At 42.2% G+C, this 119,492-nt stretch overlaps 3 protein-coding genes across 3 annotated transcripts; 2 read left to right on the top strand and 1 right to left on the bottom strand.

The window, feature by feature from the left end:
- Positions 1 to 14,443: 14,443 nt before the first annotated feature.
- Positions 14,444 to 65,596, bottom strand: LOC139422905 (AP2-associated protein kinase 1-like). Its single transcript, XM_071174368.1, has 21 exons — positions 64,794 to 65,596; positions 46,358 to 46,476; positions 46,000 to 46,108; positions 41,397 to 41,539; positions 40,747 to 40,868; positions 38,945 to 39,026; positions 38,426 to 38,558; positions 36,105 to 36,208; positions 35,249 to 35,343; positions 30,934 to 31,094; positions 29,947 to 30,101; positions 28,639 to 29,034; positions 28,022 to 28,158; positions 27,513 to 27,736; positions 27,215 to 27,313; positions 24,791 to 24,886; positions 21,051 to 21,155; positions 20,701 to 20,802; positions 19,080 to 19,235; positions 18,488 to 18,589; positions 14,444 to 18,078 (listed from the first exon to the last, which is right to left on the bottom strand). The coding sequence occupies exons 1-21, from the start codon at positions 64,951 to 64,953 to the stop codon at positions 17,978 to 17,980; spliced, it is 2,901 nt and encodes a 966-aa protein (XP_071030469.1). The 5' UTR covers positions 64,954 to 65,596; the 3' UTR covers positions 14,444 to 17,977.
- Positions 65,597 to 69,870: 4,274 nt separating this feature from the next.
- On the top strand, positions 69,871 to 88,267 carry LOC139422903 (annexin A4-like). The gene is made up of 13 exons (XM_071174366.1): positions 69,871 to 69,958; positions 70,964 to 71,008; positions 71,900 to 71,987; positions 78,126 to 78,220; positions 79,916 to 80,029; positions 81,802 to 81,892; positions 84,152 to 84,231; positions 84,477 to 84,533; positions 86,212 to 86,305; positions 86,599 to 86,694; positions 87,434 to 87,492; positions 87,605 to 87,727; positions 87,832 to 88,267. Exons 2-13 carry the CDS (start codon positions 71,000 to 71,002, stop codon positions 87,883 to 87,885), a joined length of 960 nt encoding a protein of 319 aa, XP_071030467.1. The 5' UTR covers positions 69,871 to 69,958; positions 70,964 to 70,999; the 3' UTR covers positions 87,886 to 88,267.
- A 2,568-nt stretch (positions 88,268 to 90,835) lies between these two features.
- On the top strand, positions 90,836 to 92,216 carry LOC139422902 (beta-3 adrenergic receptor-like). Its single transcript, XM_071174365.1, has one exon. It carries the CDS (start codon positions 90,843 to 90,845, stop codon positions 92,214 to 92,216), a length of 1,374 nt encoding a protein of 457 aa, XP_071030466.1. The 5' UTR covers positions 90,836 to 90,842.
- Positions 92,217 to 119,492: the final 27,276 nt, after the last annotated feature.

The following is a 119,492-nucleotide window of genomic DNA, read 5'->3' as shown; positions in this document are numbered from 1 at the left end:
ACTGTCATGAGGACAGGGCTTTAGGGGATGCAGTAGTCAGAAGTTCTGAGGAACATTAGCTTTGAATTTCACATGACAACTGACACCAATCACTGTATTCACACATGCTTAGATGCCTCAGTCCACCCACTTCCCATTATATACAGAATGCATGTACACGCGTCTTAATTGTTAGCAGCATCAGCATATGGATTCTGTAAGAGAGTACATATTGTCATGTCCCTGGACTTTAAGGTGCACTTGTACAGTTTCATTAGAGATTCATGTGGAGCAGCCTTGAACACAGCAGATGTAATGTTGAGCACTGGAGACTCAGCACTGTAGATGTTCTAACCCCTCGTCTCTGGTCCAGACAGATTTCCACTGACAAGCCAGATCAACATGGACACAGGTAATCACCATCAGTTGTCATGATAGGGTTTAGGGGCAGTCAAATTAGATGAACAGAGAAAAGTAACACAACTCATAGTAGCAAGTAAAGTAATAAGAAAACGCCAGTAGGTTCAACTGACAATGTCTGTGGGAAATTGGTCTGGGGGCGAGGCAAGTGCACTAGAAGACAAACAACATTAGTTTCTCCTCTCCAAACAAAGAAACTAAATGGTCACATTTGTGGACCTGCATGTCATGGTTCTAAGCATGTCATTTAGAAAGGGTGTTTGGTGCCATGTATCGTATGTGTATGAATTCAGTATATATTCTGTGTCATTTTCAATCTATTCTATTATTGGTCAAACAGTTCATACAAACAATGTGGAAATCTTTGTTTGAGGACTGAGGTTGTTGAAAATACACTCCCCTCCATATGTATTTGTTTTTTTGGTGGGTACCTTTGGTGGGTACCTTTTATTTGAGGGTATTTTCACACATCTGTTGCACCGTTTAGAAATTAAAGCACTAAGTATCTAGTCCACCATGTGAAGAAGTATTTGGACAAATTCACTTAGGGAATTAAAGTCGTCAGCCTATGGCTGTGCAATGGCATAGCTTTGTTTTGTTAATTTAGCAGACAAGACGCTTTTATTTCCTGAGCCCTTATCACAGTGAAGACACCTATTTTATAGTAAAAAAACATGATGTGTAATATAGCAGAAAATAGAACAATAGAACAAAATAGTCTGGAAACCATATTTTCAAAGAGTGATCATTTGAAACAAGGCTCAATTTGGAGAGTTGAAATAAAGAAAATGATGGGTTACAAACCCAAATCTGTTTATTTTCATTATACAGACGTTGGATTAACAATTCCATATTGAAGACTCCATGATGAGGAATTATAGTCCCGACATCCATTTGGGGAGTAGGCATATGCTTAATGATTCTGATAAAAAATATGCTCTGTCTTTATCAAACTAACGTTTCTGCATATTTTCAGTGAAACCTGTCTATGTTTAGGGGTGTTATAGTTTAGACGAACCAATTGTAAATGGCACTAGCAGTTTGTAATGGAGCCTAAGCGGAAAATAGACTGAACGCAATTATTCAAAAACTACAGCTCATTATTTGAACACATATTCCATAGTTTCTGCAACTACCTGCACCTAACAAACAATGTTTTAATTTTGTTCTACCCGCTGGTGGCTTTGAGTCTCTAGCGACACTTCTCAGGGAGTGACATTTTTAAATCGGAATGCAATTGAGTGAATGAGACACAGAGGGGAAAGGGAATTTAGAGAGAGGAATTGTGTAATGCTTGACTTGGTTTCTTTTTTGTTGTGCCTACAAATGCACATGCACAAATGAAACAATGGAGTCAAAGCAATTAATGTTGTCTTCAAAACAACATTTCACTTGCCCGTTTGGGCAGCCACAAAGCAAATTGCACCAAATAGTTTTACAGTATTTGAGTATATTTCTTTAATCTCTGGTTAAACCCCTAGAGTCAATGTCCACAATGCAACTGAAATCTAATTAGCATAATACAATTTTAAATCAGTCAGTTGAAGCTACAGATATCAGTATTTTTTTTCATTGGATGCGTCTCAATCCGCCACATCTGCGATGTCTAACTTCTGCATCTGTGGGGAAAGGTGTCAGAGCTAGAGCAGTATTTGTCAGACCAAGAGACAACCCGAAAACTGGTCTTCTCACAAAATCATAGTGTCCGAACGGTTTGGCCTACAAACTATGACCCCTCAGTGGAAAGGTGAGAACATGTACACTACCGTTCAAAAGTTTGGGGTCACTTAGAAATGTCCTTGTTATTGAAAGAAATGCACATTTTTGTCCATTAAAATAACATCAAATTCATCAGAAAAACAGGATGGAATATCTACATAGGCGTACAGAGGCCCATTATCAGCAACCATCACTCCTGTCTTCCAATGGCACGTTGTGTTAGCTAATCCAAGTTTATCATTTTAAAAGGCTAATTGATCATTAGAAAACCATTTTGCAATTATGTTAGCACAGCTGAAAACGGTTGTGCTTATAAGCAATAAAACTGGCCTTCTTTAGACTAGTTGAGTATCTGGAGCATCAGCATTAGTGGGTTCGATTACCGGCTCAAAATGGCCAGAAACAAAGCACTTTCTTCTGAAACTCGTCAGGCTATTCTTGTTCTGAGAAATGAAAGCTTTTCAATGCGAGAAATTTACAAGAAACCGAAGATCTCGTACAAGACTGTGTACTACTCCCATCACAGAACAGCACAAACTGGCTCTCACCAGAATAGAAAGAAGAGTGGGAGGCCCCGGTGCACAATGAGCAAGAGGACAAGTACATTCGAATGTCTAGTTTGAGAAACCGATGCCTCACAAGTCCTCAACTGGCAGCTTCATTAAATAGTACCCGCAAAACACCAGTCTCAACGTCAACAGTGAAGAGGCGACGCCGGGATGCTGGCCTTCTAGGCAGAGTTGCAAAGAACAAACCTTATCTCAGACTGGCCAATAAATATCCAGTCCACAAGAAGGTGAGTCCAGAAATGTCTTCTATGCTGCTGCATAAATAATGTAATATGCCAGGGAGATATGAATACTGTAGCCAAGAAAGTAATAATAAGTGTATGTTGTGTAGTAAGCCGTTTGTAGGCCCTGTGCCTCACCATAATAATTTGGTCCCTTTTTCCCTCATAACTTCGCCTACTGTTCTGACTTTATGGTACACTTGTAGCCTATAGACTGTTTTAGAGAAATGCAATCATTTAATGTTAAGAGCTTTCATTGTCTGCTTATATGCCCCTTTATTTATCCTACGGTATTGACTTGGTGTACAGGACGAATACTGTAATAACGGCCCATGTTCTGAATACTATTGCTGTACATTTCAAAAGTGCTGAACAAATAGTTACAGTGCTTTCGGAAAGTATTCAGACCCCTTGATTTTTCCACATTTTGTTATGTTACAGCCTTATTCTAAAATGTTTTCAATTGCTTGTTTTTTTTACTCATAAATCAACACACAATACCAAATAATGACTTGCACATTTATATAAAACATATTTTTTTAATATCACATTTATATAAGTATTCAGACCCTTTACTCACTACTTTTTTCCAAGCACTTCTGGCAGCGATTACAGCCTCAAGTCTTTTGGGGTATGGCTTGGCACACCTGTATTTGGGGAGTTTCTCCGATTCTTCTCTGTAGATCCTCTTCTGGAAGGTTCTCCCATCCCCGCAGAGAAACTCTGCAGCTCTGTCTGAGTGACGATGGGGTTCGTGGTCACATCCCGACCAAGTCCATTCTCCCCCGATTGCTCAGTTTGGCCAGGCGGCAGGCGGCAGGAAAGGTCTTGGTGGTTCCAAACTTCTTCCATTTAAGGATGGAGGCCACTGTGTACTTGGGAACCTTCCACGCTACAGAATTATTTTGGTACCATTCCCCAGATCTGTGCCTCGACACAATCCTGTCTCCGAGCTCTTACGGACAATTCCTTCAACGTCATGGCTTCTTTTTTGCTCTGAGATGCACTGTCAACTGTGGATCCTTATACAGAGAGGTGTGTGCCTTTCCAAATCATGTTCAATCAATTGAATTTACCACAGGTGGACTCCAATCAAGTTGTAGAAACATCTCAAGGATGATCAATAGAAACCGGATGCACCTGAGCTCAATTTTGCGTCTCATAACAAAGGGTCTGAATACTTACGTAAATAAGGTATCTGTTTTAATTTTTTTATTCGCCAGACATGGGTGACATGTCTGGTGAATATGCAGGCCAAGGAAGAACTGGGACATTTTCACCTTGCAGGACTTGTGTACAGATCCTTGTGACATGGAGCCATGCATTATCATGCTGAAACTTGAGGTGATGGATGAATGGCACGGCAATGGGCCTCAGGAACTCATCGCAGTATCTCTGTGCATTCAAATTGCAATCAATAAAATGCAATTGTGTTTGTTGTCTGTAGCTTATTCCTGCCCATACCATAACGCCACAGCCACCATGGGGCACTCTGTTCACAATGCTGACATCAGCAAACCACTCGCCCACCTAACCCGTTGTCTACGGTTGTGAGGCCAGTTGGACGTACTGCCAAATTCTCTAAAATGACATTGATGCCAGTTTATGGTAGAGAAATTAACATTACATTTTCTGGCAACAGCTCTGATGGACAATCCTGCAGTCAGCATGCCAATTACACACTCCCTCAAAACTTGAGACATCTGCGGCATTGTGTTGTGTGAGACATCTGCGGCATTGTGTTGTGTGACAAAACTGCAAAATGGCGCCGGAAGAAATGGCAGCAGTTTTACGGGGCGCCCAACCAATTGTGCTACTATATGGGGTTTTTTGCAACTTATTTTGTACATAATGTTTCTGCAACCATGTCTTACGGCAAAAAAAGAGCTTCTGGATATCAGGACAGCGATCACTCACCTCGGATTAGACTAAGATTTTTTCTTCAACAAACAAGATGCACAAGACATTCTCCAAACACCCGGCAGGGCCGACATCCCCGAAATTTGCAAGAAGAAGCGACATAGCTACAGAGGACCGGATGCCTGGTCAGGACCCGGAAAAGGCGAGTGGGAAAGCTGCTGTTACCGTCAATACTACTCACCAACGTGCAATCATTGGACAATAAACTAGACGAGGTACGATCACGAATATCCTACTAACGGGACATCAAAAACTATAATATTGTAACGATTCTCTTCCTCTTCTGAGGAGGAGTAGGAAATATCGGACCAATGCGCAGCGTGGTAAGTGTCCATGTTGTTTATTATAACCGGAACACTGAAAAAAAAAAAGTAAAACAAAACGGCAGCTCCTGACAGACGGGCGGCTCCGGCAGCTCCTGACAGACGGGCGGCTCCGGCAGCTCCTGACAGACGGGCGGCTCCGGCAGCTCCGGACAGACGGGCGGCTCCGGCAGCTCCGGACAGACGGGCGGCTCCGGCAGCTCCGGACAGACGGGCGGCTCCGGCAGCTCCGGACAGACGGGCGGCTCCGGCAGCTCCTGACAGACGGGCGGCTCCGGACAGACGGACGGCTCCGGACAGACGGGCGGCTCCGGCAGCTCCGGACAGACGGGCGGCTCCGGCAGCTCCTGACAGACGGGCAGCTCCTGACAGACGGGCGGCTCCGGCAGCTCCTGACAGACGGGCGGCTCCGGCAGCTCCGGACAGACGGGCGGCTCCGGCAGCTCCGGACAGACGGGCGGCTCCGGCAGCTCCGGACAGACGGGCGGCTCCGGCAGCTCCGGACAGACGGGCGGCTCCGGCAGCTCCGGACAGACGGGCGGCTCCGGCAGCTCCGGACAGACGGGCGGCTCCGGCAGCTCCTGACAGTCGGGCGGCTCTCGCAGCTCCTGACAGACGGGCGGCTCCCGCAGCTCCTGACAGACGGGCGGCTCCAGACAGGCGGGCGGCTCCGGCAGCTCCGGACAGACGGGCGGCTCTGGCAGCTCCGGACAGACGGGCGGCTCCGGCAGCTCCGGACAGGAGACGGAGAGACAGCCTGGTGCCAGACAGCCTGGTGCGTGGGCCTGCATGGGGAGACCTACAGGAGGCATGGTGCGTGGAGGAAGCACCAGATGGACCGGGCTGTGGGGGAGCACTGGGGCTCTGGTGCGCATCCTTGGCACCACTCCTCCAGGCTGGATGACCACTTTAGCCCGGACCCTCCAGAGTGCAGGCACAGGTTGAACCGGGCTGTGGGTGAGCACTGGAGCATGGTGCATAACACTCGCACCTCTCCCTTAGATTCAATACCCACATTCGCCCGGCACGGGTGGAGCGCAGGCATAGGACGCACTGCACCCTCCCAGCGCCCTGGAGACACAGCACACAGCGCCAGGGCACGATACCCTGGGCCGAAACGGCGTACCGGAGACCAAACACGCTGGGCCGGCACAATAGGCCCTGGCTGGATGCCCACTCTCGCAAGGCACTTGCGGAGTCTGGGATATAGCGCACCGGGCTAAGAACGCACACTGGAGACACCGTGCGCTTGACCGCATAACACGGTGCCTGACCAGTACGACGCCCGCCACGGTGAGCATGGGGAGTTGGCTCAGGTCTCCAACCAGATTCTGCCACACTCCCTCAAAAATGGGGGGGGGGCGGGCTGCCTCTCGTGCCTGTTGTGCTGCCTTAGCTCAAATCGCCGCCGCTCTGCTTTTGCTGTCTCCAACTCTTCCTTGGGGCGGCGATATTCCCCAGCCTGTGCCCAGGGTCCCTTGCCTTCCAGTATCTCCACCCAAGTCCAGGAGTCCAGAACCCTCTGCTCCAGGTTAGCACGCTGCTTGGTCTTTTTTTGGTGGGTGATTCTGTAACGATTTGCCTCCTCTTCTGAGGAGGAGTAGGAAATATCAGACCAATGCGCAACGTGGAAAGTGTCCATGTTGTTTATTATAACCGGAACACTGAAACAAAAACAAAAGTAGAATAAAACGCAACAGTTCTGTCAGGTACTCACACAAAACAGAAAACAATCGCCCACAACTCAAAATGGGAAAACAGGCTACCTAAGTATGGTTCTCAGAGACAACGATTGCCAGCTGCCTCTGATTGGGAACCATACCAGACCAAACACAGAGATAGAAAATATAGAACATAAAACAACTCACGCCCTGAACAAACTAAAATAGAGACATAAAAAAGGAACTAAGGTCAGGACGTGACAAATATCCTATGTTTCACAGAATCGTGGCTGAATGACGTCATGGATATTCAGCTAGCGGGATATACGCTGCACCGGCAAGATAGAACAGCACACTATGGTAAGATGAGGGGGGGCGGTCTGTGCATATTTGTAAACAACAGCTGGTGTACGAAATCTAAGGAAGTCTCTAGATTTTGCCTGCCTGAAGTAGAGTATATTGTGATAAATTGCAGGCCACACTACTTGCCTAGAGAGTTCTCAGCTTTACTTTTCGTAGCTGTTTATTTACCACCACAGACAGATGCTGGCACTAAGACCGCACTCAGTCAGCTGTGTAAGGAAATAAGCAAACAGGAAACTACTCACCCCTAGGCGACGCTCCTAGTAGCCGGAAACTTAAATGCAGGGAAACTTAAATTAGTTCTACCAAATTTCCATCAACATGTGAAATGTGCAACTAGAGAAAAACAAAATTTAGATCACCTGTACTCCAAACACAGAGATGCGTACAAAGCTCTCCCTCGCACTCCATTGGGTAAATCCGACCACAACTCTATCCTCCTGATTCCTGCTTACAAGCAAAAATTAAAGCAGGAATCACCAGTGACTCGGTCTATAAAAAAAGTGGTCAGATAAAGCAGATGCTAAACTACAGGACTGTTTTGCTATCACAGACTGGAACATGTTCTGGGATTCTTCCGATGGCATTGAGGAGTACAACACATCAGTCACTGGCTTTACCAATAAGTGCATCGAGGACATCGTCCCCACAGTGGCTGTACGTACATACCCCAACCAGAAGCCATGGATTACAGGCAACATTCGCACTGAGCTAAAGGGTAGAGCTGCTGCTTTCAAGGTGCGGGACTCTAACCCGGAAGCTTACAAGAAATCCTGCCCTGCGACGAACCATCAAACAGGCAAAGCGTCAATACAGGGCTAAGATTGAATCATACTAGAGTGTGATCACTGGGAAGCACAGCCGCGAGCTGCCCAGTGACACAAGCCTACCAAACGAGCTAAATCCCTTCTATGCTTGCGTTGAAGCAAGCAACACTGAGGCATGCATGAGAGCATCAGCTGTTCTGGACGACTGTATGATCACACTCTCCGTAGCCGATGTGAGTAAGACCTTTAAACAGGTCAACATACACAAGGCTGCGGGGCCAGACTGATTACCAGGACATGTGCTCCGGGCATGTGCTGACCAACTGGCAGGTGTCTTCACTGACATTTTCAACATGTCCCTGATTACGTCTGTAATATCAACATGTTTCAAGCAGACCACCATAGTCCCTGTGCCCAAGAACATAAAGGCAACCTGCCTAAATGACTACAGACCCGTAGCACTCAGGTCCGTAGCCATGAAGTATTTTGAAAGGTTGGTAATGGCTCACATCAACACCATTATCCCAAAAACCCTAGACCCACTCCAATTTGCATACCACCCAAACAGATCCACAGATGATGCAATCTGTATTGCACTCCACACTGCCCTTTCCCACCTGGACAAAAGGAACACTTATGTGAGAATGATGTTCATTGACTACAGCTCAGCATTCAACACCATAGTACCCTCAAAGCTCATCACTAAGCTAAGGATCCTGGGACTAAACACCTCCCTCTGCAACTGGATCCTGGACTTCCTGACGGACCGCCCCCAGGTGGTGAGGGTAGGTAGCAACACATCTGCCACTCTGATCCTCAACACCGGAGCTCCCCAGGGGTGCGTGCTCAGTCCCCTCCTATACTCCCTGTTCACCCACAACTGCATGGCCAGGCATGACTCCAACACCATCGTTAACCTGTTATGGCTGCAATCCCCCTATCGGGATAAACAACCGCTGAATAGCATAGCGCTACATACAATAAATATTACTATAAATATTTATATTAATGAAATAACAAATGCAATATAGGAAAACACAGCTTAGCCTTTTGTTAATCCACCTGTCGTGTCAGATTTTGAAATTATGCTTTGCAGCGAAAGCAATACAAGTGTTTGTGTAAGTTTATCGATCGCGCAATAAAACATTAAGTACACTTAGCATCAGGTAGCTCGGTCACGAAAATCAGAAAAGCAATCAAATTAATCGTTTACCTTTGATGATCTTCGGATGTTTTCACTCACGAGACTCCCAGTTACACAAAAAAAAATCAGTTTGTTTCATAAAGATGATTTTTATATCCAAAATAACTCAGTTTGTTTGTCACGTTATGTTCAGAAATCCACAGGAAAGAGTGGACACCACAAAGCAGATGAAAATTCCAAATAGTTTCCATTTAAACGTTTTTTATAATCAATCCTCAGGATGTTTTTAAAATATATAATCGATAATATATCAACCGCAAATGTCTTTCACAGTAGGAGAGGGAAAGGAAATGGCTGTCCGAATTCTGTTGTGCAAGCAAAACTCATGTGACCACTTGACGCGATGTTATCGTTCTGGCTCATTTTTCAAAATAAAAGCCTGAAACTATGTCTGAAAACTGTTGACACCTTGAGGAAGCGATAGGAAAAGGAATCTGGTTCATATCCCTTTAAATCCAGCAAAGGGAGGCTATGGAACATGGAGTTTTCAAAATAGAGGCCACTTCCTGTTTAGATTTTCCTCAGGGTTTCGCCTGCAATATCAGTTCTGTTATACTCACAGACAATATTTTGACAGTTTTGGAAACTTTAGAGTGTTTTCTATCCAATACTAATACTAATAATATGGATATATTAGCAACTGAGACTGAGGAGCTGCACGTTTACAATGGGCACCTTTTCATCCAAGCTACTCAATACTGCCCCTGCAGCCATATGAAGTTACAGTGCCTTGCGAAAGTATTCGGCCCCCTTGAACTTTGCGACCTTTTGCCACATTTCAGGCTTCAAACATAAAGATATAAAACTGTATTTTTTTGTGAAGAATCAACAACAAGTGGGACACAATCATATTTCAAACTTTTTAACAAATCAAAAACTGAAAAATTGGGCGTGCAAAATTATTCAGCCCCTTTACTTTCAGTGCAGCAAACTCTCTCCAGAAGTTCAGTGAGGATCTCTGAATGATCCAATGTTGACCTAAATGACTAATGATGATAAATACAATCCACCTGTGTGTAATCAAGTCTCCGTATAAATGCACCTGCACTGTGATAGTCTCAGAGGTCCGTTAAAAGCGCAGAGAGCATCATGAAGAACAAGGAACACACCAGGCAGGTCCGAGATACTGTTGTGAAGAAGTTTAAAGCCGGATTTGGATACAAAAAGATTTCCCAGGCTTTAAACATCCACTGGAGCACTGTGCAAGCGATAATATTGAAATGGAAGGAGTATCAGACCACTGCAAATCTACCAAGACCTGGCCGTCCCTCTAAACGTTCAGCTCATACAAGGAGAAGACTGATCAGAGATGCAGCCAAGAGGCCCATGATCACTCTGGATGAACTGCAGAGATCTACAGCTGAGGTGGGAGACTCTGTCCATAGGACAACAATCAGTCGTATATTGCACAAATCTGGCCTTTATGGAAGAGTGGCAAGAAGAAAGCCATTTCTTAAAGATATCCATAAAAGTGTTGTTTAAAGTTTGCCACAAGCCACCTGGGAGACACACCAAACATGTGGAAGAAGGTGCTCTGGTCAGATGAAACCAAAATTGAACTTTTTGGCAACAATGCAAAACGTTATGTTTGGCGTAAAAGCAACACAGCTCATCACACTGAACACACCATCCCCACTGTCAAACATGGTGGTGGCAGCATCATGGTTTGGGCCTGCTTTTCTTCAGCAGGGACAGGGAAGATGGTTAAAATTGATGGGAAGACGGATGGAGCCAAATACAGGACCATTCTGGAAGAAAACCTGATGGAGTCTGCAAAAGACCTGAGACTGGGATGGAGATTTGTCTTCCAACAAGACAATGATCCAAAACCGCCCCATACATGAAGTGCTTTCATTTCTAAATGGTAAAGCAGATACTGTTGGTATGAAAACACCCTCAAATAAAAGCTGGCATTCTGTACTGTCGCCTAATACGAAACATTCTATCTCAAATTGAAAATGCTGGAGTATAGAGCCAAAAGTATAACGCTGTCATATAATGACACTTTGAGAAGCAGACACAGCCACAATCCTGTGGAGAGAGAACTGAAGCATGCCATGTGGCCAAACACAGAGCCAACTGTAACTACTAGCTGAGCTTGGTGGCAGAGGGATTGGAGGCAGTAAAAGAAAAGGCCCAACCATGATGACATAGCCCTGGCAGAGGAGGTTAAGAACCAGGCACACATACTCAAGGGAGAGCTGAGGTTCTGTGAGCTGCCCCTCGATCAACTCCTTAAGTCTGATAGACAAGTAGATCACTCCACTACAGCTATTTCTGTTGCAATTTCAAAATGATGAGGGGGATGCTGAGGACACGCTTGCTCGCATTGGATAAATCACCCATATAAGACTCTTCAATTCCATTTTGTATTAAAGCTACATTTGTTAAAATACCCTTCTGACTGATTACTCTGGGATCCAAACAATAATCCAATCAACTGATTCATTAGAGGTAAGAAAGCCACTTGACAAATGATGTCTAAATAAGCATATTGTTAAAATGAATGTTCAAATCAGATTGGTAGACATGTCAAGTGACTGAATACATTATCAGTAATAGGCCTACTACAGCATTGCATGAAAAATCCTTTTAGTTTTCAGCAGTGTGGTACATCGAGACCCATGTCTTTTCCTATGGTCTGTAGGTTGAAAAGGTTTTAGAATCATTGCTGTAGGTAGGTTATTTTGCATTATAGGTAAATAGGCATACAATACAAAGCTGCAGTCTGTTGGGCTCAACATAATGTTCCTCCTATATGTTAGAGTGCATTTTTATACATAGTCACTAAGACATAAAATTCAATATAGAGGCTGCTGCTATGGTTATGGACCAAACTTAAGTATCCTTTAAGATAAGCCTTTCAAAGTCCTCATTCTTTTGACAACATATATTTTTATTAGGACTGTCAAAATATAAAAACAATTCATTGATTTAATCACAGGGTTTGCTGTGATTATTCGTGATTCATTGCACATTAGAAATCTGCTCAAATTATGATTTTTCATTAAAAAAAAAACATTTCACAAATATTGACATCTTGATTTTGTCTAAAGTAATGGTTTGCAAAATTTGGTGAATTGAGAAAGCACACTTTCTTTAATCAAAATGTCAACTTGTTTTTACATTGCATTGTTGTTTTTAGCTGTATAGATGTATTGGGATGTTTTTAAGTGTATTTTGAACGCTTTAAGACAATGCGATTAATCACGATTTTAAAAAATGTGAAGTCAAATTACAAAAAGTTAACTTGAGTAAACTGATTAACTCTGACAGCCCTACTTCTTATAAAACCGTTCCATGTTGACCTTTGAAGAAGGAAACTGCATAAAACAACGGTTACAATGTAAGGAATAGTAGATGTAGATTACATACGTTTCACACAGAGGTCAAATGTCACATGCTAATCAGGCAAATACTCAACTGATGTAATTTAGTACTTCAATAGTATATCAAGTCTAACCATATAAAAGCAGTGTAATTTACACAACATTAGTATATTATTAACATGGTGTTAAAAACAATGTGACAAAATTATATCAACATTTTAAATTAAAACCATTCAACAAAAAAACACATTTTCCTTGAGCTCTACTTTACATGGGAGACTTCTCTAATTCAGAAAATGTAGATTACTATCAGTACTTTTAGAGTAAAACAATCCTGGACAATCTTCGGTTTCAAAATAGTTTAAATCGGTTCGATGTGTCCTGAAAATCCTAATGTATTGCAAATAAAGTGCCGCAATGCTTCATCTGAAGGTGAATCAGAAAGCTGAGGCAGAACAAGGGTGTAGCAAAACAGGTAGAATATGGGCAAGATAGAGCAAGTCATTGTTAATACTGCAATTGTACAGAAATACAGTCAGTCTACCTATAGTATGACATCCTCAACAGAGGGAGACAGAGCAATCTAGATTGCACACTGGTACTGGGATATGACCTCTACAGGTCATAGGTCACAGATATAGAGCAGGGCTGGCCTGGGCCAGGCTTCAACAGATCACCTCCCTCCCTGGGAGGCCAGCTTTGGTTTTTGATAAGGGGTGGGGGTCCTTATATCAAGACTTTCCCTGTGGGCATCTGGGGTATAAGGGGGCCCTGAGGAATGGGTCCACTATAACTCTGCCTCCAATGGTCCAGGAGTGCAGGGGCCCCACAGTCACCGAGCCAACAGCAGCCTGCTGCCCCACACTGGAGACCACGCGGTGGGCTGCGACAGGCTGCTAGAACAGGGGGGCCTCCCGAGCACCAGGAGTACCTGGGCTGGGCCTGCCATAAGATGATGCAGCCACCACCATGCTTGAAAATATGAAGAGTGGTACTCAGTGATGTGTTGTGTTTACCCCAAACTTAACACTTTGTATTCAGGACATAAAATTACTTTCTTTGCCATATTTTTTTCAGTTGTACTTTAGTGCCTTATTGCAAACATGATGCATGCTTTGGAATATTGTTATTCTGTATGAGCTTCCTTATTTTCACTTTGCCATTTAAGTTAGTATTGTGGAGTAACTACAATGTTGAGCCATCTTCAGTTTTATTCCATGACAGCCATTAAACTCTAACTGTTTTAAAGTCACCATTGGCCTCATGGTGAGATCCCTGAGTGGTTTCCTTCCTCTCCAGCAACTGAGTTAGGAAGGATGCCTGTATTTTTGTAGTGACTGGGTGTATTGATACACCATCCAAAGTGTAATGAATAACTTCACCATGATCAAAGGGATATTCAAAGTCTGTTACCAATAGGTGCCCTTCTTTGCAAGGCATTGGAAAACCTCCCTGGTCTTTATGGTTGAATTGGTGTTTGAAATTCACTGCTCGACTGAGGGAACTTAAAGATAATTCTATGAGGTATTCAAAAATCATGTTAAACTCTATTATTAGACACTGAGTATATGGAACTTGTTAAAGCACATTTTTATTTTACTCCTGAACTTATTTAGGCTTGCCATAACAAAGGGGTTGAATACTTATTGACTCAAGACATTTCAGCTTTTCAATTTTATTAATTTGTAAAAATACATAATTCCACTTTGACATTATGGGGTATTGTGTGCAGGCCAATGACAAAAATAATCTGAAGTCAATCTTTTTTCTTTTTTTTGTGTGCAAAGCTATCATCAAGGCAAAGGGTGGCTACTTTGAAGAAACTCAAATATAAAATATATTTGGATTTGTTTAACACTTTTTTGGTTACTACATAAGTTTTGATGTCTTCAATATTATTCTACAATGTAGAAGATCGAAAAAAAAAGACAAAAAAAACTTGAATGAGTAGGTGTGCCCAAACTTTTGACTGGTACTGTAAGTGCATGTGACAGATGGGAGCAATAATAAATATGCTATGTTGCAGTTGGCTCACCTGTCCTATACTAAATGGACTTTAAAAAGTATGTGATAGATTGCTTACTTTATTGAGATGAAATTTGCAGCTGAAATCTGACCAAAAAATACATATTTTCACCCTCTGTAAATTACGTAATTTCATTTTTAATTCAGAACTTAAAATGAACCTAACTTCAACGTTTGGAAAATACTTTTTTTCAACATCATTTTGCATAATGAGTATGAAATCTACTCAATGTCATCCCCCAAATGTAATTAAACCTCTGCGCATATGTAAATAATATGATAATAAGTTGTGATTAATTCACAGTACATGATTTAATTGATTGTACTTGAGAATTTGTATTTATTTGTATTTATTAAGGATCCCCATTAGTAGAAGTGAGTGTCTAAAAGATAACAGCTAGCTAAATGTGTCGCCCCTCTCGATCTGAATCAATCTGTCTGCCAATAAATCACGTTAACCACATGACTACCATGACAGGGTCAAATTCTCAGCAATCAACTCCCTTCAGTCACTCAATCAATAGGCAAAACAAATGTACATTCACATGTATATGTTTATTCAACATCCCTTTCTTTGTAACTCTTTAGTTATCTCACAAAAATAGAAGGTGCACACAGAAATGACTGCGCTGACGCAGGATTAGGTGTCATATAGACGGACAGAGATCCAGAACATTCAGGAGAACAATGGTCATCAGAAATAGCTTTTTCCACTTTTGGCAAAAACAACTGGGCAACATGAAGGATCTCTTTTTCACAACAACACAAGTTGAACTACCTGGAGGGCAAGACCTTTACCAAGAACAACAGTACAGTGGTGTCTACAGGAAGAAGCAAAGATTGCATAGGTCAATAGCCTCATGAGTATCTGCAGATGACTAGACTGTACAGTAGTGGAGGGGATAAGATGTGAACTTCAGCTTGAGATAGATGTGACACAACATTGAATTTTAGAATACTGCCAATAAGTGCTGTTGCTTGGCATGCATTGTTTGGAAAACTGCAGTAGAGCAATTATCTGTAATTCCTTGAAATGTATAGTGAGCATTCCTATCTTCATAGGATCTGAATGTGGTCATAGTGTTGAGTCCTGTGTAGTGCTTGCCCCTCTCTGTCTGATAACCAATATATTCCTTTCCTCTAATTCAGTCAGATCACTGAGTCTAGTGGTCCACTCAGAGAGACACCGATGTGCTCTCAAAAACAGTGGCTTCCTCTATGGGCAACAGAGTGGACTCAGCGCTATTTAATTAAGAGGGCCTGTGCTTTTCAAATGTGACGAAGTCAACACAAACATCACTGTTGATGTCACTTATTGCAGCGAGGTTAGACAACAACACAACCGCATCACATCCAACGAGTCAGACTGGCTAGGAGTTCCATTACTGTATGTTCAAACATTCACACACCGATGATAACACTGTCTACCAACACAACAGAACAGAACATTCAACAACACGGTCATGCCTCGATATGCATCTTTTTGATAATATAAAATCTGCGTGGAGAAAGCACGGCTTTGTAGAGCACTATTTCAGCAACGGCTGTAGTTCTCTGCCTTTGTACAGCGTGATTAAGTATGGTACAGTATAAGACATGGTAAAGCTCCCTGGGTTGCGGTCCCAATGTACAACAAACTACTTTGTTTGCAATAAAACCCTCCTTAGGTCAAGGTAAGTTAATAGACACTACTTGAAGGAGAAATCCTACCCAACCCTCAACAACAGATCAAAGCTAAGATTGTCATAACTGTATGTTATGATAATGTCACAATAGGAATCTGGGGAGAAATATGGTGGACAAAACACAGCTGCACAGGAAAAACAAAGTATTCGTCTATAATAGTCATATTAAGAATTATATTGAAATATATGAATCTTTATTTATAATGATGTTAATTTCATACATTCATTCTCTAACAGTCTATTCATATTCACATGTATTATTAGCTATATATGAAATAAACTTTTCTATATATTTTTTTCACAATGTAAGCTATGATGACCGATGAGTAACAGGACATACATGTTTTGTAACGTTAACTTTATACACGAGAGGAACCACACGTATGATCACTGGATCAGAGTCTGTGGGTATTGCAGATATACATACATTTACACTATGTAGGGCTGATAAATTACTGTAATATAGGATCTATGTACAAGTAGGAATGGACTTTCTGTGGGAATGCATGTTTGAATAGAATGAAAGGATTGCGTGGGCACAAACAGGCTGAAATGAAAGGGATGATATTGACCGACGGTCTGTATAGTCAGGCTAAGGAGAGGTCAACGAGAGGAAAACAAGCAAATGCTTTAGAAAAGCATCAATGTTGTCAATGTGCAGCTGAGTCCCGAGCCAAGCTGGTGTTTTTAAATCTTAGCTTCTTCCTTTGGGAATGTTAGCTCCATATTTATGTTAAGGTAGGCTTTAAAAAGTCTTAAAATATGTTGGTGCTAACTTATAACTTTTTTGAATAACTTCCTAGCTCATTTTGACCAAAGACAGATAACATGCCTGGTGGCTCTTACAGTGCTCTGCTAATGGCAGCTGGGAGGATGCGTCCACAGGGAGGCTCAATCTCTGGACCAGCTGGTGGAGTAATCAGTCATTTTAGATATTGACATCTATCCCATCACGCCGGCTATGATACCTCACGCTAAGGGTTAAAACACAATCCCTTAAAAACTCAGCCACTGAAGTATGGGAAACTAAATTGGCAGACAGACAACCATTTTTTCAACGTTCTACAGTACAACTCAAGATGTTTAGAATAAATCAATGTTGTGATATTGTTGTTACCGAATGTGCGCAAATAATAATCCAAGTGAAATATAAATATAACCCTGGAGAAAGGCAGGGGACAAAACATCTACTTGTCCACCATAACTACATCTACTAACAAGAGTGGAATTATCTGGTTGCTTACAGGACAAGACTGACCAGAGAGATAGGAGTGAAACATGGTGAAACATTTGACCCTGGTCTACAGAAAGAAGAACTCTTGGATCAAGTTAGAGTGACAAACACAAACAAAAGCTAGAAAAAGTTAGTGTCGTGAAAGCAAAAGTTATATTGTTAGGGTGCCATGAACGCAAAAGCTAGAAGCAGTGTGCCATGAACTTGTTTGCCATGATGACCGCAGAAGGCAACAGAACATAGGCCTAAATGCTGTGAGAGCATGAAATGAGAGGGCAGAGGGGGGAAGGAGAAAAGTGGTGGACATGACGGGAATCAATATCAGAGGCATGATGGGACAAACACAGACAGGACAATGATTATGGTTCTAGAACTCTATCGCCCAGTGCGTTCGGAATGACAGCAGGAGTTCCCATGGAACAAGCATTGGTGATGAATGATGTAGGGGTGTAACGACTAATGGTGGGGTCTATTTTCCTCTCCAGCATCAATACTTCTACCTCGTCACTCCATCCCCCCACTCCCCCTCTCTTTAGTGTCCCGGCTCCCCATCGGCCTCTACAGGTCGATGAGCTGGTCCACCATGAGCAGGGAGCGGGCCAGGCTGGGAAGGCTGGACTCAGAGCTGCCACTGTTACTTCGAGAGTGGCCTCCTGAAACTGTTCGGACAGAGAGGAGGGCGGTAGGGAGGTGGGCCAAGGCGAAGCAGGGGGGACAGGGGGGAAAAGCAAGGGAGGTAAGTAAGAAAGAACAGATACCAGGGAAAAGAGGGAGAGAAGATAAGGTTACAGAAGACAGAGAAAGACAGGAAGAGGAATTTCTCTCCAGATACAATCTAAGAGTGTTAAGGAATAACTACACAAAGGATGCGAGGATGGCTACTCAGATAAATCTACAAGGGGAAGAGGGAACAGGGTTTAATACACTACTGAGGACATTGACCGGAATCAAATCCCAGAGTTCCTCTGACCCTGGTTGAGGTATGAATGGCAATCTTAGTGGGACAGGACAGAGACTCCCTGCCTGTTCCTGCCTCTGGTCTGAAGGCTGGAAGCCCACTGGGCTTACCTTGGGAGGAGGCCATGACAGGGATGGGGTCAAACTCATCCTCGTTGCCTGTCTCTGCACTGGGTGGAGGCTCAAAGCCTGGGATCAGGAGATCAGAAGAGTCTGCAGAAGATGGAGCCGAGAAAGGAGGAAGGGGAGGTTAAGGTGTTTAGGAGAAGCATTGAGTAAAGCAAGCAGCACAACCAAGAGTATAAAGGAAGAATAAGAAATGTCAGAAAGGGAGAGAGATAGAGGAGGAAGCAGATAAGGCGAGTTACAGAGCAGTGTGCCACACAACTACAGAGGGTTAGAGTTAGACTGCAAGTCAGTAGCCTGCTAGTGTAGTTGTCTCTCTTCACAGGGAGAAGAGCTAGCTTCCTAACAGGGAGAACAGCTAGCTTCCTAACAGGGAGAACAGCTAGCTTCCTAACAGGGAGAACAGCTAGCTTCCTAACAGGGAGAACAGCTAGCTTCCTAACAGGGAGAACCAAACCATTTGTTCCTACGGTACACATCAAGTATAAGTTGCAGCACTTCTGCCTCTCCAATTGTGGGACTAAGTGGTCCAGTTTGGGCTTGTTGTGGGCGTGTGATTTTGGAAACAGAGCCTTACCTGACAGAAACTGGGTGGAACCCCCAGATGCCAGGTCAAACTCTTCCAGAACAGACCTAAAGCCAGCAGAAGCGGGAGCAGAGGAGAGAGAGGAGGCTCTAGAAGGGGGAGAGATGAGAGAGCAACCCAGCAGAGAGTCCTCCCCAAACAGGGGATCTGTGGGAGGGAGGGCAGAGGAGTGGGAGGGGGGGCAAGGGTTAGACTGGAATGTTTAGTTCAGGATATCTCCAGGATATGGCCAAAATATATTACTGTATCATGTATAATATAATGGGGCGGCAGGGTAGCCTAGTGGTTAGAGCGTTGGACTAATAACCGAAAGGTTGCAAGTTCATATCCCCGAGCTGACAAGGTACAAATCGGTCGTTCTGCCCCTGAACAGGCACCCACTGTTCCTAGGCCGTCATTGAAAATAAGAATTTGTTCTTAACTGACTTTCCTAGTTAAATAAAGGTAAATAATAGCTAGATTGTAAGCGCCAAGGAAAAGGGATGAAAAAGAATGTGCGTTCCTAATAGCTCTCAATGTCATGCTATAGTATATAATGTATGGTCATAGAGGCACTAAACATCAAAGTATCCAACTGTAAGTCGGGGTATGGGGAGGTTTCCTTTGAAATCATAAAAAAATGAGGTAACTATCTGCATCAGCTTTTTCAGTACTTCCAACATGAGGTATTCTTTGGGGGTTTCACAAACACTAATATGAAGTCCAGCATAAAAAAATGACTTAGTTTCAACTTCCTTTTATCAATTCCAAAACTGTTATTATTCGGTAGATCTACTTGAACGTTTGATTAGTTACTTTCAGTGATCATGTCTTATTGTTTTACATTGCTTTGTGGTTTTGATTATTAGCCATTTTAAACCACTTTCGCAGGCATTGTTGAGCACAGTGCTCAACATACTAGCAGTAGCCTAAGTGGAGGTTGATCTGCACGCAATGGGCCTCAATGGGCTTGGCAACAGTAACAAGGCGTGATGTGTAACAAAAAAAAAATTGGGGGGGAGAATGTTTCTTTGGGACCATAAAGCAACGTCCTGACAACTGATACACAGAACATGAATATTGTATATTCTGAAGACATGGCAACCACGTTCTGTGTCTGTTTGATGTGATGTTGATGGAATATTCTCCTAACCCTGAGAAAACTGGACACAAATGTTCTTGCAACGTTCCATAAAAAGCATCTAGAACGTTGTAGAATATTCTGAGAACATTATAACCACATTCTAGACATTAAGGGAATGTTCTCCTAACTTTCACACCAAAATATGTTAAAAAGGTTGACAGAATGTTTTTGCTAACATAGATAGAATGTTCCCCTAACGGAAAACTCGACACACATTAGGGGAACATTACATTCAATCTCCCTAGAACTGTTAGCTGGGTAGACAGACACTCAAAATATCAATCAGACAGTCTCATTGTACTCCACTCCGTCCTCTGAAAACCTTATATAATGATCAAAGACCAGTGTCGAGGCAGGTGGTATTATCAGTAATAACAGAAACCAAAACATTTTGGTTTCGTCAGATCTAAATAACCTTCTTCCACTGTGGCATTCCATTTTGGAAGCATCTAGATTGTGTGTCGCATTGCCTGTGAGACAGAAACTAACCATGAAGCAGTGTAGAATCTGTCTCAGACTGGGACACAGGAGCCTCCAGACCAGGGATCAGAGAGTCCAGACTCAAAAGAGAGTTCTCTGCTGGACCCACTACTGTACATGTAGAGAGAGGGAGGAAGAGACAAAGACGAGGAGAGGGGGAAGCAGAGAGAGGGAAATGGGGAGGAAGAGAATGAGAAATGGAAGCAGAGAGAGGGAGAGAGGAAGAAAGGGTGCACTGAGGGTAGACAGAGGATATTGCGATGGAGCATTCCACGGTAAAACAATTACATTGGGAAAAACAAATGTAACAAAGTGTGTACAGCAATGAAATCTCCAGGAGTGAAAATATTTTACCATACCATTAACAGCCTCCACCACTGTTCTGCCAAAGGGATCAGCCATGGACAGGAGGTCAGGGAGCAGGTGGTGTGTATCTGGGGACTTCAGTCCCTCAATAAGCTTCTCTAAAGGCCCAGAGAGAAATGAAGAGTGAGGAAGAGTAAATGGAAAGGGAGAGAACAGTAAGAAAAAGTGAGTGGCAGCAACACTCTAGCTAGCAAATACTGCATTTGACATGGTCAAGCAATTAAGGAATTTGTGAGGGTGGAGAAAAGGGGTGAAGAAAGGAAGAGAGAGAAGAGGAGAAGGTGAAGGACAAATAATAAATAGGACTGAGGGCAAGGGAACTAGGCAATAGGGAATGTGAGAGGATGGGTGTTCAATGCGGGAAAATGATGGTATAGCTGAGCCTCCAGCACATAACGTGATGCAAGGACAGAGACCACAATATCGTATACATTTTCATAAATATAGGCCTATATAGATAAGCTAATGTACATTTTTTGGAACTAATATGCACTCCATGGATGGACTCAGCTGCACGTCCTCCAAGCCTGTGTCATCTATTACTTTCAGAGAACAGAACGTCCTTATGTATCGCTTACATATAGGCCTATACAGATAAGCTGTTGTACTACAACTATAACCACTCAACCCACTCATGTCGTTAAGGCCCGTTTCCTAGTTCATGGGGAGCAAACATTAAACATTGCTGATTAATTTATATTTACTGGCCAATAGTGTATCCTAGTTCCAAATAACCTGATATGGCTGAGACGTAATGTTTGCTTATCAAGTGCAGCTTTCCAGTCAGAAGTGATTGACAGCCCCCATGGAGATAACCTGCCATGGTATTTACATTATCATCATTGATATTATTTTCATCAATAGTAGCCTTAAGGAACTGGTACGGTATTCAATTGTTTAATGAAGCTATTGACCTTTACATTAGCTTTCAAGGGTTTTGTAATCAATGATATAAGAAATGCAACTAAAAACATAGATTTCTTTATTTACGTACCAGTAGCTTAAACAAAACAGAGATGGAGGGAATGAGAAAATTGGGAAATGAAAGAGGTTGGGGATAAATTCATGAATTACAGATGAATAAGACAAAGATAATAACAGAATGGCTGAAGAATGACATTAAGACAAAGATTCTGAGAGAGACACATTAGAATATAGCTAAATAAAGAAAAGAATAGCACCCTACAGATGAATGAAAGGTTCACCTCAAGCAGAGAAACTGTTTGCAGTGGAACCGTTCTCTTTGAAGAAAAGTTATAAAAAACCAACAAGGTCAACTTTCCATCACATTCCAACAAGCCAGTTAACAAGCGATTAGAATATCTTGCATACATCGAGACGTTTGTTCACACAGCCACCAAACCCTAAACGTTATTTTCACACCAGATGCATAACACAGTTACACAGAGAGAGCTGTCTAGTAGCTACATCCACTATCTGGGGTTCCCCCTAAAGACCACTCTACACACCAGGGACTACCGCCCCGTAGCACTCACATCCGTCATCATGAAGTGCTTTGAGAGACTAGTCAAGGACCATATCACCTCCACCATACCTGACACCCTAGACCCACTCCAATTTGCTTACCGCCCAAATAGGTCCACAGACGATGCAATCTCAACCACACTGCACACTGCCCTAACCCATCTGGACAAGAGGAATACCTATGTGAGAATTCTGTTCATCGACTACAGCTCGGCATTCAACACCATAGTACCCTCCAAGCTCGTCATCAAGCTCGAGACCCTGGGTCTCGACCCCGCCCTGTGCAACTGGGTACTGGACTTCCTGACGGGCCGCCCCCAGGTGGTGAGGGTAGGCAACAACATCTCCTCCCCGCTGATCCTCAACACTGGGGCCCCACAAGGGTGCGTTCTGAGCCCTTTCCTGTACTCCCTGTTCACCCACGACTGCGTGGCCACGCACGCCTCCAACTCAATCATCAAGTTTGCGGACGACACAACAGTGGTAGGCTTGATTACCAACAACGACGAGACGGCCTACAGGGAGGAGGTGAGGGCCCTCGGAGTGTGGTGTCAGGAAAATAACCTCACACTCAACGTCAACAAAACTAAGGAGATGATTGTGGACTTCAGGAAACAGCAGAGGGAACACCCCCCTATCCACATCGATGGAACAGTAGTGGAGAGGGTAGCAAGTTTTAAGTTCCTCGGCATACACATCACAGACAAACTGAATTGGTCCACTCACACAGACAGCATCGTGAAGAAGGCGCAGCAGCGCCTCTTCAACCTCAGGAGGCTGAAGAAATTCGGCTTGTCACCAAAAGCACTCACAAACTTCTACAGATGCACAATCGAGAGCATCCTGGCGGGCTGTATCACCGCCTGGTATGGCAACTGCACCGCCCTCAACCGTAAGGCTCTCCAGAGGGTAGTGAGGTCTGCACAACGCATCACCGGGGGCAAACTACCTGCCCTCCAGGACACCTACACCACCCGATGTCACAGGAAGGCCATAAAGATCATCAAGGACATCAACCACCCGAGCCACTGCCTGTTCACCCCGCTATCATCCAGAAGGCGAGGTCAGTACAGGTGCATCAAAGCTGGGACCGAGAGACTGAAAAACAGCTTCTATCTCAAGGCCATCAGACTGTTAAACAGCCACCACTAACACTGAGTGGCTGCTGCCAACACACTGACACTGACTCAACTCCAGCCACTTTAATAATGGGAATTGATGGGAAATTATGTAAATATATCACTAGCCACTTTAAACAATGCTACCTTATATAATGTTACTTACCCTACATTATTCATCTCATATGCATACGTATATACTGTACTCTATATCATCGACTGTATCCTTATGTAATACATGTATCACTAGCCACTTTAAACTATGCCACTTTGTTTACATACTCATCTCATTTGTACATACTGTACTCGATACCATCTACTGTATCTTGCCTATGCTGCTCTGTACCATCACTCATTCATATATCCTTATGTACATATTCTTTATCCCCTTACACTGTGTACAAGACAGTAGTTTTGGAATTGTTAGTTAGATTACTTGTTATTACTGCATTGTCGGAACTAGAAGCACAAGCATTTCGCTACACTCGCATTAACATCTGCTAACCATGTGTATGTGACAAATAAAATTTGATTTGATTTGATTTGATCTCCCAACACAACACATGCACACATCTGCTCTCTTCCTGCCTCTCCACTCTGTACTTACAGTTAAGTCATGGACCAAGGCACAGCACAAGTCCACTCTAGCCCCTTTAACTTGGGAAAGAGAGCACTGTACATCACTGCTAGCAACATGATTACCAGTACTTTGGCTTTCTTAGAGCAATATCCCACACGTTACAACATGAAGTACTGCATTATTTTGAGCTCCATTTTTGACTTAATTAAAAGAAGATTAGGCTTGGAATGGTTTTTGACAACCACTTACTAAAACAGCCAAACGTTGCCATGACCACTAAGGAACAGTAATTGTGTGTGGATTCCAAGGGTGCGTTTGTTTTTCAGCCTGATGTTTACTGGCACCAGTCAAAAACAACAGGCATGACATGTTTTCGTAAATGCACCAGTTATTCTGCACTCTGGCACTCTCAAACCTGAGTGCTCTGAACTCGGAGTAGATTTCCAGAGTGGATTTACGAATGCAGCATCTCAGTATGTCGTGTTGATGCTCTATGTGGGGTAAGTGATTTGAAGTGTACTTTTAGAAATAAAACGGGACACAACCTTACCTGGAGTGTCTGAGAGTGCTAAGGTGCTGAAAGGGACCGGAACAGTCAACAAAGACTCTCCTGTATCCAGTCCAAGGATGTCTTCAGATTTCTCTACTGGTGCAGCAGAGAAAAGACAACAAAACAGACATACACTAATGAACACTGCAGAGATACACAAAGCATGGCATGTTGTCCATCTGCTTCTGACAAGTAGAGATGATTGGGCATGGATAGTTCAAGGCAAAGACACAGTGTTTTCTTGGCCAGTTATTCAGTGAAGACATCCCATTAAATGGCTAGCTAGCTAAGGATTTTGAGCACGCAGAGTTAATGAAAGCTTTCAGAAAGGGATTTCTGCTGAGCTTAGAGTTCAGATTGCTACTGATGAGGTCACAGAGGACCATTCACTCAGCAGGAAAAAATATGCACTTTTATGAACTTCTCCTGTCCTCCAAGAGTTGCTGAACTTTCTCTTCATTTCAGTAGCTCATCAGTTCCTGCACCTTGGTTGGAGAGTGGAGGAGTAACAGAGTTCCCTTCCTTTAAGTCCATAGTATGACATATAGAATAGTGAATTATAGGATTTCTATGGGTGTGTCACTGGAGATGATTGTAATGGAGAATGGAGGATCTGATTGCTAAAGGAAGAACAAAGGAAGGGGAGCTATGGGAATATCTGAGAGATACAGCGTATTCGGGAAGTATTCAGACACTTTGACTTTTTGTTACATGACAGTCTTACTCTAAAATTGATTCATTTTTTTCCCCTCATTAAACTACACACAATAGCCCACATAACATTTTTTTTATTGTATATACAGTAAAAAAAACGGAAATAACTTATTTACATCAATAAGTATTCAGAGCCTTTGCTATTAGACTCTAAAATTAATCTCAGGGGCATCCTGTTTCTATTGATCATCCTTGAGATGTTTCTACAACTTCATTGGAGTTTACCTGGGGACAATTCAATTGATTGGACATGATTTGGAAAGGCACGCACCTGGAGTGCCAGTAGTCAATGAGGAAATAAAAAAGTTTGTGAACCGACAGTCAGAAGTTTACATACAATTTAGCCAAATACAGTTAAACTCAGTTTTTCACAACTCCTGACATTTAATCCTAGTAAAAATTCCCTGTCTTTGGTCAGTTAGGATCACCACTTTATTTTAAGAATGTGAAGTGTCAGAATAATAGTAGCGAATATGATTTATTTGGGCTTATATTTCTTTCATCACATTCCCAGTGGGTCAGAAGTTTACATACACTCAATTAGTATTTGGTAGCATTGCGTTTAAATTGTTTAACTTGGGTCAAACTTTCAGGTAGCCTTCCACAAGCTTCCCACAATAAGTTGGGTGAATTTTGGCCCATTCCTCCTGACAGAGCTGGTGTAACTGAGGCAGGTTTGTAGGCCTCCTTACTCGCACACGCTTTTTCAGTTCTGCCCACACATTTTCTATAGGATTGAGGTCAGGGCTTTGTGATGGCCACTCCAATACCTTGACTTTGATGTCCTTAAGCCATTTTGCCACAACTTTGGAAGTATGCTTGGGGTCATTGTCCATTTGGAAGACCCATTTGCAACGAAGCTTTAACTTGAGATGTTGCTTCAATATATCCACATAATTTTCCTGCCTCATGATGCCATCTATTTTGTGAAGTGCACCAGTCCTTCCTGCAGCAAATCACCCCCACACCATGATGTTGCCACCCCCGTGCTTCACGATTGGGATTTTGTTCTTCGGCTTGCAAGCCCCCCCCCCCCTTTCCTCCAAACATAACAATGGTCATAATGGCAAAACAGTTCTATTTTTGTTTCATCAGACCAGAGGACATTTCTCCAAAACGTACGATCTTTGTCCCCGTGTGCAGACGCAAACCGTAGTCTGGCTTTTTTATGGCGGTTTTGGAGCAGTGGCTTCTTCCTTGCTGAGTGGGCTTTCAGGTTATGTTGATATAGGACTCGTTTTACTGTGGATATAGATACTTTCGTACCTGTTTCCTCCAGCATCTTCACAAGGTCCTTTGGTGTTGTTCTGGGATTGATTTGCACTTTTCGCACTAAAGTACGTTCATCTCTAGGAGACAGAACGCGTCTCCTTCCTGAGTGGTATGACGGCTATGTGGTCTGCAAAAACTATCAAGCCATCGACTTTAATACATTTTTAGGCTGTAACATAACAAAATGTAGAAAAGGTCGAGGGGTCTGAATACTTTCCGAATGCACTGTATACTGTAGGAAGATTAATATAATATTAATATGCCATTTTGCAGACGCTTCAATCCAAAGTGACTTAGTCGCGCATGCATACATTTTAGGTATGGGTGGCCCCAGTGGGAATTGAACCCACAACCCTTGGCGTTGCAAGCACCACTCTCTACCGACTGAGCCAGAGAGGACTGAACCACTATGAGTGATGGAGTTGAGAAGGGTCTCACCAGCAGGTTGGGGGGTTGTATCCCCAGGGGAGGAGACCTCCAGCAGGCCAGGTATCAGTTCCTCTGTGGGGGCCGTCTCCACCTCTGCTTCTGCAGCGACTTCAAATAGTGATAAGGTCAAAGTGAATGATACAGCTTTATCTGATTGGAAATATGATTACAGCAGAGGATATGTTAGAAATTAGGTCTATGGGTGTATTTTTAACACCTATCTCTTCACCTATCTGAAAGCACACGGTATTCTGTTGTGTGTGCAACACACACACACACACATGTGCACACACACAAACAGCCTCACCATCAGCCTGTTCATCAACCAGGTCTTTGTTAATCAGTTGCTCTGCACTGAGATTGGAGAAGTCATCATCACCAAAAGGGTTCCAGGCGGGCTGCGTGGGGGAACCGGTGGCAGGGCAAGGGGTAGGGGAATGGGCAAAGGCAGCAAAGTTGCCGTCTTGTGCTGGTTCACACACACTCTGCTGAAGGGACCGGGTGGAATTGGGTGGAGATGTACCGACAGATCTGGAAAAACACACAAATGCCGGAAGAGGTCAACTTGTTGTTACACACTGAAGCAGTGATGCCAAAACGTTGGTGGTTTACCCAATTAAATACTAGGAGTTGATATATAGAGTGTGCGACTCTATTTATTTTTACAGTTTACAGTTTATTCGTTGTTAGTCAGCACCTCTACACAAAATAATTTTCAGTGGGTGTGCGCCAGCTCATGCTTTTTATTACACATTGAAAACGAGACATATTTAACTAAGGATGATATTTCTGGTGATGATGTCATGCATATCTTACATTAACTGGTTGAGGTCATCCTCTGCTGTGGCCTCTTGCAGTAGTAGGCTGAAGTCACTTCCAGGTAGCCCACCGACTACATTCTGAGTAACGTTACTCGGGGTGCGCTCTGCTGTCTTTGGAGAGTGGTGCGGAGTCTTGGACAGAGGGACGGAGAAAGAGAGAGGAAATAAGAAAAAATATAATATAAACAATACAGATCTCACAGTCTAACTGAAGGGAGAAGAATTAAACAGAGGACGACTCTTGAAAAATAACAAATCCCAATAACACTCACTAACGATTAACTTTCAATGCCAAATACAAATACATACAACACTAAAGAAAATGAGGCAAACAAAGTAAAATGAAGTGAAAAACAGACAGGGAAAAAAAGGCTATCACACAGAAATGAGGGTCATTCAAACATTCACAATGTTGCAGAGTTTTTCAAGTTACTGAGAGAACAACACTAACGAGCAAAACTGAAAGACAGCAAAATGATGAAGGCTGATGGCATTGGCATGACGATAGATGGCTGGGTGGAACAATGGATGGCCTGATGTCATTTTCAAGCAGGCTTTGAGTGTGTCTGACAGCTCAGGGAGCAGACGCGGTGCAGGCTGCAGGTATGTTACCGTCTCAGTCTCAGCTGTGTTGTGACTGGTCTCGGCAGGAGTGGACTGGGTCTTGACAGGTGGATGCTGGGCCGCTTCTGTCTGAGCTACTGGTTGCTGGGCAACTGGTTGTTGAGGAACTGGTTGCTGCCGAGCTGTAGGCTGCTGTGCAGCTGAAGGATGGGCTGGAGTAGGCTGAGCAGATGGTTGCTGCTGGGCCTGGCTCTGGCTGGCCTGCTTACGACGTGCTGGGGCTTTGGGTGGGGCTGGGCTGGACGGAGCCTGGGCCTTCTGAGGGGAAGGACTGGCCATCGGGGGAGGCAAGGCCTGTTGAGGGGTGCTCGGGGCCTCTGCCATGGTCTGCACAGGTGGGACTCCTCCCACTGCTGCGATAGGCTGCTGCTGCAATTGTCCTGGCTACCACACAAAGACGTAGGACAGCACACAGTGTCAAAAAACCGAGACAACGAAAACAAAGCTGCTTCACACACAGACAACACAGTGTACCACTAAGAACGCATGTGGCTGTTATCATGGGTTCACCTGCATAACACTTAACTTTTTCACACAGAATTATATACCGGAATACCGTAAAACTGTCTTACCTACCTAAAAACTAAGGACCAATTGTTGCAATAGGAGGAGACTGTAAAAAATGTAATCCCAGGAAAATATAATGGGGTGCAATTGTGTGGTAATGTTTTTTTCCATCAAATTTCCTCCCTCATGCACATTTCTTCTCTGTTTGGTCAAGAGTTTCCTGCACTTCAATGACCTACTTATCTAAGCTTGTTCCATGATGACAGTCTATACAAAGGCTGGCTGAACAATAACCCAACCCTGAGGCAGCAGCTTGTCACACAGATGGCACTTTACAGCTGGCATAAGTGGCTTTGTCACTAAACAACAAAATCCTATGAAATAAATTAGCTATATTTCTTTGAAATTGATTTTACCAGACCCGTTAGAGGGTAAAGAGGAACATTTTCTTTAGAATTTTTTTGTTGTTGCTAATAACCATAATTATATTAACCCACTTAAATCTTTTTTTAAACTTGCAGGGTTTTGTACTGTAATTGATTAGATTCATTAAACGCTTCCAGATGCTCAGAAGATACGTCATCCACCCCCACCTGGTGATGGCAGTTATTTTTGCAGCAGAAACCTAGATCAGCACTCCTATTCTGAGACGCATGATACAAACAGCCCCTGGTTTCCCATCCAAGGATCGACCAGACCCAACCCTGCTTAGCTTCAGAGAGAAGCCAGCAGTGGGATGCAGGGTAGTATGGCTGTGGGTTTGGGTGTTAGCTGGCTTCCTGAGTTTACCTGCTTCTGCTGAGCACCAGCCTGGGGCTTTCCACCCAGCTGGGGTGTTGCCTCACTGGGAGGGTTATGTGATTGGCCGGTCGCTGGCTGAAGTGCCTTCTGTGCCTTCTGTGATTGGAGGGCTGCCGCTTGCTGGGCAAGGTTTAAGTTCACTCCTGCAAGGAATACAGAATATGGTTACTATACAAGCCATGAAACTAAGAAAATATATTGCATGCTATATACATCACTGGCAAGACCTCATTAGATGAAACTGTTGAGAGACATTCGAAGCATACCAGTCATTTGTTTCTAAAGAGAGCCATATAATGTTTGACTAAATATAACTAAGATCTAATTTTTGTAATAATTCAACCAAATTTGGCTGGTATGTTCTGAACAGTTTGCACCCAAAGAGGCATTTCTTTGAGTTACTGAGAAAAGAGGGCAAAACAACTGTTTTAGGTCAGTGCAAGTCCAGCTCGATGTTAACTAGCTAGCTTATTTGGGTACATGCCCACTTAGGCATACATTTATTTATCATGGCAAGTGCCCACTGTCCGCCATCTTAATTTACTTCCATTTTCTCCAACTTAGCTATTGCCATTAGGGTAGAGAATCTACCTCAGTCACTTCTGTTTATCTCTTGAGTAGCTACAGTGCCTTCAGAAAGTATTCACACACTTAGATTTTTTCCAAATGCTATTGTGTTACAGCCTGAGTTTAAAATGGATTAATTTACAAATATTTTTTCACTGACCTACACAGTACGCCATAATGTCAGTGGAAATACATTATTTATTTATTTTTATTAATAAAAAATGAAAAGCTTAAATGTATTGAGTCAATAAGTATTCAACCTCTTTGTTAAGGCAAGCCTAAATAAGTTCAGGTGTACAAAGTGTTATGTTTGGGACAAATCTAATACAAAACATTAATGAGTACCAGTCTCCATATTTTCAAGCATAGTAGTTGCAGTAAATAGGCAGAGTGAGGGTGGGTACATACCAAGAGGAAGGGCCCCCCCGGCAGGTAGGTTGGCCCGTTTGCGAGGGGTGAGGGCAGCCGGCTGGATGGGTAGGATTCCAGCGCTGGGCTGGGCATGGCCCGCTTTGGGCCTCTGCCGGGGCGTGATGGAGGTCTCAGTGGTGGGGATGGGGTCTGTCAGCCTGGGCGAAAAAAGGTGAGAGTTGGTGAGACTTGTAGATAACCTGTAGCCAGTGGGTTTGGCGATGAGTATGAAGAGAGGGCCAACCAACGAGAGCGTTCAAGGTCGCAATGGTGGGTAGCGTATGGGGCTTTGGTGACAAAACGGATGGCACTGTGATAGACTGCATCCAGTTTGTTGAGTAGAGTGTTGGAGGCTATTTTATAGATGACATCACCAAAGTCGAGGATCGGTAGGATGGTCAGTTTTACGAGGGTATGTTTGGCAGCATTAGTGAAGGATGCTTTGTTGCGATATAGGAAGCCAATTCTAGATTTAATTTTGGATTGGAGATGCTTAATGGGAGTCTGGAAGGAGAGTTTACAGTCTAACCAGACACCTAGGTATTTGTAGTTGTCCACATGTTCTAAGTCAGAGCCGTCCAGAGTAGTGATGCTGGACGGGCGAGCAGGGGCGGGCAGTGATCGGTTGAATAGCATGCATTTAGTTTTACTTGCATTTAAGAGCAGTTGGAGGCCACGGAAGGAGAGTTGTATGGCATTGAAGCTCGTCTGGAGGTTAGTTAACACAGTGTCCAAAGAGAGGCTAGAAGTATACAGAATGGTGTCGTCTGTGTTTGAGGTGTACTGGAGAATCACCAGCAGCAAGAGCAACATCATCGATGTATACAGAGAAGAGAGTCGGCCCGAGAATTGAACCCTGTGGCACCCCCATAGAGACTGCCAGAGGTCAGGACAACAGGCCCTCCGATTTGACAAAGTGAAATCTATCAGAGAAGTAGTTGGTAAACCAGGCGAGGCAATCATTTGAGAAACCAAGGCTGTCGAGTCTGCGAATAATAACGTGGTGACTGACAGAGTCGAAAGTCTTGGCCAGGTCGATGAATACGGCTGCACAGTAATGTCTCTTATCGATGGCAGTTATGATGTTGTTTAGAACCTTGAGCGTGGCTGAGATGCATCCATGACCAGCTCTGAAACCAGATTGCATAGCGGAGAAGGTACGGTGGGATTCGAAACGGTCAGTGATCTGTTTCTTAACTTGGCTTTCGAAGACCTTAGAAAGACAGGGTAGATAGATATAGGTCTGTAGCAGTTTGGGTCTAGAGTGTCACCCCCTTTGAAGATGGGGATGACCGCGGCAGCTATCCAATCTTTGGATATCACAGGCTAGTACTAGGGGTTGCAACAATTTCGGCAGATAATTTTAGAAAGAGAGGGTCCAGATTGTCTAGCCCGGCTGATTTGTAGTGGTTCAGATTTTGCAGCTCTTTCAGAACATCAGCTATCTGGATTTGGCGGGTTGCTGTGGAGGGTGCCAGGCAGTTGACCGGGGTAGGGGTAGCCAGGTGGAAAGCATGGCCAGCCGTAGAGAAATGCTTATTGAAATTCTCCATTATAGTGGATTTATCGGTGGTGACAGTGTTTCCTAGCCTCAGAGCAGTGGGCATCTGGAAGGAGGTGCTCTTATTCTCCATGGACTTTACAGTGTCTCAAAACTTTTTTGAGTTAGTACTACAGGATGCAAATTTCTGTTTGAAAAAGCTAACCTTAGCTTTCCGAACTGCCTGTGTATATTTGTTCCTAACTTCCCTGAAAAGTTGCATATTACGAGGGCTATTCGATGCTAATGGAGAATGCCACAGGATGTTTTTGTGCTGGTCAAGGGCAGACAGGTCTGGAGTGAACCAAGGACTATATCTATTCCTAGTTCTAAATGTTTTGAATGGGGCATGCTTATTTAAGATGGTGAGGAAGGCACTTTTAAAGAATAGCCAGGCATCATCTACTGACGGGATGAGGTCAATGTCATTCCAGGATACCCCGGCCAGGTCAATTAGAAAGGCCTGCACACAAAAGTGTTTTAGGGAGCATTTGACAGTGATGAGGGGTGGTCGTTTGGTCGCAGAACCATTGCGGATGCAGGCAATGAGGCAGTGATCGCTGAGATCTTGATTGAAAACAGCAGAGGTGTATTTGGAGGGCGAGTTAGTTAGGATAACATCTATGAGGGTGCCCGTGTTTACGGATTTGGAGTTGTACCTGGTAGGTTCATTGATAATTTATATGAGATTGAGGGCATCAAGCTTGGATTGTAGGATGGCCGGGGTGTTAAGCATGTCCCAGTTTAGCTCACCTAGTAGCACGAGCTATGAAGATAGATGGGGGGTAATCAATTCACATATGGTATCGAGGGCACAGCTGAGGGCAGAGGGAGGTCTATAGCAAGCGGCAACAGTGAGAGACTTGTTTTTGGAAAGGTACATTTTTAGAAGTAGAAGCTCGACTTGTTTGGGTACAGACTTGGATAGTAATACAGAACTCTTGCAGGTTATCTTTGCAGTAGATTGCAACACCACCCCCTTTGGAGGTTCTATCTTGGTGGAAAATGTTATAGTTAGCGATGGAGATTTCAAGGTTTTTGGTGGTTTTCCTAAGCCAGGATTCAGACACGACTAAGACATCCGGGTTGGCAGAGTGTGCTAAAGCAGTGAGTAAAACAAACTTAGGGAGTAGGCTTCTAATGTTAACATGCATGAAACCAAGGCTTTTACGGTTACAGAAGTCAACAAATGCGAGCACCTGGGAGTGGAGCTAGGCACTGCAGGACCTGGATTAACCTCTACATCACCAGAGGAACAGAGGAGAAGTAGGATAAGGGTACGGCTAAATGCTATACGAACTGGCCGTCTAGTACGTTCGTCACAGAGAGTAAAAGGATCAGGTTTCTGGGCACGATAACATAGATTCAAGGCATAGTGTACAGATAAAGGTATGGTAGGAAGTGAGTACATTGGAGGTAAACCTAGGCATTGAGAAATTATGAGAGAGATATAGTCTCCAGAGATGTTTAAACCAGGTGATGTCATTGCATATGTAAGAGGTGTGACAACATGGTTGGCTAAGGCATATTGAGCAGGGCTAGAGGCTCTACAGTGAAATAAGACATTAATCACTAACCAGGACAGTAATGGACAAGGAATATTGATATTAGAGAGAGGCATGCGTAGCCAAGTGAACATATGGGTCCAGTGAATGGTTGGGCTGACTGGGAACACAGCGATTCAGACAGTTAGCAGGCAGATGCTAACACGATAACAGTTAGTAGGCAGAGGCTAAACAAGCTAGCAGTTAGCAGACCGGGGCTGGCAAGTTGGCAGTTAGCAGACCGGGTTAGCAAGCAAGCAGTTAGCAGGGGTTAGCAGTTAACAGACCGGGGCAGGCAAGCTAGCAGTTAGTAGACCGGGGGACGTCGCGATGGGGGTAAGTCTTTTGCCTCTTTGTGCGGTGACGTCGATAGACCAGTTGTGGAGTTAGTAGGGTTCCAGGTAGCTCTAGGTAGCTAGCAGGCCTAGCAGGTTAGCAGAATGGGCCTTCAGCGGGCGTCGCACCTGAGGGGCCTGTTGGAATCCTCGGGCAGATTATGTCGGTATTCCAGTCATAGAGGATCGGTGGGGTTCCGTGCCCCGTACCGGCAGTAGAAGAGGTCCGGATATTGTAGCCCAGGAGTGAGCCGGGGGATGGCTCTAGCATGGGCTAGCCCCAGGCTAGTTGGTGCTAGCTCCGGGACAGAAACGTTAGCCAGGAGTTGTCAACCCGGGTTGCGGTTAGCTAGCTGTGATGATCCAGATGAAAAGATTCAGAGTTTGTGGTAGGACTCCGGTGATATAGAGAGAAAAATAGGTCCGGTATGCTCTGGTTTGAAGCGCATTGTACAAACTGGCAAGAGCTTTCCGAGCTAAAGGTTAGCTGATGACCGCTAGCAGTGGTTAGCTGATTGATAGCTGGTAGCTAGCTAGCTTCAGTTGAGTTATTCCAGTTCAGAGGTAAATAGAAATACTTTAGGGGGGGGAAAAAAGGATCCACACCACATTGGGTGAGGCAGGAGAGTATTTTGAAGTTGCGGTTTAGGAAAAATATTAAAAATAATGCGAAGAAAAAGATATACACGAGACAAGACAAAGACGTCTGACTGCTACGCCATCTTGGAACAAGATGTCAATGGTATGAAATTACCGTATGAATGATGTTAAAGCAGAACAGAGAACACACAACTAAAAAAACATGGATACTGGCCTCAATACTGCTGCGTATAATAACAACAACTACAAGATTACTCAGGCAGCCCCCTGTATAACAAACACCACAAACCTACCTGGCCTTACTCTGTGTCTGGCTCTGGTTCTTCTTCGCTGCAGCAGCCTCACTGGCTTTGATTGGCTCAGGGAGTTGAGCAGGAATTGGAGAGTTCTATATGATTAGAGGTAAAAGTATTGTAAATTCATATTTGGGAGGGAATGGATCCATATGACAAGCACATTCAGTAGATTCAGGCATGGATTGAATAGAACATTGGTAGATCTGGCCTGAGGCCAATCTCAGAGCAGAGAGAGACAAACATACAGGAAACACTAGAGAGAGACACCCTAGCACAGAGATTGACTGACCCACATACACAGTGTACAAAACATTAAGGACACCTGTTCTTTCCATGACATAGACTTAGGTGAAATCAGGTGAAAGCTATAATCCCTTATTGATGTCACTTGTTAAATCCACTTCAAAATCAGTGTCGAGGAAGGGGAGGAGACAGGTTAAAGAATGATTTCTAAGCCTTGAGATAATTGAGATGTGCCATTCAGAAGGTGAATGGGCAAAACAAAAGTTTTAAGCGCCTTTGAGCGGGGTATGGTAGTAGGTGCCATGCGCACCAGTTTGAGTGCGTCAAGAACTGCAACACTGCTGGGTTTTTCACACTCAACAGTTTCCTGTGACTCAAGAATGGTCCACCAATCAAAGGACACCCAGCCAACTTCACACAACTGTGGGAAGCATTGGAGTCAACATGGGCCTGCATCCCTGTGGAATGCGTTTGACACCTTGTAGAGTCCATGCCCCAATGAACTGAGGCTGTTCTGAGGGCAAAAGGCAGTGCAACTCAATAATAGGAAGGTGTTCCTAATGTTTTGTGCACTCAGTGTAGACTTTCCGCAGAGCAGAGAAAGACTGACCTTAACATTCTGAACAGGGCAGTCCCGACGAGCATGTTTAAAAGCAAAGTAGGACACCTGGTAGATGTCAGGTCTTTTGTCAGGGTCGGGCTCCAGCATGTACCCTGACAAACACAAACAGAATGAGAAGGAGAGGTGGAAATGAGAGAGAAAAAGTGAGACACCAATCAAACCACAACATAAGAGACAAAAGCAACACACTGACTATCCCACAACGGGTAGATTAAGCATGGTTAGATGAAGAGGTAACATGTTGTACAGAACTGATACTATATACACTAAGTGAACAAAAGTATGTGGACACCTGCTCATCAAACATCTCATTCCAAAATCATGGGCATTCATATGGAGATGGTCCCCCTTTGCTGCTATAACAGCCTCCACTCTTCTGGTTAAGGCTGTCCACTAGATGTTGGAACATTGCTGGGGGGACTTGCTTCCATTCAGCCACAATATCATTAGTGAGGTCGTGCACTAATGTTGAGCGATTAGGCCTGGCTCACAGTCGGCGTTCTAAATCATCCCAAAGGTGTTCAATGGGATTGAGGTCAGGGCTCTGTGTAGGCCAGTCAAGTTCTTCCACACCAATCTCAACAAAACATTTCTGTATAGACCTTGCTTTGTGCACGGGGGCATTGTCATGCTGAAACAGGAAAGGGCCTTCCCCAAACTGTTGCACCAAGTTAGAATCACACAATCGTCTAGAATAATTCAGAAATGTCTAGAAGGTCAAGACAGTCGTGAAGAGGGTAAGACGAAACCTATTCCCCCTCAGGAGACTGAAAAGATTTGGCATGGGTCCTCAGATCCTCAAAAGGCTCTACAGCTGCACCATCAAGAGCATCACTTCCTGGTATGGCAACTGCTTGGCCTCCGATCTCAAGGCACGACAGACGGTAGTGCGAACGGCCCAGAACATCACCGGGGCCAAGCTTCCTGCCATCCAGGACCTCTACACCAGGCGGTGTCAGAGGAAGGCCCTAAAAATTGTCAACGAATCCAGGCACCCTAGTCAGAGACTGTTCTCTCTGCTACTGCACAGCAAGCGGTACCGGAGCGCCAAGTCTAGGTCCAAGAGGCATCTAAACAGCTTCTACCCCCAAGTAATGAGAATTCTTAACAAGACCGGTAAATAATTAAATGGCTACCCAGACTATTTGCATCCCCCCCCCTCTTTTACACCGCTGCTACTCTCTGTTGTTATCATCTATGCATAGTCACTTTAAAACCACTTCTTACATTTAATTATTACCTCAACTAACCGGTATCCCCGCACATTGAATCTGTACCGATACGCCCCTGTATATAGTCTCGCCATTGTTATTTTACTGCTGCTCTTTAATTACTTCTTACTAGTATTTCTTATTCTTATCCGTATTTTTTTAAACTGCATTGTTGGATAGAGCATTTCACTGTAAGGTCTACACCAGTTGTATTCGGCGCATGTGACTAATACAATTTGATTTGATTTTATGCTGTAGTATTAAGATTTCCCTTCACCAGAACTAAGGGGCCTAGCCCGAACCATGAAAAACAGCCCCAGACCATTATTCCTCCTCCACCAAAATTTACAGTTGGCACTACGCATTGGCGCAGGTAGCGTTCTCCTGGCATCGCCAAACCCAGATTAGTCCGTTGGACTGCCAGATGGTGGAGCATAACTCATCACTCCAGAGAATGCGTATCCACTGCCTTAATGGCGGCGAGCTTTACAATACTCCAGCCGACGTTCGGCATTGGGCATGGTGATCTTAGGCTTGTGTGCAGCTGCTCGGCCATGGAAACCCATTTCATGAGGCCCCTGACGAACAGCTTTGTGCTGATGCTACATTCAGAGACAGTTTGGAACTCGGTAGTGAGTGTTGCAATGGAGGACAGACGATTTTTAAACACGATTCGCTTCAGCGGTCCCGTTTTGTGAGCTTGTGTTGCCTAGCGCTTCAAGGCTGAGCCATTGTTGCTCTTAAACGTTTCTAATTTACAATAACACAGCTTACAGTTGACCGGGGCAGCTCTTGCAGAGCAAACATTTAACAAACTGACTTGTTGGAAAGGTGGCATCCTATGACGGTGCCACGTTGAAAGTCACTAAGCTCTTCAGTAAGGCCATTCTACTGCCAGTGTTTGTCTATGGAGATTGCATGGCGGTGTGCTCAATTTTATACCCGTCTGCAATGGGTGTGGCTAAAACAGCGGAATCCACTAATTTGAAGGGGTGTCCACATACTTTTGTAAATATAGTGTACTTCTAAAATATGTAATGTCACTGTAGAATCTACACTAATTTTCATAGCAGATACAGTGAGTGGTGGAACACTGACGGATGAGGCAGTGCAGGTCGTAGGAGTAGCGGGAATTGTCAGGAATGGTGAAACTGCCATCACAGATGGCCACCTGGCTCTCCCCAAAGGGTAGAGTGAAGTAGCACAGCTTATACAGCAAACAGCCCATTGCCTGGAGGGAGGGAGGGAACACACACACCACACAAACACAATGCTCTTAACCTCTAGGCTACCTGCATCAACACACACACACACTAATTAAGTTATATAAAATTTAGAACAAACATCCAAATGCCTTGAGAAACAAGATGGGAAAGGCTTCTCCACACAAATATGTATTTTCAAATGTCCTACTGTACCAACTACCTGAGATTCCTATTGCCACTGGCCAAAGACTTGCTATAAGTTTTCATTTAGTTTATTTATATTCTTTAACATTTTCATGGGCATTCTGTGACAAATTGCTGAAAAGTGTATTGTAAAAAAGCCCCATACAAATCAGAAGCTGGCACTGATACCATGACTAAAGCATATATCTAAAATACAACATCCACTCACCCATATGTCAGCTTTAGTAGTGATAATCTTGCTGTTGTAGAGGTTTACCATCTCAGGAGCACGATATGACAGAGTGGTGTACCTGAGAGAGAACAGAACAAGGTCACAAACAGGAAGATGAACATCATAAGCTTTATCTAACGAACACTAATTTCGAAAAGGCTCGGCTCAGGTGGACTTTGAAAGGACTTTTCTATGGCTGTAAAAAAGTTTTTTTCAAAAAAAATGAAATGGTACGCATATACAGTTGAAGTCGTAAGTTTACATACTCTTAGGTTGAAGTCATTAAAACTAGTTTTCAATCACTTCACAAATTTATTGTTAACAAACTATAGTTTGGCAAGTCGGTAAGGACATAATTTTTCCCACAGTTGTTTACAGACAGATTATTTAACTTATAATTCACTGTATCACAGTTGACTGTGCCTTTAAACCGCTTGGAAAATTCCAGAAAATTATGCCATGGCTTTAGAAGCTTCTGATAGGTTAATTGACATAATTTGAGTCAATTGGAGGTGTACCTGTGGATGTATTTCAAGGCCTACCTTCAAACTCAGTGCCTGGTTGCTTGACATCATGGGAAAATCAAAACAAATCAGCCAAGACCTAAGAAAAACAATTGTAGACCTCCACAACTCTGGTTCATCCTTGGGAGAGATTTCCAAATGCCTGAAGGTACCACGTTCATCTGTACAAACAATAGTAAGCAAGTATAAACACCATGGGACCACTCAGCCGTCATACCGCTCAGGAGGGAGACGTGTTCTGTCTCCTAGAGATGAACGTACTTTGGTGCGAAAAGTGCAATTCAATCCAAGAACAACAGCAAAGGACCATGTGAAGATACTGGAGGAAACAGGTACAAAAGTATCTAAAGCCACAGTAAAACAAATCCTATATCGACATAACCTGAAAGTTCGCTCAGCAACCAAAACCGCCATAAAAAAGCCAGACTACAGTTTGCACATGGGGACAAACATCTTACTTTTTGGAGAAATGTCCTTTGGTCTGATGAAACAAAAATAGAACTGTTTTGCCATAATGACCATCGTTATGTTTGGAGGAAAAAGGGGGAGGCTTGCAAGCCGAAGAACACCATCCCAACCGTGAAGCACAGGGTTGGCAAGATCATGTTGTGGGGGTGCATTGCTGCAGGAGGGACTGGTGCACTTCACAAAATAGATGACATCATGAGGTAGGAAAATTATGTGGATATATTGAAGCAACATCTCAAGACATCAATAAGGAAGTTGAAGCTTGGTCGCAAATGGGTCTTCCAAATGGGCAATGACCCCAAGCATACTTCCAAAGTTGTGGCAAAATGACTTAAGGACAACAAAGGCAAGGTATTGGAGTGGCCATCACAAAGCCCTGACCTCAATCCTATATACAATTTGTGGGCAGAACTGAAAAAGCATGTGCGAGCAAGGAGGCCTACAACCCTGACTCAGTTACACCAGCTCTGTCAGGAGGAATTCACCCAACTTATTGTGGGAAGCTTGTGGAAAGCTACCCGAAACATTTGACCCACATTAAACAATTTAAAGGCAATGCTACCAAATACTAATTGAGTATATGTAAACTTCTGACCCACTGGGAATGCGATGAAAGAAATAAAAGCTGAAATAAATCATTCGCTCTACTATTATTCTGACATTTCACATTATTAAAATAAAGTGGTGATCCTAACTGACCTAAGACAGGGAATCTTTACTAGGATTAAATGTCAGGAATTGTGAAAAACTGAGTTTAAATGTATTTGGCTAAGTTGTATGTAAACTTCTGACTGTCGGTTGACAAACTTTTTTATTTCCTCATCGACTACTGGCACTCCTTCGGTCTGTGGGTTCTGGAACTTATTGGTGGCGCTTCCGAAGTCACACAGCACGTAGTGACCCTTATCATGTAACAGGATGTTTTCGACCTGCAGAAACACAAAAGAGAAGAAGAGTCAAACAGAGCCAGAGAACTACAGAATGAGTCACGTAATGGTCACGCTATTTAAAAAATATATAATGTGAATTGGATAAAAAAAATTGTCTGCTGAATGGCATATATAAATACCGGTAACAGCTTGCCTACATAACAGCAAGACTAAGCCAATAAGAAGATGAGGAGAGAGGGACCAAGAGCAGAGAAGGGAGGTGGGGAAAACACAGGAGAGGGTTCCTACAGATGTAGGATCTTAATTTGAGCCAGTTTGTTACAGCAGGAAAATAATCCTGCAGCAACAGTGAATTTTCATGTGAATTATAATTAATGGAATTTTTGGGGGGGTTGATACATCACTCGTAAGGGAAAATCATGTCTGAAATATCAAAGTGGAAATTACAAACTTCAGAAGCTTTTTTAAACCTCAAATACACTATAAGTTTTACATTTCCCACATTGCAGGAAAGTTCTCCTGCAACCGGGTGATCAAATTAAAATCATACATCTGTCCTCCGCATACCTTAAGGTCCCTGTGGATGATGGGTGTCTTGCCCTGGTGCAGTCGAGACACGGCGTCACACGTATCACAGAAGATCTGCAGTACCTCTGCCTCGGTGAAGCCTGTCTGCAGACGCTGGTTCATCAGGTTCACCACCTGGCCTCCTGCAAAGATACACCACACAATTTCATTACTGAACACACACTGGGAATGGAGCTTACAGCCACACTCAGTCACACCTATCTTGCACTCAGACTCAGTCTCTTGATAATCTAAAATGACCACTTCACAATAGGGGCCTTTACTCAGTGGTTGCACATGGTGTTATATAGCTATGATGTGGAAGCTCACTAGGCTTGAGCAATATACCGTATACCAGGGTGTTTCAAAATACCAACAATATGATTTTCAACATCGCAGTGGGCTGCTGGGGTGCGTGCTGCGCCACTGCTTATAACTAACTATCAGTGAAGTAGAACTATAAAAAATCTAAGATGTCTCAAATAAATTACATCCAGCTCAGGGGCTCCAGCTATGCATTTGGTTTGCTAACTTGCTAGCTAAGTGGCTAAAAGTGTAACGCTCATTCCTTCAAAGATAAATGTGAATCTGAACCATCACCCCTGATGTGACAAAACCGCAATTCGTCAAAGAGCAATTTTTGCCAGTCCTGTCTGGTCCAGCAACGGTGGGTTTGTGCCCATAGGCAAGTGAAGAGCACTTTTTGCCATTCCTGTCTGGTCCAGCGACGGTGGGTTTGTGCCCATAGACAACGTTGTTGTCGGTGATGTCTGGTGAGGACCTGCCTTACAACAGGCCTACAAGCCGTCAGTCCAGCCTCTCTCAGCCCATTGCGGACAGTCTGAGCACTGATGGAGGGATTGTGCGTTCCTGGTGTAACTCGGGCAGTTGTTGTTGCCATCCTGTACGTGTCTCGCAGGTGTGATGTTCGGATGTATCGATCCTGTGCATGTGTTGTTACATGTGGTCTGCCACTGCGAAAACGATTAGCTGTCTGTCCTGTCTCTGTAGCCCTGTCTTAGCAGTCTCACAGTACAGACATTTAAATGTATTGCCCTGGCCACATCTGTAGTCCTCATGCCTCCTTGCAGCATGCCTAAGGCACGTTCACGCAGATGAGCAGGGACCCTGGGCATCTTTCTTTTGTTTTTTTCCCCCAGAGTCAGTAGAAAGGCCTCTTTAGTGTCCTAAGTTTTCATAAATGTGACCTTAATTACCTACTGTCTGTAAGCTGTTAGTGTCTTAATGACCGTTCCATAGGTGCATGTTCATTATTTGTTTATTGTTCATTGAACAAGCATGGGAAACAGTTTTAAAACCCTTTACAATGAAGATCTGTGAAGTTGTTTGAATATTTATGAATTATCTTTGAAAAACAGGGTCCTGAAAAGGGGATGTTTCTTTTTTTCCCGGGTGGCGCAGTGGTTAAGGGCGCTGTACTGCAGCGCCAGCTGTGCCATCAGAGTTCCTGGGTTCGCGCCCAGGCTCTGTCGTAACCGGCCGCGACCGGGAGGTCCGTGGGGCGACGCACAATTGGCCTAGCGTCGCCCGGGTTGGTCGGTAGGGGTGTCCTTGTCTCATCGCGCACCAGCGACTCCTGTGGCGGGCTGGGCGCAGTGTGCGCTAACCAAGGTGGCCAGGTGCACGGTGTTTCCTCCGGCGCATTGGTGCGGCTGGCTTCCGGGTTGGATGCGTGCTGTGTTAAGAAGCAGTGCGGCTTGGTTGGGTTGTGTATCGGAGGACGCATGACTTTCAACCTTCGTCTCTCCCGAGCCCGTACGGGAGTTGTAGCGATGAGACAAGATAGTAGCTACTACAACAATTGGATACCACGAAATTGGGGAGAAAAAGGGTAAATAAAAATAAAAAAAAATAAAAATAAAATAAAAAAAAGTTTATATTTATTAGTTTTTTGTTGAAATAGCGCCCCTTGTGTGCACAATTGGTAAAATCGTACACCCCGGTATGGTACAGAAACAGTATGACGGTATGAAAATCGGGATAAAGCTCACTGAAGGAAATGCAGTCTGAGTAGTAGGATCTACTGTACAGTATATCAAACATTGTATTATCAACATGTTGATACATTTATAAAACCGTCTCTACAGTATGTATGGTCTTCAAGGTTGAACCACAGAGATAAAATTAAATAAAAAATTGTCCAATACACAAAACTTAGAGCCAATTCCTCACAACCTTTTAATAATTTCAGACATGTGTTGTCTTTCAATGAACACTTAAGTGTCCTCTTCATTGTGACAGTTCTCCAATAGAGTGGAAAAGGTTAGGCTGCTCTATCATTCCATTATAAAGAGCAAATTATTCTGTGAACGAAAGAAAGAATGAAATATATGACCCCAGATTGGCCGTGCTTGACTAGCTGTTAGCGTGATACGTAAAGTTAGCCTTGGAGTGAAAGAGTGCTAGAAAGCCCAATGTCACAATGGATAACAACACTAGCAAAATAATGGCAACATTCACAGTTCAAAGGAAACATATTTTTCTTAAAGGGGGTAGGTTTTTAGTTCACGCAGGCCTATTTTATACATTCTTAGAACAGCAAGTTTGAACATGCATTCACATCCTGGGAAAACAACCTGGTGCAGCACAGAAGTCAAATGAGTTGCAAAGATACAAAGACAGAAGTAAGAAATGTTTGATATGAACAGTCCTGAAAAAAACAAGGCTTTGATTTAAAACAAGTATTTCCTAGAGATACGCTTAAACAATCACATTATCTACACCTTCACATTTTTTGTGGAAAAACTGAACGGTTAAACACAACATTTAAAGAAAGTCACCACCACAGCGTTAGGCCTATATGGAGGACAGAATATAGTTAGACAGAAAGCGCCCTCATGTGGACTACAAGTGGAGTGACAGTGGCCCACCTTTATTTCTACCTTTCATAGTCACTTTTGAGGAATGAACTAATGTGCCTTGCGAAAGTATTCGGCCCCCTTGAACTTTGCGACCTTTTGCCACATTTCAGGCTTCAAACATAAAGATATAAAACTGTATTTTTTTTGTGAAGAATCAACAACAAGTGGGACACAATCATTAAGTGGAACGACATTTATTGGATATTTCAAACTTTTTTAACAAATCAAAAACTGAAAAATTGGGCGTGCAAAATTATTCAGCCCCTTTACTTTCAGTGCAGCAAACTCTCTCCAGAAGTTCAGTGAGGATCTCTGAATGATCCAATGTTGACCTAAATGACTAATGATGATAAATACAATCCACCTGTGTGTAATCAAGTCTCCGTATAAATGCACCTGCACTGTGATAGTCTCAGAGGTCCGTTAAAAGCGCAGAGAGCATCATGAAGAACAAGGAGCACACCAGGCAGGTCCGAGATACTGTTGTGAAGAAGTTTAAAGCCGGATTTGGATACAAAAAGATTTCCCAAGCTTTAAACATCCCAAGGAGCACTGTGCAAGAGATAATATTGAAATGGAAGGAGTATCAGACCACTGCAAATCTACCAAGACCTGGCCGTCCCTCTAAACTTTCAGCTCATACAAGGACAAGACTGATCAGAGATGCAGCCAAGAGGCCCATGATCACTCTGGATGAACTGCAGAGATCTACAGCTGAGGTGGGAGACTCTGTCCATAGGACAACAATCAGTCGTATATTGCACAAATCTGGCCTTTATGGAAGAGTGGCAAGAAGAAAGCCATTTCTTAAAGATATCCATAAAAAGTGTTGTTTAAAGTTTGCCACAAGCCACCTGGGAGACACACCAAACATGTGGAAGAAGGTGCTCTGGTCAGATGAAACCAAAATGTAACTTTTTGGCAACAATGCAAGATGTTATGTTTGGCGTAAAAGCAACACAGCTCATCACCCTGAACACACCATCTCCACTGTCAAACATGGTGATGGCAGCATAATGGTTTGGGCCTGCTTTTCTTCAGCAGGGACAGGGAAGATGGTTAAAATTGATGGGAAGATGGATGGAGCCAAATACAGGACCATTCTGGAAGAAAACCTGATGGAGTCTGCAAAAGACCTGAGACTGGGACGGAGATTTGTCTTCCAACAAGACAATGATCCAAAACATAAAGCAAAATCTACAATGGAATGGTTCAAAAATAAACATATCCAGGTGTTAGAATGGCCAAGTCAAAGTCTAGACCTGAATCCAATCGAGAATCTGTGGAAAGAACTGAAAACTGCTGTTCACAAATGCTCTCCATCCAACCTCACTGAGCTCGAGCTGTTTTGCAAGGAGGAATGGGGAAAAAATTCAGTCTCTCGATGTGCAAAACTGATAGAGACATACCCCAAGCGACTTACAGCTGTAATCGCAGCAAAAGGTGGCGCTACAAAGTATTAACTTAAAGGAGCTGAATAATTTTGCACGCCCAATTTTTCCGTTTTTGATTTGTTCAAAAAGTTTGAAATATCCAATAAATGTCGTCCCACTTCATGATTGTGTCCCACTTGTTGTTGATTCTTCACAAAAAAATACAGTTTTATATCTTTATGTTTGAAGCCTGAAATGTGGCAAAAGGTCGCAAAGTTCAAGGGGGCCGAATACTTTCGCAAGGCACTGTACACTTGATTGAACACAGATCCTTCAGTAAGCACTCACCTTTACAGTAGTCCATGAGGATGAGCACTTCCCACACATCTCCTCCTCCACAAGTGGTGATACTAGAGTCCAGATAGCCAACAATGTTCTTATGGCCGACCAGGTCCTTCTGCGATAGCACAAGGACAACCACATTACAATAAAAGACAGAGTGAACATTATCATGCCACTCAAATTCAAACTTTGTCTCCTGAGGATAATTTGGTTGCAAATCATTGTTGCTGATACATAACATGCTGCAGTTTGTAGAGCTGCCTGTATGCGTGTCATGTATGTGTTTTCATGTGAGCAAAGGAGAGAACTAGACTTAATAGCTCCCTTTTCAAGCATGCCGTGGGGTAATCCCACAGCAACTCACCATAATCTGGATCTCTCGCTTGCACACCTGCAGGTCGTGCTCATTGTTGACATACATCCTCTTGAGGGCACAGCGGAGCCCCTGGCTGGTTCGTACCAGGAACACAATTGCAAACCCCCCTGTGATATAGAGTGAATGAGACCAAATTAAATGTTCAGTGTTTGGAGGCAAGCAACCATTGGAAGTCTGAAGTAATAGAGAAAACTGAATACAAGAGATATTCCACGTCAGGAACAAATCACTTTCAAGTGTATTCAGGTATCAAGAACTGCTTGCATTTTGTATTTATATGGATGTGCTATATGGATCTGTAATTTATGTAATTCAGGGCTCATCTGTAAAAGAGACCTTGGTCTCAGTATGACTGAGATCAAGGCTTGTATAGTAATTATTTACCTTTACTTAACTAGGGAATTAATTAAGAACAAATTCTTATTTACAATGACAGCCTTGGAACAGTGCCTTGTTCAGGGGAAGGGGAAGAACAACAGCTCTGGGATTCGATCTAGCAACCTTTCGGTTACTGGCCCAACGCTCTAACCACTAGGCTACCTGCCGTCCAAATTACAGTAGTGGGATAAAAGGCTTTACTGGTGATTCCTCATGAAACTAGAACAAAAAGACACCATGATAATGTTTTTGGGCTTGGAAACCCGATGATCTTTAAATATTTTATTTGGCATTAAGCATGTTTAAATCCAACCTTTTTATGTGAGTAAAGTACATCAGATAAAAAATGTCATGACAGGCCTAATGGAAACAGAACATTTTTCAGTAAACTTTCTAAATGTAGAGAGAACAAAATATGCTAGACAAGTTGGGATCTTTTTCTGTCAGTAAAATTAATTATGCGATAATTGTCAGTGAAAAAACTAATGTGCAAATATTGATATAATAACCATCATATCAAAGTAAACATGGAGTCATGCGATGACAGGAAAGCATGCAGTTTATTAAGCTATAGATGACAAATTATGAAGTTCACAGGGTGGTGAAAGTGCAAGGTGATGAGCTTGATACTCCTTTCCAATAAATATTGAGGTGTCTTATTCTGGTGACATGAAAACCGATGCTTGGCATATGACAAATAAAAATAAACTTGCTCCTTCGTCTATAAAATACTAATCTCATCATGTAAGTCAGGATGGGCAAAATGTGGCCCCCATTTTATAGGCCTGCGGACCAATATGACCAAAATAAGACCGTATTCAGACCGCTTGAATTTTTCAACATTTTGTTACATTACAGCCTTATTATAAAATAGATTACATAATTTTTCCCCCTAGTCAATCTACACACAATACCCAAAATTGACAAAGCAAAACAGGTTAACAAATTATCAAATTTATATAAAAAATTTATCATTAAATCACATTTACATAAGTATTAAGACCCTTTACTCAGTACTTTGTTGAAGCACCTTTGGCAGCGATTACAGCCTCGGGTATGACGCTACAAGATTGGCACACCTGTGTTTGGGGAGTTTCTCCCATTCTTCTCTGCAGATCCTCTCAAGCTCTGTCACATTGGATGGGGAGCGTTGCTGCACAGCCAATTTCAGGTCTCTCCAGAGATGTTCGATTGGGTTCTGAAAAACATCCCCACTGCATGATGCTGCCACCACCATGCTTCACCGTAGGGATGGTGCCAGGTTTCCTCCAGACGTGGCGCTTGGCAATCAGGCCAAAGAGTTCAGTCTTGGTTTCATCAGACCAGAGAATCGTATTTCTCATGGTCTGAGAGTCCTTTAGGTGCCTTTTGGAAAACTTCAAGCGGACTGCCATATGCATTGTACTAAGGAGTGGCTTCCGTCTGGCCACTACCATAAAGGCCTGATTGGTGGAGTGCTGCAGAAATGGTTGCCCTTCTGGAAGGTTCTCCCATCTCCACCAAGGAACTCAAGAGCTCTGTCGGAGTGTTCTTGGTCACCTCCCTGACTAAAGACCTTCTTTTTTGCTTTGACATGCACTGTCAACTGTGGGGCCTTATATAGACAGGTGTGTGCCTTTCCAAATCATGCACAATCAATGTAATTTACCACAGGTGGACTCCAAAATCAAGTTGCTCAGCTGCTGATGTGTCAGCAAGTCTCCAAAAATCCCCAAAACGACTCTGTGATGGTCAGATCTGTGGCGACATTATTTGCATCCCTCATCACTCTCACATAGCGATAAACTTGTCTTAACTGGTCTACTCTGGATACAGGTGGTGTCCATTATAGTAGACAAAAATGGGGCTTCCTGCATCTCTCCCTGAATGTCACACTTCACTCGCTCGACTAAGACATAAATCACCCCATTTTGGATTTAAAGACTGAGATATTTAACAGATCCTGCGGGGCGTTCTAAAAGTTATTTCAGAACTGGGTCGTAAAATGACAGCAGTTCAATTATACTGAGAAAATTCCCACTGTTGGCCTGCCCCAGCTTTCGACGGTGCCCTCTGAACGCCAATTACATGATGCAAGTGTGAGAGTTACATTAACTATGCTCTCCAACATCTGTCGCCAGAAATGTGCTGCGTTACCCCACGCCTCTCTCCATTTCTGCGTCAATAGTGCCATTGAGCTTCATTACTCATATACCAAACAGGCACCCATGTGAATCTGGGATGTCTCATGACATGCTATTATGGATGTTAGATGGCGCCAATCTCTCATCCCATTCACCCACGCATCAGAGAAGAAAAGGGCACTCCGATCTCCAAACAGGCAGAAAGGCTAACAATACGCGCAATCTAGCTTGACCGAATAACATAGCCATGTACGTGGTAATTTGATTCCAGCCTTGGTTGTAGTGGTGTAATATACAGTGCCTTGCGAAAGTATTCGGCCCCCTTGAACTTTGCGACCTTTTGCCACATTTCAGGCTTCAAACATAAAGATATAAAACTGTATTTTTTTGTGAAGAATCAACAACAAGTGGGACACAATCATGAAGTGGAACAACATTTATTGGATATTTCAAACTTTTTTAACAAATCAAAAACTGAAAAATTGGGCGTGCAAAATTATTCAGCCCCTTTACTTTCAGTGCAGCAAACTCTCTCCAGAAGTTCAGTGAGGATCTCTGAATGATCCAATGTTGACCTAAATGACTAATGATGATAAATACAATCCACCTGTGTGTAATCAAGTCTCCGTATAAATGCACCTGCACTGTGATAGTCTCAGAGGTCCGTTAACAGCGCAGAGAGCATCATGAAGAACAAGGAACACACCAGGCAGGTCCGAGATACTGTTGTGAAGAAGTTTAAAGCCGGATTTGGATACAAAAAGATTTCCCAAGCTTTAAACATCCCAAGGAGCACTGTGCAAGCGATAATATTGAAATTAGTATCAGACCACTGCAAATCTACCAAGACCTGGCCGTCCCTCTAAACTTTCAGCTCATACAAGGAGACTGATCAGAGATGCAGCCAAGAGGCCCATGATCACTCTGGATGAACTGCAGAGATCTACAGCTGAGGTGGGAGACTCTGTCCATAGGACAATAATCAGTCGTATATTGCACAAATCTGGCCTTTATGGAAGAGTGGCAAGAAGAAAGCCATTTCTTAAAGATATCCATAAAAAGTGTCGGTTAAAGTTTGCCACAAGCCACCTGGGAGACACACCAAACGTGGAAGAAGGTGCTCTGGTCAGATGAAACCAAAATTGAACTTTTTGGCAACAATGCAAAACGTTATGTTTGGCGTAAAAGCAACACAGCTGAACACACCATCCCCACTTTCAAACATGGTGGTGGCAGCATCATGGTTTGGGCCTGCTTTTCTTCAGCAGGGACAGGGAAGATGGTTAAAATTGATGGGAAGATGGATGGAGCCAAATACAGGACCATTCTGGAAGAAAACCTGATGGAGTCTGCAAAAGACCTGAGACTGGGACGGAGATTTGTCTTCCAACAAGACAATGATCCAAAACATAAAGCAAAATCTACAATGGAATGGTTCAAAAATAAACATATCCAGGTGTTAGAATGGCCAAGTCAAAGTCCAGACCTGAATCCAATCGAGAATCTGTGGAAAGAACTGAAAACTGCTGTTCACAAATGCTCTCCATCCAACCTCACTGAGCTCGAGCTGTTTTGCAAGGAGGAATGGGAAAAAAATTCAGTCTCTCGATGTGCAAAACTGATAGGGATAGCCCAATTTTTCAGTTTTTGATTTGTTAAAAAAGTTTGAAATATCCAATAAATGTCGTTCCACTTCATGATTGTGTCCCACTTGTTGTTAATTCTTCACAAAAAAATACAGTTTTATATCTTTATGTTTGAAGCCTGAAATGTGGCAAAAGGTCGCAAAGTTCAAGGGGGCCGAATACTTTCGCAAGGCACTGTAACTTGGAAAAACACTGCCTTTCGTCAACTCTTGGGAATGGGCCAGCAGGCTTACACGAGCCTAATGCAATAACATGACGTTTAACTTTTCCACATTTGTTGCATAATGTCCCATCAGTTGGATAGGTAAAAAGGCTGTCTGTCCCACTTCCACCTGTTTCCTCAGCCGCCATGATTCTAGCCTCGCCCTGCTCCTCTTCCTCCCCGCCCGGGGATAGCTTGTCCGACCTGGCTTGTGCTCAGGGTCATATCCACCGATACCTGACAACCTGTATCCTCCTCTGTCAAAGTTGCTTCTTCTGGCACGATGGAACAGCTTGGCCTTGGCTCACTTGACCCGCTAAAAGCTGCTGCTGGCGACGATAAACCTACATCCTCTTCTGGTCCCGCTACATTGCTTGTGCTAGCAATGGCTGCACTTGAACTGCATTTGAAAAAGGAAGCCAATTTAACAAATTTTGATACCTCTTTTGCTTTCTCATTCTTGGCCTTCAACTTTTGTGTTCATACATTACTGATTTTGAAATCACCCTGGTGCGACCGCACCGGCTGCCCCGGCTGAAGCTACACCACTGGTCTGAATGCTTATGCAAATAAGGTATGTCATGATGTGACTATCATTAATGTGATGACTGTTATTCATCGAAAAATTACCCATTATGTTTAGTTGTTATTAGATTAAATTAATCACGTAACAATGAACTCATTAGGAAATTGGGGCACCACGGAAAAAGTTTGTTTAACAGGTTACCGTCTCCCGAATTAACTTATTTTTTTATTTAACTAGACAAGTCAGTTAAGAACAAATTCTTATTTACAATGACGGCCTACGAAGAGGCAAAAGCTCTCCTGCGGGGACGGGGGCCTGGAATTAAAAATAAATATAAAATAGAATACAAATCAAAAGTCACTAATGAATCATTTCCTCATATCAGTCTCCTTTTGAACATCGCAGACTTCGTGAATCTGCAGAAATCTGAGTCTCACTGATCATTCTATACCACACAAATTGATTTGATTATTTATTTACTAAGAAACTAAATGATAACATAGGATACACACACGGTATAGCTTATCGATTAGAAACTCAATGCGATGACAACAGGTCCCTAGTGGACTAACACAATATGACACTTGTTACACAAGATGGAGAGTTAGAGAGAGAAAGCGAGAAAGAGAAGCAACACTTGGATACATTTGCAAACTACACTTACAGTAGCCCTAATACCTTGCCCTGAAAAGCCGCTCTTTTGGGGAAGAAGTAATGCATGTATTTACGTGCATTATTTACGTGCATTATTTACGTGCATTGAGAAGGGTTTGATTGGGCCTTCTTATTTCGGATGGCCTTCTTCTTCTCTGATTGTCCACAAGAGGTCACAATGTCCTTCTTCTTAGTTGTCTGCTAACTTGCACTCGTTATGGAAGAGTGGTCTCCTGAGGACGGCTAATCAGCCGTGTCGATGATCCCAGAGTGGTGATGAAAGCAGTGCAGGCAACGATGTTTTGAAGAGAATAACCGGTCCTACTAAAATTCATCTTCTTAGATAAGGAACAGCTACTCAACCGTAGCATTGGATTGTTACAGGTTCTTTTGTCTTCTTCAACCTCGTGTTGCGTTTTGTGGTAGTGACTATCCTAGACCTCGCTACAGCTGTGGTCTGTTTTAGTCTGATATGTTAATTTTTAACAGAACCCTTTATACCCTTGGGTAAAAAGGGGAGTTTCCGTCATGCTGACACGCTCTCTGGTTATGAGGTAATGTATGATAATTTACTATGATCTTGTTAGAAAACTAAAATCACAATCTTATCGTCACAAACACATTCTCTTTATCCTTGATATTTTCTACACAACGTAAAGGATGTAAACCAGATTAGAGGACGACTGATTATGATTTTCAACGCCGATAACGATTATTGGAGGACCAAAAAAAGCCAAAACCGATTATTGGAGGACCAAAAAAAGCCGATACCGATAAATCGGCAGATTTTTTCAAATGTATTTGTAATAATGACAATTACAACAATACTGAATGAAAACTTATTTTAACTTAATATAATACATCAATAACATCAATTTAGCCTCAAATAAATAATGAAACATGTTCAATTTGGTTTAAATAATGCAAAAACAAAATGTTGGAGAAGAAAGTAATAGTGCAATATGTGCCATGTAAGAAAGCTAACGTTTAAGTTCCTTGCTCAGAACATGAGAACATATGAAAGCTGGTGGTTCCTTTTAACATGAGTCTTCAATATTCCCAGGTAAGAAGTTTTAGGTTGTAGTTATTATAGGAATTATAGGACTATTTCTCTCTATACCATTTGTATTTCATTAACCTCTCCTCGCTCCTCCCTGGGCTCGAACCAGGAACACAACAACAACAGCCACCCTTGAAGCAGTGTTACCCATGCAGAGCAAGGGGAATAACCACTCCAAGTCTCAGAGCGAGTAACGTTTGAAACGCTATTAGCGCGCACCCCGCTAACTAGCTAGCCATTTCACATCAGTTACACGAGCCTAATCTCGGGAGTTGATAGGCTTGAAGTCATAAACAGCGCAATGCTTGACGCACAACGAAGAGCTGCTGGCAAAACGCACGAAAGTGCTGTTTGAATGAATGCTTACGAGCCTGCTGGTGCCTACCATCGCTCAGTCAGACTGCTCTATCAAATCATAGACTTAATTATAACATAATAACACACAGAAATACGAGCCTTAGGGTCATTAATATGGTCAAATCCGGAAACTATTATCTCGAAAACAAGAAGTTTATTCTTTCAGTGAAATACGTAATCGTTCTGTATTTTATCTAAGGGGTGGCATCCATTAGTCAAAATATTCCAGTTACATTGCACAACCTTCAATGTTATGTCATAATTACGTAACATTCTGACAAATTAGGCGGCCCAAACTGTTGCATATACACTGACTCTGCGTGCAATGAACGCAAGAGAAGTGACACAATTCCACCGGGTTAATATTGCCTGCTATCCTGGATATATTTTAGCTAAATATGCAGGTTTAAAAATATATACTTCTGTGTATTGATGTTAAGAAGGGCATTGATGTTCATGGTTAGGTACACATTGGAGCAACGATACGCACCGCATCAATTACATGCAATGTAGGACACGCTAGATAAACTAGTAATATCATCAACCATGTGTAGTTAACTAGTGATTATGATTAATTGATTGTTTTTTATAAGCTAATTTAAATGCTAGCTAGCAACTTACCTTGGCTTACTGCATTCGCGTAACAGGCAGTCTACTTGTGGAGTGCAATGGAGGCAGGTGGTTAGAGTGTTGGACTAGTTAACTGTAAGGTTGCAAGATTGAATCCCCCGAGCTGACAAGGTGAAAATAAGAATGTGTTCTTAACTGACTTGCCTAGTTAAATAAAGATGAAATAAAGGTGTAAAAAAATAAATAATAATCGGCCAAATCGGTGTCCAAAAATACCGATTTCCGATTGTTATGAAAACATGAAATCGGCCCTAATTAATCGGCCATTCCGATTAATCGGTCGACCTCTAAACCAGATGTACACCGTGTAAAAACTCTTCAAGTAATGTAATTGCAATGTTTTGTTATAATGCCTTTATGACAATTTTAATGACATCACAAAATAGACAAATTTCCATATTCCACCTATTATCATTCCCAACATTCGGATGTTGAAATATATTGTCCCAGTGTTCATCATTGATGTTGAAGTTTTGGGAGGCAAACTCTTCTGTAACAAATAAACATTCCATTCACCCAAACTAGAAACCACAAGGAACCGCCTGCTGCCTACAATTTACAATCGACGCGAGCTGTTATTACCCCCCCCCCCCAGACCCGCAAAGGGGGCTCTATTGAAAGCTCTTCCCCTGTAACCTGATCCTTGGATCCTCACAGGAGAGTAATGACAGGTATATCTGTTCTTTATTATTAATACATTTTCAAATTTCTATAAATCTGTTTTCAGTTTTTCATTATGGGGTATTGTGTGTAGATTGATGAGGAAAATGATAATTTAATCAATTCAAGAATAAGGCTGTAACGTGACAAAATGTGGGAAAAAGCAAGGGGTCTGAATACTTGTATATATAGTGGCTTGCGAAAGTATTCACCCATGGCATTTTTCCTATTTTGTTACAACCTGGAATTCAAATTTATATTTTGGGGGGATTTGTATCATTTGATTTACACAAAGTGCTTACCACTTTGAAGATGCAATATAGTTTTAATTGTTTAACAAACAACAAATAAGACAAAAAAAATGAAAACTTGAGCATGCATAACTATTCGTGCGTGCATAACGCCCCAAAAGGCAATACTTTTTGCAGCAATTACAGCTGCAAGTCTCTTGGGGTATGTCGCTATAAGCTTGGCACATGTAGCCACTGTGATTTTTGCCCATTCCTCAAGGCTAAACTGCTCCAGCTCCTTCAAGATGGATGGGTTCCGCTGGTGTACATCAATCTTTAAGTCATACCACAGATTCTCAATTGGATTGAGGTCTGGGCTTTGACTAGGCCATTCCAAGACATTTAAATGTTTCCCCTTAAACCACTCAAGTGTTGTTTTAGCAGTATGCTTAGGGTCATTGTCCTGCTGGAAGGTGAACCTCCGTCCCAGTCTCAAATGTCTGGAAGATTGAAACAGGTTTCCCTCAACAATTTCCCTGTATTTAGTCATCTGACCAGAGTACCTTCTTCCATATGTTTGGGTTGTCTCCCACATGCCTTTTGGCGAACACCAAACGGGTTTGCTTATTTTTTTCTTTAAGCAATGGCTTTTTTCTGGCCTCTCTTCCGTAAAGCCCAGCTCTGTGGAGTGTTTGGCTTAAAGTGGTCCTATGGACAGATACACCAATCTCTGCTGTGGAGCTTTGCAGCTCATTTGGGGTTATCTTTGGTCTCTTTGTTGCCTCTCTGATTAATTCCCTCCTTGCCTAGTCCGTGAGTTTTGGTGGGCTGCCCTCTCTTGGCAGGTTTGTTGTGGTGCCATATTCTTTCCATGATTTATAATGGATTTAATGGTGCTCCGTGCGATGTTCAAAGTTTTGGATCTTTTTTTATAACCCAGCCCTGATCTGTACTTCACAACTTGGTGCCCCTTGTTTAGTGGTGTTCCAGAGTCTGGGGCATTTTAGAACAGGTGTATATATACACTAAGATCCTGTGGAAAATCATGTGGCACTTAAATGAAGTCCACCTGTGTGCAATCTAACTAATTATGTGACTTCTGAAGGTAATTGTTTGCACCAGATCTTATTTAGGGGCTTCATAGCAAAGAGATTGAATACATATGCCCGCACCACTTTTCCATTTTAATTTTTTTTTTTTAAATTTCAGTTCACCAATTTGGACTATTTTGTGTATGTCCATTACATGAAATCTAAATAAAATCAATTCAAATGGACTCAGTCGGGATCTCAACTTACTGTTGAGAGTTAGAATAATCGAATACACAATTTCCACATTTGGTTGTGCATTAGCAGTCACTCAATTAGCCCACGTCAGCTAAATGTTTTTAGATTGATAAGTTAGTCTAACGGCCAGCTATCTAAACTAGTAAGCATGGTCGAACTACTGACCGGGGTAGGGCCTATTTGATCATTGGTTATCATATTGAAAACTTCAAACATTTGCCTCCACCCTATGGCAAAATGTGTAGAATTGCAGGAAATTAGTTAGAAAATAGCTAGATTCTCTCTACGCCCAATGGCAAAATGCGCAGAAAAAGTAAAAATGTTTTGCTCGCAACCTGAGGTGTATGGATGTGGGTATGTACACCCAGGAGCCACTGCAGCCCCGCATGATGAGTTCCGTTACACATCCCTGATTTAGGCTATATGTGCGCACTAGCCAACATTGCACAAATAGCAGAGTGGGCACCAGAGTGGGTACACTCGCTTATTAACACAACTTGGCGCCAGAGGAGATGGCCTCCGTTTTACTGACTCATAACCAATTGTGCTATTATGTGGGGTTTTTTCGCAATATTTGTAAATTATTTTGTACATAATGTTTCTGCAACCGTATCTTATGGAAGAAAAGAGCTTCTGGATATCAGGACAGCGATCACTCACCTCGGATTAGACAAAGATTTCTTCAACAACAAAAACAACAACAAGCAGGACTCACACGATATTCTCCAAACACCCCACAGGGCAGACATAGCAATTATTCACAAAAGGAAGCGACGCAGAGGACGAAGAGCCGGATCCCTCGTCCGGACCCGCAGAAGCCAACTAGGAAAGCTGCCGTTACCGTCAATATTACTCGCCAACGTGAAATCATTGGACAATAATCTAGAAGAGGTACGATCATGAATATCCTACCAACGGGACATCAAAAACTGTAATATCCTATGTTTCACGGAATCGTGGCTGAATGACGACATGGATATTCAGCTAGCGGGATATACACTGCACCGACAGGATAGAACAGCACACTCCGGTAAAATGAGGGGGGGCGGTCTGTGCATACTTGTAAACAACAGCTGGTGCACGAAATCTAAGGAAGTCTCTAGATTTTGCTCGCCTGAAGTAGAGTATATTGTGATAAACTGGAGGCCACACCACTTGCCTAGAGAGTTCTCAGCTATACTTTTCGTGGCTGTTTATTTACCACCACAGACAGATGCTGGCACTAAGACCGCAATCAGTCAGCTGTATAAGGAAATAAGCAAACAGGAAACCACTCACCCAGAGGCGGCGCTCCTAGTAGCCGGAGACTTTAATGCAGGGAAACTTAAATCAGTTCTACCAAATCTCTATCAACATGTTAAATGTGCAACCAGAGGGGGAAAAAAATTCTAGATCACCTGTACTCCACACACAGTGTACAAAGCTCTCCCTCTCCCTCCATTTGGTAAATCCGACCACAACTCTATCCTCCTGATCCTCTGCTTCAAGCAGACCACTATAGTCCCTGTGCCCAAGAACACAAAGGCAACCTGCCTAAATGACTACAGACCCGTAGCACTCACGTCCGTAGCCATGAAGTGCTTTGAAAGGCTGGTAATGGCGCACATCAACACCATTATCCCAGAAACCTTAGATCCACTCCAATTTGCATACCATCCAAACAGATCCACAGATGATGCAATCTCTATTGCACTCCACACTGCCCTTTCCCACCTGGACAAAAGGAACACTTATGTGAGAATGCTGTTCATTGACTACAGCTCAGCGTTCAACACCATAGTACCCTCAAAGCTCATCACCAAGCTAAGGAACCTGGGACTAAACACCTCCCTCTGCAACTGGATCCTGGACTTCCTGACAGGCCACCCCCAGGTGGTGAGGGTAGGTAGCAACACATCTGCCACGCTGATCCGCAACGCTGGAGCTCCCCAGGGGTGTGTGCTCAGTCCCCTCCTGTACTCCCCGTTCACCCACGACTGCATGGCCAGGCACAACTCCAACACCATCATTAAGTTTGCTGACGACACAACAGTGGTAGGCCTGATCACCGACAAGACAGCCTATCGGGAGGTGGTCAGAGACCTGGTCGGGTGGTGCCAGAATAACAACCTATCCCTCAACGTAACCATGACTAAGGAGATGATTGTGGACTACAGGAAAAGGAGCACCGAGCATGTCCCCATTCTCATCGACAGGGCTGTAGTGGAGCAGGTTGAGAGCTTAAAATTCCTTGGTGTCCACATCATCAACAAACTAGATTGGTCCAAACACACCAAGACAGTCGTGAAGAGGGCACGACAAAGCCTACTCCCCCTCAGTAAAACTAAAAAGATTTGGCATGGGTCCTGAGATCCTCAAAAGGTTCTACAGCTGCATCATCGAGAGCATCCTGACCGGTTGCATCACTGCCTGGTACGACAATTGCTCAACCCCCGACCGCAAGGCCCTTCAGAGGCGAGTGCATCGACAACAGCCACTCTCGAAGCAGCGTTACCCATCGCTCCACAAAAGCCGCAGCCCTTGCAGAGCAAGGGAAATAACTAATCTAAGTCTCAGACCGAGTGACGTTTGAAACGCTATTAGCGCACACCCAGCTAACTAGCTAGCCATTTCACATCAGTTACACCAGCCATTAGGCTGATAGGCTTGAAGTCATAAACAGCGCTGTGCTTGCGAAAAGCTGCTGGCAAAACGCACAAAAGTGCTGTTTGAATGAATGCTTACGAGCCTGCTGGTGCCTACCATCGCTCAGTCAGACTGCTCTATCAAATCATAGACTTAATTATAACATAATAACACACAGAAATACGAGCCTTAAGGTCATTAATATGGTCAAATCCGGAAACTATTATCTCGAAAACAAAATGTTTATTATTTCAGAGAAATACGGAACCGTTCGGTATTTCATCTAACGGGTGGCATCCCCAAGTCTAAATATTCTTGTTACATTGCACAACCTTCAATGTTATGTCGTAATTTCGTAACATTCTGGCAAATTAGTTCGCAATGAGCCAGGCTGCCCAAACTGTTGCATATACCCTGACTCTGTGTGCAATGAACGCAAGAGAAATGACACAATTTCACCTGGTTAATATTGCCTGCTAACCTGGATTTCTTTTAGCTAAATATGCAGATTTAAAAATATATACTTCTGTGTATTGATTTTAAGAAAGGCATTGGTGTTTATGGTCAGGTACAGTCGTCCAACGATTGTGCTTTGTTCGCAAATGCGCTGTTGTTAAATCAATCCCCAGCATTGCCTCGATTATATCCAACGCTAGATAAACGAGTAATATCATCAACCATGTGTAGTTAACTAGTGATTATGATTAATTGATTGTTTTTTATAAGATAAGTTTAATGCTAGCTAGCAACTTACCTTGGCTTCTACTGCATTCGCGTAACAGGCGTAACAGGCAGGCTCCTCGTGGAGTGCAATGAGAGGCAGGTGGTTAGAGCGTTGGACTAGTTAACTGTAAGGTTGCAAGATTGAATCCCCCGAGCTGACAAGGTGAAAATCTGTCATTCTGCCCCTGAACAAAGCAGATAACCCACCGTTCCTAGGCTGTCATTGAAAATGAGAATGTGTTCTTAACTGACTTGCCTAGTTAAATCAAGGTATCATTTTTTTTTTTTATATGTAAAAAAAAAAAAAAGGCCTTTTTATATCTCTGTTTTGGTTTGGTCAGGGCGTGAGTTGGTGGGCATTCTATGTTTTCTATTTCTGTGTGTTTGGCCAGGTGTGGTTCTCAATCAGAGGCAGCTGTCTATCGTTGTCTCTGATTGAGAACCATACTTAGGTAGCCTTTTCCCACCTGTGTTTTGTGGGTATTTGTTTTTTTTTGTGTCTGCACCAGACAGAACTGTTTCGTTCATTCTCTTTGTTATTCAGGGTTCAGTTCTATTGATAAATCATGAACACTTACCACGCTGCGCTTTGGTCACTTCTTCATGCAACGATGACTGTAACATTATTGATTTAATTTGTTAAATCCACTTCAAAATCATTGTAGATGAAGGGGAGGAGACAGGTTAAAAAATGATTTTTAAGTCTTGAGAAAATTCAGACATGGATTGTGTATGTGTGCCATTCAGAGGGTGAATGAGCAAGACAAAAGATTTAAGTGCCTTTGAACGGGATATTGTAGCATGTGCCTGGTGCACCGGTTTGTGTCGAGAAGTGCAACGCTGCTGGGTTTTCACGCTCAACAGTTTCCCGTGTGTATCAATAATGGTCCACCACCCAAAGGACATCCAGTAAGCTTGACAAAGCTATGGGAAGCATTAGGAATCAACATGGGCCAGCATCCCTATGGAATGCTTCAACACCTTGTAGAGTCCATGCCCCAAAGAAATTAGTGCAAAAGGGAGGGCGGGGTGCAACTCAATATTAGGAAGGTGTCCTTAATGTTTTGTACACTTAGTGTACGTCACCACGCACATGTCTGGTGGGAAAATGTGCATTGTTTTATGTGGATTTTTGAATATTTGCATGAAAACCTGGAAACGTAGCTATTGTGATGTCGCCAGATTAACTTTACATGTCGTAAACATTGCCATCACTCCAAAGTAAATTTGATGACATAATGATGGCAAAGTTGTTTCCTACTAATTATTTGCCAACTCCTACATCATTGTATTTACAGACCAATGTAGTTTAATTTTGACAAAACAGTTATTAGCCCCCATTCAGAATGACTGAGCAGTAATATGGCAGAGGCATTTTGAGAACTTTCACAACAATGGCATGACGCAACCGAGTGACAGAAGTGCAATCAATGAAAAGTAGGCTAGAGTTAGTATTGTAACATCTTATAAAATGTGCATCCACTGTCCCACAGCCCAGACAGTCAATTTATAAACTTAATCTCCCCTGGAAAAAAAGCATCTGGACAATATTTCCTCATGCTAATAGGCTAGCATTTGGTTTGCAGCAGTTTGGGTTTGTCTAAACCTTGTAATTTGCTTCAATAATCCATATAATTTGTTTTTAAGCACTCAAAATGTTTTAGTTTGAACATTCAGATTTTTCCTTTTGTGGCCATGACTTCAGTTTAGAATGTTGTAGCTTGCATTCCGCCATTGGAATTAATGGGGATAGAAGAGTGGAAGATTGAATAAATACTCTTATAATGGTGATTTTTACTGCTGCTCTAAATGTATTTATTACTTTTATTTCTTAATTAACATGTATTTTTCTTGATACTGTAATGTTGATTAACGGCTTGTAAGTAAGCATTTCACTGTAAAAGTCCATACCTATTGTATTCGACACATGTAACAAATAACATTTTATTTGATTCCAGTCTCATTATGAAACTACAGTTGAAGTCGGAAGTTTACATACACTTAGGTTGGAGTCATTAAAACAGGTTTTTCAACCACTCCACAAATTTCTTGTTAACAAACTAGAGTTTTGACAAGTCGGTTAAGATATCTACTTTGTGCATGACACAAGTCAATTTTCCAACAATTGTTTACAGACAGATCATTTCACTTATCATTCACTGTATCACAATTCCAGTGGGTCCGAAGTTTACATACACTAAGTTGACTGAGCCTTTAAACAGTTTGGAAAATTCCAGAAAATTATGTCATGGCTTTAGAAGCTTCTGATAGGCTAATTGACATCATTGGAGTCAATTGGAGGTGTACCTGTGGATGGTGTACCAATTGGAGGTGTACCTGCGTTCTGTCTCCTAGAGATGAACGTACTTTGGTGATAGAAGTTCAAATCAATCCCAGAACAACAGCAAAGGACCTTGGGAAGATGCTGGCGGAAACAGGTACAAATAAATCTATATCCACAGTAAAATGAGTCCTATATTGACATAACCTGAAAGGCCGCTCAGCAAGAAAGAAGCCGCTGCTCCAAAACTGCCATAAAAAAGCCAGACAACGGTTTGCAACTGCACATGGGAACAACAATTGAACTTTTTTGAGAAATATCCTCTGGTCTGATGAAACAAAAATAGGACTGTTTGGCCATAATGACCATTGTTATGTTTGGAGGAAAAAGGGGAAGGCTTGCGAGCCAAAGAACAAAATCCCAACAGTGAAGCACGGGGGTGGCAGCATCATGTCGTGGGGGTGCTTTGCTGCAGGAGGGACTGGTGCACTTCACAAAATAGATGGCATCATTAGGGGGGGAAATTATGTGAAGATATTGAAGCAACATCTCAAGACATCAGTCAGGAAGTTAAATGCGTCTTCCAAATGGACAATGACCCCAAGCAGACTTCCAAAGTTGTGGCAAAATGGCTTAAGGACAACAAAGTCAAGGTATTGGAGTGGCCCTCACAAAGCCCTGACCTCAATCCCATAAACAATTTGTGGGCAGAACTGAAAAAGCGTGTGCGAGCAAGGAGACCTACAAACCTGACTCAGTTACACCAGCTCTGTCAGGAGGAATGGGCCAAAATTCACCCAAATTATTGTAGGAAGCTTGTGGAAGGCTCCCCGAAACGTTTGACCCAAGTTAAACAATTTAAAGGCAATGCTACCAAATACTAATTGAGTGTATGAAACTTCTGACCCACTGGGAATGTGATGAAAGAAATAAAATCTGAAATAAATTATTCTCTCTACTATTATTCTGACATGTCACATTCTTAAAATAAAGTGGTGATCCTAACTGACCTAAAACAGGGAATATTTTCCTGTATTAAATGTCAGGAATTGTGAAATACTGAGTTTAAATGTATTTGGCTAAGGTGTATGTAAACTTCTGACTTCAACTGTATATGACTAGAAGACAAGACAAGATATTGAAGTAAAGAAATCAAATTGGCCTAACCATTCCATACACCCCAATCCATAAGAGCATTATTTGTCATCTTCTGCCAACTGTCTTTGTGGCATCATGTTAAATTAGTAATCTTCATTGCAACTGTAGGCTGTGAAATTTACAGTATATCTAGCTTAACTATCTTAGCATGGAATTTACAGTAAGTCAATGTTGATAGCCTACATGTTATACCATAATGGTGTTGAATTTCAATGTGTTTAAACTGCAGTGTACTGTGTAGATCTATACAATATTGCAGTGGGAGTTGCTGAGCTAAAACTGAGGCAGGGATAGGCTAGACTGTCTCCATTCACCATGTTTCAGACTCAGTGTGCACTGCAAAGCGGCACTCTAAAAGGATGGACAGAATAGGCAGAAATCATGAGATGCAATTTGCCTTACTCGTCAACAAAAGCATTGGATGTGAGAAAGTGATAGAAACATTGTCATCATGAACTGAGGTTGTTAGAGCAAAGTTGCAGTCTTTAAGAAGGTTGTGCAAAGTAAATTAATTTTACAAGATGTCAGGGCTACATCTTTACCATATCAGTGAACACAATCCACACAAATTACTCCACTGTGCAGGATAATGCAGACACTGCACCTTTCACTCAGGTGTACGATACAAAATTGTAGTGTTATGTGATAACTGGGGTCAGGCATTTATTTGTATGTAGATTGTGTTTATTTAGGCTAGATTATGCATTTGCCATTTTCAAAGAGTAAGCCCATTTATTTTTCTATGTTTTAATTAATTTAAAGGATTGACTGAGTTTACATGGAATTGAATCCAAGCCAGATGCTTAATGAGAAAAATATACTGTTTTGAGAGGTGATTTTACACCACTGCACAGGGAGTCAGGGATTAATGTCACATCACTTCCTCACATCAAGGCATTATGGTCCTGTGTGGCTCAGTTGGTATAGCATGGCGCTTGCGGAGGACAAGTAAGAAAATGTATGCACTCACTACTGGATAAGAGTGTCTGCTAAATTACTCAAATGTAAATGTACAATTATCTTCAGATTCTTTGGATTTCACTACCAACTACATGAGTGATATCAAACAATCAACAACTTGATCTGCATGGTATTGGGTTGTCAAAATTACAAAAATGCCAGGATTAATGTGCCCAATTGGCTTTTGTTTAAGAGTACAAATTCTTTGACACCCCAAACATCTCTCTCTGTGCTCTTCAGTACCTGAAAATTAGCTATCATTCCTAGTGAGCCTCTTCTCGTGTCCATGGTCACTAATTTTAATAATTCATAGAACACCGAAAACAGACGGTTCCTGAGTCCATGGTCACTCATTTTAATAATTCATAGAACACCGAACACAGACAGTTCTGAGTCCATTTAAGTGCCTAATACGTAAGGGGATTTCCTGACAATTAATTTACCAAATGCAGATGCTGCTCCAACAATGACAGAGCTGTCAGTCATTTGACTGATATGACATAAGTCACATCTTGCAGCAGCCACACACTTGATCCTCAAAACTGATGCCATGAAAGCCACACTACAAACAACATGGCACGATGGCTTATCCATCTACAGTGAAATAGTCATTGGCTGGGTGTGTCAGATGTAGGAGTGTCAGGAATAGGAGTACATCATGTGGAAAGTTGACACAACAGTATGTCTTTACCAATGGCATACAGTAGCCATATCACACTGAAACCTCGGCTTGCCTCTGGCTTGAGCATAAAATAATTCCATCATTCCATATTTCATGCAGCAGCTACCTGATTGGTAATGACTGATTGATGTTGACCATTGTTGCAGTTTGCTGTCTGACTGAAATGTCACATGACATGTTCTCAGTCAACATGAACATCAAAACATTGTTTCCAAAAGACAAGCATCAATTCCTACATCTCACCTTCGGCCACTGTTTCTTCAATAGTGACTTGGTGCCGCCCAATTGTACATGAACGTCCAATTAAATTGCCACCTGTATGGCTGGATCCACTGCTACCCCCTCCAGAAGCAGGTCCAGAACTGACCAACTCCCGACGAGATGAATCAAAAAACTTCCTCATTATAGTTTTGTCAAGTCTCGATGATCAGGAAAAATTATCCTCACTTCGATACAGACTGTTCAAATGTCCTTGTTTACAGTTGTGCCAGTTTCACAAATGTATGTATTGTGCCAGTTTCCCAAATCTTGTATTTCTGGACAAGGCCGAAGGTTTGTCTGACACAGCCAGTCTTGTTGTTTGCAGATGCCAAAACAGCTGTGATTTCTTCACCAGCACTGGCAGCAGTTAGCTATCTCATCATTGACTAAGTAGCTAGCAATCTCGGAATGACCCGTCTACTATTTGCTTGACAGACTAGATACATAGACAAGATAGCAGACTATAATAATTCCGCTAAACCTTGTGCAGTATTATATTTGCTATCGTCTCGGAGGACATTTCTCCATCAATACAGCTGTTCAGGGGGTTGTGGGTCCCTCCAACTCCGCGGCTAGTTTATGACATTTCATGTAGCTAAGGTTATCCAGGTTATCCTCTAAAAATGATGTCCGTTGCAATATATCCCCGGTGCAACGTGCAAATGTTACACGATCCTTCCATATTCAATGTCTTTCGGCAAATATGATTATTTTCAAGTCTACTACAACACATCATCTAGCTAGCTACAATTAGCTAACGGCTAGCAGGCTGCACACGAACCGCTAGCTAGCTATTTCGCAACAGGAAATGAATATCAAACTGACAGGAAATGGTCATTCCGATACTGAGTGTACCGATTGGAGCTAGATACTTTCGATCTCAGGTTGGTTTGATAGCTCCGTTAGAAAATATAGATAAATAATAGCCAGCTAGGCTAATACAAGCTTCGGCTACTACGACAACATCAACACAGCAGCAGCTGCCTGCTAAGGCTTACAGCAGTGGAGTCATGATATCTGTATTTCTACGATTGGGGGGCACTTGTGGGAAGCATCTATAGCTAGGTTTCTATCCAATTTGCGACAGATTTTAATGCGAATACTCTCAAATGCATAAAAAATATGCACATTTTCCCACCAGAGATATGTTTCTATCAAACTGGCTTTTTACAGATGAAAGGCAGTGCGGGATGACGTAGTGCACATACAACTTTTACCGTTACATTCCCATGTAGGCTACCGAATGAAAAATACAGGTTAAATGGGTTTCCATCGCATGTTCAACTCTACTTATGGTTTTGTCATAAAATTGTTATATTGAAAATGTGCCCAATCTTTCTTGGCACATGCGCTCTAGCCAACAACTCGCAGATAAAGTGCGTAGGCTACCCCATTATGAATGTAAAATGATTGTGAGCGATATTATTTATATTTTTCAAACAGCAGCCAAGCTTCGATCATCATGTCACCAGAATAAGACCCTCGATATTTATTGGAAAAAATTGCATCAAGCTCATCACCTTGCACATTCGCCACCCTGTTTTTGATTGGATTCATTAGGATCCCCATTAGACGACGCCAATGGCGACAGCTATGCTTACTGGGGTCCGACATATAACGAAAAAGACATTACAGACAAAATACTTTACTATTTACATATAATAACATTAACATGTAGTGTGTGTGCATCTATCAGTTTCACATACAGTGCATTCGGAAAGTATTCAGACCCCTGGACTTTTTCCACATGTTGTTAGGTTACAGCCTTATTCTAAAATTGATTAAATAAATACAAATCCTTAGCAATCTAAACACCCCATGATGACAAAAGGAAAACAGGTTTTTAGAAATGTTTGCAAATTTATAAAAAATTAAAAACAGAAATACCTTATTTACATAAGTATTCAGACCCTTTGCTATGAAACACGAAATTGAGCTCAGGTGCATCCTGCTTCCATTTATCATCCTTGAAATGTTTCTACAACTTAATTGGAGTCCACCTGTGGTAAATTCAATTGATTGGACATGATTTGGAATGGCACACACCTGTCTATATACAGTAAGGTCCCACAATTGACAGTGTATCTCAGAGGAATGTGGATGTGGTTCAGAAGATGTTGGTTCATCAGCAGGATTCATTTTCACAGAGAAGGCAGGCTGAATCACATGTGGTAAGCGAACGACACGGGGATGGTGGTTGGAAGAGCGCGCTTGTTTGAAATTGAAAAGCGTCACGGTAGTTTTTGATAAAGAAATTACATCAAGACAAAGCAGCTGCATTATAAGTGGGATGGCACTGTTGAACGCTACATCCCGAAGGGTTCGTGCTGATTTTACGGAGATTGACAGCCGGAATTTCGTCCCTTGAGAAAGTAATAAGTTGTGTCAGGAGAAGTTCAGTATTATCATACGCTCTAAAAAAGAAAAGGTTCCTCGAGTGTCCTTTTAGGGGTTCTTCAAATTGAAACTGTGGGGGAACCCCTATAAGTTCTTCTAGGAACCCCTTTTAATGGTTCCTCGAATAACCTTTTGAATCACTTTTGAATCACCCCCCCCCCCCCCCCCCAGAGCCCAGACTAGAACCCGATCTAACATCTCTGGAGAGCCCTGGAAATAGCTGTGCAGCAACGCTCCCAATCCAACCTGACAGAGCTTGAGAGGATATGCAGAGAAGAATGGAAAAAAGTACCCAAATACATGTGTGCCAAACTTACACAGTGCCTTGCGAAAGTATTCGGCCCCCTTGAACTTTGCGACCTTTTGCCACATTTCAGGCTTCAAACATAAATATATAAAACTGTATTTTTTTGTGAAGAATCAACAACAAGTGGGACACAATCATGAAGTGGAACGACATTTATTGGATATTTCAAACTTTTTTAACAAATCAGAAACTGAAAAAGTGGGCGTGCAAAATTATTCAGCCCCCTTAAGTTAATACTTTGTAGCGCCACCTTTTGCTGCGATTACAGCTGTAAGTCGCTTGGGGTATGTCTCTATCAGTTTTGCACATCGAGAGACTGAATTTTTTTCCCATTCCTCCTTGCAAAACAGCTCGAGCTCAGTGAGGTTGGATGGAGAGCATTTGTGAACAGCAGTTTTCAGTTCTTTCCACAGATTCTCGATTGGATTCAGGTCTGGACATTGACTTGGCCATTCTAACACCTGGATATGTTTATTTTTGAACCATTCCATTGTAGATTTTGCTTTATGTTTTGGATCATTGTCTTGTTGGAAGACAAATCTCCGTCCCAGTCTCAGGTCTTTTGCAGACTCCATCAGGTTTTCTTCCAGAATGGTCCTGCATTTGTCTCCATCCATCTTCCCATCAATTTTAACCATCTTCCCTGTCCCTGCTGAAGAAAAGCAGGCCCAAACCATGATGCTGCCACCACCATGTTTGACAGTGGGGATGGTGTGTTCAGCTGTGTTGCTTTTACGCCAAACATAACGTTTTGCATTGTTGCCAAAAAGTTCAATTTTGGTTTCATCTGACCAGAGCACCTTCTTCCACATGTTTGGTGTGTCTCCCAGGTGGCTTGTGGCAAACTTTAAACGACACTTTTTATGGATATCTTTAAGAAATGGCTTTCTTCTTGCCACTCTTCCATAAAGGCCAGATTTGTGCAATATACGACTGATTGTTGTCTCTGCAGTTCATCCAGAGTGATCATGGGCCTCTTGGCTGCATCTCTGATCAGTCTTCTCCTTGTATGAGCTGAAAGTTTAGAGGGACGGCCAGGTCTTGGTAGATTTGCAGTGGTCTGATACTAATTTCAATATTATCGCTTGCACAGTCCTCCTTGGGATGTTTAAAGCTTGGGAAATCTTTTTGTATCCAAATCCGGCTTTAAACTTCTTCACAACAGTATCTCGGACCTGCCTGGTGTGTTCCTTGTTCTTCATGATGCTCTCTGCGCTTTTAACGGACCTCTGAGACTATCACAGTGCAGGTGCATTTATACGGAGACTTGATTACACACAGGTGGATTGTATTTATCATCATTAGTCATTTAGGTCAACATTGGATCATTCAGAGATCCTCACTGAACTTCTGGAGAGAGTTTGCTGCACTGAAAGTAAAGGGGCTGAATAATTTTGCACGCCCACTTTTTCAGTTTTTGATTTGTTAAAAAAGTTTGAAATATCCAATAAATTTCGTTCCACTTCATGATTGTGTCCCACTTGTTGTTGATTCTTCACAAAAAAATACAGTTTTATATCTTTATGTTTGAAGCCTGAAATGTGGCAAAAGGTCGCAAAGTTCAAGGGGGCCGAATACTTTCGCAAGGCACTGTATCTTCATACTCAAGAAGACTCGATGCTGTAATCAATCCCAAAGGTGCTTCAACAAAATACTGAGTAATGGGTCTGAATACTTATGTAAATGTGATATTAAATATTTATTTTTATTTGTAATACATTTTCAAACATGTCTAAACCTGGTTTTTCTTTGTCATTATGGGGTATTGTGTGTAGATTGAGGGAAAAAAATACATTTAGAATAAAGCTGTAATGTAACAAAATGTGGAAAAAGTAAAAGGGTCTGAATACCTTCCGCAAACCTGGTCTGAAAAACAAATAAAGCAACACCTCTCTCCCAATTAACAACACATAATTTAATCGCGTGACTCCAATATTACTTCTGGTTATTATATCAATATTTGCGCATAAAGGCGTTTCCGCCACCATTCTCACATTATACATTTCACCGACACAAAGATCCAGCAATTTTCTGTCAGCATTTATAAATTGTACCGGCATTTAATGTTTACATCACTTTTTCATGCGTCAGGTAATTCATTCGCATGAAATGGTTGGATGGGAACCTGGTTAATGAAATTAACGTTTTTTCCCTATTTGTATATTCCAATCTAGTATATGGGATGACTGGCTATTTGTCTTCTTGTCGCATAATACAAATAAAATACAATAAGTCTGTTGCAGAGAGCTCTAGGTGGTAAGCAAAAGGCCAAGGTACCATTAAGAGAGATATGACGCTCTTGACTGAAATATAATGTGACCTGTGTAAGTATGAAGGGGTGGGACCGAAAATCTTTCTGTGTCAGCCCCTGGGCTGCGTTTTAAAGCCGACGTTCCGTTCTCAGAAGAGTTCCGTTTTGTCACCACTCCATTCTTCCTCATTTGTAAGTAAATATTTTACTGTCATTTTAGGGTGAGGTTAAAATAGGCACAAATAAGCTATAGATTCGTGTTTTCGGTTGTTGTTTTTACTCGAAGCTTTAGAATATTATTTCTGACACATTCAATGGTGTGTCTCGAACATAAACTAAACCTCAGAAGTTATTCTTCCATTGCTGGCCGCCAGCTGACAGACATCGCTTCCTGAGACCTATTGTTGGGTTGATTTAATTTATCCTTAACATTACACCCACAAACAGGGAAACAATTAACAAACAATTATAAGAACTGTGTTGGGTAACAATGTCTCCATATTTACCTATATTTACGATAGATTTGTAGTGCCTGCGTTGTGGTAATTTTGTGAACTGCATTTCATTGGTTGCATTTACTCTAGTGGGCTAATGGTCATTTTGACGTAAAAGTCCTCTAAATGCACCATCAGCATTATCTGCATAATGTGCAGGGGTGATCACATTGAAATAATGTACTGTATATCTAGTAGGCTAATTCTAATGTTTTGAAGTGGCAGTTGGACAGAGGCAGAGGCAGATGTCAAAAGGGTTCTTGTTGTACCAGGTATTTTCACGCCAAACTAACATAACGCAGCAGGCTTAACGGACCAGATGTATACAGTGAAAGAGTTGTTATCCTTGGCTAATGTTCCAGCGGCATAATATGGATAACACCCCTGTGTGTGAATTTGACCATTGTCTGTCCTGCTAAGCATTCAAAATGTAACCAGTAATTTTGGGTGTCAGGGAAAATATATGGAGTAAAAGGTACATAACTTTTACTTCATTACATTCCTAAAGAAAGTATTAATAATACCCCAAAAAATGATATAAGTAGTACTTTAAAGTATTTGTACTGAAGAACTTTTCACAACTGCATATAGTATTAATTAGAGAGCAATGCTGTTTCATCTGCTTTCAAAGCTCACCACATTGTTCAATGAAGAACGCATTACTAAGAATCCTAAGAAGTAATAACAATGTTTCTTTTCATAGCTTTCCCATCTCTTGATTAAGTTTTGAAACTCTACAATGGCAGCGGTAAGTCCCAGCACCCAACGTGTGTACTGTAGTACGCTTTGTGACTGGACTAGGAATGATAGTGGTCAATATTTCCATACATTTGCATGCATGCTCACATTTGAATTAGGTTTTGTTTGCTTAGTCTTGGAGTTTATTTTCTTATCAAGTTGTATTTGTTACATGCGCCGAATACAACCGGTGTAGACCTTACCGTGAAATACGTACTTACAAGCCTTTAACCAACAATGCAGTTAAAGAAATAGAATTAAGAAAATCTTTACAGCTTAGTCTAGGTCATTTCTACACGTAGGTACTGCAGGGGTAAAGTGACTATGCATAGATAATATACAGTGAGTAGCAGCAGTGTAAAAACAAAGGGGGGGTGGTCAATGTAAATAGTCCGGAGCGCCATTTGATTAATTGTTCTGCAGTCTTATAGCTTGGGGGTAGATGCTGTATCAACAGTGTATTCATTCAAGTTTGCAGAAAGATGGGTTATGGATGGGTGATGGAAATAGGCCCTAAAAACAAAAATCCTTACTGCTGAAAATATCAGCCATCGAGCAGACGAGGTAGTCTGGCATACACTGTAAACAGTAGATACCAGTTACGGCAGCTGAGGTGAGGGCGGCTCATAATGGCTGGAATGGAGCGAATGAAATGGCATCAAACATGTAGCATTCTACTCCAGCCATTACCACGAGCCCATCCTCCCCGGGGTGCCACCAACCTCCTGTGGTAGATATAGAAAATAAATGTATCACTGTCACTGAACCTTTTGAGATGTGTATGCTTGTGCGTGTGTGTACCCATAGCCTATGACTCAAACTACAAGGGAATGGGAGAGTGACTGTGATACCAATGCATGGGCTGTTTAAACGTATGCCATATAACTTTCTCCCACTGTAGATTGGCAACCGTGGAACCGTGGTTGAAGCCGCTGCTTTCAATGTAGAGGAGGATGTGAACCGTCTGAGAGGAGCCATGAAGGGGGCTGGTGAGTGATCATAATGAGGTGTCAGATAGGCCGGATGTGAGCGTTAGTGTCACTTTTTTTCTTCTCAGAAAGCGTTATATCCTAAAATAGTTTGTCCTTTCCATGAAAGCCCCAACCTACCTTCCTGTTATACAGTATGCTATGCAGTGCCTTCGGAAAGTATTCAGATCCCTCGAATTTTTGCACATTTTGTTAGGTTACAAGCATTATTCTAAAATTGTACACACAGTACCTATAAAGAGTGAGAAAAAAATTGTATTTCGATATTTTTGCTAAATTTCTTATTTTATTTAAACACTGAAGTATCACATTTACATAAGTATTCAGACCCTTTACTCAGTACTTTGTTGAAGCACATTTGGAAGTGATTACAGCCTTGAGTCTTCTTGGGTATGATGCTACAAGCTTGGAACACATGTATTTGAGGAGTTTCTCCCATTCGTCTCTGAAAATCCTCTCAAGCTCTGTCAGGTTGAATGGGAAGCGTTGCTGCAAAGCTATTTTCAGGTCTCTCCAGAGATGTTAGATCAGGTTCAAGTCCTGGCTCTGGCTGGGCCACTCAAGGATATTGAGACTTGTCCCGAAGCCGCTCCTGCATTGTCTTGGTGTGTGCTTAGGGTAGTTGTTGTTACATCTGCTCCTGCCACGCCCTCTACTGCTCATCCTATGTCTCCTTGATCTGCCGCCTCTGTCTCTGTCTCTGTGTGTGTGATTGCATGGGCGGAGACTAGAGGTCGACCGATTAATCGGAATGGCTATTTAATTAGGGCCGATTTCAAATTTTCATAACAATCAGAAATCTGTATTTTTGGGTGCCGATTTCAAAAATAAAAACATGTATTTTTTATATATACCTTTATTGAACTAGGAAAGTCAGTTAAGAACACATTCTTATTTTCAATGACGGCCTAGGAACGGTGGGTTAACTGCCTCGTTCAGGGGCAGAACGACAGATTTTCACCTTGTCAGCTCGGGGGATTCAATCTTGCACCTTACAGTTAACTAGTCCAACGCAATAAAGACCTGCCTCTCTCTCGTTGCACTCCACAAGGAGACTGCATGTTACACGAATGCAGTAAGGCAAGGTAAGTTGCTAACTAGCATTAAACTTATCCTATAAAAAGCAATCGATCATAATCACTAGTTAACTACACATGGTTGATGATATTACTAGATATTATCTAGCGTGTCCTGCGTTGCATATAATCTGACTGAGCATACAAGCATACAAGTATCTGACTGAGCGGTGGTAGGCAGAAGCAGGCGCGTAAACATTCATTCAAACAGCACTTTTGTGCGTTTTGCCAGCAGCTCTTCGTTGTTCGTTAAGCATTGCACGGTTTATGACTTCAAGCCTATCAACTCCCGAGATGAGGCTGGTGTAACCGATGTGAAATGGCTAGCTAGGTAGCGCGCACTAATAGTGTTTCAAACGTCACTCACTCTGAGCCTGTGGTTGTTTCCCTTGCTCTGCATTGGTAACGCTGCTTCGAGTGTGGCTGTTGTCGATGTGTTCCTGGTTTGAGCCCAGGTAGGAGCGAGGAGAGGGACGGAAGCTATACTGTTACACTGGCATATACTAAAGTGCCTATAAGAACATCCAATAGTCAAAGGTTAATGAAATACAAATGATATAGAGGGAAATAGTCCTATAATTCCTATAATATCTAGACCACCAGCTGTCATATGTTCTGAGCAAGGAACTGAAACGTTATTTTTCTTACATAGCACATATTGCACTTTTACTTTCTTCTCCAACACTTTGTTTTTGCATTATTTAAACCAAATTGAACATGTTTCATTATTTACTTGAGGCTAAATTGATTTTATTGATGTATTATATTAAGTTAAAATAAGTATTCATTCAGTATTGTTGTAATTGTCATTATTACAAATAACATTAAAAAAATCGGCCGATTTAATCGGTATCTGCTTTTTTGGTCCTCCAATAATCGGTATCGGCGTTGAAAAATCATAATCGGTCGACCTCAAGCGGAGACAGGTGTGCTGGGGTCAGAGCATATCCCCACCATCTGCAACCTGTTCCATAATCAAGACCTCTGCAAATACTAATTCCTGCCAGATCGTAATCTCTGCTCATTCTTCCCGCTCTGACTCTGGTCCCTGTCTCCAGTCTCACATCTCCTTATCCTGCTACTCTGCCCTGGATTCCCCACGCTACTTCTCCCTTGGATTCCGCTCTGGATCTTCTTACCCTGTCCCAACCCCTCTCGCTCCAGGCTCAGCCTCGGCACCTGGTTTCCTGCCTGCCCGAGCTTCCCCTGGCCTGCACTCCATCTTCCCCTGGCCTGCACTCCATCTTCCCCTGGCCTGCACTCCATCTTCCCCCAGTGATTTAATAATTTCCATGGAAATGGTAGTACTTCTGGAAGGTTCTCCCAACTCCACAGAGGAGCTCTGTCAGTGACCATCAGATTCTTGGTCAGGGAGGTGACCAGAGATGAACAGAGCAAAGTACAGACAGATCTCTGCATAACAGTTGTCCTGTTGGAGGGTGAACCTTCACCCCAGTCTGAGGTCCTGAGTGCTCTGGAGCAGGTTTTCATCAAGGATCTCTGTACTTTGCTCTGTTCATCTTTGCCTCATTCCAAACTAGTCTCCCAGTCCCTACCGCTGAAAAACATCCCCACCTTGCTTCACCATAGGGATGGTGCCAGGTTTTCTCCAGACCTCCTTGCTCGCACACACTTTTTCAGTTCTGCCCACAAATGTTCTATAGGATTGAGGTCAGGGCTCTGTGATGGCCACTCCAATACCATGACTGTTGTCCTTAAGCCATTTTGCCACAACTTTGGAAGTATGCTTGGGGTCACTGTCCATTTGGAAGACCTATTTGTGACCAAGCTTTAACTTCCTGACTGATATCTTAAGATGTTGCTTCAATATATCCACATAATTTTCCTGCCTCGTGATGCCATCTATTTTGTGAAGTGCACCAGTCCCTCCTGCATCAATGCACCCACACAACATGATGCTGCCACCCCCATGCTTCACGGTTGGGATGGTGTTCTTTAGCATGCAAGCCTCCCCCTTTTCCCTCCAAACATAACGATGGTCATTATGGCATAACAGTTCTATTTTTGTTTCATCATACCAGAGGACATTTCTCCAAAAAGTACGATCTTTATCCCCATGTGCAGTTGCAAACCGTAGTCTGGCTTTTTTATGGCCGAGCGGCCTTTATGGCTGAGCGGCCTTTCAGGTTATGTCGATTATAGGACTCTTTTTACTGTACATGTAGATACTTTTGTACCTATGGATATAGATACTTTTGTAGCTGTTTCCTTCAGCATCTTGACAAGGTCCTTTGCTGTTGTTCTGGGATTGATTTGCACTTTTCGCACCAAAGTACGTTCATCTCTAGCAGACAGAACACGTCTCCTTCCTGAGCGGTATGACAGCTGCGTGGTCCTATGATGTTTATACTTGCGTACTATTGTTTGTGCAGATGAACGTGGTACCTTAAGGCATTTGGATATTGAAATACATCCACAGGTGCACCTCCAATTGACTCAAATTATGTCAGTTAGCCTATCAGAAGCTTCTAAAGCCATGACATCATTTTCTGGAATTTTCCAAGCTGTTTAAAGGCACAGTCAAATTAATGTGTGTAAACTTATGGCCCTTTGGAATTGTGACACAGTGAAATAATCTGTTAACAAGAAATTTGGCGTGGTTAAAAAAACGAGTTTTAATGACTCCAACCTAAGTGTATGTAAACTTCCGACTACAACTGTACATGAGCTCAATTTCGAATCTCATAGCAAAGGGTCTGAATAGTTACATGAATAAGGTATTTCTGTTTTTTGTTTGTAATAGATTTGCTAAAATTTCTAAAACTGTTTTTGCTTTGTCTTTATAGAGTATGTCTAGATTGCTGAGGAAATTGTTTTATTTAATCCAAAAGTAACAATGTGGAAAAAGTCAAGGGGTCTGAATTATTTCCGAAGGCACTATAAGTGCTGTCACAATTTGTATTTCTTCTAGACCTCAATTACAGGTGTCCTACACGACTGTAGTTCCTGTACTTTCCATTTTGATGATCTCATTTATTCCTCTAATTGTGCCCTGAGAGTACTTTCTTTATACTTGACTCATCCGTAGCCTTTATAGTATTTTGCCTTTCTCTTGTTCTATTTGAAAGTTAGGATTGCATTATCGTTGCCTTGCTGATGTACAGTACCATTCAAAATGTTGGACTCACCTACTCATTCAAGGGTTTTTCTTTATTTTCTACATTGTAGAATAATAGTGAAGACATCAAAACTATGAAATACCACACATTGTATCATGTAGTAACCAAAAAAGTGTTAAACAAATCAAAATACATTTTATATTTAAAATTCTTCAAAGTAGCCACCCTTTGCCTTGATGACAGCTTTTATACACTCTTGGCATTCTCTCAACCAGCATCATTCACCTGGAACAGGTGTGCCTTCTTAAAAGTTAATTTGTGGAATTTCTTTCCTTAATGCATTTGAGCCAATCAGTTGTGTTGTGGGTTGACAGGGTAGGGTTGGTATACAGAATATAGCCATATTTGGTAAAGGACCAAGTACATATTATGGCAACGACAGCTCATCATTACTTTAAGACGTGAAGATCAGTCAATTTGGAAAATTTCAAGAACTTTGAAAGTTTCTTCAAGTACAGTCGCAACAACCATCAAGCGCTATGATGAAACTGTCTCTCATGAGGACCGCCACAGGAAAGGAAGACCCAGAGTTACCTCTGCTGCAGCTCCATGATGAAACTGGCTCTCATGAGGACCGCCACAGGAAAGGAAGACCCAGAGTTACCTCTGCTGCAGCTCCATGATGAAACTGGCTCTCATGAGGACCACCACAGGAAAGGAAGACCCAGAGTTACCTCTGCTGCAGCTCCATGATGAAACTGGCTCTCATGAGGACCACCACTGGAAAGAAAGACCCAGAGTTACCTCTGCTGCAGAGGATTGTTAGAGTTACTAGCCTCAGAAATTGCAGCACAAATAAATGCTTCACAGAGTTCAAGTAACAGACACACCTCAACATCAACTGTTCAGGCATTCATGGTCGAATTGCTGCAAAGAAACCACTACAATGACCCAAAACACCTCCAGGCTGTGTAAGGGCTATTTGACCAAGAAGGAGAGTGATGGAGTGCTGCATCAGATGGCCGGGTCTCCACAAACACTCCACCTCAACCTATTTGAGATGGTTTGGGATGAGTCTGAACGCAGAGGGAAGAAAACGTAGCTAACAAGTGCTCAGCATATGCTGGAACTCTTTCAAGACGGTTGGAGAAGCATTCCAGGTGAAGCTGGTTGAGAGAATTGCAAGAGTGTGCAAAGCTGTCATCAAGGCAGTGTGGCTACTTTGAAGAATCAAAATATATATATAATATGTTTTGGATTACCACATGATTCCACATGTCTTATTTCATAATTGTAATGTCTTCACTATTATTCTACAATGTAGAAAATTGTTTTAAAAAATTATTAAAACCCTTGAATGAGTAGGTGTGTCCAATTTTTTGATTGGTACTGTAGATATTGTGTATCTGTACCGGTCTCTATGCTGTACAATGCAGAAAAAACATTGACCATTGTAAGAAAATAAAGTTTTTTTTTTTCTTTAAAAAAGGAAAGCCTGTACAATGGTATAAATATAAAGCCTGCACAATTTGTCTCTAAATGGGTGAATCTTGGCACCATGTTTGGAATGCTTATGCTTCACCTGACTCTAATGTGAGATGTATTAGAAACCGATGGCACATACATTGAGAAACGGGTATGCCCATGGGTCCAAGGGGAGGAGCTTGGAAACAGGAAGTGTGTCAGTTCAGCATTCATGTTGAACTCTGGTTGAGCACTTTCTAGCTGTGATATCAGGGAGATATTTCTGTCCATTATTTCTATTGAAAATGCAGCCACACTATGGACAAGTGCCATTTAATGTCAAAGTTCTGTCAGTGTCAAGTTTTAACATTGACATCTCAACCAATGTGTGAAATATTGTATTCTTAATTGCAATGGTGATCGATGCTGTTTTGTCAATAGCAAGTTATTTTATCTTATAATGCAGCATTATAATGTGAAGGTATACAGTAATGTTAGTCTGAGATGTTTTCTTACAGGCACAGATGAGGCAGCTGTCATTGAGGTCCTGGCACGTCGTACCATTGCTCAGAGGCAACGCATCAAGGAGGCTTACAAGCTGACCGTGGGGAAGGTAATAAGTGTTCATTTTTGATGGAGTGGAGTGACACACCTGTCGAAGGCAATGGACAATACCTGTGTTTATGACATTTCTCATATCCCAGTTTGAATTATCAGACTATTCTTAAGTTTTCCAAAGCCAAACAATGCCAGCTCCAGTAATTGAGGAAGACTATTTAGATATTCTTATATTAGATATAGTTCAAGTGCATGGCAGGAGTATGCAGGGGTTGTGTAAATAGTTACATTTATCATCTTCGTTCCTGGTGTGTGGTTTTGTGTGTTACTATGGGTGTGGTGGTGTCTGTCTGGTGTTAATGTTTACTTTGTTGACAGTTGGTGCCTCGGGTTCATCATTAACTCTTACAAACAGATGGTGTTGTGGACAGAGGATAGAGAGAGGATTATCTAGGACTGGCCACCCCTCATAGCCTGGTTCCTCTCTAGGTTTCTTCCTAGGTTTTGGCCTTTCTAGGGAGTTTTCCCTAGCCACTGTGCTTCTACACCTACATTGCTTGATGTTTGGGGTTTTAGGCTGGGTTTCTGTACAGCACTTTGAGATATCAGCTGATGTAAGAAGGGCTATATAAATACATTTGATCTACCTTCAAAGAGTAGGTGAATAATACTCCTCATGGGGGTTGAAGACCAGTTTCAGTCAGGATACTGCATTGTGTGTTTAAGTGAAGTAGGAAGATTACAAAGTGACAGACCCTATGTTAAGTTATTATTTAACTTGACATTTAAAACCGAAAGGGAAGTCTGATCAATGTTTACTCTACTGGTGTGATCTGTCCTATTTCACATGTACAAGTGTGGAATGTATATGTGTGAATTGTTAATGTCTTTTTTGCATATCTCACTCTCCCTGAAACAATGTTTCAGCCATTATGAACAGCGCCCCTCAAGGGCACATCAACAGCTTTTTCACCTTATTAGCAACCTTTCGGGTTACACTCAAACAGCTAGGCTACCTTCTGCCCTACTGAAACAGTGAGATAGGAGCTGTCATGTGGTCTGGCATAAAATGAATTGTTGATAAAGTTATCTAGACCCCCTTAGGGTGATGGACACAATTCGCCCAGCGTCGTCCAGGTTAGGGGAGGGTTTGGCCGAGGGGCTTTACTTGGCTCATCGCGCCCTAGCGACTCCTTGTGGCGGGCCGGGTGCCTGCAGGCTGATCTCGGTCCTCAGGTGAACAGTGTTTCCTCCGACACATTGGTGTGGCTGGCTTCCAGGTTAAGCGAGCGGGTGTTAAGAAGCGCGGTTTGGCGGGTCATGTTTTGGAGGACACATGACTCGACCTTTGCCTCCTGAGCCCGTTGGGGAGTTGCAGCAACGAGAAAAGATCGAAATTGGGGGGTAAAATACAATAAAATTAATTAAAGTTATAAAGACCCATGGTTGAATGAGAATGCTTGCCAAAGGGAAGGGCAAATATTGCTAGTGGAATCCTCCTGGTCAGAAACAGGGAGACATATAGTGTGTGTGGACGCCCAGACAGACGAGGTCACTCTTTACTAGCTGTGTTGTTTGTTCAACTCCTCTGCAACCACACCCTTCTGGCAGTTGAATTGTATCTAGAATGTGCTAGGTTAAACAATCGGAGATATGAGTGTATTGAGAAATCGTGAATGCTAAGTTGAGCACTCGGCAGGGGATTGTGTCCATTGGACCCATTTTAAATGTCTGTGTAATGCCACTGCAGGACCTGGCAGATGATCTGCAAGGAGAGCTGACGGGGAACACTGAGAAAGTGGTGCTGGGCCTCCTGATGATCGCTCCTAAGTATGACGCTTACGAGCTGAGGACCGCTATAAAGGTCAGTTATTACTGCCAGTGAAACCGTCACAATGGGGATATACAGTGGGGCAAAAAAAGTATTTAGTCAGCCACCAATTGTGCAAGTTCTCCCACTTAAAAAGATGAGAGAGGCCTGTAATTTTCATCATAGGTACACTTCAACTATGACAGACAAAATGAGAAAATAAAAAACAAGAAAATCACATTTGCAAATTATGGTGGAAAATAAGTATTTGGTCACCTACAAACAAGCAAGATTTCTGGCTCTCACAGACCTGTAACTTCTTCTTTAAGAGGCTCATTTGTCCTCCACTCGTTACCTGTATTAATGGCACCTGTTTGAACTTGTTATCAGTATAAAAGACACCTGTCCACAACCTCAAACAGTCACACTCCAAACTCCACTATTGCCAAGACCAAAGAGCTGTCAAAGGACATCAGAAACAAAATTGTAGACCTGCACCAGGCTGGGAAGACTGAATCTGCAATAGGTAAGCAGCTTGGTTTGAAGAAATCAACTGTGGGAGCAATTATTAGGAAATGGAAGACATACAAGACCACTGCTAATCTCCCTCGATCTGGGGCTCCATGCAAGATCTCACCCCGTGGGGTCAAAATGATCACAAGAACGGTGAGCAAAAATCCCAGAGCCACACGGGGAGACCTAGTGAATGACCTGCAGAGAGCTGGGACCAAAGTAACAAAGCCTACCATCAGTAACACATTATGCCGCCAGGGAATCAAATCCTGCAGTGCCAGACGTGTCCCCCTGCTTAAGCCAGTACATGTCCAGGCCCATCTGAAGTTTGCTAGAGAGCATTTGGATGATCCAGAAGAAGATTGGGAGAATGTCATATGGCCAGATGAAACCAAAATATAACTTTTTGGTAAAAACTCAACTCGTCATGTTTGGAAGACAAAGAATGCTGAGTTGCATCCAAAGAACACCATACCTACTGTGAAGTATGGGGGTGGAAACATCATGCTTTGGGGCTGTTTTTCTGCAAAGGGACCAGGAAGACTGATCCGTGTAAAGGAAAGAATGAATGGCGCCATGTATCGTGAGATTTTGAGTGAAAATCTCCTTCCATCAGCAAGGGCATTGAAGATGAAACGTGGCTGGGTCTTTCAGCATGACAATGATCACAAACACACCGCCCGGGCAATGAAGGAGTGGCTTCGTAAGAAGTATTTCAAGGTCCTGGAGTGGCCTAGCCAGTCTCCAGATCTCAACCCCATAGAAAATCTTTGGAGGGAGTTGAAAGTCTGTGTTGCACAGCAACAGCCCCAAAACATCACTGCTCTAGAGGAGATCTGCATAGAGGAATGGGCCAAAATACCAGCAACAGTGTGTGAAAACCTTGTGAAGACTTACAGAAAACGATTGACCTCTGTCATTGCCAACAAAGGGTATATAACAAAGTATTGAGAAACTTTTGTTATTGACCAAATACTTATTTTCCACCATAATTTGCAAATAAATTCATAAAAAAATCCTACAATGTGATTTTCTGGATTTTTTTTCTTCTCATTTTGTCTGTCATAGTTGAAGTGTACCTATGATGATAAATTACAGGCCTTTCTCATCTTTTTAAGTGGGAGAACTTGCACAATTGGTGGCTGACTAAATACTTTTTTTGCCCCACTGTATGTAACACTTTTCAATACTGTACCTCTCAGAGCTATTGACATTGTATGGGGCTATTCACCTCATCCACCACCCATGTGTTGCCTCACACTACTCAATTAAGTATTAACATATCTCTCCACATCTCTTTTACTGAATGCTAGGGTTCTGGAACAGAGGAGGCTGCTCTCATTGATATCCTGGCTTCAAGGACAAATGCTGAAATTAGAGTTATCACGGAGGTCTACATGAAAGGTACATCACAGCCTCTCTGTGCAATGTATTGAATCTCCATCTGTGTAAGAGTGCTGTATTTAAACAGGCAGCCCAATCAGATATATGTATTTATTATACCTTTATTCAACTAGGCAAGTCAGTTAAGAACAAATTCTTATTTCCAATGATGGCCTAGGAACAGTGGGTTAACTGCCTGTTCAGGGGCAGAACGACATTTGTACCTTCGGTTACTAGTCCAACGCTGCTCTAACCACCAGGCTACCCTGCCTTTGGCATATATCACACACAGTTGAAGTCAGAAGTTTACATACACATTTAAACTCAGTTTTTCACAATTCCTGACATTTCATCCGAGTAAAAATTCCCTGTTTTAGGTCAGTTAGGATCACCACTTTATTTTAAGAATGTGAAATGTCAGAATAATAGTAGTGATTTTATTTCTTTCATCACATTCCCAGTGGGTCAGAAGTTTACATACACTCAATTATTATTTGGTAGCGTTGCCTTAAAATTGTTTAACTTGGGTCAAACGTTTCGGGTAGCTTCTCACAATAAGTTGGGTGAATTTTGGCCCATTCCTTGTGACAGAGCTGGTGTAACTGAGTCCGGTTTGTAGGCCTCCTTGCTCGCACACGCTTTTTCAGTTCTGCCCACAAATTGTTTATGGGATTGAGGTCAGGGCTTTGTGATGGCCACTCCAATACCTTGACTTTGTTGTCCTTAAGCCATTTTGCCACAACTTTGGAAGTATGCTTGGGGTTATTGTTCATTTGGAAGACCCATTTGCGACCAAGCTTTAACTTCCTGACTGATGTCTTGAGATGTTGCTTCAATATATCCTCATAATTTTCCTATCTCATGATGCCATCTATTTTGGGAAGTGCACCAGTCCCTCCTGCAGCAAAGCACCCCCACATGATGCTGGCACCCCCGTGCTTCACTGTTGGGATGGTGTTCTTCAGCTTGCAAGCCTATCCCCTTTTCCTCCAAAGATAACGATGGTCATTATGGCCAAACAGTCCTAATTTTGTGTCATCAGACCAGAGGACATTTCTCCAAAAAAGTACGATCTTTATCCCCATATGCAGTTGCAAACCGTAGTCTGTCTTTTTTTTTATGGCGATTTTGGAGCAGTGGCTTCTTCCTTGCTGAGCAGCCTTTCAGATTATGTCGATATAGGACTCGTTTTACTGTGGATATAGATACTTTTGTACCGGTTTCATCCAGCATCTTCACAAGGTCCTTTGCTGTTGTTCTGGGATTGATTTGCACTTTTCGCACCAAAGTACATTAATCTCTAGGAGATAGACCGCGTCTCCTTCCTGATTGGTATGATGGCTGTGTGGTCCCATGGTGTTTATAATTGCATATTGTTGTTTGTACAGATGAACGTGGTAGCTTCAGGCGTTTGGAAATTGCTCCCCAGGGTGAACCAGACTTGTTGAGGTATACAATCTCTTTTCTGAGGTCTTTGCTGATTTCTTTTGATTTTTCCCATGATGTCACGCAAAGAGGCACTGAGTTTGAAGGTAGGCCTTGAAATACATCCACAGGTACACCTCCAATTGGCTCAAATGATGTCATTTAGCCTATCAGAAGCTTCTAAAGCCATGACATCATTTTCTGGAATTTTCCAAGCTGTTTAAAGGCACAGTCAACTTAGTGTAGCAAACTTCTGACCCACTTGAATTGTGATACAGTGAATTATGAGTGAAATAATCTGTCTGTAAACAATTGTTGGAAAAATTACTTGTCATTCACAAAGTAGATGTCCTAACCGACTTGCCAAAACTATAGTTTGTTAACAAGAAATTTGTGGAGTGGTTGAAAACTTGTTTTTTTATGACTCCAACCTAAGTGTATTTAAACTTCTGACTTCAACTGTATATTTGGCGTTTTGACCAATCAGATCAGCTCTGAAAAAGATCTGTGATTGGTCAAAAGACCAATTAGTGGAGAAAATCAGAATTGGACTGCCTTTGTAAATGCAGCCCATTTATCACATGCGGTGTATGGTAGAAGTCGATACCTTAGTATTGATCACTGTGTATAAAGAATAAACCTGATATAAGATATCGGTGTCTAGTCCTCTTTAGAGTGTTTGAGAACTATTGTTTTCTATACAGCAATATTAAACTTTTGTTACCTGCCAAAGCTATTGACAGGGTGTTCACAAACCATTTCAAGTGTTGTGGTTAGAACTGCATAGTCAGACCACTGGGACTTAGATAATTCATAACTTCTTCCACTTAATTTTACTCAATCATGTGACGACAGAACATGGGACGAGCCTGGAGGATGATATTGAGGCTGATACTTCTGGAATGTTCAAGAGGGTTCTGGTCTCTTTGCTCACGGTGAGAATCTTCCAGTATTGATCTCTCTAAATGCATTCCAACAGTCAAAGGAAAGCAAACAGAACTACAGTACATGGATTGTTGTAAGGGAAATAGTTTGTCCTCCTTCACTTCATCCATTATGTACAGTTTAACACATAGTGGATGATTTGTAGTTTTTAGAGGTCTCTTATAACCAGGTAATGATCATGTCATTGTCTGACTCATTGCTAACATGGCCTCTGCCTCTGTGCTTTGACTGACAGGCAGGGCGAGATGAGAGCAACACTGTGAATGAGACTCAGGCTGTGCAGGATGCTAAGGTGAGGATATGGACCCAGAGAGGAGGTGATCTGGCGCTGTCTATCTCAGTAGCACATGCTGGGGTATCAGGATCAATGTGCAATAATAGTGTTTAACATGATTTATAATGACTACCTCATCTCTCTACCCCACACATACAATTATCTATGAGGTCCCTCAGTCAAGCAGTGATTTTCAAATACTGATTCAACCACAAAGACCAGGGAGGTTTTCCAATGCCTTGCAAATAAGGGCACCTATTGGTAGATGGGTAAAAAATTAAAACAGCAGACATTGACTGTCCCTTTGAGCATGGTGAAGTTATTAATTACAGTTTGAATGGTATATCAATACACCCAGTCACTACAAAGTTACAGGCGTCCTTCCTAACTAAGTTGCCGGACAGGAAGGAAACCGGTCAGGGATTTCACCATTAAGCCAATGGTGACTTTAAAACAGTTAGTTTAATGGCTGTGCTGGATGGATCAGCAACATTGTAGTTACCCCACAATACTAACCTAATTGACAGAGTGAAAAGACGGAAGCCTGTAGAGAATAAAAATATTCCAAAACATGCATCCTGTTTGTAACAAGGCACTAAAGTAATACTACAAGAAAAGTGGCAAAGCAATTCACTTTTTGTCCTGAATACAATGTTTTATGTTTAGGGCAAATCCAATACAACACATTACGTCATGCCGCTCCATATTTTCAAGGATAGCGGTAACTGTTATGTGCTTGTAATCGTTAAGGACTGGGGAGTTTTTCATAATAAAAATAAATGTTAGGCAAAATTCTAGAGGAAAACCTGGTTCAGTCACCTTTCAGTAGGACAATAACCTCAAAGAGAACAAATCTACACTGGAGTTGCTTACAAAGAAGACAGTTCATGTGGCTGAGTTAGACTTTCAAGCAGATTTCAAGCAGATTTAAGTAAGAACTATGGCAAGACCTGAAAATGGTTGTCTAACAACACCAATTTGACAAAGCTTGAAGAAATCTGAAAATAATAATGGGTAAATTTTGCACAATCCAGGTGTCAAATCAAATTGTATTAGTTATATGCACCGAATACAACAGGTAGACCTTGCAGTGAAATGCTTGCTTACTTACGAGCCTCTAACCAACAATGCAGTTGAAAAAAGTAACAAATAGTTAAAGAGCAGCAGTAAAATAACAATAGTGAGACTATATACAGGGGGGTGCCGGTACAGAGTCAATGTGCGAGTGCACCGGTTAGTTGAGGTAATATGTGTATGTAGGTAGAGTTATTAAAGTGACTATGCATAGATGATAACAGAGTAGCAGTGGGGGGGGGGGGGGGGGCTTCGGATTTGAAGCTGTTTAGAAGCCTCTTAGACCTAGACTTGGCGCTCCGGTACCGTTTGCCGTGCAGGAGCTTATTTACCCAGAAAGACTCACAGCTATATTTGCTGCCAAATGTATAGACTCAGGGGGTTGAATACCAGTCAAGATATATTATTGTTTTATTTTTTACATTATGTTAAAAATTGTCTTCCACTTTGTGTTTAGGTCATTGACAAAAAAAAATCACAATTAAATCCCACTTTGTAACACAACAAAATGTGGAAAAAGTAAAGGAGTGTGAATACTTTCTGAAGGCACTGTATGTCCCAAAAACAGTGTTCGGAGATTGTCCTTTTGGGTTTGTGAAATGCTTTTGCTGTGGGTTCTCAGGATATCTACGAGGCTGGGGAGGCTTGTTGGGGAACAGATGAGGTCAAGTTCCTCACTGTGCTCTGTGTGAGGAACAGAAACCACCTACTCCGAGGTAATTGCCCCCACATTATAGCGGAGTTTGTTAGATCTTGTTTTGGGAGTGGGAAGTGATCTAATTTTCCCTTTGTTTTATTATTCAGTGCAACATTCAAATTGTTCATTATTCTTTACTGTGCTCTACTTTAATAAAGAAAATGTATACTTCCAAATTGATTTTGCTACAGAAATGAATGTACAGACACAGTTCTGCTGTCCTCTTGTGGTGATTTGGGGAACAAATATTTTATAACGGCTTACTCATTCAAACAGTGATTCCACATCTCTGCCCTTCTCTCGTTCCCTCAGTGTTTGAGGAGTATCAGAAGATCTCTGGGAGGGACATCGAGGATAGCATTAAGAGGGAGATGTCTGGATCTCTGGAGGATGTTTTCCTGGCAATAGGTCTGTCAGACGGATCCATTTTGTTTCACTGCCTCTTGTAATAATGTACTGAAGACAGATCCCATTGGGGGTCGAACTGGTTGAATCAACGATGTTTCCACGTAATTTCAACCGAAAAATTAACTGTGATGACTTTGAATCAACGTGGAATATTTATTCAATTTTTTTTTCCCACCCGACTTTTAACCAAACATTTTTTAAACTACATTTTACTTTATTTCACGATGAATTCACATTAGTTGACAACACAACCAACTGTAAATCAAAACTAGATGTTGAACTGACATCTGTGCCAAGTGGGATAAGCCTTGACTGAGAAACAGATCAGTTCTGATGAAAATAAGCACATAAAGAGTATCCTGAACCAGACTAAGGGCACAGTGCTATAATTAAGCAATAAGGCACGAGGGGTGTGGTATATGGCCAATATACACAGCTAAGGACTGTTCTTAGGCACGATGCAACTAAGGTGCCTGGATACAGCACTTAGCCGTGGTATTTTGGCCATATACTACAAACCCCAGAGGTGCCTTATTGCTATTATAAACTGGTTACCAACGTAATTAGAGCAGTAAAAATAAATGCTTTGTCATATCTGTGGTATACATTCTGATATACCATCGCTGTCAGCCAATCAGCATTCGGGGCTCGAACCACCCAGTTTATAATCCTAATTTGAAACTAAATCTTGTTCAGCTGCCATGCCTGATATATTGCTTTTTTTTCTTTCTTTTTGCAGTGAAGTGTCTCCGAAACAAGCCAGCATTCTTTGCAGAGCGGTTATACAAATCCATGAAGGTGAAGCCTTTTTTACATACTCTCCCATGAAGTGTGCATATCTGCCTACACTTATGGGTTATCAGACAGAATTGGTCAGAATGTTGACGCTCCCTCCCTCTTGTCTCCTCAGGGTCTGGGAACTACAGACAGCATCCTGATTAGAATCATGGTGGCTCGGGCCGAAATTGACATGTTGGACATCAAGACCGAGTTCTCTAAAGCATATGGAAAGACTCTCCATTCCTTCATCAATGTGAGACCCTGGTCACTAAAGATTGAGTAATGATTTAAAATGTAGATTTGTGCCCATTTCTTTCTGTTATCTTGAAGTAATCTGAGTGTCTCTGTATTGTTAAGGGAGACTCATCTGGAGATTACCGCAAAATTTTGCTGGAGTTGTGTGGAGAGTAGGGCATTGAACGTCTAGGACATCATTCAACGATGACTTCACTCTGCAACAACACCATTGGTGCCTCTCCTATCTGCTGTTTCCTTTGCTTCCAGCTCTCTCAATATCCTCAGGTCTTCTGTGGCCCAAACATTTCAGAGACTAACCATGATGCCTTTTTTCACAGTTTGTATTACTAATTAAACCAAAGACAAGTTACATTTTACAGCTGCCTGCATGTCTTTATTGATCCCCTGCTTCAGCTTTAATTCATGTTGTGTGGCAACAGCTCTCTCTAAACATCTCAGGAAGAATAAAATATGGACCTTATTGACCTCTGCCTTCCACCTCTGTCTCAGCAGAAGGACATTTTCCTCTCTGACTAATTGAAGTCTGTTTAATTAATTTGTTTGAATGGCTCGTTTGTTGAGTCAGCTCTGAGTCATTTGACTTATTTGGATGTTTCTTCATTTCCTTCCAAATCAGACTATGTAGTTAATCATTTCACCCTAATCATTACAGCCTAATCACAGAGAGTTGTGAGAATCAAACTCTGAAATGTTGAATCCTTTATAAGGGGATATGTGGTAGTACCTGTTAATACCATGGGGTGGCGCCGTTACCATTCTCTGGTGTGGGATAAACTCAGGAACGAGTTAAGATTGCTCTAAATGCAGGAATTTAATAGGAATTTCATCAGTACACGCATCTAGTTAACTTCATTCTATAAGCATATTTTGTGGTTTGTTTTCACAATGCCAAAGCTCAATGGGAATTTTGTGTTTTGTTTGGGTTGTTTTGAATCATACCTGGGTTTTAGTGCTCTGTGAGGTTCCTATATATCAAGTTCCAAGTCCAGGCTGTTATACAGGCTATTGTAATGAACCTGATCAGACCACCACCCTATCACACCTACAGTCAACATCCTGTTGACACAAATAGCCAGAACAACACATTTCCAACAGGGTTTGGGGTCTGCAGCTGAATGATCCAGTGTTAACCAGCACTGCTAATTACAGCATGCCGTGTCTCCACTTCACACAATATGGGGTCGATACTGTACGTCCATCTTTATACCAGGTGATGGATACCCAGGTTGGTGTTCCATGTCGGGGTACAATTACCACTAAGACAAACATGTCTCAGAAAGGGAAGCCAGACAGGCAAACACTTGATTTGAATTCCTCCACAGAGGAGACATGCAGCATGAAGCGTAAGACTCTCTAGTCTATTCAAAAGATTGAGAAGACAAAATGCAAGATTTTCTCTGCACTGAGAACTGCTGCCTAATTTAACGTAACTGCAGCTTAACCCCATGATGAGATGTGAATAGCTATGGTCATTGAATTCACATGAGATTCTAAGGTCAATACCATCAGCAAAAAAATAAAACTATCTTCAATTTAAGTTTTTCAGGCACCGTGAGGTCTGAGGGGAGAAAGTCTGAACTCTTAAGATAAGGGTTGAAAGGTCAGTGAAAATGGTGTGCCTGGGTTCTGTCTCTCCTCCCTGTGTGAACCTTCACACCCTGAATTCTTCCCCCTGCTGGAGGCTATGATCTGGTCTTAATGGCCATGTACTCTTATCCCCCCTGGCACAGCCAGAAGAGCACTGGCCACCCCTCAGAGCCTGGTTCCTCTCTAGGTTTCTTCCTAGGTTCCTGCCTTTCTAGGGAGTTTTTCCTAGCCACCATGCTTCTGCATTTGGGGTTTTAGGCTGGATTTCTGTATAAGCACTTTGTGACATCTGCTGATGTTAAAACAGCTTTATAAATACATTTGATTTGAAATGGTCTGTGAGGAAAGTTTGTCCACAGCCTGAACCTGAACCGCACACTGGTGGACTGGAGATAGTAACAAAAGTCAGGCATATAAAATATCCATGGAACAGAAGTCAAAGTCTCCAAAAGCCAAGGCAGAAGAAAATGGGAAGAATCATCAGTTTGCTATCTGAAGTTTCTGAAGACTGTCAACCTATAGCATCAGCTTATACCATGGGAAAACTGGTGAAGACTTAGATGTTGTTTCATCTGTCACACAGAAAGCAAAAATAAGAGAAGCCCTTTTGCAATAGACAAAACCACAGTGTTGGCTCTGCAAGATACATTTAGGTCACACTGCATGTGCATGGAGAGAGATGAGCTAGAAGGCTGCTCTGCATGAGCAACTTCCGTACCAGAGATCATAACTTGTTGAATGTTTTGAAGTGGGACTGTTTTTTTTTACTATAATGTCCTCCACCAAGGTGACATCAAACCAACAAACAAACTCTCCGGGAGCAACTTCACTCAGGTATGGTTGTTGTGATGTATTCACTTTTCTCTACTGATAGAGTTGTTATTATTGGCTTATTAGTTTATTTTATAACAGATAATTCATCATAATTAATCATCTATAATAGAGTCAGTAGAAAACAGATATACAGTGTACATATTAAAATGCTTGAGTTTAATAAATTCAAATGACATTTTTTTTGGGAGGTACTAAAAGTTTACTTATAAGCATTATTTATTTAGGACGCTTTTGGATTATCCAAACCTTGCTTTTTGTCTTGCTATTGTTGTTCTCTATGTCAAGAAAAAAACTGAACAAGGTCCAACAGTGGAGAATATATTTTGCGGCAGATCTAACTTGTCTGCTGTGAGCTGCTGCAGTTTGACAAACTTCTCCTTATTTTCCTTCGTCTTGATGATCAAGCCATCAAATCTGGATTCCACCCAGTCAAAGTGCTATGATGCAAGCATATTATGCACTTTGCTCATCAAAATCATATCACTTCAAGAATATAATGTAATACTCTGAAAGAAATGAAAGTGGATTAGGAGAGTAAGAGAGAAGCTATTGAGTAACAGACTGCATGCTTTTATTTCACCTGTTTGACCTGCTAACTAGAAACTGAGCAATCACTTAACGTGATTAAATGATTCCCTCTCGTGTCCTTCAGGGCTTTCTGAGTGGTCGTCTGACTGACTGTGTAGAGTATGAACAACCACAGTTCTGGATCATACCACCCTCCGGCTGAACCATTGGTGATGCCTGTTCTGGTGGTCATTATCTTCGTGACGGTTGCTGGCAACCTACTGGTCATCCTCACCATCGCCCGCACCCTCCACCTCCAGACCACCACCAACATCTTTGTCATCTCCCTGGCCTGTGCTGACCTTATCATGGGCTGCCTGGTGCAGCCTCTGGGGGCCTCCCTAGTGGTGACGGGGGACTGGCTCCTTAGCGGCACAGCCTGTGAGCTCTGGACATCCATGGATGTCCTCTGTGTGACAGCCAGCATTGAGACGCTGTGCACCATCGCTGTGGATCGCTATGTCGCCATCACACGGCCTCTCAGGTACCAATCTCTGCTGGGGAAACGTCAGGCGTGGCTCATGGTGTGTGTGGTGTGGGGTGTGGCAGCCCTCATCTCTATAGTCCCAATCATGAGCCAGTCGTGGCGTGCTCATAACGACACCGGGAGCATGCAGTGCTACGAGGAGCCACACTGCTGTGACTTCATCACCAACATGCCCTACGCCATCGTGTCCTCTGTTGTGTCCTTCTACGTCCCCCTGCTGATCATGATCTTCATCTACAGCAGAGTCTTCCTCATCGCCACACGGCAGGTCAGGCTGATGCATGAAAACAAGCTGCGTTTCCTCAGTTGGTGTGACATCCCCTCATCAGAGTGTCAAATAGTCAGCCCTGGGAGTCCCAATGGCAGGGATGGGAGTATCACTGGCAGGGCTGTGAGTCCCACTGGTAGTATCACTGGCAGGGCTGGGAGCACCACTGGCAGAGCTGGGAGCATGAACAGGACTGGGAACAACGGCAGGGCTGGGAGCAGCTTCATTTTCGACTCCATACAGTGGAGAAGCCAGGGCCGCAGGCACACTCGGGTAACTGTCCTAAAGGAACACAAAGCCATCAAGACCCTGGGGATCATCATGGGGACCTTTACTCTGTGCTGGTTGCCCTTTTTTGTGTCCAACATCATCAAGGTGTTTGACCCAGATATCCCCACCAGGGAAGTCTTTATTCTGCTCAACTGGCTGGGCTACCTGAACTCAGGCCTTAACCCCATCATCTACTGCCACAGCCCAGAGTTTCGCTCAGCCTTCCGGAACCTTCTATGTTGCCCGTGGCTCTCTAAGGTAGGGCTCAACAGAGTCTTCAAGGGGCTGTGGACTAGTGCCATGCTGGAGGAGAGTAGAGCTAATGCAGGGACACACAGCTGCCAGGGCCTGAGACAGGGGCAGAGGCAGGATCAGGAGCATGGACTGGGGCAGGAGGGACTGCCTTTGCCGCTAACACCCATTCAACACAGTCCAGACGGAATGGATGTCACTGACACAGCGACAGTCTGAGAGAAAGTCACACCTATTTGTTATATATAGAATTAATGCACTAGCTCTATTTGGTTGATTGCATTGTTGGCTTCATCAACTTTACATGATACACAAGGGTTCAAAAATATTTTTGGGGCTGTCCCCATAATATAAACTATTTTTTGTTCCAGAGAGAACCCTTTTTGCTTCAATATAGAACCCTTTTGGGTTGCATGTAGAACCCTCTGTGGAAAGGGTCCTACATGGAACCCAAAAGGGTTCTTCAAAGGGTTCTCCTATGGGGAAGGCAAAATAATCCTTTTAGGTTCCATATAGGACCTTTTTTTAAGAGTGTACAATTCACACATTTAGAGATGAGGAATAAGGAACAAATGCAAATATGTATATACACAGGTACATGTATCTGTTGGTTATCACTACGGCAACAGCTTCCAGGAACGACACAATATTTACATCTCACAGTTATTCAGAAAATAAGCAAAAGGAATAAAACAGCAAGATGTACATAACAACTGCCAAGTGGTACAGTATATATATATATACAGTGGGGAGAAAAAGTATTTGATACACTGCTGATTTTGCAGGTTTTCCCACTTACAAAGCATGTAGAGGTCTGTAATGTTTATCATAGGTACACTTCAACTGTGAGAGATGGTATCTAAAACAAAAATCCAGAAAATCACATTGTATGATTTTAATGTAATTAATTAGCATTTTATTGCATGACATAAGTATTTGATACATCAGAAAAGCAGAACTTAATATTTGGTACAGAATCCTTTGTTTGCAATTACAGAGATCATACGATTCCTGTAGTTCTTGACCAGCTTTGCACACACTGAAGCAGGGATTTTGGCCCACTCCTCCATACAGACCTTCTCCAGATCCTTCAGGTTTCGAGGCTGTTGCTGGGCAATACAGACTTTCAGCTCCCTCCAAAGATTTTCTATTGGGTTCAGGCATCCCCAAAGAATGATGTTTCCACCTCCATGCTTCACGGTTGGGATGGTGTTCTTGGGGTTGTACTCATCCTTCTTCTTCCTCCAAACACGGCGAGTGGAGTTTAGACCTAAAAGCTCTATTTTTGTCTCATCAGACCACATGACCTTCTCCCATTCCTCCTCTGGATCATCCAGATGGTCATTGGCAAACTTCAGACGGGACTGGACATGCGCTGGCTTGAGCAGGGGGACCTTGCGTGCGCTGCAGGATTTTAATCCATGATGGCGTAGTGTGTTACTAATGGTTTTCTTTGATACTGTGGTCCCAGCTCTCTTCAGGTCTTTGACCAGGTCCTGCATTGTAGTTCTGGGCTGATCCTTCACCTTCATCATGATCATTGATGCCCCACGAGGTGAGATCTTGCATGGAGCCCCAGACCGAGGGTGATTAACCGTCATCTTGAACTTCTTCCATTTTCTAATAATTGCGCCAACAGTTGTTGCCTTCTTACCAAGCTGCTTGCCTATTGTCCTGTAGCTCATCTCAGCCTTGTGCAGGTCTACAATTTTTCACCCTGATGTCCTTACACAGGTCTCTGGCCATTGTGGAGAGGTTGGAGTCTGTTTGATTGAGTGTGTGGACAGATGTCTTTTATACAGGTAACGAGATCAGTTAAGACAGGTAATGAGTGGAGAACAGGAGTGCTTCTTAAAGAAAAACTAACAGATCTGTGAGAGCCAGAATTCTTACTGGTTGGTAGGTTATCCAATACTTATGTCATGCAATAAAATGCAAATTAATTACTTAAAAATCATACAATGTGATTTTCTGGATTTTTGTTTTAGATTCCGTCTCTCACAGTTGAAGGTTACCTATGATAAAAATTACAGACCTCTACATGCTTTGTAAGTAGGAAAACCTGCAAAATCGGCAGTGTATCAAATACTTGTTCTCCCCACTGTATACACAGTACCAATCAAAGGTTTGGACACACCTACTCATTCAAGGGTTTTTCTTTATTTGTTTACTATTTTCTACATTGTAGAATAATAGTGAAGGCAGTCCCTGCTCATTGGTCAAATTAGTTAATGTCTTTTTTGCTACATTGAATACATGCTTAATCATGTGGACAAGTGTCCTGCCTAATGTTTTGTTTTTTTGAGAAAATGGAGGTCATGTTAGCAGTAACTGCATAAAGTTACTGTGAAACAAAGGAAAATAAAAGCATTTTTTCTCAGTTCCAAGCTATGAGCAATTACTGCCTTTTTGCTTTGTAAGTTCACACATATGCTGATCACTTGTTGGCTGCTTTTCCTTCACTCTGCGGTCCAACTCGTACTAAACCATCTCAATTGGATTGAGGTCAGGTGATTGTGGAGGCCAGGTCATCTGATGCAGCACTCCATTACTCTCCTCCAAGTAGCCCTTACACAGCCTGGAGGTTTGTTGGGTCATTGTCCTGTTGAAAAACAAATGACAGGTCCACTAAGTGCAAACCTGATGGGATGGCGTATCGCTGCAGAATGCTGTGGTAACCATGTTGGTTAAGTGTGCCCTGAATTCTAATTAAATCCCTGACAGTGTCACCAGCAAAGCACCCCCACACCATCACACCTCCTCTTCCATGCCTCACAGTGGGAACCAAACATGCAGAGATCATCTGTTCACTTACTCCGCGTCTCACAAAGACACGGCTCAAATTTGGACTCATCAGACCAAATTACAGATTTCCAACGGTCTAATGTCTATTGCTCGTGTTTTTTTGGGCCCAAGCAAGTCTTTTCCTATTATTGGTGTCCTTTAGTAGTGGTTTCTTTGCAGCAATTCACCCATGAAGGCCTGATTCACTCAGTCTCCTCTGAACAGTTGATGTTGAGACGTGTCTGTTACTTGAACTCTGTGAAGCATTTTTTTGGGCTGCAATTTCTGAGTCTGGTAACTCTAATGAACTTATCCTCTGCAGCAGAGGTAACTCTGGGTCTTCCTTTCCTGTGGCGGTCCGCATGAGAGACAGTTTCATCACAGCACTTGATGGTTTTTACGACTGCACTTGAAACTTTCAAAGTTCTTGAAATGTTCCGCATTGACTGACCTTCATGTCTTAACGTAATGATGGAATGTCATATTCTCTTTGCATATTTGAGCGGTTCTTGCCATAATATGGGCATGGTCTCTTACCAAATAGGGCTATCTTCTGTATATCACCCCTACCTTGTCACAACACAACTGATTGGCTCAAACACATTAAGAAGGAAAGCCCCACTTTTATTCCATTGGGTTGAATCCGCACTATGCAGCTCTTGCAAGGGCATATTTTTTACTGGCTGTCCACTGGTTTAAAAAAAACAACATTTATTTACTAAATACCTAACTAAATACCTAACTAATCACACAGAATTACACATACACATAATTAAATCATAACTTGATTACAAATTACGTCATAAAGGAAAACATCCCTAGCGGGTGGAACAGATATGACAGCTTGTTACACAAAAGAAAAGGGGCTGGGTTTGAGTGAAAGAGCGGGAAGATTGAGGAACGAAGGGTGAAGCTGTGCTATCGTAAATACAGTATCTTGTGCATTCTAAATTAACGCACATTTGGAAAAGGAAAATGCAATAAATATTTGCTCTGAGCTGCGCTTCGTTAGGTTGGTGGTAGATGGAAGGCCGTGTTGTCCAACCAAGTCCTTTGTCCTTTGAAGAATGTCTCTGGTTGTCAATTGGATACGTTGTAGTAATGTCCTTGTGTGATTGACGGGATACTCTGTCTGTTCCTTCCTAACCTTCGTTTGCATCTGCTGTTGCTAACTCAACGTCTAGGAGATATCACTTCTGTAGTGAATAAAAGTTCAAAGTTCATACCATTCGCAACCATGCTCACGGCGATGTTGGCTTCGTTCTGTAGTTATTATCTGAACCATTCTGACATTGGACCATGGTCCTCACGTCCTCGGAACAGGAAGTTCTATTGTCGTCAAGAGCTTTATATAGGAAGGGAGAGGAGGGTGTGTTTGAAAATAGCCCATGTCCCTTCACAGGGGCGGGCCATTGATTGAGCAGCGCTAACTTATGAAAACCCAAATCTCACATTTTAGAAGCTAAAATCACATTTCATCCCATCAAGAATAATTTCATATTCAAACATTTATATTGAACAACAATTCCATGTGAATCCGATAACTCTGATGTGTAGACTTTCCACTGTAGAGTTTATGTCATCTTATTATTGATGAGAATGTCTCAGATGACAACCGAACTGACATCATATTCATTAAGTACCACCGGATATGTTCAATTGGTCGGATTACCAGAATATAGTTCATTTCACCCCACCTTCTGATGTTCCCAGAATCTCTATGTTAACCAAAGGGGTTTGCAAATGTAACATCAGTAGGGTAGAGAGAGGAAAAAGGGGGGAAGAGGTATTTATGACTGTCATAAACCTACCCCCTGTCCAACGTCATGACAATAGGCAGCTTAAACTTTTTCAATTAAACCATTATTGGGTTCAAATACACATTTAGATTTGTGAACAGCCATCCACAACAACCCCAATCAATAAGCCGCAAATAGCTAATTGAGAGAGCAATAGTGTGATTCACATCAATGCGATATGTAGATATCAATAATAAGTTATATCCATATCGCAGTAGACTACACCACTGCTGTCATCATTACCTCCAAAAATGTTTTTCAAATTGGATAATCTTTGAATGCCAGTCGGACAGCAGTCGCTCCATTGGAAGACATACTGTAGCTTGGACTATAGCGTACAAAAATGTGTTCCTTCCTCTTTCCCCGCGATCCATCAAACACATTGTTTGTGTCATCATAGGAGACTCTGACTTGTGGTCAATCTCTGCTGAGGTGGAACAAACTGCAAAAAATGTGGCAAAGAAATGTACCTTTTCTCCTGAACACAAAGTGGTATGTTTGTTGCAAATCCATCATTGGGTACCACTCTTCATATTTCATATACAGATCTGGGGAAGGACACCAAAACATTTTTGCAGCATTTAAGGTCCCCAAGAAAGTGGCCTCCATCATTCTTAAATGGAAGAAGTTGGGAACCACCAAGACTCTTCCTAGAGCTGACCGGCTGGCCAAACTGGGCCATCGAGGGAGAAGGGCTTTGGTCAGGGAGGTGACCAAGAACCCGATGGTCACTCTGACAGAGATCTAGAGTTCCTCTGTAGAAGATGGGAGAACCTTCCAGAAGGACACCCATTTCTGCAGCACTCCACCAATCATGCCTTTATGGTAGAGTGGCCAGACGGAACCCTCTCCTCAGTAAAAGGCACATGACAGCCTGCTTGGAGTTTGACAAAAGGCACCTAAAGGACTCTCAGACCATGAGAAACAAGATTCTCTGGTCTGGTGAAACTAAGATTGAAATCTTTGGCGTGAATACCAAGCATCACATTTGGAGAAAACATGGCACCAATTCAATTCAATTCAATTCAAGGGCTTTATTGGCATGGGAAACATGTGTTAACATTGCCAAAGCAAGTGAGGTAGATAATATATAAAGTGAATATATAAAGTGAAATAAACAATAAAAATTAACTGTAAACATTACACATACAGAAGTTTCAAAACAATAAAGACATTACAAATGTCATATTATATATATATACAGTGTTTTAACAATGTACAAATGGTTAAAGGACACAAGATAAAATAAATAAGCATAAATATGGGTTGTATTTACAATGGTGTGTGTTCTTCACTGGTTGCCCTTTTCTCGTGGCAACAGGTCACAAATCTTGCTGCTGTGATGGCACACTGTGGAATTTCACCCAGTAGATATGGGAGTTTTTCAAAATTGGATTTGTTTTCGAATTCTTTGTGGATCTGTGTAATCTGAGGGAAATATGTCTCTCTAATATGGTCATACATTGGGCAGGAGGTTAGGAAGTGCAGCTCAGTTTCCACCTCATTTTGTGGGCAGTGAGCACATAGCCTGTCTTCTCTTGAGAGCCATGTCTGCCTACGGCGGCCTTTCTCAATAGCAAGGCTATGCTCACTGAGTCTGTACATAGTCAAAGCTTTCCTTAATTTTGGGTCAGTCACAGTGGTCAGGTATTCTGCCGCTGTGTACTCTCTGTGTAGGGCCAAATAGCGTTCTAGTTTGCTCTGTTTTTTTGTTAATTCTTTCCAATGTGTCATGTAATTATCTTTTTGTTTTCTCATGATTTGGTTGGGTCTAATTGTGCTGCTGTCCTGGGGCTCTGTAGGGTGTGTTTGTGTTTGTGAACAGAGCCCCAGGACCAGCTTGCTTAGGGGACTCTTCTCCAGGTTCATCTCTCTGTAGGTGATGGCTTTGTTATGGAAGGTTTGGGAATCGCTTCCTTTTAGGTGGTTATAGAATTTAACGGCTCTTTTCTGGATTTTGATAATTAGCGGGTATCGGCCTAATTCTGCTCTGCATGCATTATTTGGTGGCCTACGTTGTACACGGGGATATTTTTGCAGAATTCTGCGTGCAGAGTCTCAATTTGGTGTTTGTCCCATTTTGTGAAGTCTTGGTTGGTGAGCGGACCCCAGACCTCACATATGACTGATTCAAGTATTTTTAGCCAAATCCTAATTGGTATGTTGAAATTTATGTTCCTTTTGATGGCATAGAATGCCCTTCTTGCCTTGTCTCTCAGATCGTTCACAGCTTTGTGGAAGTTACCTGTGGCGCTGATGTTTAGGTCAAGGTATGTGTAGTTTTTGGTGTGCTCTAGGGCAACAGTGTCTAGATGGAATTTGTATTTGTGGTCCTGGTGACTGGACCTTTTTTGGAACACCATTATTTTGGTCTTACTGAGATTTACTGTCAGGGCCCAGGTCTGACAGAATCTGTGCATAAGATCTGGGTGCTGCTGTAGGCCCTCCTTGGTTGGTGACAGAAGCACCAGATCATCAGCAAACAGCAGACATTTCACTTCAGATTCTAGTAGGATGAGGCCGGGTGCTGCAGACTTTTCTAGTGCCCGCGCCAATTCGTTGATATATATGTTGAAGAGGGTGGGGCTTAAGCTGCATCCCTGTCTCACCCCACGACCCTGTGTGAAGAAATTTGTGTGTTTTTTGCCAATTTTAACCGCACACTTGTTGTTTGTGGTCGAGCATGGTGGTTGCAGCATCATGCTGTGGGGATATTTTTCAAGTGTAAACACCATGGGACCACGCAGCCATCATCCCACTCAGGAAGGAGATGCATTCTGTCTCCTAGAGATGAACGTACTTTGGTGCGAAAAGTTCAAACCAATTCCAGAACAACAGCAAAGGACCTTGTGAAGATGCTGGAGGAAAGATGTACAAAAGTATCTATATCCACAGTAAAACAAGTCCTATATCGACATAACCTGAAAGCCACTGCATAACAAGAAGAAGCCACTGCTCCAAAACCGACATAAAAAAGACAGATTATGGTTTGCAACTGCACATGTGGACAAAGACCGTACTTTTTGGAGAAATGTCCTCTGGTCTGATGAAAAAAATAGAACTGTTTGGCCATAATGACCATCGTAATTTTGAAGGAAAAAGGGGGAGGCTTGCAAGCCAAAGAACATCATCCCAACCATGAAGCACAGGGGCGGCAGCATCATTTTGTGGGGGTGCTTTGCTGCAGGAGGGACTGGTGCACTTCACAAAATAGATGGCATCATGAGGCAGGAAAATTATGTGGATATATTGAAGCAACATCTCAAGTCATCAGTCAGGAAGTTGAAGCTTGGTCGCAAATGGGTCTTCCAAATGGACAATGACCCCAAGCATACTTCCAAAATTGTGGCAAAATGGCTTAAGGACAACAAAGGCAAGGTATTGGAGTGGCCATCACAAAGCCCTGACCTCAATCCCATAGAAAATGTGTGGGCAGAACTGAAAAAGCGTTTGCGAGCAAGGATCCCTACAATCCTGACACAGTTACACCAGCTCTGTCACGTGGAATGGGCCAAAATTTACAACAAAACTTATTGTGGGAAGCTTGTGAAAGGCTTCCCAAAACATTTGACCCAAGTTAAACAATTTAAAGGCAATGCTACCAAATACTAATTGAGTGTATGTAAACTTCTGACCCACTGGGAATGTGATTAAAGAAATAATAGCTTAAATAAATCACTCTCTACAATTATTCTGACATCTCACATTCTTATTAAAGTAAAGTAGTGACTGACCTAAAACAGGGAATTTTTACTCGGATTAAATGTCAGGAATTGTGATAAACTGAGTTTAAATATATTTTCCTAAAGTGTATGTAAACTTCCGACTTCAACTGTATATATTTATATATTTTTTTAATCAATGTTTGAATAAGGCTGTAACGTAACAAAATGTGGAAAAATTCAAGGGCTCTGAATACTTTCCGAGTGCTCTGTAAACACAACATGTCAAATGCGCCATGATTTAATTGTGTGTGTGTGTGTCTCTGTATGTGTGTGTGTATGTTTGTTTGTTTGTTTGTTTGTTTAACCAAACAGGATTTTCTGGTTTATCTTCAAGTAGACTCTGCGTTCCAGAGAGATGGTTGTTCGGTTTCTCAAGCATGATGACAGGCTGAATATTCTCTCCACAAACGCTTGGGATGTAAGGGCAGAAACCAGATCCAGCACCACAGGGTACAGCTTTGGATAAACAGCCATCCTTGCCTAACAAAACTGGAGACTTGAATCTGTAACCATGCCCCATTTACCTCTTCCAGGTATTTCCGCAGCTCACACGGGGCACTTAATTCCCTGCCAGGTTGACAGGTTGGTCGAGATGCTTGCTGGATTCAAGGTGCTGGCACCTTTGGGGGTCCTGCTACTCCACGGCTGTACTCTCTGATTTGCTGAAGTACAAAGACTCTGCTTCCCTCATCAGTGTCTCCATCTCTGTTGAGCAAAGTGCCAGAGACACTCTTGGGTCCATCAAGCAAGCTGCTGCAGGGGTTGGATCGAAGTTGGCTGCCAGAGGATTCAGTTCGAAGTTGCTCGATGTAGATTGTAAACAGCTCCAGCAACTTCACAAGCTGCTCTAGCTTGCCCCAGTCAAACTCTGTGCTCGCCCTCGGATTTCTTCCATTAGCTAGTGATAGCTAGTGATGATGATGCACAAACTAGGCCTATTTGAAATATTTAAATCTAACTTGCAGCATTTACCCACCATATTTACAAGCTCAAAAACCCCATTAGAAAAAATGCTTGTAAACCCCATTTGATTTTAGCCAGGTAAAAAAAACTAAAACTAAACATAATTTATGATGGTTTTTATTTTATTTTAGTTCAATTTGCAGTCAAATATAGTACTTTCAGTACATGTTTTTCATTTAAATGTTTACTTTAGTTTACTAAAGAGTTATTCAATTTGAGTGTTTTTTTTTGTTTCAGTTTTCATTTAATAGAATAACCTTGGTACCAATATTGTAGTTACACTGCAATGTGCATGTCAATAATTTCAGTGCCACTATATTACCGTACCGGTAATATAGTGGCACTGAAATTATTGACATGCACATTGCAGTGTAACTACAATAGTATCTTAGCATTCTAATAAAGGAAGTGGTTGAGTGCTGAGAATGTTAAATACATCAACTTCCCACGCCTCAATATGTGTATGTGGGTGGTTTGTGTAGTCAGTGGACTTGAACAGTGGGTAAGTTTCAGTTGATAAACCACAGTAGTTCTGCTTGTCCCTTCAGTGCCACCTGGGCATGTGCAGTGTATATACAGTGGGGCAAAAAATTATTTAGTCAGCCACCAATTGTGCAAGTTCTCCCACTTAAAAAGATGAGAGAGGCCTGTAAATTTTAATCATAGGTACACTTCAACTATGACAGACAAAGGAGAAATAAAATCCAGAAAATCACATTGTAGGATTTTTAATGAATTTATTTGCAAATGATGGTGGAAAATAAGTATTTGGTCACCTACAAACAAGCAAGATTTCTGGCTCTCACAGACCTGTAACTTCTTCTTTAAGAGGCTCCTCTGTCCTCCACTCGTTACCTGTATTAATGGAACCTGTTTGAACTTGTTATCAATATAAAAGACACCTGTCCACAACCTCAGACAGTCACATTCCAAACTCCACTATGGCCAAGACCAAAGAGCTGTCAAAGGACACCAGAAACAAAATTGTAGACCTGCACCAGGCTGGGAAGACTGAATCTGTAATAGGTAAGCAGCTTGGTTTGAAGAAATCAACTGTGGGAGCAATTATTAGGAAATGGAAGACATACAAGACCACTGCTAATCTCCCTCGATCTGGGGCTCCATGCAAGATCTCACACCGTGAGGTCAAAATGATCACAAGAACGGTGAGCAAAAATCCCAGAACCACACGGAGTGACCTAGTGAATGACCTGCAGAGAGCTGGGACCAAAGTAGCAAAGCCTACCATCAGTAACACACTACGCTGCCAGGGAATCAAATCCTGCAGTGCCAGACGTGTCCCCCTGCTTAAGCAAGTACATGTCCAGGCCCATCTGAAGTATGCTAGAGATCATTTGGAAGATTGGGAGAATGTCATATGGTCAGATGAAACCAAAATATAACTTTTTGGTAAAAACTCAACTCGTCGTGTTTGGAGGACAAAGAATGCTGAGTTGCATCCAAAGAACACCATACCTACTGTGAAGCATGGGGGTGGAAACATCATGCTTTGGGGCTGTTTTTCTGCAAAGGGACCAGGACGACTGATCCGTGTAAAGGAAAGAATGAATGGGGCCATGTATCGTGAAATTTTTAGTGAAAACCTCCTTCCATCAGCAAGGGCATTGAAGATGAAACGTGGCTGGGTCTTTCAGCATGACAATGATCACAAACATACCGCCCGGGCAACGAAGGAGTGGCTTCGTAAGAAGCATTTCAAGGTCCTGGAGTGGCCTAGCCAGTCTCCAGATCTCAACCCCATAGGAAAATCTTTGGAGGGAGTTGAAAGTCTGTGTTGCCCAGCAACAGCCCCAAAACATCACTACTCTAGAGGAGATCTGCATGGAGGAATGGGCCAAAATACCAGCAACAGTGTGTGAAAACCTTGTGAAGTCTTACAGAAAACGTTTGACCTCTGTCATTGCCAACAAAGGGCATATAACAAAGTATTGAGATAAACTTTTGTTATTGACCAAATACTTATTTTCCACCATAATTTGCAAATAAATTCATTAAAAAATCCTACAATGTGATTTTCTGGATTTTTTTTTCTAATTTTGTCTGTCATAGTTGAAGTGTACCTATGATGAAAATTACAGGCCTCTCTCATCTCTTTAAGTGGGAGAACTTGCACAATTGGTGGCTGACTAAATACTTTTTTGCCCCACTGTATAACAGGCTTAACAGACATAAGAAAACCCTGTAGGGCCAATGAACTTTGTGTTTTCGTAAGGGTATAAAACTAATCTTTCATTTGGAAGCAGGGAATATCACTACTTTGCTGATAAGTACTGTAAGTAATTGTCAAGACCTATTGGGGGGGGAATATTTGGAAATCCTTTGTGTGATCTGTTATTAAAGATGTGTATTTGTATTTATTATTTATTAAGGCAGCAGCTACTCTTCCTGGGGTCCAGCAAAATTAAGGCAGTTATACAATTTAAAAAAAAATACAATACATTGCACAACAGATTTCACACCACATTAAGTGTGTGCCCTCAGGCCACATAATATGTAGTAGTAGAGTAGTGGCCTGAGAGCCCAGACTACAATATCTACAACACAAAATCCAGGTGTACGTGTGTATATAGTGCGTATGTTGTCGTGTGTGTGTGTGTGTGTTTGTTCACAGTCCCCTCTGATCCATAAGATGTATTTTTATCTGTTCTTTTATCTCTATCACATGGTGTTCAGATATGAGCCTCTCTATCTATACCTATATACATCAGAGTATCTGAGAGAAGTTTTCATGCATTCAAACTCAGATAAAACACCACAACTTTCCGTTTATTCTGAGCATCGATTTCTAACACCAGGGATCAGACAGAATAGTGTTCGTTAGTTATAGCTGTGAGTACATCTTGTTTTTGTTGTGCTCTCATAAGACTCATTGGGCACTCACTACTCTGTGGTTTGGATCGAACTGTAGATCAGAGGAAACCCTGTCTAGTTGATTTCTAGAAGTTTCATTAGGCCACTAGACTAGTTAGCTGCAGAATGCCTTGAGCATAGCAGAAGAGGTATCGTTCGAGACAACTTACAACACGGAGTCATTTTATTCTCTTCATAATGACAGCATGTCTAATGTATGTGAGAAACATTTAAATGATTATACACTGTCACAGACAATTGTCTAATTTTGAAATTGTGATAAATCATTTGAGAATAGGCAACAAAAGTTAGTTTACATTAATTGGCAGTACATGTTTCATGAGAGCAGTCTTTCCAAGGATGTTGACACATCAATGCCACTATTACAGCGTTGCCAATATTTGTCACGATCGTCTAAGGTGGAAACAGTGGACCAAGGTGCAGCGTGGGGAGCGTACATACTTCTTTATTTTAAGCTGTCACCAGCAAAACAATAAACGAAAACGTGACGCCAACGTAGTGCTCACAGGCAATTATACATGGACAACTACCCACAAATACATGTGGGGAAAAAAGCTACCCAAGTATGGTTCTCAATCAGAGACAACGATAGACAGCTGCCTCCGATTGGGAACCACACCCGGCCAAACACACAGAAATACAAATCATAGAACAAGGAACATAGAATGCCCACCCAAATCACACCCTGACCAAACCAAAATAGAGACTTATAAAGCTCTCTACGGTCAGGGCGTGACAATATTAATGTGCTATGTCTTTTAGAATGATAATTGTGCTGCATTACAAGGTCCACTTAGGAATGGGAGTGTGAAGGATTGAACAAGGATAAATGTAGCATTCAAATAATATTTGTGTCTCTAGGATACCCACTGGAGAAACTACAAATCATCTGGGAATGGCTTTGTGACAGATGGCCAGACAAGTCCTCACATCATAGGACTTCAGGACGTCATTGGACATGTCGTAGAACGTCATCTTGTGGCCAATCCATCAAATGAGAAAAGGTCTATGGTTTGTCAAGATGATTCAGTTGACAGAATGACAGCAGAGTTATCACAGGCACTAAGTCTGATGTTTGCTGCCTGGTCAAGGCAGAACGTAAGCGACTGGAGGCAGACAGGGAAAATAACTGTTGTTATAGGCTGGGTGGTTTGACAGTATGAACAATGGCATGATACTGCAGTCAATGAATTACCAGCCAGCCAGTGATACAGTGTATGTTGGAATTAACCTGAATATTAGATTGTATGAAAGGTCAATTGCAGTGGTAAAGGTTATACAAGTATGTTGAATGATTGCACTTGCTGTTTTGGAAGATATTAGAATGTGAGTATAAGATCTGTATAAGATATACAAATCTGTCATTCTGCCCCTGAACAAGGCAGTTAACCCACTGTTCCTAGGCTGTCATTGAAAATAAGAATTTGTTCTTAACTGACTTGCCTAGTAAAATTTCTGTATAATTACTCAATACCATGTGAAAATGCATACAAACAATAGATGAGCTGGAACATCTTACAAAACAATTAGGAATGTTATTGTTAGATTAATAATTTGATGAATTAGATGAAACAAAGATACAACATAAAAATAACTATTCTAGTGGTGACTGAAATCTGTAGCCTATATAGAGTGAGTAGCTTAGATAGCTAATTTAGAAAATGGGATTGTCCAACACTATGCTAATGTCTTATTTTTCCACTACTCCCAAGATTGTTTTGGACAACTGAGCCTTTAACAAGATTGTGAAGATTGCCACACCACCTCCTCCAGATTTGACCATCATTCTCAGAATGTGAGCACGTATACAATTTCCCCATGGGGTGGTGCTTAAGAGTATGGCTTTGCCATACTGGTATCTGTACCAGTATAGCGTCTGTGACAGCATGGGCAGCACCGTTGAGGCTATCTCCATTTTGAGTCCCACCCAGTTGGCTACATTAAAATGGCATGCCCATGCAAGGCATGCCCATGCTAACACGTCTTATTGGCCACTAGAGGCCTCTATCATTCTCTATGGGCTTTGCCCATTGAGTTGAGCTTGCAATGGTTGTTGGCCTCTACACAGATGTACAATCTTAATTTGATCACTCTGTTACAACAGATAATTTTCCTGTGCAGCAGGAAATGCAAATTGTAGTGTATTCAAGGTTTAAAAAGGTTTCTAAAGTTTGTAATTTCCACTTTAAAATGTCAAACTTGATTTATCCTAACTAAAAATGTATTGAGCCCTACAAAAAATGTCAGTTAATTATAATACACATAATAATTCACACGTCCTTTTAAGGGGTTGTTGTTACAGTGTAATTACATGTGTAACTACACTGTAAAAAGTATTGTAGTTAACTGTAACAACTCGTAGAAACAATGTAATAACAACATGCAATTGGTAGTAATTACTGTCACGACTTCAGCCGAAGTTGGGGCTTCTCCTTGTTCGGGCGGCGTTCGGCGGTCGAAGTCGCCGACCTTCTAGCCACCGCTGATCCACTTTTCATTTTCCATTGGATTTGTCTTTTCTTCCATCACACCTGGTTCCAATTCCATCAATTACATGTTGTGTATTTAACCCCTCTTTAACCCTTTCCTCCTGCTTGGTGTGCGCCCAGTGTAAGGCTCCTAGGCACCTGCCCAAAGGTAAGCTACACCCCTTACCCGTTCCACAGCGGCCTTGGTTGCACCTGTCGGTGGATTTTCTGACTGATCTTCCACCCTCACAGGGTAACACTGCGATCGTGGTCGTTGTGGATCGCTTCTCTAAGTCCTGTTGTCTCCTCCCTCTGCCTGGTCTCCCTATGGCCCTACTTGTTTACACATCTTCTGGCACTACGGGGTGCCTGATGATATAGTGTCTGATCGGGGTCCCCAGTTCAGTCTAGGGTCTGGAAGGCGTTCATGGAACGTCTGGAGGTCTCGATCAGCCTTAATTCGGGGTTTCACCCCGAGAGTAATGGGCAGGTGGAGAGAGTGAACCAGGATGTGGGCAGGTTTCTGCGGTCCTATTGCCAGGACCAGCCGTGGGAGTGAGCGGCGTTCGTGCCCTGGGCCGAGATGGCACAGAACTCACTTCGGGCGGCGTTCAGCGGTCGAAGTCGCCGACCTTCTAGCCATCGCTGATCCACTTTTCATTTTCCATTGGTTTTATCTTGTCTTCCATCACACCTCGTTCCAATTCCATCAATTACATGTTGTGTATTTAACCCTCTGTTCCCCCTCACGTCCTTGTCAGTAATTGTTTATTGTAGTGCTTATGCACGGTATTCTGGTATTTACCGGGTTTTGTTTGACCCATTTATTGTATTGTTCTGTTGACAGTGGTTTATGGATAAATGACACTGTTGTAAATCAGTTTCCGCTCTCCTGCTCCTGACTTCTCTGCCGCCAGTACGCACCTCACCACAAATTACTGTCTGTAACTACAGAAGTGTAACAACAAATTATTGTTATCGTGTATGTTACAAATGGACAGGTTTCCACTAAAATCCCCAACTTACTTTTCAGGGTTTTCTCAGCTGCATCCGATTCATTAACAAGTGTGACAGAGGTTGGGATCCCTTGTGGTTGTGCTGGGTGTCTGGGAGATTATAGCCTATTCTATGATTGCCTACCCATGAATGTGAACTGCTGAAAATATATCGCCAGTCAAAGTTACTGCTAGCACTTGTCCCCAAAATAAAGCCATATGGGTTAAGTCGGTTGAGCTTATGAAAACAGATCTAATATGAGTGTCATCCCAGGTGAGGAATAAGACACTACTCAAATCTGTAGCCTATGACAATTCAGCATTAGACACTACCTTACCCAATACTAGATATCACCTTCTACCCCCAAGCCATAAAACTGCTATCCCCCACCCCTTTGTTTTTACAGTACTGCTACTCGCTATTTATTATTTATGCATAGTCACTTTACCCCTACCTACAGTACATGTACAAATTTCCTCAACTAGCCAGTACCCCCGCACATTGACTCGGTACCGGTACCCTTTGTATATAGCCTCGTTGTTGTTTTTTTATTGTGTTGCTTTAAAAAATATTTTAACATTCTGCTTTAGTTTATTTAGTAAATATCTTCACAACTCTATTTATTGATCTGCGCTGTTGGTTAAGGGCTTGTAAGTAAGCCTTTCATGGTAAGGTTTCGTTGTGTTCGGCGCATGTTACCTAGCTAGCTACCTAGCCCTTGTGTTATCCAGATAGCTATAAGCGTACATGCTAACACCAACTAACTAAATTAGCATATTTCCATTAAGTAACACCTAGTCTGTGAAGTGCGTGTGGGCAATAACTCAATTTGCCCTCGCACTCCTTCTGAACAACACCATTTTTAGAAACTCTGTTCATAACATATTCTAGATTTGGGAATAGAAACTGTATAGAGCAAGATAGAACAATGAGTTCCACCACTAGATGTTGGTAAACTATAATCACAAGTACCCCTCAAGATACACTCCATTTTAACTAGCCAAATCCTGTGTAACACCTAGTAATTACATTGTACACTTGCAGATATTACTTGTATTTATCATCCCACTTGGATCGCACTTCCAGAAGCTTGAAAATGAGGGCCAGGATGTCATGATGGGTAATGTACTGTATAAGTTCGTAAATTTAGTGGAAACTTGCCCATTTGTAACAAGCATTCGTTGTTACACTTCTGTAATTACAGACAGCAATTACTACCAGTTATATGTTGTTATTACATTGTAACTATGAGTTGTTACAGTTACCTACAATACTTGTTACAGTGTAATTACACATGTAATTACACGGTATTAAGGACCACTTAAATGGAGGTGTTACCATCTTTTTCTTTGTCCAAATGAATTACTTGTTTTTTTTTTTTTTTTGTTCTTGTTTTTCAATCAACCAACAGAACGCATTCCACATTCACAGATGTGACAGGCTTTAAAAAAATAAAAAATAAAAAAATAATAATACTTTTGAAAAAATAAAAATACAATTAAAATGAATGATAAAGTCAAATAAAAGCATTTATTTTTCTTAATCTATATATTTTCCTTGGTACATATATATATACATACATACATACATACATACATACATACATACATACATACATACATACGCACATATACATACACACACACACGTACTCAAAAACTAAATTTTAAAAAAATAAAATAAATAATAAAAAAAATATAACACTTGCAGCAGCACTATCAAGGTTCTTATCAGCTATTTCAAGCATTCGCTGAGACGACGGGCCAATCATTTGTTTTTAGGTTTTACAGTACCTTACACAACATGTATCTGCGCATTTCCCTAGTCACCCCGTTCACTCTGTCCAGTTTGAAATATAGTTGAATAGTGGAGACCAGAGTCTATCAAACTTGGGCTGTCTCTTGTGGAGGTCATAAGTGAGTTTTTCAAGAGGAAGAAAGTCAACAATCTGGTCAATCCACATTTTAAATGTAGGAGGGGTATTAGAGGCCCACAATAGAAGAATACATTTCTTAGCAAAGTATGTAATAGTCATAAGCAAATTTTCTCTGTCAGGATCAAGAACAAAGTCCTGCTGGGCATTAAGAAGATAGATACACAGGGTCATATCAAACTGTACATCTAGTATTTTCTGTGCAGCAGTATGTACAGATTGCCAGAATCTGGCAATCTCTCTACAGCTCCAAAATACATGCATATAGGTTCCACTTTCAGAGGTACATCTTTTACAGTTAGGAGACATATCTGTTTTCATTATATGGAGTCTCAAAGGAGTATAATAAAATTTGTACAAACATTTGTAATTAGATTCTTTCATTTTTACACTGGTAGAGGAGCAGTATACCCTGTCGCAAACCTCCGCCCATAACTCATCACTGATAGTCAGACCAAGGTCCTTTTCCCAGATTATTTTCAAAGGAGTAAAGGAGGAGCTTCCTTTCTCAGAAAGGAGTCTATAGATGTAAGATATTTTGCCTTTAATGGATTGTGCTGTGACAAGAAGGGTTTCAACTTCATTCAACTGAGTTCTAAACCTCCTCTTGGAGGTAAATGAGGAAATTACATGTCTAATTTGAAGATATTTAAAGAAATGGGATCTTGGCACATCGAATTCACTGCAGAGCTCTTGAAAGGATTTCAGTGTAGTGGTTTTCTGATGAAATAGGTCTGAAAAGGTCCTGATTCCTAGAGTATGCCAAAGATTAAAGTTGGCATCCCTCAGGGCTTTTGGCAAGTCTGGGTTGCCTACTATAGGCGAGTGAGAACATATTTGGGAGGAAATGCCCAGGTATTTCTTACAGTCCCTCCACGCTAGTAGGGTGCTGTAAATCGCAAAGGTTTTGGCTATGTTGCCCACTTCACTAAAGTTATTAATTAATATAATTGAGCTTAAGGGCAATGAACCACAGGATTGGGCTTCTATCTGAATCCACGTTGACTCTTGTCTGTTTGTGATCCATGTTAGCATGTTGCGGATTTGGGCAGACCAGTAGTACAGTTGAAGGGAGGGAAGGGCAAGACCACCTTTAGATTCAGGTTTTGATAAAGTGGAAAACTTGATCCTAGGTTTTTTATTGCCCCATATAAATTTGGTGATGCTTTGGTTAGTTGTTTTGAAGAAGGAAACTGGGAGATAGCATGGGAGCATCTGAAATAAGTAGTTTAGTCTAGGGAGGACGTTCATACGGATTACATTAATTCTTCCTACTAAGCTAATTGGGAGGGAGATCCAGGTTTGGAGATCGTTCTTGATTCGATCCAGGAGTGGAAGATAATTTTCCTTAAAAAGGCTATTCAGATCTGGTGTTATGAAGATCCCGAGGTATTGAAACCCGTGTGTTTTCCATTGGAAAGGACAAAGTGTCTTCATAGAGCTGGTGAGTGTAATATTGAGAGGGCAGACAGTGGATTTGTTAAAATTGATCTTATAACCTGAAAACTTGCCATACTGAGCAATTGTGTCTAAAATGAGAGGGAGGGTGTTCTCAGGGTTGGATATGTAGAGCAAGACATCATCCGCGTAAAGCGAAATCTTGTGCTGCAGGCCACCTGCAGAAACACCCATAATACTTGGATTGCTCCTTATCAGCTCTGCCAGAGGCTCCGCCCCCAACAAGTAGAGCAGCGGGGACAGCGAGCACCCTTGTCTTGTGCCCCGTTCCAGAGGGAATCTGTCAGAGTTCAGTCCATTAGTAGTCCCCATGGCATTTGGATGAGAGTATAGTGATTTGATCCATTTAATAAAATTTGGGCCCATATTGAACTTTTCTAAGACTGAAAACAGAAAGCTCCACTCCATCCTGTCAAACGCCTTCTCAGCATCCAGTGAAGCCAGCAGGACAGGGGTCTTTTGTGCGTTTACTTGATCAATAATATCAAAAAGACGGCGAATGTTATCAGAAGAGTATCTGTCTCTAATAAATCCAGTTTGGTCCGCTTTTATTATTTTGGGAAGAAGAGTGTTTAGTCTTTTGGCGAGCAATTTGGTAATTATTTTATAGTCGAAATCCAACAAGCTTATGGGCCGGAAGGACGAGCAGGATAGGGGGTCCTTGTCCTTTTTTAGCAACACTGTAATGCGAGCTGTGTGCATTGAGTCTGGGAGAACTCCGTTTTTGCAAAAATCCTCCAGCATTGGCATGAAGATAGGGCTGAGCTGGGGCCAAAAAGCTTTGTAGAACTCTCTGGGGAATCCATCTGGGCCTGGGGACTTATTAGGTGGCATGGAGGTAATTGCCTCCAGGATCTCCTCAGGAGTGAAGGGGGAGTTGAGATCTTCCTGGTCGGTCTCTGATAGTTTAGGTAGCGAGATTCCCTCTAGGAAAGAGTGGAGTTCTGCCTCTGTGTGTTTTCTCTCAGAGGTATATAGTTTGCAGTAAAAATCATGAAAAGTTAAATTGATCTTTTTTGGGTCATATGTGACCTCGTCCTCTGCTGTTCGGATAGCCATGATTGTACGCTCTGACTGCTCCTTTTTTAATTGGTAAGCAAGCAATCTACTGGGCCTATTGCTATACTCATGGTATTTCTGTTTAGTAAAGAAAACTTTTTTTTTTATCTCCCGAGTGTAGTCCAAATTCAGTTTGGCTTTGGCTGCTTTAAGATGACTCCAGGAGGTGCTGTCTAGGGATTGTTTATGTATTTTTTCACAGCATTCCAGCTCCCTCTCAAGATATAGCCTGTGTGCTTCCTTTGCTTTTTTCTTAGAGGAAGCATATGCAATTAGATGACCTCTTAGTGTGGCTTTAGCAGCGTCCCACATTGTGGCCGGAGAAACAGGAGAGTCTTTATTGTCTTGTGTGTAGTTGTCTATCCATGTAGTTACCAATGTATGGAACTCGTCATTTGATAGCATGGAGGTGTTGAATTTCCAGCTCTTTGACCTAGGGATGTTTTTGCAGAGGTCAAAGCGGAGGTGGACAAAGGCGTGATCTGAAAGTGCTATGGGTCCGATTGTACATGTGGCTGAATTTATGAAACTCTTTGGGATAAAAATGTAATCTATACGGGAGTAGGTGTTATGGACATTAGAGTAGTATGTATAGTCCATAGATGAGCTATTATTCTCTCTCCAGATATCTATCAGTCCCATCTCTTTAGTAAGAGAGTTCAACATCTTTGCAGATCTAGGATTTGTGGTGGGGACTTGAGATGATTTGTCTAGGGTTGGGTTAAGGGTACAATTAAAATCTCCGGCCACCACGTCAAAGGAGACACAATGCTCATTGAACAGGGTTATAATTTTTGACATGAAGGCAGGAGTATCTGTGTTAGGGGCGTATATGTTTAATATAGTAATTGGTTGACCATATAGTGACCCAGTTATCAAAATAAATCTCCCCTCCGGATCAGATATGTTTTTGTCAATTATGAATGGAACATTTTTATGGATAAGTATGGCTGTGCCTCTACTGTTTGATTTGAAAGATGAGAAATACACCTGTCCCACCCAAGCTCTGCGGAGTTTGGCATGTTCAGCATCACAGAGGTGTGTCTCTTGTAATAGCGCAATGTCTGCTTTTTCCTTTTTTAGAGCACATAGTATCTTTTTTCGTTTTATTGCATGCCCTAGACCATGGCAGTTCCATGTCAACAGATTTAAGGTACTAGTCATCGTCATCGAGCAGTAATCGAACTTTAGTGCAAGTCATCGCTGGGTAAAAGTGGATAGTAATTACAGCTGCGTTCACATAAAAGGAAAATAAATGGTGTACATGAAATAATAATCTCTGAACACCCCAGCCGAGTTCCCAAACAACTCGACACATCCCGTTGGATCTATTACCCCCGCTCAGTCTCAATTCTGTGTTCCGAATAAAACAAAAACCGGGAACAGTTAGCAACGCACAACGTCTCCTTCTCCCCACCAAAGAAATGCCTCATCCTCTCCACCCCGCATTGAGTAAATAACACAGTTGCCCTCGTCCAGACCCCAGTAAAAGAGGGGAGAAAAATAAAATCAATAGCCCAGCCTACATATGCCTCCCCCAAGGGACATAGGGAACCCCAGGTAATAATAGCAACAACAAAAAAACAGGGAAATAAAAGTAGGCTGAAACATTAGTAGGCCTAGGTTAGGCTATACAGCCCATCCCTCTCAGTTAAAGGACAATAAATATAAATTGGACGGCTATAATGACATTTAGGGGGTGGATCTCTGGATATCGGCTATATGTCGTCTTACCTCCTTTAGTAATGGCATTAATCGCATTTAGTCATTGGTCTGTTTCTCATTGGCCAGGATTGTCTTTCAAAAAACGTTTTGCCTCTTCGGGAGTTTTGAAGTGTCGCAAGGCTCCCTGGTGAAGAATCCTGAGCTCATTTGGGTATTTGAATCCCCTGAAGATGCCTCGGTCAATGGAGTATTTCTTCACTTCGTCAAATTCACGGCGCTTTCGGCGTATTCCAGCTGACAGGTCCTGGTGTAAAGCGAGTTTGGCGTTTCCCACTGTGATGGTGTTGTTTTTCGCCGCCTGTAGGACTCATTCCTTGTCGGTGAATCTCAGGAAACGTATGGTGATTGGGCGCGCTGGTTGTCTGGCTGCTGGTGGGGGCCTCAGTGCTCGGTGAGCTCTCTCGAGTTCTATGGGCCTGTCGGTGGGCAGGTGGAGCCACTCGGGAAGTTTGTCTTGCAGGTAGCGGATCAGTGGCATGTTTCCCTCTTCTTTTTCGCCCAGATTGAATAGAACACAATTATTCCTTCGCCCCCTGTTTTCCAGGTCCTCTGTTTTCTCTTCCAGATGCTCGATTTTCTTTTTAGCATATGCTATTGTTTCCATGGCATCTGTCAATAAGTTTTCCATGGATAGGATTCGCCCCTCTGCCTTGTCCAGGCGCCCCGCGTTTATGGTTATCTTGTTGTTGATGTCAGGCAAAGCGTTTTCCAGGATTGTCACCTTGCCCCCTATCGCACTGAGCTGAGAATTAATGGCATCTAATTTAGTGTTTAGTTCTGTACGTTGGGATCTCAACTCAGAAAGGATGTCTTCGACAGAGTGCGAGGTTGGCATTTGTTGTGCCTCGTGGGGGAGCGGGTTCTCTTGCTCCTGGCTAATGGCGCTAGTTTTTTCTGAAGCTAGCTTCTTCTTGGAGGCTTTTTCCGTCGCTAATACTCGAGTCCGGGTAAAAATGTCGCCTTTTGTAGCCGCCATGACTTTTTCTTGCTAAAGCTAAATGAGTGTGAACTTGGAGTGGAGGTAAGATTAGGAATTGGAAACTACTTGTGCGGAGCTCTTAGTTCATGCGGCCATCTCGTTCAAGGGTCACGTGATCCCCATGAATTACTTTTAAAAAGGTGAGAGATAGGATTGGGGCAGATGAGTCATGGAACCATCTGTGCAATCGCTTAATTCATTACCTCTTTGAAGCATTCATTAATTTGTTGTTTATCTGTCTACCAGACTTCCCTCATATAAAATATAGTGTCTTGGCAGTAGTAGGCCTACATGTCTGTGTACCACAGATAGCTGGCTATAATGTCTAAGTTTACGGCTGTCATTGCTGATTCAGAATTAATGATTCTGTGTTGAGGTAAATCAGGTCATCTAGACTGGTGTGTTTTGGTAGGAGTGTGTGTGTGTGTGTGTGTGTGTGTGTGTGTGTGTGTGTGTGAGAGAGTGAGAGAGAGAGAGAGAGAGAGAGAGAGAGAGAGAGAAAGAGGTATGATTGGGATGTAAAATACTGTTTACTCTTTGTGCATATTTTGCTTATGGTTTACACTTGTGTAGACATGAAGGAATGCTAATTCTTCACACTTGGCAAGGGGAATTAAAATAAAGTGCAACTTTTCTGACCACACAGAACCCTTGACAAAATCTTAATGCCTGTGTTTAAGAATACAATAACGAGGGTAATTTGCTGATAAATCTAAGAACTGGTATCCTGGCAACACTGAGGAACAAATAATTACATTTTAGGAAAAGAGTAATAACTGAATCCCCATCAAAAGAGTCCAGAGGAGATTGCAGCCACAACTAATCTTAGTCAAAGTTATTTATTTAGGACAGGGTCAGACCTTTTCCACATAGCCTTCATTATATGCACCACCTCCATCTAGACAGAGAATGACCCAGTCAAAAATACATCTACTATTGATGTTCAAATTAAACGATCCATCTAAGGTGAACTGTCACAGGAAGACACATGGCAGACAAGACTGTATGCATTATGTCTACCAACCAGAGGGAGTAAATGACGGCATCAGAATTCTACTCCTCTCCTTTTACAGACATGTTCCATCAAACAGAAAATTGTCTGAGTGTATGACTAGGAAATAGTCACGTTTCATAACCCATCTTATATACAATTTCAATCTCTCCAATCTCCAATGACTCCATTCACAGCTCAAATGTTCACATGGATATATCAATCAGATGTCCTGCTGGGGAAAGTAATATACTCCTTCCACCAAGATAGTGTGAAGTGAAGTGAATGGGCTATGCTGGGCATGGGCTGGAGAAAGCATTGATTCTACTCCATTCTGTTCGGATGAATGCAATGCAGTGGTTCTGCTGACTGTCAAGTGGAAAACATTTCTAGCTGCTCAGAGGGGAGGAGAAAGCAGCTATTGAAATTTCTGATTACTCACAATCAGTATCTGAGCTCTGATTGTGTCCATCAGGCTGAACTGAGAACCCAAGAGAGAGTGCATATGTGAGGTGACTAAGCAGAGCAAAATTATCTAAGGATTTGGTAGCGTGAGTGCAAGAGAAACAGGAGAAACAGGAGACAAAAGATCATGAGCTCTGTTATCAATCATTTCTGCTGCTTCCCCAGTGATTCTCAGCCAGGTCTGAAGTTGTATTTTTATCTGACACTGCGATTAAAAAAAACATGAGAGAATTATTCTCATGAAATATGAGATGAAATTAGATAATATATAGTTTGGTCATTCATCAGGAATCTCTTTGGTCTCTACATTCAATGTCAGACGCTCTTGAGTTGGCCTGTTTGTTGATATTAAGTAGAAAGACCATCTTGAGTAGAAAGTAAAGGATAAGATTGCTGGTATTGAACAGTGTGAAGAGTGTTATGATAAATGGAAAAACAGGCAACTGCGAATGACTCCAATTTAGAAAAATAATAAAGACCAGGAAGAAATGAGCAAATGTGTTGTTTACTGTGAAAGATACACAGCAGAGTTATACAACATGAGACACAGACTGAACTGGCATGATCTGATGATTGCATATATATAACATGTTTGCTTTTGGATGCGTACCTGATTCAAATAAATTCACTGAAATCTTGTGGACAACCGAAAACACGTTAATGTAGCAGCTATTTCATCAATTCTGACAGCGACCAAAAAGCCTTTGAATGAGATCATGGACAAAGTATTCCATCCTTTCAGCCAGACAAAGCTGCTTTGCAATTATGTTTTAGAAAACATGAAACACTAGTTGTTATGGCTCTCGTCGGAATGAGGACCAAAGCGCAGCGTGGTAAGTGTTCATGATTCTTTATTTCTCAAAAAACACTAACAAAATAACAAAGAGAAAAAACAAACAGTTCTGTAAGGCAAATAAACTATACAGAAAACAACTACCCACAAAACACAGGTGGGAAAAAAGGCTAACTAAGTATGATACCCAATCAGAGACAACAATAGACAGCTGCCTCGGATTGGGAACCACACTTGGCCAAAAACAAAGAAATTGAAAACATAGAAATAAAGAAACTAGAATGTCCACCCTAGTCGCACCCTGGCCTAACCAAAATAGAGAATAAAAGCCTCTCTATGGCCAGGGCGTGACACTAGTAGACAATGAGTATAAGTAGTAGAGCTATGACTCTGTTGAAATGCTTGCTCTTTCTTCAATCATGGAAAAATATGAAAGTGATAATAAAAGACAATGTATATTTCATGTTAGGTTTGTTTTCCCCATGGTCAGAGTAACGAACTATTGGTTTCCATGATACTGTAGTTTCTTAAATAGCACCATTAGTACTGAGTCTGTTTGACAGCCTGTTCTCGCCAGCAACAAACTGCTACTCGAACAAGATGTGTGCCTTGACAGACTGCACCCCAAAGGAATGACAAATCTAGGTTCTTTGTTGGACAAAGTAACACAGGAAGTTTTGCAAAGAACATTTAGTCCTGTTTTATATGCAGCTCCTAAACTTCTGTAAGTGAATATTTTACAATGACATTATGTACAGTTGACTAGCATAGTACAGGTAACTGCCAAAATAAAGAAAACATGAGTCAATTAGGGATACAGTTAAGAACAAATTCTGATTTACAATGATGGCTTAGGACCAGTGGGTTAACTGCCTTGCTCAGGGGCAGAACAACAGATTTTTACTTTGTCAGCTCGGGGATTCGATCTGGCAACCTTTCGGTTACTGGCCCAACGCTCAACGCTAGGCTATGTCTATTGCAACAGGGGCAGGCAAACGACAGGTCAAGGCAGGCAGGGGTCGATAATCCAGAGTAGCGGCAAAGGTACAGGATGGCAGGCAGGCTCAAGGGCAGGCAGAGTGGTCAGGCAGGCGGGCTCAGAGTCAGGAGTGGCAAGGGTCAAAACCAGGAGTAAGAGAAAAGAGAGACTGGGGAAAAACAGGAGCAGAGAAAACGCTGGTTGACTAGAACAAACAAGATGAACTGGCACAGACAGACAGAAGAAAAATACAGGTATAAATACCCAGGGGATAAGTGGGGAAGATGGGCGACACATGGAGGAGGGTGAAGACAAGCACAATGACAGGTGAAACAAATCAGGCTGTGACAGAGTTCTAGACACTTGTAGAATCTATGCCACGGTGCATTGAAGCTGTTCTGGCAGTTCATAGTGGCCCAACGCCCTAGTAAGACATTTTATGTTGGTGTTTCTTTTCTTTTAGCAGTTAGCTGTATGCAGCTATTGTAAGTAAAATACACATTTGGTGGGTGCTTATATTTGTATTATACACATGTGTGAATTGAAAACATTTTTTTTCTATCCAAAGTCCCCTGAGACACCCTCAGAGAGTGGGGCTCACAACCATGTTCTGCAATAATCAATTAGGGTTAAGTGCCTTGCTCAATTGATAGATTTTTCACCTTGTCGGTTTAGGGATTCAAACTGGCAGCCTTTTGGTTATCTGGCTCAACACTCTAACCACTAGGATACCTGCTGCCTAGGCTGCCTACTCTGTACTCGGCATGAGGTTAAATTTAATTGAAGAGCACTGCACTCAGTTTTAGTACATTTTAATATACTGAGCAATGTCAACGTTTTACAAGCAGAATCTTTCAATCTCCCCTTTGTTCAATTGCAACAACGTGTTTTCTGCCTCTATGTGAATATCCTCAGGAAACTCACAAAATGTATTTTTTTAACACTACTTCCCTGCTCTCATTCAGTCATACAGACCTTCCCTCTTTGAAAGAACAGACTCTCTCAGCAGGGTAACAAGTTCTTGTCTCTGATGGAGTGTTGAGTGTTTATTTGGGCTCCTGAGGGGTGCAGCGGTCTAAGACACTGCATCTCAGTGAGGCATTAGAGCCATTACTACAGACCCTGGTTTGAATCCAGGCTGTATCACAACCGGCTGTGATTGGGAGTCCCATAGGGCGGCGCACAATTGGCCCAGCATCATCCAGATTTGGCCGGTGTAGGCCGTCATTGTAAATAATAATTTGTTCTTAAATGACTTGCCTAGTTAAATAAAGGTTAATTTAAAAAAGTTTAAAATGTAATGGTGAATAGTAAGTGGATGATGCGCCATGTGACCTAAATGGACTCAAAATGTGCAGTTTCACACTGGGCAACTGAGAAAAAAACAGTAGATGCACACATATGTCACATACAGTCAATAACCTCTGTGAGAAATAACAACCCCTATAGGGAGACAAACATCAATTGTAGAAAGCCATTAAAACCG

Source organism: Oncorhynchus clarkii, chromosome 12, assembly GCF_045791955.1.
Source record: "Oncorhynchus clarkii lewisi isolate Uvic-CL-2024 chromosome 12, UVic_Ocla_1.0, whole genome shotgun sequence".
Classification (NCBI taxonomy): domain Eukaryota; kingdom Metazoa; phylum Chordata; class Actinopteri; order Salmoniformes; family Salmonidae; genus Oncorhynchus; species Oncorhynchus clarkii.
Note: the sequence above shows the minus strand (reverse complement) of the source record. Positions and strands in the feature narration are given on the sequence as shown.

Coding starts and splice junctions, on each gene's coding strand:
- LOC139422905 (XM_071174368.1), bottom strand. CDS start 64,953: ATGAGGAAGTTTTTTGATTCATCTCGTCGGGAGTTGGTCAGTTCTGGA. Junction 41,540..45,999: donor CCTCATGGACTACTGTAAAG/GTGAGTGCTTAC, acceptor GTATCTTTGCAG/GAGGCCAGGTGGTGAACCTG. Junction 27,737..28,021: donor GATGACCTCAACCAGTTAAT/GTAAGATATGCA, acceptor GTGTTTTTCCAG/ATCTGTCGGTACATCTCCAC.
- LOC139422902 (XM_071174365.1), top strand. CDS start 90,843: ATGAACAACCACAGTTCTGGATCATACCACCCTCCGGCTGAACCATTG.
- LOC139422903 (XM_071174366.1), top strand. Junction 86,306..86,598: donor CAGAAACCACCTACTCCGAG/GTAATTGCCCCC, acceptor TCGTTCCCTCAG/TGTTTGAGGAGTATCAGAAG. Junction 87,493..87,604: donor GGTTATACAAATCCATGAAG/GTGAAGCCTTTT, acceptor TTGTCTCCTCAG/GGTCTGGGAACTACAGACAG.